This window comes from Triticum aestivum, chromosome 6A, assembly GCF_018294505.1.
Source record: "Triticum aestivum cultivar Chinese Spring chromosome 6A, IWGSC CS RefSeq v2.1, whole genome shotgun sequence".
Lineage (NCBI taxonomy): Eukaryota > Viridiplantae > Streptophyta > Magnoliopsida > Poales > Poaceae > Triticum > Triticum aestivum.
Genome location: NC_057809.1, coordinates 451754891 through 451899069, shown reverse-complemented (window position 1 = coordinate 451899069; position 144179 = coordinate 451754891).

The following is a 144179-nucleotide window of genomic DNA, read 5'->3' as shown; positions in this document are numbered from 1 at the left end:
AGTAAATTGACAATAGCGATGCCCACAACTGCTTTGTGTTCTACTCGTGCATAGAAACTACGCATAGACCTAGCTCATGATGCCACTGTTGGGGATCGTAGCAGAAATTTAAAAATTTCTACGCATCACCAAGATCAATCTATGGAGTAATCTAGCAATGAGGGGAAGGAGAGTGCATCTACATACCCTTGTAGATCACTAAGCGGAAGCGTTGCAAGAACGCGGATGAAGGAGTCATACTCGTAGCGATTCAGATCGCTGTTGATTCCGATCTAAGCGCCGAACCACAGCGCCTCCGCGTTCAACACACGTGCAACCCGGTGACGTCTCCTACGCCTTGATCCAGCAAGGGGAGAAGGAGAGGTTGGGGAAGACTCCTTCCAGCAGCAGCACGACGGTGTGGTGGTGGTGGAGGAGCGCGGAACTCCAGCAGGGCTTCGCCAAGCACTACGAGAGACGAGGAGGGAGAGGAGTAGGGCTGCGCCAACAGGGAGATTGAATCGTCTGTTGGGCTGCCCCTTTGCCTCCACTATATATAGGGGGAGAGGGAGGGCTGCGCCCCCACCTAGGGTTCCCACCCCAAGGGGTGCGGCAGCCCTAGATCCCATCTAGGGTGGCGGCCACAAGGGGGAGAGGGGGAGGCGCACCTAGGGTGGGCCTTAGGGCCCATCTGCCCTAGGGTTTGCCCCCTTCCCCTCTTGTAGGTGCCTTGGGCCTTGGTGGGAGGTGCCCCAGCCCACCTAGGGGCTGATCGCTTCCCACTATTGGCACATGTAGGCCTCCGGGGCTGGTGGCCCCACCTGGTGGACCCCCGGACCCCTCCGGTGGTCCCGGTACACTACCGGTGATGCCCGGAACACTTCCAGTGGCCAAAACCATACTTCCTATATATCAATCTTTACCTCCGGACCATTCCGGAACTCCTCGTGATGTCCGAGATCTCATCCGGGACTCCGAACAACATTCGGTAACCGCGTACATACTTTCCCTATAACCCTAGCGTCATCGAACCTTAAGTGTGTAGACCCTACGGGTTCGGGAGTCATGCAGACATGGCCGAGACAACTCTTCGGTCAATAACCAACAGTGGGATCTGGATACCCATGTTGGCTCCCACATGCTCCATGATGATCTCATCGGATGAACCACGATGTCAAGGATTCAATCAATCCCGTATTCAATTCCCTTTGTCTATCGGTCTGATACTTGCCCGAGATTCGATCGTCGATATCCCGATACCTTGTTCAATCTCGTTACCAGCAAGTCTCTTTACTCGTTCCGTAACACATCATCCCATGATCAACTCCTTGGTCACATTGTGCACATTATGATGATGTCCTACCGAGTGGGCCCAGAGATACCTCTCCGTTACACGGAGTGACAAATCCCAGTCTCGATTCGTGCCAACCCAACAGACACTTTCAGAGATACCTATAGTGAACCATGATAGCCACCCAGTTACGTTGTGACGTTTGGTACACCCAAAGCACTCCTACGGTATCCGGTAGTTGCACAATCTCATGGTCTAAGGAAATGATACTTGACATTAGAAAAGCTTTAGCATACGAACTACACGATCTTTGTGCTAGGCTTAGGATTGGGTCTTGTCCATCACATTATTCTCCTAATGATGTGATCCCGTTATCAACGACATCCAATGTCCATGGTCAGGAAACTATAACCATCTATTGATCAACGAGCTAGTCAACTAGAGGCTTACTAGGGACATGGTGTTGTCTATGTATCCACACATGTATCTGAGTTTCCTATCAATACAATTCTAGCATGGATAATAAACGATCATCATGAACAATGAAATATTATATAATAATAACTAATTTATTATGGCCTCTTGGGCATATTTCCAACACTATAGGTATGAAGAACAGACTCGATCTGAACTACGAAAAACTATAAAATCTCACCGAGCAACCTAGAAATCTGATACTACTTGATAGAGGCGAAGGTGTCCCGATGTTTCGATGAGATGGTGGCTATCATTTTCCTTCGGAGTCGACCTTGACGATCCGACTACGAACATGCGAGACGTCGCGCCTTAGCAATTGCTAAACCAACTTCCGAGGGGTTATTGACCACGCCAAAGCACGATCAACCTGACCACGAGGGTCTGTTTCTTGCGAGCAAAGGAAGAACAAGCAAGAAACTGAGATTGCAATCTGGATATTGTGAATATAAGATGAAAGCTTTATTAATCACGGTGGGGATCTGTGACGCCTTGGTCTGGTCATTGAACACAAACGAAGTATGCAAAGTTGCAGCTATGCCGAACTTTTAATCTAAACGAAACCGAAAGTCTAAACGATGCCCAAAGGGCTATATATATGGAGGAGAGAGGGGGGAATTTCGTGGCCCTTGGAGGAGGGGTTCGAAACCAACCCTAACTCTTGTTTCCCCACACATACGGACTCTAAAAACAGCCTATAATCAAGTATTTCGAAATTACATGGTCCTGGCCCAAAAATAAGGTGACACAGCACCTAGAATAGCCTCTGGACGAAATTTATGAAGTGGCATCTTGTATATTTCGTCCAAGGCTTCATGCACTCATTATGGTGGCTTCAAAGTCCTGGAATCATCACTTGTAACTCCGTTCTTGTTCCCCTTGCGCATGCCATCATCTCCATGCTTGAACTTGCTCCAAGGTTCATCTTTCTTGTCCAAGCTAGGCCCTTCATTTGTAAGCAAAACAAATATATCCAATTTAGGCAGCATCATATTCTCATGAACATTTGAATCGTTACCAAGAAACGGAAGTACCTGATAAATCAATTGGCGTGCGTGAGCTTTAGTAATTGGTCCAGTATGTATAGCAGTAGGGGCTGTGGGTGTAAGAATGGTATTGATGTCCTCATCAACTTAGATGATTAGAGGGACGTCTATCTAAGTGGGAGTTCTTAAGTAATATGATTAATTGAACTTTAATTTATCATGAACTTAGTACCCGATAGTATTTTGCATGTCTCTGTTGTTGTAGATAGATGACATGTGCTGTTGTTCCGTTGAGTTTTAATGCGTTCCTAGAGAAAGCTAAGTTGAAAGATGATGGTAGCAATTACACAGACTGGGTCATAACTTGAGGATTATCCTCATTGCTACATGGAAGAATTATGTCCTGGAAGCACCGCTAGGTGACAAACCCGCTGCAGGAGCAACACCAGATGTTATGAACGTCTGACAGAGCAAAGTTGATGACTACTCGATAGTTCAGTGTGCCATGCTTTACGGCTTAGAACCGGGACTTCAACGATGTTTTGAACATAATGGAGCATATTAGATGTTCCAGGAGTTGAAGTTAATATTTCAAGAAAATGCCCGGATTGAGAGAACTGAAGTCTCCAATAAGTTCTATAGCTGCAAAATGGAGGAGAATAGTTTTGTTAGTGAACATATACTCACAATGTCTGGGTACCACAACCACTTGACTCAACTGGGAGTTAATCTTCCTGATGATAGTGTCATTGATAGAGTTCTTCAATCACTGCCACCAAGCTACAAGAGCTTCGTGATGAACTATAATATGCAAGGGATGGATAAGACGATTCCCGAGCTCTTCGCAATGCTAAAGGCTGCGGAGGTAGAAATCAAGAAGGAGCATCAAGTGTTTATGGCCAACAAGACCACTAGTTTCAAGAAGAAGGCCAAAGGGAAGAAGGGGAACTTCAAGAAGAACAGCAAGCAAGTTGCTGCTCAAGTGAAGAAGCCCAAGTCTGGACCTAAGCCTGAGATTGAGTGCTTCTACTGCAAAGGGACTGGTCACTAGAAGCAGAAATTCCCCAAGTATTTGGCAGATAAGAAGGATGGCAAAGTGAAAGGTATATTTGATATACATGTTATTGATGTGTACCTTACTAATGCTCGTAGTAGCGCCTGTGTATTTGATACTGGTTCTGTTGCTAATATTTGCAACTCGAAACAGGGGCTACGGATTAAGCGAAGATTGGCTAAGGACAAGGTGACCATGCGCGTGGGAAATGGTTCCAAAGTCGATGTGATCACCGTCGACACGCTACCTCTACATCTACCTTCGGGATTAGTATTAGACCTGAATAATTGTTATTTGGTGCCAGCACTAAGCATGAACATTATATCTGGATCTTGTTTGATGCGAGACGATTATTCATTTAAATTAGAGAATAATGGTTGTTCTATTTATATGAGTAATATATTTTATGGTCATGCACCCTTGATGAGTGGTCTATTTTTACTAAATCTTGATAGTAGTGATACACATATTCATAGTATTGAATCCAAAAGATATAAGTTTAATAATGATAGTGCAACTTATTTGTGGCACTGTCGTTTAGGTCATATTGGTGTAAAGCGCATGAAGAAACTCCATGCTGATGGACTTTTGGAATCACTTGATGCTTGCGAACCATGCCTCATAGGCAAGATGACTAAGACTCCGTTCTCCGGAACAATGGAACGAGCAACAAACTTATTGGAAATAATACATGCTGATGTATGCGGTCCGATGAGTGTTGATGCTCGTGGCGGGTATCGTTATTTTCTGACCTTCTGTAGCGATCTGACCTCAGACGGTCAAATCACTGTGTATAAGTGTCGTCCCTGGATCAGTAATGCTGACACACACATTACTCGAGGATTTATAACAGAGTGCAATCACACACTTAGTACATCGAATATCTCAAAGAGAGTACTTATTACAATAATATGGCTGAAGGCCATCTAAATAAGATAATTACGGAAGCTTCGAAGGTAAATGAGTCCATCAACTCCAACGGCATAGCTGAGTGCATGACAACAACCTAGCGCACCTTACTCTTCGTCTGAAAACTCTGCGACATAATACGTTGCAGCCTATGTAGGTCAGCACATGGAATATGCTGGCAAGATAACACTATAGAGTAATGAACAAGTAACAGCTATCACTACATGCATATATGGTGGTGGAGGCTCTATGGTTAATGTTTTGCATAAAGCTAGTTCGTCCCTACAATAATGGAATATATTTTATTTAACTACAAGTTTGTTGAAAACATTGAGAAGGGTCCTCCAACTCCCAAAATAATAATTTAACAACCCAAAAAATTAATTAAGTAAAGTGATGAGATCGAATAAATAATTCAAGTACCAGATACTCAAGATGTCCACAACTGGGGACACGGCTAACCATGATTAGTTTATACACTCTATAGAGGTTTGCGCACTTTTCCCCACAAGACTCGATCTCCTCCGTTGTATTTCTCACACTACATGATGTTTGAGAAACGGATGGTCGAGACACAGTCTTTTCGAAGAGGTCCCCTTAACCGATAGATAGGCTGATACACCTACAATCCCCTACATCTGCTAGCCCATCATGAAAAGGATTCCCACAACTTACTCAACTATGCCATAGCCCATAATGGCTTGTGGCTGCACACGGAAGTTTCTAGCATGAATAATCTTATGATCCCTTTGAGCCTGGGTGGTGAACCATAGGATGATCACACGGGTACTCCGGGATATCCTAGGACAACACTGGATTACTCCGGGTGCCCAGACAACCACTGGGTGCTCCAGGGTGCCTCAACCAATCCACCCAGATGTGTATTAAAGTAGCCACCTTAAGTTAACCATTAATTAAAGCTCTCACATCTGTCATGGATCACTCAAACCAAAGCACGTCTACAAGCATAGCATAGCAGTATAGGCATAACATAGTAACACCCAAGGTTTGATATAAAAAGGGCAATAGGTTCCTACCTCATCAGCTACTTCTCAATAACCACATGTTATCAAGTCCTAGCCATGCAGTGTTTGAGGATTGAAACTAATGCATAAAAACTGGGTAATAAGGGATATGATAAAAGTGTTACTTGCCTTGCTGACGATCTGAAAACCCTAGTAACTCATAGTAGCAAGCCTCGCACTCCGGATACTCTATCGTGAACAAACAATAGCATACATAAGCACTCAAGTATAAGATGCAAGGGTAAAACTCAAGAGAAAAGATCCAAACTGAAACGTTCAACTGAAGAGCTTCGATTTGCAAAAAGAATCAATCGAATCGGAGCTATGAAACTCAAACTGCGATCCAAAGAAATTCGAAATCAAATCTGCTTGAAACCAAATTTTAATTTGTCAAAACCATGTTCAAGTTTATTATCTGGAAAGAGGGGGCCGAGACACAGTCTTTCCGAAGAGGTCCCCTTAACTGAATTTGGATAAACGAGCAAAAAGTAGCGAGGTTTGAAGATCAGGGACTAATCTGTGATAAAAGTATTCGCGGATAGGTCCCTGGCCGAAAAAAAAATGAAAAAGAAAAACCTAACGAACGAACGTTCGCTAACAGAACTAAACGAATGAAAATCGTTCGTTAGAAGAAACTAACCGATGAACGTTCGCTAAATAACAAACTAAGATAAAAAACAATCTAACCTAAACCGAAAAAACAAAAGAAAACCGAGTGGGTTTTGCGGTTTTTTACTGGTTCGGGCAAAAGAAACCGGCGGCGGCGGGGAAGGCGGGATGCGGCGCGGGGTGCGCATGGCGGCAGCGGCGGCAGCGTGCGGCGAGCTACGACAGCGCGGCAAGCAGCGGTGGCTGCCGCTGTCGCTGCTGGAGCGAGAGGCAGCGGCGGCGGTGATGAGGAGGAGGGGGCCGGGTGGCTTTTAAAGAGGGGAGGGGGTGGCGGCTTGGGCGAGGGGCAACGTCAGCGTGCGGGAGTCCGGCTCGGACTCTGAGTGGCGGCGGCGCGCGTGACTCTCCTCAGCGGGAGGCGGCGGCGGCCGGCTGGGCCTCTGGCCCAGTTCGGTCCAAAGGTTTTTTAAAAATAAATTTCGCATGAAAGAAAAATCCTAATAAAATATAAAAATTCTGAAAATACCAGATACAATTTTCACCGCCCAAACCTAATATTTAAGACAAGGTGAACATTTTTCTAGCCTAAAAATGTAATTTTCAAAAATGCATATTTTTCTAATTCAAAAAAATAGCAAATAAAATATGAATAAAATAATAATTTGATTTTAAAATTTCTTCTCCAATATTCCTCTCTTTTTAAGAAGTCATGTTATATTATCTCATATATTTTTATTATTAGAAATAATTGGGGAGAAAATATTAAAACCAAATTGATCCTCTTTTCAAATTTGAAGAAAATTCAAATATGAAAATTTGTGAAACCTCCAACTCTCTCCTTGGGTCCTTGAATTGCTTAAGATTTCTAGGAATCACAACCAGAAGCAAATAAAAATATGATATGCATATGATGATCTATGTATAACATCCAAATTGAAAATTGGGATGTTACAAACCTACCCCCTTAAGATGAATCTCGCCCTCTGTATGGTGGCTCCACTGAACTTTGCAAAACTTGATAACCTTGTTGCGGATAACTCGGCTGGCAAGCTCGAGAATCTTGACGGGTTTATCCTCGTAGGTTAGGTCACTTTCCAATTGAATTGCTTACAGGGGCACTGTATCTCTTAGGGTAATATCGGCCATCTCTGCATGGCACTTCTTCAACTGGGAAACGTGAAATACATCATGAACTCCTGACAATCCTTCGGGTAACTCCAACTTGTAGGCCAACTTTCCCATACGTTCCAAAACTCGGTATGGTCCTACAAATCTCGGGGCTAATTTTCCCTTAACTCCAAATCGTTTAACTCCTCGAAGTGGTGACACACGTAAATATGCTCTGCCTCCATTTCATAGACTACTTCCTTGCGTTTAGTGTCGGCATAACTCTTCTGCCTGGACTGAGCTACCTTCAGTCTATCATGAATCAACTTAACCTTCTCTTCAGATTCCTTGATTAAATCTGGTCCAAACAACTGACGGTCTCCAACTTCATCCCACATCAATGGTGTCATGCACCTCCTTCCATACAAAGCTTCGAAAGGGGCCATCTTCAAACTAGCCTGGTAACTATTGTTGTATGAGAACTCTGCGTAGGGTAAATTATCATCCCAACTAGAACCATAATCTAGCGCACAAGCTCTCAACATGTCTTCTAGAATATGATTGACTCTCTCGGTCTGTCAATCTGTCTGCGGATGAAAGGCTGTGCTGAACTCTAGCCTGGTACCCAAAGTCTGGTGCAACTGATTCCAAAACTTCAAAGTAAACTGTGTTCCTCTATCTGATGTGATGGTCCTCGGATCTTCACGCAGACATACGATCTTGGTCATATATATTTTGGCCAACTTCGCGCTCGTATAAGTAGTTTTCACTAGGATAAAGTGAGCCACTTTGGTCAAACGATCAACTACTACCCAGATAGAATCATATCTCGATCGTGTCCTGGGCAATCCTGTCATAAAATCCATGCCAAGTTTATCCCACTTCCATTCGGGTATCGGCATAGGCTGTAATAATCCGGCTGGCTTTGGATGTTCTGCCTTCACTCTCTGACATACATCACATACTGCTACATACTCGGCAATATCCTTTTTCATACCTGTCCACAAGAAACATTCCTTCAAATCCAAATACATCTTGGTGTTTCCGGGGTGAATCGAGTATGGCGAGTCATGAACTTCCTCAAGTATTAACTTCCTGATCTCTGCATTATTGGGCACATATACACGATCCTCAAACCATAAAGTTTCGTGCTCATCCTCATGGAACCCCTTGGCTTTTCCTTTGCTCATTTTTTCTTTATCTCAGCAATTTCCTTGCCATCCTTCTGAGCTTCTCGAATCTTTCCCAATAACATGGACTGAACCTCCATTGATGCAACAAAACCTCTTGGAACTATCTCCAAATGAAGTTCCTTAAGATCGTCGACTAACTTCTGTGGTAATCCTCCGCTTACGAGTGTATTGACATAACTTTTGCGGCTCAAAGCGTCTGCTACAACATTGGCCTTTCCTGGAAGATAATGCAGCTTCATATCATAATCCTTTATTAGCTCAAACCATCTCCTTTGCCTGAGATTCAACTCCTTCTGCGTGAAGATATACTTCAAACTCTTGTGATCCGTGTACACACCACAATGGTTTCCGATAAGGAAGTGCCTCCAGGTCTTGAGCGCATGCACTATGGTTGCTAACTCCAAATAATGCATGGCATAATTCAACTCGTGGGGTCAAAGCTGACGTGAGGCATATGAAACAACTCTCCCATCTTGCATAAGTACACCTCCAGGTCCCAAGCGAGAAGCGTCGCAATAAACTTGGAAATCCTTGCGTATATCCGGAAGAATCAGCACTGGGGCTGTAACCAAACGTTTCTTCAACTCCTGAAAACTGGCCTCACATTCCTTGGTCCATTTGAACTTAGTGTCCTTCTTTAACAACTCTGTCATGGGTTTCGCAATCTTGGAAAAATTCTCAATGAATCTCCTATAATATCCTGCGAGTCCCAGAAAACTGCGGATCTCTCCAACTAAGGTGGGTGCCAACCAATCAGTGATGGATTGTACCTTGGTAGGGTCTACTGCTATACCTTCTCCCGATATAACATTTCCAAGAAATCCAACTTCCTTTAATGAAAATTCACATTTGCTGAACTTGGCATACAGCTGATGTTCCCTGAGCTTCTCGAGAACTAGTCGCAAATGTTCCTTGTGTTCATCTTGATTCTTCGAGTACACTAATATATCATCAATGAACACCACAACAAACTTATCCAAAAACTCCATGAACACCTTGTTCATCATACTCATAAAATAGGCAGGGGCGTTAGTCAATCCAAATGACATGACCATGTACTCATATAGCCCATACCTTGTGGTAAAGGTTGTCTTAGGTATATCCTATTCTTGGATCTTCAACTGGTGGTATCTTGATCGAAGATCGATCTTGGAGAATACTTTAGCTCCATGCAGCTGGTCAAACAGATCATTGATCATCAGTAGTGGGTACTTGTACTTGATCGTCACCTCATTCAATGCACGATAATCAACAACCATTCTCAAAGATCCATCCTTCTTATCAACCAAGAGCACTAGGGCTTCCCACGGTGATGAACTTGGTCAAATGTAACCTTTCTCCAATAACTCCTTAATCTGCTTCTTAATTTCCTCCAGATTGTTTGCGGGCATCCGATACGGTCTCTTCGATATTGGTCCGGTGCCTGGCAACAACTCTATTAAAAACTCTATATCTCGATCTGGTGACATGTCTGGTAATTCCTTTGGAAATACATTCGGGTAATCCCTCACAACAGGCACTTTTTCCTGAACAACTTCTGAGAGGGAATTCACTTGGGTCCTCCTAGGCGCATGCCTAGATACATACTTGATCCGTTTACCCTTCGGGGTGGTGAGTAAAATTGACTTACTAGCACAGTCGATGTTTCCTCCATACATCGATAGCCAATCCATGCCTAGTATCACATCTAATCCTTGTGACTCCAAAATTATTAGGTCTGAGGGGAAAAACATGCCTACCTATGGTCAATGGCATCTGAAAACATCCTCTGCTTGCCATATATTCCGCTCCTGGTGAGCTTACTAACATAGGGGTCTTAAGAACTTTGGTGGGCAACTTATTCTTATCCACAAATCCCCTTGATATGTATGAATGCTATGCACCAGTATCAAAAAGAACAGTAGCAGTAAATGACTTAATCAAAAACTTACCGATAACTGCATCTGGCCCTCTTCAATCTCCTCCAAGTTAACATGGTTCACCTGTCCTTTGGTGAAAGGGTTGGGCTTCTTCCCAGAACTCCCATTGCCATTTCCATTCTTTTCTTCAGTACACTCGGTGGCGTAGTGTCCAGTCTTCCCTCACTTGAAACAAGTAATGTGACTTAGATACTTCTTGGCGGGTGTAGTGGGGTCGAAACGGTTATGACTGTTGTTTCCTCCATTCCCATTACCATTCTTAGGGCCACTATGGTTATATGAGCTTCCTCCATTGTGAGTGTGGCCCCCATGGTTATGATGGGTATGTCCTCCCGAATTCGGGGTAAAACGTGTTGGGTTTCGTAGTAATTTCAAAAAAATTCCTACGCACACGCAAGATCATGGTGATGCATAGCAACGAGAGGGGGAGAGTGTGATCTACGTACCCTTGTAGATCGACAACGGAAGCGTTAACTTGGTTGATGTAGTCGTACGTCTCCACGGCCCGACCGATCAAGCACCGAAACTATGGCACCTTCGAGTTCTAGCACACGTTCAGCTTGATGACGATCCCCGGACTCCAATCCAGCAAAGTGTCGGGGAAGAGTTCCGTCAGCACGACGGCGTGGTGACGATCTTGATGTATTACCGTCACAGGGCTTCGCCTAAGCACTGCTACAATATTATCGAGGACTATGGTGGAAGGGGGCACCGCACACGGCTAAGAATATGATCACGTGGATCAACTTGTGTGTCTAGGGGTGCCCCCTGCCCCCGTATATAAAGGAGCAAGGGGAGGAGGCCGGCCGGCCCTATAGGCGCGCCAAGGAGGAGTCCTCCTCCTAGTAGGAATAGGACTCCTACTAGGAGGGGGAAAGAAGTGGGGAGGGAGAGGGAAAGGGGGGGGCGCCGCCCCCCTCTCCTAGTCCAATTCAGACCAGGGGGGAGGAGGCGCGCGGCCCACCTTTGGCTGCCCCTCTCTCTCTCCACTAAGGCCCATATGGCCCATTACTTCTCCCGGGGGGTTCCGGTAACCCTCCAGCTCTCCGGTTTTCTGCGAAAACACCCAGAACACTTCCGGTGTCCGAATATAGCTGTCCAATATATCAATCTTTATGTCTCAACCATTTCGAGACTCCTCGTCATGTCCGTGATCACATCCGGGACTCCGAACTAACTTCGGTACATCAAAACTCATAAACTCATAATATAACTGTCATCGAAACCTTAAGCATGCGGACCCTACGGGTTCGAGAACAATGTAGACATGACCAAGAGACGTCTCCGGTCAATAACCAATAGCGGAACCTGGATGTTCATATTGGCTCCTACATATTCTACGAAGATCTTTATCGGTCAGACCGCATAACAACATACGTTGTTCCCTTTGTCATCGGTATGTTACTTTCCCAAGATTCGATCGTCGGTATCTCAATACCTAGTTCAATCTCGTTACCGGCAAGTCTCTTTACTCGTTCCATAATACATCATCTCACAACTAACTCATTAGTTGCAATGCTTGCAAGGCTTATGTGATGTGCATTACCGAGAGGGCCCAGAGATACCTCTCCGACAATCGGAGTGACAAATCCTAATCTCGAAATACGCCAACCCAAAATGTACCTTTGGAGACACCTGTAGAGCACCTTTATAATCACCCAGTTACGTTGTGACGTTTGGTAGCACACAAAGTGTTCCTCTGGCAAACGGGAGTTGCATAATCTCATAGTCATAGGAACATGTATAAGTCATGAAGAAAGCAATAGCAACATACTAAACGATCGGGTGCTAAGCTAATGGAATGGGTCATGTCCATCAGATCATTCACCTAATGATGTGATCCTGTTAATCAAATAACAATTCTTTGTCCATGGTTAGGAAACATAACCATCTTTGATTAACGAGCTAGTCAAGTAGAGGCATACTAGTGACACTCTGTTTGTCTATGTATTCACACATGTATTATGTTTCCGGTTAATACAATTCTAGCATGAATAATAAACATTTATCATGATATAAGGAAATAAATAATAACTTTATTATTGCCTCTAGGGCATATTTCCTTCAGTCTCCCACTTGCACTAGAATCAATAATCTAGATCACATCACCATGTGATTAACATCGATAGTTCACATCATCATGTGATTAACACCCATAGTTCACATCGTCATGTGACCAACACCCAAAGGGTTTACTAGATTCAGTAATCTAGTTCACATCGCTATGTGATTAACACCCAAAGAGTACTAAGGTGTGATCATGTTTTTCTTGTGAGAGAATTTTAGTCAACGGGTCTGCCATATTCAGATCCGTATGTATTTTGCAAATATCTATGTCAACAATGCTCTGCACGGAGCTACTCTAGCTAATTGCTCCCACTTTCAATATGTATTCAGATTGAGACTTAAAGTTATCTAGATCAGTGTCAAAACTTGCATCGTTGTAACTCTTTACGACGAACCTTTTGTCACCTCCATAATCAAGAAACATATCCTTATTCCACTATGGATAATTTTGACCGCTGTCTAGTGATCTACTCTTAGATCACTATTGTACTCCCTTGCTTAACACAGTGTAGGGTATATAATAGACATGGTGCACAGCATGGCATACTTTATAGAACCTATGGCTGAGGCATAGGGAATGACTTTAATTCTCTTTCTATCTTCTGCCGTGGTCGGGCTTTGAGTCTTACTCAATTGCACACCTTGTAACACAGCCAAGAACTCTTTCTTTGACCGTTCCAATTTTTGAACTACTTCAAAATATTGTCAAGGTATGTACTCATTGAAAAACTTATCAAGCGTCTTGATCTATTTCTATAGATCTTGATGCTCAATATGTAAGCAGCTTTACCGAGGTCTTTTTTTTGAAAAACTTCTTTCAAAACACTCCTTTATGCTTTGCAGAATAATTCTATATTATTTCCGATCAACAATATGTCATTCACATATATTTATCATAAATGTTGTAGTGCTCCCACTCACTTTCTTGTAAATACAGGCTTCACCGTAAGTATGTATAAATCTATATGCTTTGATCATACTATCAAAGCGTTTATTCCAACTCCGAGATGCTTGCACCAGTCCATAGATGGATCGCTGGAGCTTGCTTATTTTGTTAGCACCTTTAGGATTGACAAAACCTTCTGGTTGCATCATATACAACTCTTTCTTTAAGAAATCCATTAAGGATTGCAGTTTTGTTATCAATTTGCCAGATTTCATAAAATGCGGCAATTGCTAACATGATTTGGACAGACTTTTAAGCATCGATATGAGTGAGAAAATCTCAGCGTAGTCAACACCTTGAACTTTGTCGAAAAACCTTTTGCGACAATTCTAGCTTTGTAGATAGTAACACTACTATCAGCGTCCGTCTTCCTCTTGAAGATCCATTTATTTTCTATGGCTTGCCGATCGTCGGGCAAGTCAACCAAAGTCCATACTTTGTGCTCATACATGGATCCCATCTCAGATTTCATGGCCTCAAGCCATTTTGCGGAATCTGGGCTCACCATCGCTTCTTCATAGTTCGCAAGTTCGTCATGGTCTAGTAACATGACTTCCAGAACAGGATTACCGTACCACTCTGGTGCGGATCTCACTCTGGTTTACCTACGAGATTCGGTAGTAACTTGATCTGAAGTTACATGATCATCATCATTAGCTTCCTCACTAATTGGTGTAGTAGTCACAAGAGCAGATTTCTGTGATGAACTACTTTCCAATAAGGGAGATGATACAATTACCTTATCAAGTTTTCTACTTTCCTCCCACTCACTTCTTTCGAGAGAAACTCCTTCTCTGGAAAGGATCCATTCTTAGCAATGAATGTCTTGCCTTCGGATCTGTGATAGAAGGTGTACCCAATAGTCTCCTTTGGGTATCCTATGAAGACATATTTCTCCGATTTGGGTTTGAGCTTATCAGGATGAAACTTTTTCATATAAGCATCACAATCCCAAATTTAAGAAACGACAACTTTGGTTTCTTGCCAAGCCACAGTTCAGATTGTGTCGTCTCAACGGACTTAGATGGTGCCCTTTTAAACGCGAATGCAGCTGTCTTTAATGCATAACCCCAAAACGATAGTGGTAGATCGGTAAGAGACATCATAGGTCCCACCATATCTAATAAAGTACGGTTATGACGTTCGGACACACCATTATGCTATGGTGTTCTAGGTGGCGTGAGTAGTGAAACTATTTCACATTGTTTTAACTGAAGACCAAACTCATAACTCAAATACTCTTCTCCACGATCAGATCGTAGAAACTTTATTTTCTTGTTACGATGATTTTCCACTTCACTCTGAAATTGTTTGAACTTTTCAAATGTTTCAGACTTATGTTTCATCAAGTAGATATACTCATATCTGCTCAAATCATCTGTGAAGATCAGAAAATAATGTTACCTATCGCGAGTCTCAATATTCATCGGACCATATACATCAGTATGTATGATTTCCAACAAATTTGTTGCTCGCTCCATTGTTCTGAAGAATGGAGTCTTAGTCATCTTGCCCATGAGGCATGGTTCGCAAGCATCAACTGATTCATAATCAAGTGATTCCAAAAGCCCATCAGCATCGAGTTTCTTCATGCGCTTTACATCAATATGACCTAAACAGCAGTGCCACAAATAAGTTGCACTATCATTATTAACTTTGCATCTTTTGGTTTCAATATTATGATTATGTGTATTACTACGATCGAGATCCAACGAACTATTTTCATTGGGTGTGTAACCATATAAGGTTTTATTCATGTAAATAGAACAACAATTTATTCTCTTACTTAAATGAATAACCGTATTACAATAAACATGATCAAATCATATTCATGCTCAACGCAAACACCAAATAACACTTATTTAGGTTCAACACTAATCCCAAAAGTATAGGGAGTGTGCGATGATGATCATATCAATCTTGGAACCACTTCCAACACACATCGTCACTTCACCCTTAACTAGTCTCTGTTTATTATGCAACTCCCGTTTCGAGTTACTAATCTTAGCACCTGAACTAGTATCAAATACTGAGGGGTTGCTATAAACACTAGTAAAGTACACATCAATAACATGTATATCAAATATACTTATGTTCACTTTGCCATCCTTCTTATCTGCCAATCACTTGGGGTAGTTCCGCTTCCAGTGACCAGTCCCTTTGCAGTAGAAACACTTAGTCTCAGGCTTAGGACCAGACTTGGGCCTCTTCACTTGAGCAGCAACTTGCTTGCTGTTCTTCTTGAAGTTCCCCTTCTTCCCTCTGCCCTTTTCTTGAAACTAGTGGTCTTGTCTACCATCAACACTTGATGTTTTTCTCGATTTCTACCTTCGTCAATTTCCGCATTACGAAGAGCTTGGGAATCGTTTCCGTTATCCCTTGCATATCATAGTTCATCACGAAGTTCTACTAACTTGGTGATGGTGACTAGAGAATTCTGTCAATCACTATCTTATCTGGAAGATTAACTCCCACTTGATTCAAGCGATTGTAGTACTCAGACAATCTGAGCACATGCTCACTAGTTGAGCGATTCTCCTCCATCTTTTAGCTATAGAACTTGTTGGAGACTTCATATCTCTCAACTCGGGTATTTGCTTGAAATATTAACTTCAACTCCTGGAACATCTCATATGCTCCATGACGTTCAAAACGTCTTTGAAGTCCCGATTCTAAGCCATTAAGCATGGTGCACTAAACTATCAAGTAGTCATCATATTGAGCTAGCCAAACGTTCATAACGTCTGCATCTGCTCCTGCAATAGGTCTGTCACCTAGCGGTGCATCAAGGACATAATTCTTCTGTGCAGCAATGAGGATAAACCTCAGATCACGGATCCAATCCGCATCATTGCTACTAACATCTTTCAACACAATTTTCTCTAGGAACATATCAAAATGAACACAGGGAAGCAACAATGCGAGCTATTGATCTACAACATAATTTGCAAAATACTACCAGGACTAAGTTCATGATAAATTTAAGTTCAATTAATCATATTACTTAAGAACTCCCACTTAGATAGACATCCCTCTAATCCTCTAAGTGATTACGTGATCCAAATCAACTAAACCATAACCGATCATCACGTGAAATGGAGTAGTTTTCAATGGTGAACATCGTTATGTTGATCATATCTACTATATGATTCACGCTCGATCTTTCGATCTCAGTGTTCCGAGGCCATATCTGCATATGCTAGGCTCGTCAAGTTTAACCTGAGTATTCTGCGTGTGCAAAACTGGCTTGCACCCATTGTAGATGGACGTAGAGCTTATCACACCCGATCATCACGTGGTGTCTGGGCACGACGAACTTTGGCAACGGTGCATACTCAGGGAGAACACTTTTATCTTGAAATTTAGTGAGAGATCATCTTATAATGCTACCGTCAATCAAAGCAAGATAAGATGCATAAAAGATAAACATCACATGCAATCAATATAAGTGATATGATATGGCCATCATCATCTTGTGCTTGTGATCTCCATCCTTGAAGCACCATCGTGATCACCATCGTCACCGATGCGACACCTTGATCTCCATCGTAGCATCGTTGTCGTCTCGCCAATCTTATGCTTCTATGACTATCGCTACCGCTTAGTGATAAAGTAAAGCATTACAGGGCGATTGCATTGCATACAATAAAGCGACAACCATATGGCTCCTGCCAGTTGCCGATAACTCGGTTACAAAACATGATCATCTCATACAATAAAATTTAGCATCATGTCTTGACCATATCACATCACAACATGCCCTGCAAAAACAAGTTAGACGTCCTCTACTTTGTTGTTGCAAGTTTTACGTGGCTGCTATGGGCTTAAGCAAGAACCAATCTTACCTATGCATCAAAACCACAATGATAGTTTGTCAAGTTGGTGTTGTTTTAACCTTCGCAAGGACCGGGCGTAGCCACACTCGGTTCAACTAAAGTTGGAGAAACTGTCACCCGCAAGCCACCTATGTGCAAAGCACGTCAGGAGAACCGGTCTCGCGTAAGCGTACGCGTAATGTCGGTCCGAGCCGCTTCGTCCAACAATACCGCCGAACCAAAGTATGACATGCTGGTAAGCAGTATGACTTATATCGCCCACAACTCACTTGTGTTCTACTCGTGCATATAACATCAACACATAAAACCTAGGCTCGGATGCCACTGTTGGGTTTCATAGTAATTTCAAAAAAATTCCTACGCACACGCAAGATCATGGTGATGCATAGCAACGAAAGGGGGAGAGTGTGATCTATGTACCCTTGTAGATCGACAATGGAAGCATTAACTTGGTTGATGTAGTCGTACGTCTCCACGGCCCGACCGATCAAGCACCGAAACTACGGCACCTCCGAGTTCTAGCACACGTTCAGCTCGATGACGATCCCCGGACTCCGATCCAGCAAAGTGTCGGGGAAGAGTTCCGTCAGCACGACGGCGTGGTGACGATCTTGATGTACTACCGTCGCAGGGCTTCGCCTAAGCACTGCTACAATATTATCGAGGACTATGGTGGAAGGGGGCACCGCACACGGCTAAGAATATGATCACGTGGATCAACTTGTGTGTCTAGGGGTGCCCCCTGCCCCCGTATATAAAGGAGCAAGGGGAGGAGGCCGGCCGGCCCTATAGGCGCGCCAAGGAGGAGTCCTCCTCCTAGTAGGAGTAGGACTCCTACTAGGAGGGGGAAAGAAGTGGGGAGGGAGAGGGAAAGGGGGGGCGCCGCCCCCCTCTCCTAGTCCAATTCGGACCACGAGGGAGGAGGCGCGCGGCCCACCTTTGGCTGCCCCTCTCTCTCTCCACTAAGGCCCATATGGCCCATTACTTCTCCCGGGGGGGTTCCGGTAACCCTCCGGCTCTCCGGTTTTCTCCGAAATCACCCGAAACACTTCCGGTGTCTGAATATAGCCGTCCAATATATCAATCTTTATGTCTCGACCATTTCGAGACTCCTCGTCATGTCCGTGATCACATCCGGGACTCCGAACTAACTTCGGTACATCAAAACTCATAAACTCATAATATAACTGTCATCGAAACCTTAAGCATGCGGACCCTACGGGTTCGAGAACAATGTAGACATGACCAAGACACGTCTCCGGTCAATAACCAATAGCGGAACCTGGATGTTCATATTGGCTCCTACATATTCTACGAAGATCTTTATCGGTCAGACCGCATAACAACATACGTTGTTCCCTTTGTCATCGGTATGTTACTTGCCCGAGATTCGATCGTCGGTATCTCAATACCTAGTTGAATCTCGTTACTGGCAAGTCTCTTTACTCGTTTCGTAATACATCATCTCACAGCTAACTCATTAGTTGCAATGCTTGCAAGGCTTATGTGATGTGCATTACCGAGAGGGCCCAGAGATACCTCTCCGACAATCGGAGTGACAAATCCTAATCTCGAAATACGCCAACCCAACATGTACCTTTGGAGACACCTGTAGAGCACCTTTATAATCACCCAGTTACGTTGTGACGTTTGGTAGCACACAAAGTGTTCCTCTGGCAAACGGGAGTTGCGTAATCTCATAGTCATAGGAACATGTATAAGTCATGAAGAAAGCAATAGCAACATACTAAACGATCGGGTGCTAAGCTAATGGAATGGGTCATGTCAATCAGATCATTCACCTAATGATGTGACCCCGTTAATCAAATAACAATTCTTTGTCCATGGTTAGGAAACATAACCATCTTTGATTAGCGAGCTAGTCAAGTAGAGGCATACTAGTGACACTCTGTTTGTCTATGTATTCACACATGTATTATGTTTCCGGTTAATACAATTCTAGCATGAATAATAAACATTTATCATGATATAAGGAAATAAATAATAACTTTATTATTGCCTCTAGGGCATATTTCCTTCAAAACGAGGCTTCTACTAAGCTCCAGAATTGTACTTCCCCTGTCCATACTTCCTTTTGCGGCTCTCTATCTATTGTTGCTTGCCTTCTATCATAAGAGCCATGTCTACCAACTCCTGGTAGTTAGTGAATGTTGCAACCATCAACTGCATACTCAGCTCATCATTCAGTCCTTCCATAAACTTCTCCTATTTTGCGGCATCCATGGCCACATCATCTAGGGCATAACGAGCTAACTTACTGAACTGATCCACGTACTGACCCATAGTACGATTTCTCTGGCGTAAGTTGTGAAACTCACACTTCTTCATTCTCATAGCTCCGGTTGAGACATGGGATGTGCGGAAAGCTTGTTGAAACTGATCCCAAGTGACATTTGCTATAGGGAAAGTGGCAGTGTAATTCTCCCACCATGAGGTTGCGGGTCCATCCAGTTGGTGTGCGGCAAAACGCACTTTCTTAGCATCTGTGCAACCTGCGACGGTCAGCTCCCTTCCAATCCTCCAGAGCCAGTCATCAGCAACAATCGGCTCGGTGCTACTAGAAAACACCGGCGGATTCAACCTCAGAAAACGGGCTAAGTTGTCAACTGCTGGAGGTGGTGGAGGTGGATTGTTGTTGTTGTTGTTGTTGCCTTGGTTCTGGACTAGCAACTGCATCAAGGCATTCTGCTGTTGGATCAACTAAGTGAGCTCCGGTGGGAAGACATATCCAGGGTCACGTCTCGGAGGCATCTGATAGGTTTAGAGGGGGTGAGAATAGAATAGAGTGAGGTCTAAAGAGAGATCACTACCCATATGCACATGAGACAAACACATTCATTTCACACCTCTCAATTTCAAACAAGGGTATACAATCGATCTAATCTACCGTTACAAAATACCCGAACTACTACTATATACATGGGGGAATACTACTGATAATATGGTGGTCGAGTTGAAATTTTGATCAGAGGGAGACTCCATGATATCTGCTCCAGCTTCATCTTCATAATCATCATCACTATCGGGGTCGGAGTCGGTGTCGTCGATGATGATGTAGTCTTCGGGGTGGTTGTCCTCCTCAGGTGCGGGATCTCCCATGAATATTCCTAGCTTCTTCTTCAGGTCTTCATTCTTCTCCAGTAGTACTGCAATTTCCTCTTCATATCCATCACGTGTAGACTTGAGTTCCTCTTCTAGCTCAATGCTCCTGGTCATCACCTTCTTCATGTCCATCATGCTGGCACGCATCTGGTTCTCCTGACGACGAATATGCTAATTTAAATCCTGGATGTAGGCTGCAATGGACTTGTCCTTCCTGGTGCAAATCATCTCCCATTGTTCATCTCGGCGTCCACATATCGGGTAGATGGTGTCCTTAAGATCCTTGTAGTATACTTCGCCGATGTGTCCCACGGTGATGTGGGCTGCCATGCTCTTACCTAGACTCTGGGTTGGTGCATCAAAGGAAAACTCTATGGGATCGGTAACTGGTGTGAATGTCCTCCCTGGAACATGTACACGAATCGTCCAGCGCTCTTCTTCAGGTAGAGTGGCGGTCTAGGTCCCCGTGAAGCCTGGTATTCTGATGCTCAGGTACTTAGTGGCCTCCTACAAGTGTCGTACGAAAGGGGTGTCATCATCCGGTTGAGAAAACTTGTTCCTTGGGTCCGCCATCTATAGAGTGGAAAGTGGAGAAAAGTCAGAAATGAAAAGAGAAGAGTGTCCTATGGCTCATCTTAGTGGTCGCGTCCTACAGTCAGCGTGGGCTCTGATACCATCTTGTAGCGATCCGACCTCAGACGGTCAAATCTCTGTGTATAAGTGTCATCCCTGGATCGATAATGCTGACACACACAGTACTCGAGGATTTATAACAGAGTGCAATCACACACTTAGTACATATGGCCGAAGGCTATCTAAATAAGATAACTGCGGAAGCTTTGAAGGAAAATGAGTCCATCAACTCCAACAGCATAGCTGAGTGCATGACAATGACCTAGTGCACCTTACTCTTTGTCTGAAAACTCTGCAACATAATACGTTGCAACCTGTGTAGGTCAGCACATGGAATATGCTGGCAAGATAACACTATAGAGCAATGAACAAGTAACAACTATCACTACATGCATATATGGCTGGTGGAGGCTCTATGGTTAATGTTTTGCATAAGGCTAGTTTTTTCCTACAACAAAGGAATATATTTTATTTAACTACAAGTTTGTTGAAAACATTGAGAAGGGTCCTCCAACTCAATCCCAAAATAATAATTTAACAACCCAACAAATTAAGTAAGTAAAGTGATGAGATCAAATCAAGAATTCAAGTAACAGATACTCAAGATGTCCATAACCGGGGACACGGCTAACCATGATTACTTTATACACTCCGTAGAGGTTTGCGCACTTTTCCCCACAAAAAGACGCGATCTCCTTCATTGTATTTCTCGCACTACATGATGTTTGAGAAACGGATGACCGAGACACAGTCTTTCCGAAGAGGTCCCCTTAACCGAGAGATAGGCCGGTACACCTACAATCCCCTACATCTGCTAGCCCATCATGGAAAGGATTCCCACAACTTACTCAGCTATGCCGTTGGAGTTGATGGACTCATTTACCTTTGAAGCTTCTGCAGTTATCTTATTTAGATGGCCTTCAGCCATATTATTGTAATAAGTACTCTCTTTGAGATATTCGATGTACTAAGTGTGCGACTGCACTTTGTTATAAATCCTTGAGTACTGTGTATGTCAGCATTACTGATCCAGGGATGACACTTATACACAAAGATTTGACCATCTGAGGTCGGATCGCTACACCTTCACTAATGATTTGAGCAGATATGGGTATATATACTTGATGAAACATAAGTCTGAAACATTTGAAAAGTTCAAAGAATTTCAGAGTGAAGTGGAAAATCATCGTAACAAGAAAATTAAGTTTCTACGATCTGATCGTGGAGGTGAATATTTGAGTTATGAGTTTGATCTTCATTTGAAACAATGAGGAATAGTTTCGCAACTCACGCCACCTGGAACACCATAGCGTAATGGTGTGTCCGAACATCGTAACCGCACTTTATTAGATATGGTGCGGTCTATGATGTCTCTTACTGATTTATCGCTATCGTTTTGGGGTTATGCTTTAGAGACGGCTGCATTCACATTAAATAGGGCACCATCGAAATCTGTTGAGATGACACCTTATGAATTGTGGTTTGGCAAGAAACCCAAGTTGTCGTTTCTTAAAGTTTGGGGTTGCGATGCTTATGTGAAAAAGCTTCAACCTCATAAGCTCAAACCCAAATCGGAGAAATGTGTCTTCATAGGATACCCAAGGACTGTTGGGTACACCTTCTATCACAGATCCAAAGGGAAGATATTCGTTGCTAAGAATGGATCCTTTCTAGAGAAGGAGTTTCTCTCGAAAGAAGTGAGTGGGAGGAAAGTATAACTTGACGAGGTAATTGTACCTACTCCCTTATTGGAAAGTAGTTCATCACAGAAATCAGTTCCAGTGATTCCTACACCAGTAAGTGAGGAAGCTAATGATGATGATCATGTAACTTCAGATCAAGTTACTACCGAACCTCGTAGGTCAACCAGAGTAAGATCCGCACCAGAGTGGTACGGTAATCCTACTCTGGAAGTCATGTTACTTGACCATGACGAACCTACGAACTATGAGGAAGCGATGATGAGCCCAGATTCCGCAAAATGGCTTGAGGCCATGAATTCTGAGATGGGATCCATGTATGAGAACAAAGTGTGGACTTTCGTTGACTTGCCCGATGATCGGCAAGCCATAGAAAATAAATGGATCTTCAAGAAGAAGACTGACGCTGACGGTAATGTTACTGTCTACAAAGCTCGACTTGTTGCAAAAGGTTTTCGACAAGTTCAAGGAGTTGACTACGATGAGACCTTGTCACCTGTAGCGATGCTCAAGTCCGTCACAATGATGTTAGCAATTGCCGCATTTTATGATTATGAAATTTGGCAAATGGATGTCAAAACTGCATTCCTTAATGGACATCTTAAAGAGGAGTTGTATATGATGCAACCAGAAGGTTTTGTCAATCCAAAAGGTACTAACAAAGTGTGCAAGCTCCAGCGATCCATTTATGGACTGGTGCAAGCCTCTCGGAGTTGGAATATATGCTTTGATAGTGTAATCAAAGAATATGGTTTTGTACAGACTTTTGGAGAAGCCTATATTTACAAGAAAGTGAGTGGGAGCTCTGTAGCATTTCTGATATTATATGTGGATGACATATTGTTGATCGGAAATGATATTGAATTTCTGAATAGCATAAAAGGATACTTGAATAAGAAGAGAAAATGAAAGTCATTCCCTATGCTTCAACCATAGGTTCTATCATGTATGCCATGCTGTGTACCAGACCTGGTGTGTGCCTTGCTACTAGTTTAGTAGGGAGGTACCAAAGTAACCCAGGGGTAGATCAATGGACAGTGGTCAAGAACATCCTGAAATACCTGAAAAGGACTAAGGATATGTTTCTTGTTTATGGAGGTGACAAAGAGCTCGTCATAAATGGTTACGTCGATGCAAGCTTTGACACTGATCCGGATGACTCTAAGTCACAAACCGGATACGTATTTTTATTGAATGGTGGAGCTGTCAGTTTGTGCAGTTCCAAGCAGAGCGTTGTGGCGGGATCTACGTGTGAAGCGGAGTACATAGCTGCTTCGGAAGCAGCAAATGAAGGAGTCTGGATGAAGGAGTTCATATCCGATCTAGGTGTCATACCTAGTGCATCGGGTCCAATGAAAATCTTTTGTGACAATACTGGTGCAATTACCTTGGCAAAGGAATTCAGATTTCACAAGAGAACCAAGCACATCAAGAGACACTTCAATTCCATCCGCGACCAAGTCAAGGAGGGAGACATAGAGATTTGCAAGATACATACGGATCTGAATGTTGCAGACCCATTGACTAAGCCTCTCTCACAAGCAAAACATGATTAGCACCAAGACTCCATGGGTGTTAGAATCATTACAATGTAATCTAGATTATTGACTCTAGTGCAAGTGGGATACTGAAGGAAATATGCCCTAGAGGAAATGATAAAGTTGTTATTTATATTTCCTTATATCATGATAAATGTTTATTATTCATGCTAGAATTGTATTATCCGGAAACTTAGTACATGTGTGAATACATAGACAAAATGAGTGTCACTAGTATGTCTATACTTGACTAGCTCATTAATCAAAGATGGTTACGTTTCCTAGCCATGGACATGAGTTGTCATTTTATTAATGGGATCACATCATTAGAGAATGATGTGATTGACTTGACCCATCCGTTAGCTTAGCACGATGATTGTTTAGTTTGTTGCTATTGCTTTCTTAATAACTTGACGAATACTTAGTGTTCTATCAAACATCACAACGTAACTGGGTGATTATAAAGATGCTCTACAGGTATCTTTGATGATGTTTGTTGAGTTGGCGTAGATCAAGATTAGGATTTGTCACTCCGATTGTCGGAGAGGTATCTCTGGACCCTCTCGCTAATGCACATCACTATAAGCCTTGCAAGAAATGTGACTAATGAGTTAGTTATGGGATAACGCATTACGGAATGAGAAAAGAGACTTGCCCGTAACGAGATTGAACTAGGTATTGAGATACCGACGATCGAATCTCGGGCAAGTAACATACCGATGACAAAAGGAACAACGTATGTTGCTATGCGGTTTGACTGATAAAGATCTTCGTAAAATATGTAGGAGCCAATATGAGCATCCAGGTTCTGTTATTGGTTATTGGCCGGAGATGAGTCTCGGTCATGTCTACATAGTTCTCGAACCCTTAGGGTCCGCACGCTTAACGTTTGATGACGATCGGTATTATGAGTTTATGTGTTTTGATATACCGAAGGTTGTTCGGAGTCTCGGATGTGATCACGGACATGACGAGGAGTCTCGAAATGGTTGAGACATAAAGATCGATATATTGGAAGGCTATGTTTGGACATCGGAATGGTTCCGGGTGAGTTCGGGCATTTACCGGAGTACCGGGGGGTTACCGGAACCCCTCGGGGAGTGTATGGGCCTTATTGGGCCTTAGTGGGAGAGAGGAGGAGGCGGCTAAGGTGGAGGGCGCGCCCCACCAAGCTCAATCCTAATTGGGTGGGGGGGGGGCCCCCCTTTCCTTCCCTCTCTCTCCCCTTCCTTCCTCTCCTACTCCAACTAGGGAAGGGGAAATCCTACTCCCACCGAGAGTAGGACTCCCCCCTTGGGCGCGCCATGAGAGGGTCGGCCCTTACCCTCCTCCACTCCTTTATATAGGGGGAAGGGGGCACCCCATAGACACACAAGTTGATTGTTTAGCCGTGTGCGGTGCCCCTCCATAGATTTCCACCTCGATCATATCGTTGTAGTGCTTAGGCGAAGCCCTGCATCGGTAACTTCATGCTACCTCTTGAGCACTGCGTTGGTTTTCCCCGAAGAGGAAGGGATGATGCAGCAAAGTAGCGTAAGTATTTCCCTCAGTTTTTGAGAACCAAGGTATCAATCCAGTAGGAGGCTACGCGCGAGTCCCTCACACCTGCACAAAACAAATAAATCCTCGCAACCAACGCAAATAGGGGTTGTCAATCCCTATAGGGCCACTTACGAGAGTGAGATCTGATAGATATGATAAAATAATATTTTTGGTATTTTTATGATAAAAGATGCAAAGTAAAATAAAAGTAAAGTAAATAGCAAAGGAAATAACTAAGTAGTAGGAGATCAATATGATAAAGATAGACCCGGGGGCCATAGGTTTCACTAGTGGCTTCTCTCGAGGGCATAAGTATTCTACGGTGGGTGAACAAATTACTGTTGAGCAATTGACAGAATTGAGCATAGTTATGAGAATATCTAGGTATGATCATGTATATAGGCATCACGTCCAAGACAAGTAGACCGACTCCTGCCTGCATCTACTACTATTACTCCACTCATCGACCGCTATCCAACATGCATCTAGAGTATTAAGTTAAAAACAGAGTAACGCCTTAAGCAATATGACATGATGTAGAGGGATAAACTCATGCAATGTGAAGAAAACCCCATCTTGTTATCCTCGATGGCAATAATACAATACGTGCCTTGCTGCCCTTACTGTCACCGGGAAAGGACACCGCAAGATTGAACCCAAAGCTAAGCACTTCTCCCATTGCAAGAAAGATCAATCTAGTAGGCCAAACCAAACTGATAATTCAAAGAGACTTGAAAATATAACCAATCATACATAAAAGAATTCAGAGAAGATTCAAATATTATTCATAGATAGACTTGATCATAAACCCACAATTCATCAGTCTCAACAAACACACCGCAAAAAGAAGATTACATCGAATAGATCTCCACAAGAGAGGGGGAGAACATTGTATTGAGATCCAAAAAGAGAGAATAAGCCATCTAGCTACTAACTATGGCCCCGTAGGTCTGAGGTGAACAACTCACACTTCATCGGAGGGGCTATGGTGTTGATGTAGAAGCCCTCCGTGATCGATGCCCCCTCCGGCGGAGCTCCGGAACAGGCCCCAAGATGAGATCTCGTGGATACAGAAAGTTACAGCGGTGGAATTAGGGTTTTGGCTCCGTATCTGATCATTTGGGGGTACGTAGGTATATATAGGAGGAAGGAGTACGTCGGTGGAGCAACAGGGGGCCCATGAGGGTGGAGGGCACGCCTGGTGGGGGTGGGCGCGCCCCCCTACCTCGTGGCCTCCTGTTTCCTTTCTTGACGTAGGGTCCAAGTCCCCCTGGTCTTATTCGTTGAGAAAATCACATTCCCGAAGGTTTCATTCCGTTTGGACTCCGTTTGATATTCCTTCCCTTCGAAACCCTAAAACAGGCAAAAAACAGCAATTCTGGGTTGGGCCTCCGGTTACTAAGTTAGTCCCAAAAATAATATAAAAGTGGATAATAAAGCCCAATAATGTCCAAAACAGTATATAATATAGCATGGAGCAATCAAAAATTATAGATACATTGGAGACGTATCAAGCATCCCCAAGCTTAATTCCTGCTCGTCCTCGAGTAGGTAAATGATAAAAACAGAATTTTTGATGCGGAGTGCTACTTGGCATAATTTTAATGTAATTCTTCTTAATTGTGGTATGAATATTCAGATCTGAATGATTCAAGACAAAAGTTCATATTGACATAAAAATAATAATACTTCAAGCATACTAACTAAGCAATTATGTCTTCTCAAAATAACATGGCCAAAGAAAGTTCATCCCTACAAAATCATATAGTTTAGTCATGTTTCATCTTCGTCACACAAGAATGCTCTCATCATGCGCAACCCCGATGACAAGCCAAGCAATTGTTTCATACTTTAGTAATCTCAAACATATAAACTTTCACGCAATATATGAGCGTAAGCCATGGGCATAACACTATGGGTAGAATAGAATATAATAAGGGGGGTTATGTGGAGAAGACAAAAAAGGATAAAGTCTCACATCAACGAGGCTAATCAATGGGCTATGGAGATGCCCACCGATTGATGTTAATGCAAGGAGTAGGGATTGCCATGCAACGGATGCACTAGAGCTATAAATGTATGAAAGCTCAACAAAAGAAACTAGTGGGTGTGCATCCAACTTTCTTGCTCACGAAGACATAGGGCACTTGAGGAGGCCCATTGTTGGGATATACAAGCCAAGTTCTATAATGAAAAATTCCCACTAGTATATGAAAGTGACAAAACGAGAGACTCTCTAACATGAAGATTAAGGTGCTACTTTGAAGTAGAAGTGTGGAAAAGGATAGTAACATTGTCCCTTCTCTCTTTTTCTCTCATTTTTATGGACTTTTTCTTCTTCTTTTTTATGGTCTTTCTCTTTTTTGGGACTTTTTTATGGCCTTTCTCTTTCTTTTTTTATTTATTCCTCACTTGGGACAATGCTCTAGAAAATGATGATCATCACACTTCTATTTATTTACAACTCAATGATTACAACTCGATACTAGAACGAAAGATGACTCTATATGAATGCCTCCGGCGGTGTACCGGGATATGCAATGGACCAAGAGTGACATGTATGAAAGAATTATGAACGGTGGCTTTGCCACAAATACTATGTGAACTACATGATCATGCTAAGGAATATGACAATGATGAATGTGTCATGATGAATGGAATGATGGAAAGTTGCATGGCAATATATCTCGGAATGGCTATGGAAATGCCATAATAGGTAGGTATGGTGGCTGTTTTGAGGAAGATATAATGAGGTTTATGTGTGAAAGAGCGTATCATATCACGGGGTTTGGATGCACCGGCGAAGTTTGCGCCAACTCTCAATGTGAGAAAGGGCAATGCACGGTACCAAAGAGGCTAGCAAGGATGGAAGGGTGAGAGTGTGTATAATCCATGGACTCAACATTAGTCATAAAGAACTCACATACTTATTGCAAAAATCTACAAGTCATCCAAAACCTCAGTACTACGCGCATGCTCCTAGGAGGATAGATTGGTAGGAAAAGACCATCGCTCGTCCCCGACCGCCGCTCATAAGGAAGACAATCAAATAACACCTCATGTTTCAAATTTGTTGCATAACGTTTACCATACGTGCATGCTACGGGATTTGCAAACTTCAACACAAGTATTTCTCAATTTCACAACTACTCAACTAGCACGACTTTGATATTATTACCTCCATATCTCAAAACAATCATCAAGCATCAAACTTCTCTTAGTATTCAAAACACTCTTAAGAAAATTTTACTAACTTTGAATACCTAGCATATTAGGATTTTAAGCAAATTACCATGCTATTAAGACTCTCAAAATAATCTGAGTGAAGCATGAGAGATCAATAGTTTCTATAAAACAAATTCACCATCGTGCTCTAAAAGATATAAGTAAAGTACTAGAGAAAAATTATATAACTCAAAAGATATAAGTGAAGCACATAGAGTATTCTAACAAATTCCAAATCATGTATGGCTCTCTCAAAAGGTGTGTACAGCAAGGATGATTATGGTAGACTAAAAAGCAAAGACTCAAATAATACAAGGCGCTCCAAGTAAAACACATATCATGTGGCAAATAAAAATATAGCTCCAAGTAAAGTTACCGATAGAAGTAGACGAAAGAGGGGATGCCTTTCGGGGCATCCCCAAGCTTTGGCTTTTAGGTGTCCTTAGATTATCTTGGGGGTGCCATGGGCATCCCCAAGCATAGGCTCTTGCCACTCCTTGTTCCATAATCCATCAAATCTTCACCCAAAACTTGAAAATTTCACAACATAAAACTTAAAGTAGAAAATCTCATGAGCTCCGTTAGCGAAAGAAAACAAAAGATCACTTCAAGGTACTGTAATGAACTCATTCTTTATTTATATTGGTGTTATACCTACTGTATTCCAACTTCTCTATGGTTTATAAACTATTTTACTAGCCATAGACTCATCAAAATAAGCAAACAACACACGAAAAATAGAATCTGTCAAAAACAGAACAGTCTATAGTAATCTGTAGCTAGCGCAAGATCTGGAACCCCAAATATTCTAAAATAAATTGCTGGACGTGAGGAATTTATCTATTAATCATCTTCAAAAAGAATTAACTAAATAGCGCTAAAAAAGCAAGAATAAATTGCTGGAACCCCAAAAATTCTAAAATAAATTGTTGGACGTGAGGAATTTATCTATTAATCATCTCCAAATAAAAATGACATCAGTTCTCGTGAGCGCTAAAGTTTCTGTTTTTTACAGCAAGTTCAACAAGACTTTCCCCAAGTCTTCCCAACGGTTCTACTTGGAACAAACACTAATTAAACACAAAAAACACAACAAAAACATAGGCTAGATAAATTATTTATTACTAAACAGGAAAAAAAAGCAAGGAATAAAAATAAAATTGGGTTGCCTCCCAACAAGCGCTATCGTTTAATGCCCCTAGCTAGGCTTAACAAGCAAGAATAGATCTAGGTATTGCCATCTTTGGTAGGCAATCCATAGTGGCTCTCATAATAGATTCATAAGGTAATTTAATTTTCTTTCTAGGAAAGTGTTCCATGCCTTTCCTTAATGGAAATTGGAATCTAATATTTCCTTCCTTCATATCAATAATTGGACCAATCGTTCTAAGGAAGGGTCTACCAAGAATAATAGGACATGAAGGATTGCAATCTATGTCAAGAACAATAAAATCTACGGGCACATAATTCCTATTTGCAACAATAAGAACATCATTAATTCTTCCCATAGGTTTCTTAATAGTGGAATCCGCAAGGTGCAAGTTTAGAGAGCAATCATCAAAATCACGGAAACCTAACAAATCACACAAAGTCTTTGGAATCGTGGAAACACTAGCACCCAAATCACATAAAGCATAGCATTCATGATCTTTAATTTTAATTTTAATAGTTGGTTCCCACTCATCATAAAGTTTTCTAGGGATAGAAACTTCCAATTCAAGTTTTTCTTCATAAGATTGCATCAAGGCATCAACGATATGTTTAGTAAACGCTTTATTTTGACTATAAGCGTGAGGAGAATTTAGCACGGATTGCAACAAGGAAATACAATCAATCAAAGAGCAATTTTCATAGTTAAATTCCTTGAAATCCATAATAGTGGGTTTAGCAACATCTAGGGTTTTAATTTCTTCAATCCCACTTTTATCAATTTAGCATCAAGATCAAAAATTCCGAATTCTTGGAACGCCTTCTAGGTAAAGGTGGATCATATTCAGTCCCATCATTATCAAGATTCATATTGCAAAAAAGATTTAATAGGGGACACATCAATAACTTTTAGATCTTCATCTTTATTTTCATAGGAACTAGAAGAACACGCTCTTATAAAGGCATCTTTCTTAGCACGCATCCTAGCGGTTCTTTCTTTGCACTCATCAATGGAAATTCTCATGGCTTTGAGAGACTCATTGATATCATGCTTAGGTGGAATAGATCTAAGTTTCAAAGAATCAACATCAAGAGCAATTCTATCAACGTTCCTAGCCAAATCATCAATCTTAAGCAATTTTTCTTCAATCATAGCATTAAAATTCTTTTGCGAAGTAATAAATTCTTTAATATTAGATTCAAAATCAGAGGGCATCTTATTATAATTTCCATAAGAATTGTTGTAGGAATTACCATAATTATTAGAGGGATTACTAGGATAAGGCCTAGGATTGAAATTTCCTCTATACGCGTTGTTACCAAAATTGTTCCTACCAACAAAATTCACATCCATAGATTCATTATTATTCTCAATCAAAGTAGACAAGGGCATATCATTAGGATCAGAAGAAACACTCTTATTAGCAAATAATTTCATAAGTTCATCCATCTTTCCACTCAAAACATTAATTTCTTCTATCGCATGCACCTTTTTATTAGTAGATCTTTCAGTATGCCATTGAGAATAATTAACCATAATATTATCTAGGAGTTTAGTAGCTTCTCCTAAAGTGATTTCCATAAAAGTGCCTCCCGCGGCCGAATCTAAAAGATTTCTAGAAGCAAAATTCAATCCGGCATAAAATTTTGTATAATCATCCACAAATTTAAACCATGAGTAGGGCAATTACGTATCATTAATTTCATTCTCTCCCAAGCTTGTGCAACATGTTCATGATCAAGTTGCTTAAAATTCATAATATCGTTTCTAAGAGAGATGATCTTAGCGGGAGGAAAATACTTAGAGATAAAAGCATCTTTGCACTTGTTCCATGAATCAATACTATTTTTAGGCAAAGACGAAAACCAAGCTTTAGCACGATCTCTAAGCGAAAAAGGAAATAGCTTCAATTTAACAATATCATTATCCACATCTTTCTTCTTTTGCATATCACACAAATCAACGAAGCTATTTAGATGGGTAGCGGCATCTTCACTAGGAAGGCCGGAAAACGGATCTTTCATGACAAGATTCAGCAAGCAGTATTAATTTCACAAGATTCAGCATCGGTAAGAGGAGCAATCGGAGTGCTAATAAAATCATTGTTGTTGGTATTGGTGAAGTCACACAATTTAGTATTATCTTGAGCCATCGTGACAAGCAAGCAAACTAACACACAAGCAAACAAAAAGCAAGCAGTCAAAAAGAGGCAAATAGAGAGGGAGGATAGAGAGAGAGGGCGAATAAAACGGCAAGGGTGAAGTGGGGGAGAGGAAAACAAGAGACAAATGGCAAATAATGTAATGCGGGAGATAAGGGAATGTGATGGGTACTTGGTATGTTGACTTTTGCGTAGACCTCCCCGGCAACGGCGCCAGAAATCCTTCTTGCTACCTCTTGAGCACTGCGTTGGTTTTCCCCGAAGAGGAAGGGATGATGCAGCAAAGTAGCATAGGTATTTCCCTCAGTTTTTGAGAACCAAGGTATCAATCCAGTAGGAGGCTACGCGTGAGTCCCTCGCACCTGCACAAAACAGATAAATCCTCGCAACCAACGCAAATAGGGGTTGTCAATCCCTATAGGGCCACTTACGAGAGTGAGATCTGATAGATATGATAAGATAATATTTTTGGTATTTTTATGATAAAAGATGCAAAGTAAAATAAAAGTAAAGTAAATAGCAAAGGAAATAACTAAGTAGTAGGAGATCAATATGATAAAGACATACCCGGGGGCCATAGGTTTCACTAGTGGCTTCTCTCGAGAGCATAAGTATTCTACGGTGGGTGAACAAATTACTGTTGAGCAATTGACAGAATTGAGCATAGTTATGAGAATATCTAGGTATGATCATGTATATAGGCATCACGTCCGAGACAAGTAGACAAACTCCTGACTGCATCTACTACTATTACTCCACTCATCGACTGCTATCCAGCATGCACCTAGAGTATTAAGTTAAAAACAGAGTGACACCTTAAGAAAGATGACATGATGTAGGGGGATAGACTCATGCAATATGAAGAAAACCCCATCTTATTATCCTCGATGGCAACAATACAATATGTGCCTTGCTGCCCTTACTGTCACCGGGAAAGGACACCGCAAGATTGAACCCAAAGCTAAGCACTTCTCCCATTGCAAGAAAGATCAATCTAGTAGGCCAAACCAAACTGATAATTCGAAGAGACTTGCAAAGATAACCAATCATATATAAAAGAATTCAGAGAAGATTCAAATATTATTCATAGATAGACTTGATCATAAACCCACAATTCATCAGTCTCAACAAACACACTGCAAAAAGAAGATTACATCGAATAGATCTCCACAAGAGAGGGGGAGAACATTGTATTGAGATCCAAAAAGAGAGAAGAAGCCATCTAGATACTAACTATGGACCCGTAGGTCTGAGGTGAACTACTCACACTTCATCGGAGGGGCTATGGTGTTGATGTAGAAGCCCTCCGTGATCGATGCCCCCTCCGGCGGAGCTCCGGAATAGGCCCCAAGATGGGATCTCGTGGATACAGAAAGTTACGGCGGTGGAATTAGGGTTTTGGCTCTGTATCTGATCATTTGGGGGTACGTAGGTATATATAGGAGGAAGGAGTACGTCGATGGAGCAACAGGGGGCCCACGAGGGTGGAGGGCGTGCTTGGTGGGGGTGGGCGCGCCCCCCTACCTTGTGGCCTCCTGTTTCCTTTCTTGACGTAGGGTCCAAGTCTCTCGGGTCTTATTCGTTGAGAAAATCACATTCCCGAAGGCTTCATTCCTTTTGGACTCCGTTTGATATTCCTTTCCTTCGAAACCCTAAAACAGGCAAAAAACAGCAATTCTGGGCTGGGCCTCCGGTTAATAGGTTAGTCCCAAAAATAATATAAAAGTGGATAATAAAGCCCAATAATGTCCAAAACAATATGATATAGCATGGAGCAATCAAAAATTATAGATACGTTGGAGACGTATCACTTCATCATCACCGTCATCACGTCGTCGTGTTGACGAAACTCTCCCTCGACCTCAGCTGGATCTAGAGTTCGTGGGACGTCATCGAGTTGAACGTGTGCAGATCATGGAGGTGTCGTACCTTCAGTGCTAGGATCGGTCGGATCGTGAAGACATACGACTACATCAACCGCGTTGTCATAACACTTCCGCTTACGGTCTACGAGGGTACATGGACAACACTCTCCCCTCTCGTTGCTATGCATCACCTAGCTGGATCTTGCGTGTGCGTAGGATTTTTTTTGAAATTACCGTGTTCCCCAATAGGCCCACCTATTGCCCCCAAGGCACTAGGGCGCGACCACCCCCGGGCGCGCCCTAGTACCTTGTGTGGCCCACGTGGCTCCGCTTACCCTAATCTCAAGCCTATACATTCCTATTTCCTGAGAAAAAATAGGAGAAGAAGTTTTATCGCATTTTATGATACGGAGCCTCCTCCTATTCTTCATCAGGAGGCTAGAGCTGGAGTCCACTCAGGGTTACGGAGTGGGGGGGGGGGGTTCATCGCCATCATCATCACCAACCCTTCTTCATCACCAATTTCATGATTCCCACCACCGGGAGTGAGTAATTCCTTCGTAGGCTTGCTGGGTTGTGATGGGGTTGGATGATATTTGTCATGTAATCAAGTCAATTTCTTAGGGCTTGATCCCTAGTATCCACTATGTTCTAAGATTGATGTTGTTATTGCTATGCTTAATGATTGTCAGTAGGGCCCGAGTGCCATTATTTCAGATCTGGACCCTTTATATTTTCATGAATATATTTGAGTTCTTGATCCTATCTTGCAAGTTATACACACCTATTACGTGTTATGATCCTCATACTCAAGGCGACAATAATTGGGATTCTTTCTGGTGATCACCGTAGTTTGAGGAGTTCATGTATTCACTATGTGTTAATGCTTTGTTCCGGTTCTCTATTAAAAGGAGGTCTTAATATCCCTTAGTTTCCTTATGGTCCCCGCTGCCAGGGGAGGGTAGGACAAAATATGTCATGCAACTTCTTATTTTTCTGACTATGTCATGCAAGTTCTTATTATAAGCATGTATGACCATATACAGAATATATGCCTACATTACGTTGATGAATTGGAGCTCGTTCTGTGTCGCTCTAGGTTGTGACTGTTACATGATGAATGTCATCCAACACAAAATATCCATCACTGATCCAATGCCTACGCTTTTCATATATTGATTTTTGTTGAGTTACTGCCGCTGCTAATACAGTCACTACAAAACTGCTACTGTTACTATTACCACTGCTATCAAACTATCATACTATTGTGCTACTGATCACTCTGTTGCAGATAGTTAGTTCTCCAGGTTGGTTGAATTGATAACTCAACTAATAATACTTGCAAATATGCTTTGGCTCCCCTCGCGTCGAATCAATAAATTTGGTTTGAATACTCTACACTCGAAAACTATTGTGATCCCATATACTTGTGGGTTATCAAGGCCTGTGGCGTGCAGGCCTCGAGGTTTGCACAGAGAGTACGAAGGACCAGTACCCTCTATCATGCTGATGATGCTGCCCCCATCATCTACCCTCACATAGCAGCTCCGCGGCCTCATCGTCCTCCCCAATGATTGGTGCATCGACGGTGACAGCCCAACATCCGTGGAGATGGGGATTTTCTTTTTTCTGCCTCCTCCTATTCATCATCATCCTTCCCGTGTTGCCGCCATTGCGAAGACATGGAGATGGAGGCAAGATCGAGAGAGGTTCTACTCTTGGAGGCCTAGGGCGCCAGACTGGGATCGATTTCACGGTGGCGTATTGGAGCTAGATTTACTCTAGTCTGTTAGGATTGGAAACGGAAGTGGGGTCGACCAATGATATGCCTAGGATTTCATCCTCCCGGGATGGTGAGAGCAGAGAGGATTTGTGCTGCCGGGGGAGAGGGTGGACATAGGGGAGGGGTGCTACCGGACGGAATGTGGAGATGGAAGGGTCGCCTCATGGAGAAGAGAGCAGGGGGACGAGGATTGTGCCGGGGGGACCCAACTTCCCGAAGATACCTGGACGCAGCTTCGCAAAGGGGCATGGATAGATGAACACGTAGCAAAATGATGAACCAGACAAATCGGGACAAAAGAGAGAAACATATGCAAAACCAGCATTGGACCAACAGCAAAAATCAAATCCGCATATTAACAAATGAAAGAGTTATCGCTAGAGCTGGGAATTCACCCTAACAGCCATAGCTTAGCCACTGTAATTCTTTTATATATTGCTCATTTTGTTCTACAGTGAATCATTGCATTCCAAGGGTACAGTGTCCTTCTATCAATGGCGAGAGGAGAGGATCCTTCTATTTGGCGATGGATAGTGGATACAGATGGCGGTGTGCCCATGTTTGGCTATTTTGGAATGGACATGGGCCCATCCTCGGCGCAACGGAGCTCCCCCCCACCCACCCACCAAAGAACGTCGTTTCTTTGATGAGGCTGGCCTCGATGGTGAAAGATGGGCTTGATGTTCCAATCCGCACTTCATTTTTTTATTTGTTCTCTTTGCCTTTGCTTGTAAATTGTATTGTAAGTATGGTGTATCTACTGTTTGGGGCTTTATATGAATTTAAAGTTGGCCATAATGCCTTAGGTCTGAAATAATCATAACGATGTCCGCTTTAGCCAGAGTTCAGATGTGGTCATTTTTTTACTTCTGTGTACACTATTGTGGGATATTTCTATGCAAGTGAGGAATTTTCCAATAAGCATGTCCACTTTAGTAGGAAATCATCGTCACCATGTTCATAGTAGCTAGTATGCTAGCAGTAGCATTGTCTTCCTTTTACAAGAAACTCCCAATCTATTCATCAACTGTCAAGGTAGTACAAAGAACATGAGTAAAAAAATTACATTCAGATATGAAAACCACCTAGCGACGACTATAAGCACTGGGGCGAGTCGGAGGTCTGCTGCCGTCATCATCCCTCCCTCATCGAAGCAGGGCAAAGATTGTTGTAGTAGATAGTCGGAAAGTCGTAGGGCTAAGCCCCCATATAACCAATGCACCACAGCAACAACCACCACTGTCGATGAAGAGAAGTGTATATCGGAAGGATCTAACCCGTGGACACACATACATAGACAAATGAAAACCAGATCCAAGCGAATCCGCTGAAGACAAACGTCGGCCGGATCCCATGAGATCTGCCGGAGAAACACCTCCACACGCCCTCCGATGAAGCTAGAAGCATCGCCCGGACAGGTTCTAGGTGGAGAAAACCTTATTCCATCTTCAAGAAGTCGCCGTATCCTTGTCTTCTTAAGCATGACACAAATAGATAAAATGAAATATAAAATGAAACTAGCAAACTGCATATGGAGATACATGTCATGTATCTCCAACTGCGGTTGCATCTGGAGATACATGTCATGTATCTCCAACTGCAGTTTGCTAGTTTCAACTTATGTTTTTTATCTGATTTTTGTGGAGAAACATCGGTAGTTTTTATATATACGAGGAATTTGTGAAAGAACGTCCTTTGGCCAACTGAAAAACTAATACTATCAAAGACAACTCATCCTCTTGTCTAAAGAAAAAGACATGTCATCCTCACATGATGCCCAATTATGTGGAAAACTCTGTTGGGGAACGTAGCAGAAATTCAAAATTTTCCTACGCGTCACCAAGATCTATCTATGGAGAAACCAGCTACGAGTAGAAAGGGGAGTGCATCTACATACCCTTGTAGATCGCTAAGCGGAAGCGTTCAAGTGAACGGGGTTGATGGAGTCGTACTCGTCGTGATTCAAATCACCGATGATCAAGTGCCGAACGGACGGCACCTCCGCGTTCAACACACGTACAGCCCGGTGACGTCTCCCACGCCTTGATCCAGCAAGGAGAGAGGGAGAGGTTGAGGAAGACTCCATCCAACAGCAGCACAACGGCGTGGTGGTGGTGGAGGAGCGTGGCAATCCCATAGGGCTTCGCCAGGCACCATGGGAGAAGAGGAGGAGGGAGAGGGGCAGGGCTGCACCAACGAGAGATCAAATCGCGTGTTATGGGCAGCCCCATGCCTCAATATATATAGGGGGGAAGGGGGCTGCGCCCCCTTTAGGGTTTTCCCACCCCCTAGGGGCGGCGGCCAGCCCTAGATGGGTTTTGGGGTGCGGCCAAGGAGGGGGGAGGAGTCCATCCTCCCCAAGGCACCTCGGAGGTGCCTTCCCCCTTGAGGACTCTTCCCTCTAGGGTTCCCTAGGCGCATGGGCCTCTTGGGGCTGGTGCCCTTGGCCCATGTAGGCCAAGGCGCACCCCCTACAGCCCATGTGGCCCCCGGGGCAGGTGGCCCCACCCGGTGGGCCCCCGGGACCCTTCCGGTGGTCCCGGTACAATACCGATGACCCCGAAACTTGTCCCGATGGCCGAAACAGGACTTCCTATATATAAATCTTTACCTCCGGACCATTCCGGAACTCCTCGTGACGTCCGGGATCTCATTCGGGACTCCGAACAACATTCGGTAACCACATACAAGCTTCCTTTATAACCCTAGCGTCATCGAACCTTAAGTGTGTAGACCCTATGGGTTCGGGAGACATGCAGACATGACCGAGACGTTCTCCGGTCAATAACCAACAGCGGGATCTGGATACCCATGTTGGCTCCCACATGTTCCACGATGATCTCATCGGATGAACCACGATGTCAAGGACTCAATCGATCCCGTATACAATTCCCTTTGTCTAGCGGTATTTTACTTGCCCGAGATTCGATCGTCGGTATACCGATACCTTGTTCAATCTTGTTACCGGCAAGTCACTTTACTCGTTCCGTAACACATCATCCCGTGATCAACTCCTTGGTCACATTGCGCATATGATGATGTCCTACCGAGTGGGCCCAGAGATACCTCTCCGTTTACACGGAGTGACAAATCCCAGTCTCGATCCGCATAAAACAATAGATACTTTCGGAGATACCTGTAGTGCAGCTTTATAGTCACCCAGTTACGTTGTGACGTTTGATACACCCAAAGCACTCCTACGGTATCCAGGAGTTACACGATCTCATGGTCAAAGGAAGAGATACTTGACATTGGCAAAGCTCTAGCAAACGAACTACACGATCTTTGTGCTATGCTTAGGATTGGGTCTTGTCCATCACATCATTCTCCTAATGATGTGATCCCGTTATCAACGACATCCAATGTCCATAGCCAGGAAACCATGACTATCTGTTGATCACAACGAGCTAGTCAACTAGAGGCTCACTAGGGACATATTGTGGTCTATGTATTCACACGTGTATTACGATTTTCGGATAATACAGTTATAGCATGAATAAAAGACAATTATCATGAACAAGGAAATATAATAATAATACTTTTATTATTGCCTCTAGGGCATATTTCCAACAGTCTCCCACTTGCACTAGAGTCAATAATCTAGTTCACATCACCATGTGATTAACACTCACAGGTCACATCGCCATGTGACTAATACCCAAGAGTTTACTAGAGTCAGTAGTCTAGTTCACATCACTATGTGATTGACACTCAATGAGTTTTATGTTTGATCATGTTGCTTGTGAGAGAGGTTTTTGGTCAACGGGTCTGAACCTTTCAGATCCGTGTGTGCTTTACAAATCTCTATGTCATCTCCTAGATGCAGCTACCACGCTCTATTTGGAGCTATTCCAAACAACTGTTCTACTTGGAGCTATTCTAAATCATTGCTCCATTATATGTATCCGGTCTCTCTACTCAGAGCTATCCGGATAGGTGTCAAGCTTGCATCGTCATAACCTTTACGACGAACTTTTTTACCACCTCCATAATCGAGAAAATTTCTTAGTCCACTAGTTACTAAGGATAACTTTGACCGCTGTCCTGTGAGCCATTCTTGGATCACTCTTGTACCCCTTGACTGACTCATGGCAAGGCACACTTCAGGTGCGGTACACAACATAGCATACTGAAGAGCCTACGTCTTAAGCATAGGGGACGACCTTCGTCCTTTCTCTCTATTCTGCCGTGGTCGAGCTTTAAGTCTTAACTTCGTACCTTACAACTCAGACAAGAACTTCTTCTTTGACTGATCCATCTTGAACACCTTCAAGATCATGTTAAGTTATGTGCTCATTTGAAAGTATTATTAAGCATTTTGATCTATCCTTATAGATCTTGATGCTCAATGTTCAAGTAGCTTAATCCAGGCTTTCCAATGAAAAACACTTTCAAAATAACCCTATATGCTTTCCAGAAATTCTACGTCATTTCTGATCAACAATATGTCAACAACATATACTCATCAGAAATTCTATAGTGCTCCCACTCACTTCTTTGGAAATACAAGTTTCTCATAACCTTTGTATAAATCCAAAATCTTTGATCATCTCATCAAAGCGTACATTCCAACTCCGAGATGCTTACTCCAGTCCTTAGAAGGATCGCTGGAGCTAGCATACCTTTTAGCATCCTTAGGATCGACAAAACTTTTCTGATTGTATTGCATACAACCTTTCCTTACGAAAACTGGTAAGGAAACTTGTCTTGACATCCATCTGCCAGATTTCATAAATGCAGCTAATGCTAACATGATTCCGACGGACTTTAAGCATCGCTACGAGTGAGAAAATCTCATCGTAGTCAACTCCTTGAACTTGTCAGAAAACACTTCGCCACAAGTCGAGCTTCATAGATGGTGACATTACCATCCACATCCGTCTTCTTCTTAAAAGATCCATTTATCTCAATGGATTGCCGATCATCGGGCAAGTCCATCAAAGTCCATGCTTTGTTCTGATATATGGATACTATCTCGGATTTCATGGCTTCTAACCATTTGTCGGAATTCGGGCCCACCATCGCTTCTCCATAGCTCGTAGGTTCATTGTTGTCTAGCAACATGACCTTCAAGACAGGATCACCTTACCACTCCGAAGTAGTACGTGTCCTTGTCGTCCTACGAGGTTTGGTAGTGACTTGATCCGAAGTTTCATGATCAATATCATAAGCTTCCACTTCAATTGGTGTAGGTGCCACAGGAACAACTTCCTGTGCCCTGCCACACACTAGTTGAAGAGACGGTTCAATAACCTCATCAAGTCTCCACCATCCTCCCACTCAACTCTTTCGAGAGAAACCTTTCCTCGAGAAAGGACCCGATTCAAGAAACAATCCATATTGCTTTCGGATCTGAATTAGGAGGTATACCCAACTGTTTTGGGTGTCCTATGAAGATGCATTTTATCTGCTTTGGGTTCGAGCTTAATCCTGAAACTTTTTCACATAAGCGTCGCAGCCCCAAACCTTTAAGAAACGACAACTTAGGTTTCTCTAAACCATAATTCATACGGTGTCATCTCAACGGAATTACGTGGTGCCCTATTTAAAGTGAATGTGGTTGTCTCTAATGCCTAACCCATGAACAATAGTGGTAATTCGATAAGAGACATCATGGTACGCACCATATCCAATAGGGTGCAACTATGATGTTCGGACACACCATCACACTATGGTGTTCCAGGCGGTATTAATTGCGAAACAATTTCCACAATGTCTTAATTGTGTGCCAAAACTCGTAACTCAGATATTCATCTCTATGATCATATCATAGACATTTTATCCTCTTGTCACAATGATCTTCTACTTCACTCTGAAATTACTTGAACCATTCAATAATTCAGACTTGTGTTTCATCAAGTAAATATTCTCAACATCTACTCGAATCATCTGTGAAGTAAGATCATAACGATATTCACTGCATGCCTCAGCACTCATTGGACTGCACACATCAAAATGTGTTACTTCCAACGAGTTGCTATCTTGTTCCATCTTACTGAAACCGAGGATTTTCAGTCATCTTGCCTATGTGGTATGATTTGCATATCTCAAATGATTCAAAATCAAGTGAGTCTAAACGATCCATCTGCATGGAGTTTCTTCATGCATATACACCAATAGACATGGTTCGCATGTCTCAAACATTTCAAAAATGAGTGAGTCCAAAGATCCATCAACATGGAGCTTCTTCATGCGTTTTATACCATTATGACTTACATGGCAGTGCCACAAGTAAGCGGTACTATCATTACTATCTTATATCTTTTGGCACGAAAATGTGTATCCCTACGATCAAGATTCAATAAACCATTCCTATAGGTGCAAGAGCACTTATTCAGGTTTAATACTAATCTTGATGGTAGAGGGAGCGTGCGATGTTAGATCACATCAAACTTGGAAACACTTCCAACACATATCGTCAGCTCACCTTTAGCCAGTCTCCGTTTTATTCCGTAGCTTTTATTTCGAGTTACTAACACTTAGCAACCGAACCGGTATCTAATACCCTGGTGCTACTAGGAGTACTAGTAAAGTACACATTAACATAATGTATATCCAATATACTTCTATCGACCTTGCCAGCCTTCTCATCTACCAAGTATCTAGGGTAATCCTGCTCCAGTGGTTGTTCCCCTTATTACAGAAGCACTTAGTCTCGGGTTTGGGTTCAACCTCGGGTTTCTTCACTAGAGCAGCAGCTCAATTGCCGTTTCATGAAGTATCCCTTCTTGCCCTTGCCCTTCTTGAAACTAGTGGCTTCACCAACCATCAACAATTGATGCTCCTTCTTGATTTCTACTTTCGCGGTGTCAAACATCACGAATGTTTCAAGGATCATCATATCTATCCCTGATATGTTATAGTTCATCACGAAGCTCTAGCAGCTTGGTGGCAATGACTTTGGGGAAACATCACTATCTCATCTGGAAGATCAACTCCCACTCGATTCAAGTGATTGTTGCACTCAGACAATCTGAGCACAAGCTCAACGATTGAGCTTTTATCCCTTAGTTTGCAGGCTAAGAAAATCGTCGGAGGTCTCATACCTCTTGACGTGGGCACGAGCCTGAAATCCCAATTTCAGCCCTCGAAACATCTCATATGTTCTGTGACGTTTCGAAAACGTCTTTAGTGCCTCAACTCTAAACCGTTTAACTGAACTATCACGTAGTTATCAAAACGTGTATGTCGGATGTTCGCAACATCCACAAACGACGTTTGGGGTTCAGCTCACTAAGCGGTGCATTAAGGACATAAGCTTTCTACTGTCCGCATAATTGCTACTTTCAACTTTCAACTATATTTTCTCTAGGAACATATCTAAAACAGTAGAACTATAGCGTGAGCTACGACATAATTTGCAAAAGGTCTTTTGACTATGTTCAGGATAATTAAGTTCATCTCATGAACTCCCACTCAGATAGACATCCCTCTGGTCATCTAAGTGATCACATGATCCGAGTCAACTAGGCCGTGTCCGATCATCACGTGAGACGGACTAGTTAACGTCGGTGAACATCTTCATGTTGATCGTATCTACTATACGACTCATGCTCGACCTTTCGGTCTCCGTGTTCCGAGGCCATGTCTGTACATGCTAGGCTCGTCAAGTTAACCCTAAGTGTTTTCGCTGTGTAAAACTGTCTTACACCCGTTGTATGTGAACGTAAGAATCCATCACACCCGATCATCACGTGGTGCTTAGAAGCGACGAACTGTAGCAACGATGCACAGTTAGGGGAGAACACTTCTTGAAATTTTGTAAGGGATCATCTTATTTACTACCGCCGTTCTAAGCAAACAAGATGCATAAACATGATAAACATCACATGCAATCAAATAGAGTAGTGACATGATATGGCCAATATCATATAGCTCCTTTGATCTTCATCTTCGGGGCTCCATGATCATCATCGTCACCGGCATGACACCATGATCTCCATCATCATGATCTCCATCATCGTGTCTTCATGAAGTTGTCACGCCAACGACTACTTCTACTTCTATGGCTAACGCGTTTAGCAATAAAGTAAAGTAAGTTACATGGCGTTCTTCAATGACACGCAGGTCATACAAAAAATAAAGACAACTCCTATGGCTCCTGCCGGTTGTCATACTCATCGACATGCAAGTCGTGAATCCTATTACAAGAACATGATCAATCTCATACATCACATATCATTCATCACATTCTTCTTGGCCATATCACATCACATAGCATACCCTGCAAAAACAAGTTAGACGTCCTCTAATTGTTGTTGCATGTTTTACGTGGCTGCTATGGGTTTCTAGCAAGAACGTTTCTTACCTACGGAAGACCACAACGTGATATGCCAATTGCTATTTACCCTTCATAAGGACCCTTTTCATCGAATCCGTTCCGACTAAAGTGGGAGAGACTGGCACCCGCTAGCCACCTTATGCACCAAGTGCATGTCAATCGGTGGAACCTGTCTCACGTAAGAGTACGTGTAAGGTCGGTCCGGGCCGCTTCATCCCACAATACCGTCGAAACAAGATTGGACTAGTAACGGTAAGCATATTGAACAACATCAACGCCCACAACTACTTTGTGTTCTACTCGTGCAAAGAATCTACGCAATAGACCTAGCTCATGATGCCACTGTTGGGGAACGTAGCAGAAATTCAAAATTTTCCTACGCGTCACCAAGATCTATCTATGGAGAAACCAGCTACGAGTAGAAAGGGGAGTGCATCTACATACCCTTGTAGATCGCTAAGCGGAAGCGTTCAAGTGAACGGGGTTGATGGAGTCGTACTCGTCGTGATTCAAATCACCGATGATCAAGTGCCGAACGGACGGCACCTCCGCGTTCAACACACGTACAGCCCGGTGACGTCTCCCACGCCTTGATCCAGCAAGGAGAGAGGGAGAGGTTGAGGAAGACTCCATCCAACAGCAGCACAACGGCGTGGTGGTGGTGGAGGAGCGTGGCAATCCCATAGGGCTTCGCCAGGCACCATGGGAGAAGAGGAGGAGGGAGAGGGGCAGGGCTGCACCAACGAGAGATCAAATCGCGTGTTATGGGCAGCCCCATGCCTCAATATATATAGGGGGGAAGGGGGCTGCGCCCCCTTTAGGGTTTTCCCACCCCCTAGGGGCGGCGGCCAGCCCTAGATGGGTTTTGGGGTGCGGCCAAGGAGGGGGGAGGAGTCCATCCTCCCCAAGGCACCTCGGAGGTGCCTTCCCCCTTGAGGACTCTTCCCTCTAGGGTTCCCTAGGCGCATGGGCCTCTTGGGGCTGGTGCCCTTGGCCCATGTAGGCCAAGGCGCACCCCCTACAGCCCATGTGGCCCCCGGGGCAGGTGGCCCCACCCGGTGGGCCCCCGGGACCCTTCCGGTGGTCCCGGTACAATACCGATGACCCCGAAACTTGTCCCGATGGCTGAAACAGGACTTCCTATATATAAATCTTTACCTCCGGACCATTCCGGAACTCCTCGTGACGTCCGGGATCTCATCCGGGACTCCGAACAACATTCGGTAACCACATACAAGCTTCCTTTATAACCCTAGCGTCATCGAACCTTAAGTGTGTAGACCCTACGGGTTCGGGAGACATGCAGACATGATCGAGACGTTCTCCGGTCAATAACCAACAGCGGGATCTGGATACCCATGTTGGCTCCCACATGTTCCACGATGATCTCATCGGATGAACCACGATGTCAAGGACTCAATCGATCCCGTATACAATTCCCTTTGTCTAGCGGTATTTTACTTGCCCGAGATTCGATCGTCGGTATACCGATACCTTGTTCAATCTCGTTACCGGCAAGTCACTTTACTCGTTCCGTAACACATCATCCCGTGATCAACTCCTTGGTCACATTGCGCATATGATGATGTCCTACCGAGTGGGCCCAGAGATACCTCTCCGTTTACACGGAGTGACAAATCCCAGTCTCGATCCGCATAAAACAATAGATACTTTCGGAGATACCTGTAGTGCAGCTTTATAGTCACCCAGTTACGTTGTGACGTTTGATACACCCAAAGCACTCCTACGGTATCCAGGAGTTACACAATCTCATGGTCAAAGGAAGAGATACTTGACATTGGCAAAGCTCTAGCAAACGAACTACACGATCTTTGTGCTATGCTTAGGATTGGGTCTTGTCCATCACATCATTCTCCTAATGATGTGATCCCGTTATCAACGACATCCAATGTCCATAGCCAGGAAACCATGACTATCTGTTGATCACAACGAGCTAGTCAACTAGAGGCTCACTAGGGACATATTGTGGTCTATGTATTCACACGTGTATTACGATTTTCGGATAATACAGTTATAGCATGAATAAAAGACAATTATCATGAACAAGGAAATATAATAATAATACTTTTATTATTGCCTCTAGGGCATATTTCCAACAAACTCATTTATGTATCCATGTGAATCCTTTGAGAGCTCATGCATTCCTAAATATTATTCTTATTTTATTTGTGTGGCCATGGTTTATATGCATCCACTTTTGTGTATATCCAAAACATAGCTTTCAAGGCTTACAAGATGTCAAAGTTTGCAAGCCAAGAACCTCACATAAAAGAAGCTTAAGAAGGGCAAGAATGCAACCATGGAGGCTCAAGTTACTGATGTGTAGGCGTCCTAGTAGTTCTAGTGGCCCTTGCGTCCGACGCTCGGCCAGGGAGGTCTCCCGTCCCAAGATGTATCGCCTTCTGCTTTCCGTTTTCCATTTTAGTCTCCAGATGCTGTGCATCACCGCGGCTCGAGGTCGCCTATCGTCTCACCCCTGGGGTGCTTCATGTTCGTCTACTATCTTCTACAACATGTGTGTTTGCGTCAACCATCCATCTACTGGCTTCTCGGCTGTGAGAAGTCGCTCCTGCCGTGTTCACTCAAAGTTTTCTTAATGGCACAACCTAGTGTCAACATCATCTGTTGGAACGTTCGAGGCCTAAACTCGCGTGCACGCCGGGATGCCGTTCGGGACATCATCCGGGACTCTCATGCCTCCATTGTCTGCCTCCAAGAGACGAAACTCCAGGCTGTTGATGACTCCATCATCCGCGAGATGCTCGGCCCAAATTTCGTCGCGAACTACTATATCCTCCCGGCCAACGGCACCCGCGGGGGATTGATTCTGGCCGCGTTGGATCACTTCTTCACCCTATACGGCTTCCATGCGACTCCGGGCTCCATCTCCTCCACCGTCACCATGCTCAATGAGCGCACCTCATGGACAATCACGGGCGTCTATGGCCCGCAGGGCGAGCAAGACAAGTTGGCCTTCATTGAGGAGCTTAGGACTCTCAAGACCGTGGCCAGAAGCGAGTGGCTCCTCCTGGGGGATTTCAACCTCATCACTAAAGCGGTGGATAAGAGCAACGCCAACATCAATGTACGCCTTGTGGGAAAGTTCCATGGGGCTCTTGATTTCTTGCAGCTAAAGGAGCTTCACCTAGGCGGGCGCCGTTTCACCTGGTCAAATGCGCAGGCCAACCCGGTCCTTACCAAGATTGACCACGTGTTCCACTCCGACGATTGGGACATGCTCTTCCCCAATGCGCACCTTCAGGCCATCACCACAGCTTGCTCGGATCATGCTCCGTTATATCTTCAGGGGTGCGTCGACAACTCAAGAAAGCCTTCCTTTAAATTCGAGGAATTCTGGCTTCGTCTCCCGGGCTTCAATGACACCGTTTCCTTGGCTTGGAGCAAACCTGTCCAGGCCCGGGATGCCATCCGCAAGATTCATATCAAGCTCTGTCGGACTGTGAAGGCCCTGCGCAAGTGGCAAAAGGAAAAAAGTCGGGATGCTCGACTCCCAGATCGCGGTGGCCAAGGAGATCATCTGACGCCTGGATGTTGCTGAGGAGGGAAGACCGCTCTCAGACTTAGAGAGGGAATTGCGTAAACAACTTAAGGCCTCGTACCTGGGCCTCCTCGCCATTCAGAAAATCAAGCTGAGACAGCATTCTCGGCTCAACTGGATCCGCCTGGGGGATGCCACCACAAAGCTTTTCCGCGCTTGAGCGAACGGAAGAAGGTGTAAGAACTTCATTCAGACATTCACCACCACCTCGGGGTTGGCAATTACCAGACAAGACAAGGAACGGGTCCTTCTGGACCACTTTCAGGCTAACATCAGCACGCCTGCCATGCGCACCAAGTCCATTGTCTAGGAGAACATCGGGATGCAGCGCCACGACCTTTCGGCTTTGGACGCTCCATTCGACGATGCGGAGATTAAGGAGGCGGTATTCTCCTTACCTTCGGTCAAGGCCCCGGGCCCGGATGGTTTCATCGGCGCCTTCTTCAAATCTTGTTGGGAGATCATCAAAGGGGATGTCATGGCTGCGATGATGCAGCTCGCGAACCTAAGAGGCGACTGCGCTGGCCTGATCAATTCTGCCAACATTATTCTGCTCCCAAAAAAAGCCGGCGCATCTTTCATTGGCGACTACCGCCCAATCAGTTTGATACACAGCATCTCCAAGATCTTCTCCAAGCTATTGGCTAACCGTCTAGCCCCTTTGCTTCCGTCACTGGTTTCCAAGTGCCAGAGTGCCTTCGTGCAGAAACGGTGCATCCACGATAATTTCCTTCACGTGCAAAACTTGATCAAAGAATTGCATCGCTCTTCAACGCCGGGCCTTTTCCTCAAGCTCGACATCTCCAAGGCTTTCGACTCTGTGGGTTGGGCCTACCTCCTAGAGGTGCTGCAACAATTGGGATTTGGACAGTGCTGGCGGGACTGTATCTGCATGACCCTCGCTTCATCTTCCTCTAGGGTGTTGTTAAATGGGGAGACGGGAACCCCATTCGTGCACGGAAAAGGCCTTCATCAGGGTGACCCTGTGTCGCCTATGCTCTTCATTCTGGCCTTTGATCCTCTGCAGCTTATGTTCCGGGCGGCTTCCCAAGCCGGGATCCTCAAGCCCATTAGGGCGCGGACGGCCTCCTGCAGGGTTTCTCTCTATGCAGACGATGCTGGCATTTTCGCCAACCCAGTCAAAGAAGAGATCGACGCAATCGCTAGGATCCTTGCCTGTTTTGGGGATGCATCGGGCCTCATCACAAATGTCAGCAAAACTGAGGTGTTCCCCATTCGCTGCCAGGACATCGATCTCCCGGCAATCCTCTCGGCCTTCCCGGCCAAGCTGGCCTCGTTCCCCGGCCGATACCTTGGTCTCCCACTGCATACCAGGTGGCTCAGAAGAGTTGACCTCCAACCTCTTCTGGACAAGGCCATGGGCAGGTTGCCGGGCTGGAAGGGGAAGAACCTGGCGCGACCGGGCAGGGTCTCCCTTGCAAAGTCCGTGCTATGCGCCATCGCAAATCATCACCTCACGGCTTTCGCGCTTCCCGCTTGGGCAATCCAGAAGCTCAGTAAGATCACTCGCAACTTCATCTGGTGTGGGGAAGACTCAGAAAACGCATCTGGCGGACACTCTTTGGTCAACTGGAAGACTATCTGCCGGCCTAAGCCCATAGGGGGCCTGGGAATCATGGACCTCGAGAGATTTGGTAGGGTGCTCTCACTTCGCTGGCCTTGGCTTATGTGGACTGATCCTGGCTGCCAATGGGCGGGCTCTGCGGTGCCCTGCGATGACACAGATATGGCGCTCTTCAGGGCTTCTACCACCATCTCCTTGGGCAATGGGAGAAAATCCTTATTCTGGCATGACGACTGGACAGGACGGGGCCCCTTGTCCCGGGCCTTCCCAGAGCTGTATAAAATTGCCATCAGGAAAAGGAGAACTGTGATGAAGGAGCTCTAGGAGGAGAACTGGATCAGACCGGTGGCCCGTCTTTCGTCGCCTACCCACCTACAGGAGTTCATTGCCCTCGCATCAACTATCTCCCAAGTTGTGTCGAACCCGGACCAGGAGGACTCCATCACTTGGCGGTGGACCCCCAATGGCATATACTCTGCTGCTTCGGCCTACGCAGCCCAGTTCTCTGCATCCTACCCCAGGTTCTCCCCAGCCAAGATTTGGGAGGCACACGCTGAGCCAAAATGCAAGTTCTTCGCCTGGCTTGTGCTCTACGGAAAAATCCTCACGGCCGACATGCTTGCCGTTCGTGGATGGCCGCATGACCCTCGCTGCCCCCTTTGCCTGGGGGCACCGGAGACGACCACTCATCTCTGCAAGGACTGCCCGTTTGCCGCCGCAGTTTGGTCTCACGTCCAGGTGTGGACAGGAGAGGACTCTGGGGCAACGCCCACGTTGCCCCCTTCGATGGGGATTTCGGACTGGTGGGATTCGTTCACTACCAATTTGCCCAAGGATGTCAGAAGAAGGCGGAGCGGGCGTTTCCTTTACACCATCTGGAACATCTGGAAGGAGCGAAACCGACGCATCTTCAATGGAACTCGCCTCACGCACCTTGAGGTAGCAGCTATTTCCTTCGATGACATCAAGCAAAGGACTTTGGCCTTTGGCCGCGCACAGGTGGCAACCGGTATCGGTTGATTAGTGCCATCGTGTTGTTTTTTCTAGGAGGTTTTGTCCGGTTCCTCTAAAAAAAACGAGTCTCTGTTGTACATAAACTATCTTCTTCTTCTTATATGAAAAGGCAGTGCTCCTGCCGATTCCTTAAAAAATTCCTTAAAGTGTACCTGAAAACGACATAAATTGAAACTTTAGAGAAAAGAGGATGAAGGAACATTTGTGGATTTCCTATTTTGAAACTTCTCAAATTTCCTTTTTGAGAAGAATCGTCTAGGGAGTGGTTTATTCCATGGTGTATGTCATTTATTGCGTAAGATGTACATTCCAAAAGTGTTTCAACGGCATAGAACAATTATCCTCCTTAGATTTTTCTTAAAACAATCTGGCATTATTCATCACTCAAAAACATTGAACAAACTGAAATACGAATAACAAAGACTTTGCTAAAAAGACTAAGAGTTACGCCAAAATATGCATGTGAAGTTCTTGTTTTCTTGTAGATGTACCGTGACAGGGGCTGCATATGCTCTTTTCTTGTGATGCCAAACTTGTCTAGAGTTGTTCACATTTTTCTGAAAACATTCATGAAATTGAGTATGGAAAAAGTACCAGAAGAACAAACTCAGCCACAAATGAGTAATATGGAGAGTAGCACTATGAGTACGGAGAGTAGTAGCATTGAAAGGGAAAAGCGGAAGCGGAGTTTCTGCACCCGAGCTCAAATGAGCTCGGATGAACAATAAAATCAAAACTAAATCAAAAAAAATTTAAAAAGTCTATTTTTTTGGGAGAAACATTGACAAAAGTTCTAAGTTCTTGCAAAAATTCGCCATGAAATCACATTTCTAGAAGGCGTTGCAAAAAAAAACAAAATCAGTACTCTGAAAAAGCTACTTTCAAAAGCATTTTGGAGCACTGAATTTGTTTTTTTGCCACGCTTTACAGAAATATGATTTTATGATGAATTTTTGCAAGCACATAGAACTTTTGTCGATGTTTCTCTAAAAAAATTGGAATTTTTTGAATTTTTTTTATTTTTTTTCGATTTTGAAGCAGAAAGGCACTTTCGGGGAAAAGCCCCCTGCTCAAGTTAGTCAAAGGCCGACATACGCTTTAAAAGCATCGCTTTACCATGCACTTTTCGGCCAAGCATGGGCATGCATTGCAGTATTGGATAAGGCAGAGCAACATGTCACACACACAATATCCATGTTAGCTCTCCGTAGATTATTTGCAGGCTCCTGTCTTTCCGCTGAGAGTGGGAGAGCAGTTGTGATGAAGTGTTACTCTTATTTATGTATGTAAATCTCCCAAGTGTAAACTAGTGCTAAGCATGCCAAGGAATCGACACGTATGGTACTAAACAAGATAAACAATGGTTACATCCACTCACACGCATTGGGATTTGCCAACACTATTAGCCCTGAAATTAAAATTTATGTGTTTTTGTCACATCGTGCAGAGCTAGGAGTTGGACTTGACCCGTGAGAGAAAAATAACTCAGATCAGAACGGCCAAGTACAAGCACGTATTTCCCATAAAAAAAACTTGGATGTCCTGTTCAGCAGGATCAAATGCTAGACGTGAATCTATGTGTTTTCTTGGCAAGATCAATATTCTTCGGAAACACTAACGCTCACGCGTGTGGGTGTTTGCATCTCGTTCATACACGTGGATTCACGTTCGTTTGTGATTGCAAGAATTTTGGCATGTTTGTGGTGCCACGTAGGACTGGGCTGATGTGTGAGCATTTATTCGGTCGCTCACACGTTCGTTTTCACCACACGGAGGGATCGATGTGTGGGTGTTTAGCAATTCACTCACACATGGGTTGATGTGTGGGCATTTATCAGTTCGCCCACACACCCGTCTTCTCTTTCACACTCAAAGCTGTCGGTTGTCATGTGTTTTGCAGGGTACATGGCAACTGTCCTAATGTGCTTGTAAGCAGATGTCAACTCTCCCTTTTACCCGAACATGTCAGTTGCCATGTGTTTTGTAGGCTACATGGCAAGTGCCCTAGTGTGCTTGTAAGCAGATGGCAACTCTCTCTTTTTACTCGAACATGTTATTTTGCCATGTCTCTTTGTAGCACTACACCGCAACTGTCTAGAATTAGTAGGTGGCAACTCCTAAAGTTTTTAAATCATGGCAACTGTAGTAAACTAGACCATACATGTCAACTGCCTAGTATTAGTAGGTGGCAACCCCTAAAGTTTTCAAATCATGGCAACTATAGTAAACCAAACCATACATGGCAACAACTGCAGTTGTCCAAAAATGACATCTGACACTTGATCTGAGATGGAAACTGCATTTGAACAACCATGGCAACTGTAGTTCAGCGACATGGCAACTGCAGTTGAACGAACATGGAAGAGGATCCGGACCATGGCCCCTCAAATGCCCGCGGACGCGTCCGGAATGAACTGGGTAAATCCGGCCCCTCAAATGCCCGCGGACGCGTTCGGGCGTGTTTGCGGGCACTGACCGGGCACCCCTCAAATAATGTAATCCACACCTGGACACCTCAATTACCATATCTTAAATTCATACAAACTCGTGCAACTACGTCGATGCACACACATCGTCCGGCTACTCTATAACTACTATGTAAACATGCCACCGGACTATCAAAATTTGGTATGTTTGGCTATGGTGGAGTTCATCCACGGCTGCCCTTGCCTTTCCTGGCGCCCTTGCCGTCCTTCTCGCGAAAGTACCGGTCGAAGATGTGTACAGATCAAGCCGGATCTATTCGTCATTGGAGTTGTCCTCACTGTCGATGTCCTCCTTCGGTGGCAGTCCGCCCATGGCACGGACCGTTCGGTTCTGCTCTCGGGCGAGGGCGTGCGTGTTCGTCCGCTGTCGTTTCTTCACAATGCGGACGCGGATGGCTTCCTCCTCTACGGTCGCCGCGTCGCCGCCATTTCAGCCTTGATACTGGCCTCGGCAGCCCTTATCCTCTCCTTCCCACGGCGGGCCGCCCGTTTCCAGTGAGACTCATACTCTGTCCGACCGGTGATGGGGAAGGAGAGGTGTTCCGGCTGCCGGGACCGCGAGGATCCAACTCCAGAGAACCCGATCGCCCGGTGAGCCGACGCAATGGCGTCGCGGCGGACGGATCCGTCCGTCCATCGGGCGTTGTCCTCCCGGGAGCGGCGAAGTGCAATGCGGACCACCATTGCCTCCTCCAACCCGCACGGGATGACACCCCAGTCGACGGATCCAGAGTGGTCGGAGTCCAATCTGCTGCATGCCATGCCGAAGAAGGCCGAAACTCGTCGGAGGTGAGCTCGGGTGGCGGACGGGAGTGGAATGAAGTGGCTAGGGTTTGCTCTTGCGAGCAGATGGGGACGAATATATGTGGGTCGGATGGGCCAGCATGGGTCGGGTCCGACGTGACGGGCGCACCCGGGCGCCCCATATCCACCTCATATTTGTGCTAGATATGAGGGGTGCTGGTCTACCTGGACGTTTGAGACGTTTGTCTCGGTCGAAAAAACGTGACCGGACAGTGACCAGGCGACTCGCACGGATGTATGAGGCTGATTTGAGACGCCCGGTTATAGATGCTCTTACAACAACTATCTAACAAAGACAAGAGCATCTCCAACAACTCCTGTAAAAGCTTCATGTAAGAGTGGTTTTACATGGTCTACACAAAATTTAGGAGACCGAGATGTTTTCTTAATTTTTGTAAAAACTTCCTCTAAAAATGGATTTTTGCGGCGGCACGACGAAGGTTAATGGTAGTGCGCAAGTGAGCGGGCGGCGCTATGACGATGGTAATTGGTGGTGGCGCCGGTGGCGACCATGTGACGGTTAGCTGACGTGACACTTTTACAGGAATATTTCGTTATTCTGTATAAAATAATACGTGTTTATGAGTTCTAAAATTTATTATTTTGGCCTGACGCTTCCTCATATACTTCCAGGATATTTTTCAGCTCCATCATATTGTTCTCCTCTGCCTCTAGAAAGACACTACTGTCATCTGAAAATAACAAGCGAAGAGAAAGTTTTTTAGAGGATTTGCGGGGTTTTGTAAAACAGCCGAAGAACTTTTCTTTTTTGGCTTAACTTTTTCTAACAATGGTAATTTTACGGATATGTGTTTTTTAAGTCGACATTTTATTGATTAAGCAATAAAGTCATACATGGTCTTTTGGATACAATCCGAAACAGAATGGAAAACACACAACAAACTAGAGTTTTTACAAGAATTGGCCAAAACATGGGCCACTACATTACAATGCCGACGAACATGCTTGAAGGGCGAACAAGTAAAAGTCATGGCTGCTTGTTTGATATCCATCACCACAGATCCCACATTAGAACGATCCCGGATATTGTGCCAAAGAGAGGCAATCCAAGGCGAATATCACATGCGTGAATTGTTTGTCTCGAGCCATTGTTACCGCTCGATGGAGCGCAAGCGCTTCTGTCATCTTCGAATCGAAGGATCTAGTAATGGGCTCAGAACATGCCATGAGTCAATTTCCATCATGATCAAGAGTCACCACTCCCAAACCAGCTTTGTTGAGATTAGCAAAAATAGCAGCATCAGAATAAAATTGAGCCATACATGCCGGCGGCGGAGACCAACTGGAGCTAGAAGCATGAGTCTCACATCTTTTAACAAGTATTGGCTTGTATAAATGCGTTAGTATCATCTCAACATAAGCATGGACATTTACAATAGAAACATGTGGATGTTGATAAATAGCTTCTTTTCTTGCCGCATTTCGGGCTTCCCATATGTGCCATACCGTCACAGCAAGAATAGTGGCTTCCCGGTTGGAAGAACGATGGATAAAGTCAAATAACCACTGCATGGGTAAGCGAAAATTTGAAAGGCACAAATTAACATTAAAGCAAGATTTTATCCCATCCCAGATGGCACGAGCTTGGGGACAAAATAGAATTGCATGTTCAAAACTTTTCGGTCTGCAACAAAAGCAACAGCTTGTTGGAGCAGGAACTTGACGCCGAGGAAGTTGTTAGCCAGAAGGCAAGCAATTATGTGCGAAACACCAGAGGACTATCTTCATTTTATCAGGAGCTTTGATCGACCAGATGGATTTCTAAAATTTCTCTTCGGTCACACTATCAGAAGAATGGCCACATCCACTCCGGCTGCGAGTTAGCGAGAAACGATTTGAGCGCACCAAATTATAAGCAAATTTCACAGTGTACTCCCCATATCTTGTAAACGGCCAACGAGCAAAATCCTCATAGGAATGATGATTAATAGGTACATGAAGAATAGTTGTAGCAACCTGTACATCAAAGAAAGCTTGCACAGTTTCAACATTCCATGTTCCTGTAGCCTCATCAATTAAACATTGGACTATTGCATTGGCTGGAATTGGAGAAATTGGGTTAAGCAAACTCGGAGGTATTGATGGAATCCAATGATCAACAAGGATCCGGGTTTGCTTGCCGTTGACAGTACCCCAACAAATTCCTTTTTTCAAGAGCTCACATCCATGTAAAATACTCCGCCAAGTGAAGGAAGCTGGTCGCGGTGCTGTCGCAGTCCAGAATTCACCATGAGGGTAGTATCTCCCTTTAATTACCCTAGCACATAAAGAATCCGGATCCGTGATAAGACGCCACCCTTGCTTGCCGAGCATAGCTTAGTTAAACAGTGCCATGTCGCAAAAACCCATTCCGCCAAGAGCTTTTGGTGTCGTTAACCATTCCTAACAACGCGAGTGAATCTTCTTCCTTCCATCTTCCCTACCCCAGCAGATTGATCATAAATGATTTGACGAAATTTTTCACACGTACCAATGGGAAGTTGGAAGCAACTCATAACATGTGTTGGTATAGCTTGGATAATTGACTTACGCAGTGTTTCCTTTGTTGCGCGAGATATAGGTCTATTAGACAAGCCATTAATGCATTGCCACGCTCTATCAGGAAGGAATTTGAAAATGCTGATTGGAGACCGCCCCACTTTGGTAGGCATTCCAAGATATGATTCATGAAAAGTTTCAATATTGATACTCAGCATGGCCATAACACGGTGTTTCACAGCATCAGGACAATGCTTCCCAAAAAATATTGAGGACTTGTCTTTATTAATAAGTTGCCCCGATTCTTCACAATATAAACACAGAGTAGATTCGAAAGCAGCCACACTACGATTGTCACTTTTGGCAAAGATGTCAACGGCAAACAGGAGATGTGAGATAGGTGGACCAGAGCGGCCATTTCGAATACCATGTAGCTCGCCACAAGTCTCCTTTTGTAGTAACAGACTCGACAAGCCTTCAGTGCACAAAAGAAACAAGTAGGGACTGATGGGGTCCCCCTGACGGATGCCCCTTGAAGGAACAACGGGATCAGTAAGTTCACCATTAACTATAACAGCATACCAGACCTTGTTTACGCATCTCATGACAAATTCAATCCAAATAGGAGCAAAGCCAAGCTTGCTTAAATAGTCATCAAGATAACTCCATTACACAAGATCATAGGCTTTCATCATGTCAATCTTCAAGGCAAAGAAAGGTTGCTTCGAATGTTGTTTTCTAATAGTGTGCATACACTCATAAGCAATCAAAATATTGTCAGTAATCAGTCTACTTGGCACAAAAGCACTCTGGAATTCAGATACCACAACACCAAGAATCACCTTTAAGCGGTTGGCTAAAACTTTGGAAGCAGTCTTGTGCAAGATGTTGCACAAACTGATAGGTCGAAAATTCTTCAAATGTTTTGGTCTGGCAATCTTTGGAATCACAAAAGGGAAAGTAGTGGTTGGACCCACCCTCGGTGCACCCACGCAAGAAAACATAGAAAAACACTTCAAAAAATTCTGAAACTTTGTGGGAATGTTCATCAACAAATGTTGCGGGTCTTTGCAAAGTTTGGTGGTCAAACAACATTCGAGGAGCTCTGTACATAAAAGATAAAATCTGCTCAAATAGTGCACTCATATTTTGACTAATTTTTAGTTATTGTCTTTTTTGCACAGACATCGAATGTTATTTGACCGACAAACTTTGCAAACGCCCATAATATTTGTTGATGAACATTCGCACAAAGTTTCAGAATTTTTAAAGTGTTTTTCTATGTCTTCTTGCGTGGGTGCACCGAGCTGGGGTGTAGAAAAACCACACTCATCACAAAATCCCTCTGGGATAGGCCCTCCCTCCAAAAAACTTCGCACGAAATGGCAAATATCATCTTCCAAAAAGCTCCAATGGATTTGATAAGACAGGGCAGGGAAACCATCCCGTCCTGGAGCTTTAGTTGGTACCATTTGAAATAAATCCATCTTCATTTCCTCATTAGTGTAAGGTTTGCAAAGATCTTCATTCATTTCATCCGAAACTTACGAGGTATGGCTCCGAGAATAGCATCAGCAAACGAACCAGATTCAGAGGTGAATAAATTTTCATAAAAACCGTGAACCATACCTTTAATTTCATACTGAAACCCATATAATTTTATCCTTTAATTTTCAACGGATATGTGTTAATGATGCAGCAGAGCAAGTTGGAGCCCTTTGCGCTTGGACTCACGGGGCGATCAGGTTTTCCTCCCGAGCGCCGCCTCCACCTCACCTTCCCTTACTGCCATCGACGGTGGCCTCTGGCCAGTCCGCAGCGGCGGCAGGAGTTCCTCCACCGCCTGCTCCTTCCCTCCCCGCGCTTCCTCCCTCTACTCATCCGCTTTGTTCCCGGTGGCTCGAGTCGTGTAGGTTGCCGCCGCTGGATCTTGTCCTGGTGACGTCCCCGCGGATTGGGGCCTTGCCTCCTGCCGCCGACCGGCACGGGGTGCATGCGTAGCCGCTGCTTGTTGTACCCCGTACGGTGAGTCTTTCCTCGCGGGGAACGACCAGATCCGGGGATTGGGGAGATGGGGTCTGCAAGGAGGAGTTTGTTCATGGGTGGGGTTCCGGAGTGGTGCTCCGTGTGGTGGCTGGAGCGGCCGGCCTCGTGTGGAGCTGCTCGCTTTCTTCGGAGGCCGGTGAGCGTGGTTCTCTAGATCTGGGGCGGCGGCCCTAGCAATCTTCGTCTGCCATGGCGTCTTTCTGCCAGACGTTGACCTCTTCGATCTGGCTGCAGACGCGTTCCGATCTTCCCCGTCAAAGATCTATATGGATTGGCGTATGTCACCACCGAATTTCTAGATCGGAAAGGCTCCGGTCATGTGCACTCATATTATCAGCTAGCACGACTTCAAAAGGCTGCGACACGAAGCTTCGCTTTCTTATTAGAGTCATGGGATATGTCTAAGTCAAGATTCTCAAGGCATTGATAGAGGTGAAGAAAGTCATGGCGGGTGCAATTGGAGGTCTTGAAGCTTGGCGGAAAGGTGTACTGGATGCGGTGAAGATTGTGCGCTAGGTGTTTGGTGACTTGCAACAACGGTCTTGGCAAACGAAGGTGGCAGCACTGGAGGACTACAATTTTGGTGGTGCTCCTCAAGTACCGAGTCTCGATTCACAGGGTGAAAACCTAAGGTCCGCCTTCATTGGTTATACCTGGCAATGGCTTTGTCAAAACATTGGTTTTGGGTGAACTCGGACTTTCTCCAGAGTGAAAACTCAAGATCTTTGATTAGGTAACGATAATGCTGGTGCATTGTTTTCTTCTTGGAGGCGTTGTTTTTGGATAACCTCTTTTGTAAGCCAGGTGTTGTCTTTGGTGGTGGTTAGAGTGTTGTTGTTGCTAGTGACTGATCATTATGACGGGGCTTTCTTCTTCTTCTTCTTCTTCTTCTTTATTTTCTTTTTTGGTTGTGTGTATTCTTGATGTTTTTGGGCATCTTGTTGATACAAAGACCGGGTGTAATTGATATCTTCATGATATTAATCTATTCATTTTCTCGAAAAAGCACAGCAAGTTGAAATTGGAACCCATTTTCCAAAATGTAAAAAATTGCAAACCAACCCAGAGAGTACGTACCAGTACAACAATCATACTCGAACGCTCGCCGAACTATATAAGGCCAATAATTGTTGGTGCAGCAGAATCATACGTCCTGATCGTGGGCATGTGCCCCATTTCCTAGAATCGGGCGCATAAAGTTAACCTTTGTACTGTTGCTCTGATTAGCAGGGTTTTCTTAAGATATCTCGTGATCTCCATCTTGTGCCATGCCATGGCGATATTATTCTACTCCCTCCGTTTGTTTTTATAAGACGTTCAGACAACTTGCTTTGTGCTGTTTTTAAACAGTGTTTGAAAGTCTAAAACGTCTTATAAAAATAAATAGAGGTAGTACTCCATATGCTGCCTTCTGAGATTGTGATTAAGCTGGTGAAACCAAACGAAGAGCGTGCCTACTATCGATACGAATGTATATCTTGGAATAATGTCATATGTGACCCGTATATTTATTAATATCGGTAAAATGCCAAAAGACTCTCCATAGACATCTGATGCTTAAAAAAAAGTATTCCGCTTCAAATCGAACCAGATTTTTTAGCATGGCAAATCAAACATTTTTTGCGACAAATAAAGTTGTCGCAAGGATGGAAATTTATTTTGCCATGCTCAGTTTTTGCCAGGATTTGCTACAGAAAATTGCTATCCACACGGCAACTTCATTTGCCATAAAAAGTTTGATTTGCCATGCTAAAAAATATAATGTCAGATTTTAAACGTTTGATCCCTAGCCACACGTTTACTGTTTCTGGTCGGGGGTACTGTAGCGCGAGTATGTGGTTACTACAACCAATTTGGTACTGTACCATCTTTTATTCCCTTGATTTTTTCCAAAGAACATTGAAAAATATATTTAACAAGTGAATATTGTTTTGAAAACTTTCTTGGAACCACGAACATTTTTAGAAAATTTAAATATTTTTTAAATGAGAATAATTTGTAAAGTTTCTAACATCTTTTAGACAAAAGGATACTTTTTTTAGAAAAATCCTTTTTTGAAAAAAAAACAAATTCTCAAAATTATTCAAGAAATGCTAAGATTTTATGAAATATTGAGAAAAAAAGGCCAATATTTTTTGAAATTCCGGACATATTTTGTAAAAAAGAATATTTTTTAAAGAAATGGTTTTTTAAAACGATAATTCTTTGAAATTTGGCCAAAAAATTAAATATTTTGATTTTTTTTCTGAAATCATTTTTGAAAATTTGAAAGAAAAAAAACTTAAAAACTGAAAACTAAAAAACAAGTAAAGAAGACAAAAAGAAAAAAGAACATCAATTCAGGGAGCCTTCTAGCAAAACCGGTTGGCTCGCATTGTATAAATTCTCAAAGTGGACTAGCCCATCTCTTTGTCACTCGGGGCCATCACCTGTGTGAGCAGCCGATAATCTGCCAAAATGAGCAGCGAGTAGGATTCATCATTGTTCCAAGCGAAAGGGTAAAAGAAAGACCCCATCACTATTGACCAGATATTTAGTTATTTTTGTTTCTGTTTTTGGGCAATGGAACACACTGCAGCCATCAGTTTCTTGCCTATTTTCTCTTTCTCTTGTTTCCTGTAGTTCTTATCGAGTTCCCATTTTGTAGGTTCCTATCGATTTTCTTCCAATTATGCACATTTTCATAATGCACTGACCGCGGATTTGCCTACTACTTGCATAAGGATAAAACAGAAGCAAGGGTACATCTATATATCCCCTCGTAAGTGGGCGTTTGTCACAACGGCTTACATGGATGCAAATAGGCGTGGCAAAGAAAAACAAAGGGTCTTTTTTACTTTTTATTTTTTGGAATTAAAAAATAAAAAATTATCTTATAAAATATTCTCACATATTAGAAAAAAATATAATGTAGTGGAAGAAACTGTTCATGTATTTTTCAAATTCTTCATGTGCTTTTTTCAATTGTTCATTTCATTTTTGAATCATATTTCCCAAAATGATCATGTAATTTTAAATTTTATTCATTTATTTTCTAGAATGTTTAGGTAAATAAAACTGTCAATATATGTTTATTAAAATATTCAAGTCATTTAAGAAAGTGTTCACACCTATTATCTATTTTTTAGTAATTTAAAATGTGTTGATGCATTTGTATAAATTATTCATGTACCTGAAAATATGTTCATGTAATTGAACAAATATGGACCCATTTCATATAAATTCATGTACTTAATTGTTTTCACTTATTGTAATTATATTTATAAAATGCATCTGTAAAAATCATCCAATTTAAAATAGTGTTCCCTCGTGTTAAAAATACTTGTGTGTTTTATTAAGAATATTTTTATAGTTTCCATTAAAAGGAGACGGTCAATAGAAAATAAAAATTAACATAAAATTAATATGGAATAGGAAATATGGGGAAAACAAAGAAAGTTGAACCAAAAAAAGAGCTTAGAAACCTGACAAAAATCGGCTATGAAGAAAAAGAAAAAATGTGCAATAAAAATCAAATCCAAAAAAACAAAAACAAAAAATGGACTGCTACCGGCTTTTCGGCCACCACATGTTGGAGTGCCTTGTAGAAGAGCATGGGCTTATGCTAACAATGAGAAGAATTAGCATTTGTGCAAGCGTCAACCCTATTTGTTCCGTCTCGCCCTCTGGTGTTGTGCTACTGGCTGGCCCAATACGAGCCAATGTTGATAGGAATTTGAAAATGCTCTATCAGGAAGGAATTTGACAATGTTGATAGGAGACCGCTCCACTCAGTAAGCATTCCAAGATATGAGTCATGAAAAGTTTCATTATTGATACCCAGCATGGCCATAACACGATGTTTCACAACATCAAGACAATGCTTCTCAAAAAAGATTGAGGACTTGTTATTAATAAGTTGCCCCGATCCTTCACAATATAAATGCAGAGTAGATTCCAAAGTAGCCACACTACGATTGCCACTTTTGGCAAAGAAAATGTTGTCATCGGCAAACAGAAGATGTGAGATAAGTGGACCAGAGCGGCCATTTTGAATACCATGTAGCTCGCCACAAGTCTCCTTCTGTAGTAACAAACTCGACAAGCCTTCGGTGCACAAAAGAAACAAGTAGGGACTGATGGGGTCCCCCTGACGGATGCCCCTTGAAGGAACAACGGGATCGGTAAGTTCAGCATTAACTCTAACAGCATACCGGACCTTGGTTACGCATCTCATGATAGATTCAATCCAAATAGGAGCAAAGCCAAGCGTGCTTAAACAACCATGAAGATAAGTCCATTCCACACGATCATAGGCTTTCATCATGTCAATCTTCAAGGCAAAGAAAGGTTGCTTCGAATGTCGTTTTCTAAAAGTGCGCACACACTCATAAACAATCCAAGTATTGTCAGTAATCAGTCTACCTGGCACAAAAGCACTTTGGAATTCAGATACCACAATACCAAGAATCACCTTCAGGCGGTTGGCTAAAATTTTGGAAGCAATCTTTTACAAGACTATGCACAAACTGATAGGACGAAAATTCTTCAAATGTTTCGGTCTGGCAATCTTTGGAATCACGACAATCACCGAATCACAAAATCCCTCTGGGATAGGCCCTCCCTCCAAAAAACTTCGCACGGCATGGAAAATATCATCATCCAAAAAGCTCCAATGGGTTTGATAAAACAGGGCAGGCAAACTATCCGGTCCTGGAGCTTTGGTTGGTCCCATTTGAAATAAAGCCATCTTGATTTCCTCATTAGTGTAAGTTTGCAAAGATCTTCATTCATTTCATCCAAAACTTACGAGGTATGGCTCCGAGAATAGCATTAGCAAACAAACCAGATTCAGAGGTGAATAAATTTTCACATAAACCGTGAACCATACCTTTAATTTCAGACTGGAACCGTATAACTTTATCCTTTAATTTTCAACGGATATGTGTTAATGATGCAGCAAAGCAAGTTGGAGCCCTTTGCACTTGGACTCGCGGGGCGATCAGGTTTTCCTCCCGAGCGCCGCCTCCATCCTCACCTTCCCTCGCCGTCGTCGCCGGTGGCCTCTGGCCGGCCCACGGCGGCGGCGGGAGTTCCTCCACCTCCTGCTCCTTCCCTCCCCGCCCTTCCTCCCTCTGCTTGTCCGCTTTGTTCCCGGTGGCTCGAGTCGTGAAGGTCGCCGCCGCTAGATCTCATCCTGGCGACGTCCCGCGGATTGGGGCCTTGCCTCCTGCCGCCAGCCGGCACGGAGTGCATGCGTAGCCACTGCTTGTTACTACCCCGTCCGGTGAGTCGTTCCTCGTGGGGAATGGCCAGATCCAGGGATTGGGGCCATGGGGTCTGTAAGGGTGGGGTTTCGGAGTGGTGCTCGGTGTGGTGGCTGTAGCGACCGGCCTCATGTGGAGCTGCTCGTTTTCTTCGAAGGCGGGTGAGCATGGTTTTCTGGATCTGGGGAGGCGGCCCTAGCAATCTTCGTCAGCCATGGCGTCTTTCTGCCGGACGTTGACCTCTTCGATCTGGCTGCGGACGCGTTCCAGTGTCAGAGAACTATATGGATTGGCCTATGCCGCCCCTGAATTTCTAGATCGGAAAGGCTCCGGTCGTGCGCGCTCATATTATCAGCAAGCACGGCTTCAAAAAGGCGTGACGCGAAGCTTCACTTTCTTATCAGATTCATGGGACATGTCTAAGTCAAAATTCTCAAGGCACTGATAGAGGTGGAGAAAGTCACGGCGGCTGCGATTGGAGGTCTTGAAGCGTTTGGCGGAAAGGTGTACTGGATGCGCTGAAGTCTGTGTGCTAGGTGTTTGGTGACTTGCAACAGCGGTCTCGGCAAACGATGATGGCAGCGCTGGAGGACTGCAATTTTGATGGTGCTCCTCAAGTACCGAGTCTCAATTCACAGGGGAAAACCAAAGGTCCGGTCTTCATTGGTTGTACCTAACAATGGCCTTGTCGAACACATTGTTTTTGGCTGAACTCGGACTTTCTCCAGGGTGAAAACTCAAGATCTTCGATCAGGTAACGATAATGCTGGCTCATTGTTTCCTTCTTGAAGGCGTTGCTTTTGGATAACCTTTTTTGTAAGCCGGGTGTTATCGTTGGTGGTGGTTAGAGTGATGTTGTTGCTAGTGACTGATCATCGTGGCGAGGTTTTTTTTTCTTTTTTTTAGCTGCGTGTATCCTTCCCGTTTCTGAACATTTTGATGGTATAGAGGCCAGGTGTAATTGATATCTTAGCGATATTAATATACTCCCTTTCTCGAAAAAACAGAGCAAGTTGGAACCCGTTTTCCAACATGTAAAAAATTGCAACCCAGAAAGTACGTACCAGTACAACAATCATACTCGAACGCACACCGAACTATACAAGGCCAATAATTGTTGGTGCAGCAGAATCATACGTCCTGATCGTGGCATGTGGCCCATTTCCTGGAATCGGGCGCATAAAGTTAACCTTTGTCCTGTTGCTCTGATTAGTAGGGTTTTCTTAAGATATCTCGTGATCTCTATCTTGTGCCATACCATGGTGATATTATTCTGCTCCTTATGCTGCCTTCTAAGATTGTGATTAAGCTGGTGAAACCAAACGAAGAGCGTGCCTACTATCGATACGAATGTGTCAGGCTGCAAGTGGGATTCAGTGAGACTAATCATCCTATCCCACTTAAACTACTTAAATGGGCACCCATTGGACGCAAGCAAAATTAATCGGGTTGTCCCATTTATCCCACTGGAATACGTCATGTAACCAGTATATTTATTAATATCGCTAAAATGCCAAAAGACTCTCCATAAACACCTGATGCTTAAAAAAAGTATTTCTTCAATTCGAATCAGATTTTTTAGCATGGCAAATCAAACATTTTTTGAGATAAATAAAGTTGTTGCAAGGATGGAAATTTATTTTGTCATGCTCAGTTTTTGCCAGGATTTGCTACAGAAAATTGCTATCCACACGGCAACTTCATTTGCCATAAAAAAGTTTGATTTGCCATGCTAAAAAATATAATGTCAGATTTTAAATGTTCGACCCCTAGCCACACGTTTACTGTTTCCGGTCAGGGTACTGTAGCATGAGTATGTGGTTACTATGGCCAATTGGTACTGTAGCATATTTTTATTCCTTTTTTTTGAAAAATTGTTGCAAAATATATTTAACAAGTGAATATTATTTTGAAAACTTTCTCGGAACCACAAATACTTTTAGAAAAATTAACTTTTTTAAATGAGAATAATTTTTAAAATTTCTAACATATTTTAGAAAAAGGAAATTTTCCTAAAAAATTCTTTTTTAAAAAATAAACAAATTCTGATATTCTAAAAATTATTCAAGAAATGCTAAGATTTTATGAAATAATGAGAAAAAAATCTCCAATATGTTTTGAAATTCCGGAACATATTTTGGAAAAAACAATATTTTTTAAAGAAAGGGAACTTTTCTTAAAACGACAATTTTTTGAAATTTGGCAAAATTAAATATTTTGATTTTTTTCTGAAATCACTTTCAAATTTCGAAAGGAAAAAAAAACAAAAACTAAAAAACAAGTAAAGAAGACAAAAAGGAAAAAGAAAACGATTCAGGGAGCCTTCTAGCAAAACCGGCTGGCTCGCATTTGTGTAAATTCTCAAAGTGGACTGGCCCATCTCTTGTCACTCGGGTCGATCACCTGTGTGAGCAGCCGATACTCTGCCAAAATGAGCAGCGAGTAGGAATCATCGTTGTTCCAAGCATTGTTGAGAAAATCGTTAACTGGTAGCTGCTCGGTTGGCTGGGGAGTAGGGAATTAATAGGCTAATCGGCAAGTTAATCGGCCATTTAATCAATTACTCGGGTGATTAATCAGTTAATCGGCTACTCGGTGACCCTATGAGTAGGGATTAATCGGCAAGTTAACTGGTTAATCGGATGAATTCTTGAACAGGGGTTCCAAGCGAAAGGGTAAAAGAAAGACCCCAGCACTATTGACCAAATCATTTAGTTATTTTTGTTTCTGTTTTTGGGCAGTGGAACACACTGCAGCCATCAGTTTCTTGCCAATTTTTCTCTTTCTCTTGTTTCCTATAGTTCTTATCAGGTTCCCATTTTGTAGGTTCCAATCGATTTTCTTCCAATCATGCACATTTTCATAATGCACTGACCGCGGATTTGCCTACTACTTGCATAAGGATAAAATAGAAGTAAGGGTACATCTATATATCCCCTCGTAAGCGGGCGTTTGTCACAACTACTTACATGGATGTAAATAGGCCTGGCAAAGAAAAACAAAGGGCCTTTTTTTGGAATTAAAAATAAAAAAATGAGTATCTTATAAAATATTCTCACATATCAAAAAACAATATCATGTAGTCCAAGCAACTGTTCATGTATTTTCAAAATTCTTCATGTGCTTTTCTAAATTGTTCATTTAATTTTAGAATAATTTTTCCCAAAATGATCATGTAATTTTAAAATTTATTCATTTATTTTTTAGAATGTTTAGGTAAATAAAACTGTCAATATATGTTTATTAAAATATTCATGCCATTTTAGGAAGTGTTCACACCTATTATCTATTTTTTTACTAATTTAAATTGTGTTGACACATTTGTATAAATTATTCATGTACTTGAAAATGTGTTCATGTAATTAAACAATTATTCCCCATTTAATATAAATTCATGTACTTATTTTTTTTACTTATTGAAATTATATTTATAAAATGCATTTGTGAAAATCATCCAATTTGAAATAGTGTCCACTCGTGTTAAAAATACTTGTATGTTTTATTATGAATATGTTTATAGTTTCATTTAAAAGGAGACAGTGAATAAAAAATAAAAAATAACATAAAAATAAAGTAGAGTAGGAAATATGGGGAAAAGAAAGAAAGTTGAACCAAAGAAAAAGCTTAGAAACCTGACAAAAATCGGTTCTGAAGAAAAATAAAAAATGTGCAATAAAAATCGAATCCAGAAAAACAAAAACAGAAAATGGACTGCTTCCTGCTTTTCGGCCACCACATCTTGGAGTGCCTTGTAGAAGAGCATCGGCTTATGCTAAGAATAAGAAGAATTAGCATTTGTGCAAACGTCAGCACTATTTCTCACCTCTTGCGAGACGTAGTTCCGTCTCGCCTCTGGAGTTGTGCTACTGGCTGGCCCAATACTGTAGCTCTGCACGAGGTTTCTCTCTTTGTTTTCTCTTGACTCCTTTTTACTGTTTGCATCAATTTTCTTCGTCATTTTCTTTTTCTTCTTCGGTGTTTCATTTTTTTCCTTTTCTTTTTTTGTTTTCTAGTATTTCTCAGTTTTTTTGTTTCTTTCTCCGTTTTTTTCTAGTATGTCTACATTTTCCATACAAATTGCACATTTTTGTATGCACTAGAAACATCTGTTTTGTAATTTTCATCGTTTATAAAAGAAAATAACATTTTTTTCAAACATATGTCTCGATATCTAATTTTTTCATACTCATTGTACACTTTTGCTATACATCTAAAATATATCTATGCATGTTTAATAATTTTCAAATACATGATTAAGAATTTTCTAAATACATGTTTTTGAACAGTTTTTTGCTTAAATAAACATTTTTTTAAATACAAGTTGAACCAGTTTTTGAGTGATACAACACTTTTCTTTAAGACTATGTGAATCTTTTTGTACATTGTTTAAAATATCACGACCATATTTTTGAAACACAGATCATTTTTAAAATATAATGTTCCTTCGTTTTTTAATGTTATGATATTTTTTTAATTAGCCAAACTTTTTTTGTACATTGTATTAACATTTATATAAATTTCACACGCATATTTCAAAATGCATGAACATTTGCTAAAAAAAGTCAAAATTTGCTTAAAAGGTTAAAAAAATATATAACCTTAAAGAACTATGTTAGGCGTGTGTTAACATGAGTTTTTCTTTGAACGCATACGTTCATACACTTACCTCTATGAACACACACACGCATTTCTTATCTCTATGAGTACCTTTGAGATATAGAACTGACACATCATCTTGAAATTAAGGAGAGAGAGCAGCTTGCGTCGCAAAAAATAAGTTGTCACCCATTGCGGAGTCCTTAGCGTAGGTGCTTCAACGTTCATCCTGACGTCTAGCCTAGCCTGGCATCTGCTATATTCAACACTGCACTTGATTTGAAGGGAGCGGTCATTCTGGCAAGCATCATCCGGCACCGGAAGCAAAACTTTGCTCCCTTTCTAAGCATATGTGAAGTCTAATCTCAGAAGAAAAACCGGGGATTTTTCCTAGCACCTGTCTAAGCACGTACCGTTGTACAAGGTCTAAAGAAACCATCGCAGACGTTTTCATAATCAATAAAAATGTCTTCTCACATTGAACAAAATATCGCCGAAAAGGTTGAAATAAATTTTAAAAAATAAACACCAGTACCAAGTCTAGGACTTGACTAACTATGTGAGCCAGGTGTGAGCAGTGACTGGGTGTGAGCCAGGCTCAGTTCGCGTTAACATGAGTATTCTTTACAACTTGTTGCGTGTATTCGAATCTCTACAGTGTCAGCGATGAGGAAAAACTTTGAGCGTAGCAGCGTGGGTGTGTGAACCGTCAAACAAAGCTACTGCGTGGGCATCGATGGTGTCAGCTGTGGACCACCGAACTTTAACCAAAGCGGAGAGACACGCAGCGAAATGAAAAAGGAGGAAACAGGAGCGCCGCACACCTCCAGTGCTAGCCCGGGCAATCTTCAACGTTGGAAAAGAAATGGACTTGCAGCTACCCCGGGTAATCTTCAACGATTGGAAACCAAATGGACTTGCGGATTTTCAGCGTAAACGATCGACCAAGTTACCGTATTATATAGTACCGCCTTCTTCATTTCAGAAAATAGTACCCCTTTCGGCCTACTTCCTCCGTTCCAAATTACTTGTCGCGAAAATGGATGTATCTACTAAAATACATCTAGATACATCCATACCTGCGACAAATAATTCAAAATGGAGGGAGTACAATATAAAAGCATTTTTTCACACTAATGTGATGTTAAAAACGCTTTTATATTAGTAGATGATAAATTATGGTTCGGCTGGAGCGATGCAAGTTAAAACTTTCTGTATCACCACAGCGACAATTCTGTTCACAGGGGACGGTGACCTCAGTGCTGTGGTGTTGATGAGCCACGATCGATCGACCTCAGCTGCAAATAGTTAAATGAGAAAAATTAAATGTAGATGTCTCAAACTATTTTTTTGTCATTAACCCCGGCTGTGGTTACCGCTGCTGGGCGGGGTGGTGCCCCTGGTCCGAGGCCGCCTACGCCCGGGAACCAGGTCGTGACGCCAGGTTTTCAGCCTCGGGCGGCTCCCCCGCCTCACTACGTCGCGAGGCCATCGCAGAAATGGCCAGGGCCGGTGCAGACGCATGCACCGCCGCCTCAAAACGCGGGTGCTGGAGGTGCTAATGGACCGCCTCGGAGACATTGGGGTGACGATGGGTACAATGCGTATGGTGATGGTCAACGGCGTGGTTCTTCGTCGATGGGTGGTGGCCGCGGATATGCTTGGCAGAGTGATGGTACTGCGGAGAGACCTTTTCTCGGTCCTTCGGGTGGTTTTGTTGAGGGGGCGTCTGGCCCTAACTATCGGCGGCGGGGTGGCTACCTGGTCATCGTGGTGGTCGTTTTCGTCACCGGCAGCCTCCTCCGCCTGTAGCCGTCGAGCAGACGGTCGCAGCCAGGGCTGTCGAGACGTCGGAGCTGTCTGGTCAGCCTATGGATGTGGTGACGGCGCTCGCCAATGCTGAGGTACCTGCGACTGAGATCACGGCGTCAGCCTCGATTGAGGCGACAGATAGGGCTGACTCAGATAGAGCTTCCAAGTGGGCGCGCAAGAAGGAGAAAATATTGTGCTATCGATGTGGAGAGAAGGGCCATTTTATTGCTGAATGTGTGGCTGAACTTTGTGATACTTGTGGCAAGCCGGGACATGATACGAGGCAATGCCCGATTTTGTGTGATTAGATGCCGTCTCTTATGATTTATGGAGTGTACTGTGCTCAGCTGATGTTCTTTGAGTCTCCTAGTGCAAGGGAGATACCAGAGAAGGCCCAGAGTATATGACCACTGGGATGGTGAAAGTTACCAAAGGAGATGTCTCTGAAACCCAGATTGTGCAGAGGCTTAAGGAGTTGGCTCCAGGTGACTTCCGGTGGGAGCTCGTTAGTCTCGAAGCCAACATGTTTAGGGTTGAGTTCCCTTCGGTTGAGGATTTGCAGAGACTTCTGAGTTTTGGGTTGTACAGAGTACCTGGCACACAATGTATCCTGGAGTTCCATGAGTGGAAGAAGGTCGAGTGAGGGAGTCCTGGATTAGGGGGTCTCCGGAAAACCGGACTATATCCTTTGGCCGGACTGTTAGACTATGAAGATACAAGATTGAAGACTTTGTCTCGTGTTCGGATGAGACTCTACTTGGCGTGGAAGGCAAGCTAGGCAATACGGATATGGATATCTCCTCCTTTGTAACCGACCTTGTGTAACCCTAACCCTCTTTGGTGTCTATATAAACCAAAGGGTTTTAGTCTGTAGGACAACAACCATAACATACAATCATACCATAGGCTAGCTTCTAGGGTTTGGCCTCTCTGATCTCGTGGTAGATCTACTCTTGTACAACCCATATCATCAATATCAATCAAGCAGGACGTAGGGTTTTACCTCCATCAAGAGGGCCCGAACCTGGGTAAAACATTGTGTCCCCTGCCTCCTGTTACCATCCGGCCTAGACGCACAGTTCGGGACCCCCTACCCGAGATCCGCCGGTTTTGACACCGACATTGGTGCTTTCGTTGAGAGTTCCTCTGTGTCGTCGCCGTTAGGCTTGATGGCTCCTACTATCATGGATAGCGATGCGGTCCGGGGTAAGATTTTTCTCCTCGGACAGATCTTCGTATTCGGCGGCTTTGCACTGCAGGCTAATTTGCTTGGCCATCTGGAGCAGATTGAAAGCTACGCCCCTGGCCATCAGGTCAGGTTTGGAAGTTTGAACTACACGGCCGACATCCGTGGAGACTTGATCTTCGATGGATTCAAGCCACAGTCGGGCGCGCCGCACTGTCACGACGGGTATGACCTAGCTCTGCCGCCGAATAGTACCCCAGAGGCCGCGCCCGCATCAGCCCCGACCCTTAGCTCGGAGCCAACTGCGCCAATCGAGGACGGGTGGTTAGACACCGCCTCAGGGGCTGCAGTCTCAACGGCGATCGAGCCGAACACCAGCCTAATCCTCTGCACAGTCCGTGACTCCAAGGTGCCGGACTCTTTTTCGGACTCCGAACCGCCCACGCCCCTGCCAATCGAATCCGATTGGGCGCTGATCATGGAATTCACCGCCGCAGATATCTTTCAGCACTCGCCCTTCGGCGACATTCTGAATTCACTAAGGTCTCTCTCTCTGTGAGGAGAGCCCCGGCCAGATTATGGCCAACAGGATTGGGATGCGGACGATGAAGAAATTCGATGCCCACCCACCACCCACTTCGTAGCCACTGTCGATGATTTAACCGACATGCTCGACTTCGACTCCGAAGACATCGACGGTATGAACGACGATGTAGGAGACGAACATGAACCAGCGCCTATAGGGCACTGGAAAGCCACCTCGTCATATGACATATACATGGTGGATACACCCAAAGAAGGCAATGGCGACGAGATAGCGGAGGATGACCCCTCCAAGAACTCTAAGTCCCGCCAAAGCAAAAGTGGTGATACCGGCACAGGAGATAATAACACTCCGGATAATGCCGAAGACAACAACAATCCCCTCCAGCATGATTTAGAGCAGGAGGATGGAGGAGCCAGCTCTCCTGAGAGAGCGGCAGACGGAGAGGAGGAGGATGACAATTACATGCCCCCCCTCCGAAGACAAGGCAAGCCTCGGCGACGATGAATTCGCCATACCAGAGGATCCTGTCGAATAAGAGGGCTTCAAGCGCCGGCTTATGGCCACGGCAAATAGCCTAAAGAAAAAGCAGCAGCAGCTTCAAGCTGATCAAGATCTGCTAGCTGACAGATGGACTGAAGTCCTCGCGGCCGAGGAATATAAACTCGAGCGCCCCTCCAAGAATTACCCAAAGTGCAGGTTACTACCCCGACTGGAGGAAGAAGCGTATGATACGGCTGATCGGCCACCTCGTGGCCGCGATAGAGAGGCATTCCAGCCAAAAGCTCAGCCTCCACCCCAACGCCATTCAAATAAAAAGGCATGGGGAGATACGCCAGACCCGCGAGACATATTGGAGGACAAAGCAAAGCATGCAAGATCGATCTACGGATCATGACGGCGCACCACTCTGTGAGACGATAAACGTCACGTCCGACACGGTAAAAGCAAATCCAGCCGGGCCGAACACAGCGGGCAAGACCCATTCGAGCTGCATCGCGATATAGCCCAATACAGAGGCGCCGCACACCCCTTATGCTTCACAGACGAAGTAATGGAATATCAATTCCCAGAAGGTTTCAAACCTGTAAATATTGAATCATACGACGGCACAACAGATCCCGCAGTATGGATTGAGGATTTCCTCCTCCACATCCACATGGCCCGCGGTGATGACTTACACACCATCAAATACCTCCCACTAAAGCTCAAAGGACCAGCGCGACATTGGCTTAACAGCTTGCCAGCGGACTCCATTAGCTGTTGGGAAGATCTGGAAGCCGCATTCCTCGACAACTTTCAGGGCACTTATGTGCGACCACCAGACGCCGATGACTTAAGCCACATAATTCAGCAGCCAGAAGAGTCGGCCAGGCAATTCTAGACTCGGTTCCTTACAAAGAAAAATCAAATCGTCGACTGTCCGGATGCGGAGGCCTTAGCGGCTTTCAAACACAACATCCGAGACGAGTGGCTAGCCCGGTACCTTGGTCAGGAAAAGCCGAAATCTATGGCAGCTCTCACGACGCTCATGACCCGCTTTTGTGCAGGAGAAGACAGCTGGCTGGCTCACAGTAATAACATATGAAAGAACCATGGTACCTCAAATACCAAGGACGGCAATAGCAGGTCACGTCGCAACAAACATAAGCGCCGCATTAACAGCGAAAATACTGAGGATACAGCAGTCAATCCCGGATTCAAAGGCTCTAAACCCGGTCAGCGGAAAAAGCCATTCAAACAAAGTACGCCGGGTCCGTCCAGCTTGGACCGTATACTCGATCACTTGTGTCAAATACACGGCACCCCAGACAAGCCAGCCAATCACACCAACAGGGATTGTTGGGTGTTCAAGCAGGCCGGCAAGTTAATTGCCAAAAACAAGGACAAGGGGCCGCATAGCGATGACGAGGAGGAGCCCCGACAGCCGCACACTGGAGGACAGAAGAGGTTTCCCCCGCAAGTGCGAACGGTGAACATGATATACGCAATCCACATCCCCAAGAGGGAGCGGAAGCGTGCGCTTAGGGACGTATATGCGTTGGAGCCAGTCGCCCCAAAATTCAACCCTTGGTCCTCCTGTCCGATCACCTTCGATCGCAGGGACCATCCCACTAGTATCTGTCATGGCGGATTTGCCGCACTGGTTTTAGACCCAATCATTGACGGATTCCACCTCACTCGAGTCCTTATGGATGGCGACAGCAGTCTGAACCTGCTTTATCAGGACACAGTGCGCAAAATGGATATAGACCCCTCAAGGATCAAACCCACAAAAACGACATTTAAAGGCGTCATTCCAGGTGTGGAGGCTCACTGCACAGGCTCAATTACACTGGAAGTGGTCTTCAGATCCCCGGATAATTTCTGAAGCGAAGAGTTAATCTTTGATATAGTCCCGTTCCGCAGTGGTTATCACGCGCTGCTCGGGCGAACCACATTTGCTAGATTCAATGTGGTACCGCATTATGCATACCTCAAGCTCAAGATGCCAGGACCTCGCGGAGTTATTACAGTCAATGGAAACACAGATCGCTCTCTCCAAACAGAGGAGCACACCGCGGCCCTCATAGTAGAAGCGCAAAGCAGCCTCTCAAGGCAATCAACCAGTTCGGCGCTTCGAAGCCCGGACACCTTCAAGCGCGCTCGGGGCAATCGGCAAATAGACCGCCTGGCGTGATCTGAGCTTGCGTAGCAATACGGCGGCCACCCCAATCCCAGCCCAACGACGAAACTCGTGCCGTGCGTACATAATTACGCATTAAAAATACAATGGGCACAGGTGGGGAGGGGGGCACAACTGCGGCACGCCCCAAGACGCGGCTTAAACCGCACTAGGGGCTTCCCGTTTGGTAATTTTTCTTTTTTTCCAGGACCTTAATCTCTGGAAACACTGTCCGGCAGCACTATTGCTGAACACATGATGCAGCAACCAAGGAGGCAGACAACTACATCATACCACGGAATTCCCAGGTTGATTACAGTAACGAGCGAAATATTCGATTTAATATCATTCCTTAGCTTGCCCTTGGAAGGGACATAGTCCTACTCTTTGCTTATCGCACTATCTGTATCACTCTGCTTGAACGCAATTTTTTTAATAAACAATGCATGACATTACAACTATTGTTGCATTCCTGTTATATATATATATATGTGTGTGTGTGTGTGTGTGTGTGTGTGTGTGTGTGTGTGTGTGTTCATTAATGACGCCTTGCAACCGTACACCTTGGTACGGCCAATACACCAGGGGCTTACATACCCCACAATGCGGTGTGAAAAGTCCGAATACTTTCACAAGTGCGGCACCCCGAACTTATAGCATTATATGCATCAGCTCCGAATCATGTCTTTGGTCAAATGTTGGGTTTGCCCGGTTCCTATGTTTTGGTACCTTACGTTCCGCTCTATCGGCTAAGGTAGCGCTAGGAGAACTACTGCAATTGTGCCCCGGTTCTGCTGGGTTCAGCACCTCAGTAGAGAAAGCTAAAACTAATTGTCATGATAAGGCGAGAGACTGGTCGCTATTCGGCGAGGTTTTCGAGTCCCTAAATACTTATGCCGCTTAGAGCGAGGGGTCGGCCCTGTCCGGCTTAAAGGCGTGTATCGCGCCCTAAATTCGGCCTTCCGAATACCAGGGGCTTTGCCGAAATTTAAAATTATAGAATTCTATGGCTAAGTGAGAGTGATAAAGCATTATTAGTCCGGTTGCCTTGTTCGCCGTGCTGAGCACCTCCCTCAAAGGACCCAAATATGGGAATAAGAGTGCTCAGGTTTATCCTGAACACCCCAGAACTCGTGGCATGGGGGCAGAAGCCGAGGACTAGCCATCTCTCAGATTGGATAAACAGCCAAACAGAAGGTAATATTTTAAATTCAAACAAGCATTGCAAAGCGCATATGAAACAAGTTTTCATAAATACAGGATAAAACGAGCAAGTCTCACTCAAATATTACATCTTTGGAACACTCGTCCGCTATGAGACGGGCACCCGGCAGAACACCCTCATAGTACATCTCGGGGTGGCGGTGCTCCTTGCCCTCCGGTGGCCCCTCCTTGATCAGCTTCATGGCGTCCAGCTTGACGCACTGCAATTTCACACGGGCGAAAGCCCGGCGTGCACCTTCAATGCAGACAGATCGCTTGACGACCTCCAGCCGTGGGCAGGCATCCACAAGCCGCCTCACCAGGCTGAAGAAGCTGTTCGGAAGGGTGTCGCCAGGCCACAACCGGACTATAAAGCTCCGCATGGCCAGATCGGCCGCCTTATGTAGCTCGACCACCTGCTTCAGCTGGTCGCTCATTGGCACCGGGTGTTCGGCCTCAGCATACTGAGACCAGAACAGCTTCTCCGTTGAGCTTCCGTCCTCGGCCTGGTAAAATTGTGCGGCATCGGACACGCTGCGGGGCAAATCTGCGAACGCTCCTGGAGAGCTCCGGATTCGGGTAAGTAATCGGTAATTTACTTTTACATGCTTGCTTTGCATATAGAAAGCCTTACCCGCCGCTATCTTCTTCATTGCATCGATCTCCTGGAGGGCCTTTTGGGCTTCGGCCTTGGCACTTTTTGCGCTCTCGAGGGCCGCGGCAAGCTCAGACTCACACGTCTTTGAGTCAAGCTCCAATGCCCCGTGCTTCGCCATGAAAGCCTGGAGCTTTTGCTGCACCTCGCCCACCCGAGCCTCGTGCTTCTCTCGCTCGGTGCTCTCCTTGGCCGCTATATCCTCGGCCTTGGTTAGCGCTTGCTTCAGGGTCGCCACCTCGGCCGTGGCCCCTGGCAAATATACGAATCCTGTCATTTTGCAATCGTGTCTTCTTTTATATATACATATCTATAGACAGGGTATTACTTACCCTTGTTCTCCTCGAGCTGCCTCTTGGCAAGGCCGAGCTCTTTCCTGGACCCCTCGAGGTCCTGCTTCAGTACGGCGACCTCCGCAGTCAATGCGGCGGACACCAACAGCGAAGCCTGCATATGCATATTGACATACTTATATTAGACTCATGCGATATTATTTGATCCTCTGTTCGGCTTCTCTTTGTGAACACCGAACAAAGCATCAGGGGCTACTGTCTATGCGGTAATATTTCTACTACATTTTAAAACACTTACCTCAAAGCTTGTTAGAAAGCTGGCACAGGCTTCAGTCAATCCGCTCTTGGCGGACTGAACCTTCTGGATCACCGCACTCATGATAGTGCGGTGCTCCTCGTCGATGGAAGCGATGCGAAGCGCTTCCAGTAGATTGTCCGATGCCTCTGGATGGATAGAGAGGTCACCGGCACAGGCGTCTTGCCCCTCTTAGAAGGAGGCCGCCTGCCCGAGCCCGGAACCGCTGGAGGGTCCGGCGCGGTGTTCGGCTAAGGGCCGAACTCGGAGCTCTCAGGGGCCCCGTCCCCTCGGCTCCCGGAGTCCGGAAGGTCGCCTTGAGGCGCCTCCAGGACTGTCTCCCCTCGACCCGGTGCCTCTTGAGACAGCACCTCGGCGTCGTCAGCAGGATGACGGGAGGTGGCAGTCGGGACTGGATCGCTATCCATGTCCGACGAGCCCAGGGAGCTGTCCGATGATACATCGATGCTGGTTCGCGGCGGCGTGCATAATCATGTTCGGCGTTAGGGAAAGCAGTGCGACAAAGGAATTCTATGAGTTACTATGGTATCCGAATACTTACGATCTCCCCGGGGGCTTGGCACGGGGCAACCAGTCGTCTTCGCCCTCGTCGGTGGCGGTGGAACTGTCCGGAAGGAGAGTCCTCCCCTTCTTGGACCCTTCGGCCTCCCCAGTTGGGGCGGCCTTCCTTTTCTTGTCTCCCCCGCCTGGAGGGGGAGCATCTTCTTCTCCCTCCTCGTCTTTGGGGGAGGAGTGTGCCGCAGAGTTATCGGATGATGAGTCCGATAACACCTGGCGCCGGGAACTCTTTCGGGTTCCTTTAGCCTTCTTGGTCTTCTCCGGCACCTTGTAAGGAGCCAGAGTCAGCATCTCCGTCAGGAGAGCGCCCGCAGTATCTTCGGGCAAAGGGGTCGGGCAGTTAATCTGCCCCGACATCTCCACCTAGTCCTGTCAAAGGCATGGAGATTAGACCCCGCACATAATTAAGCTAGGGAAAATAAATGTCCTGCGGGACATACTGAACTCACCGAACGCGCTAGGCGCCTTGCGCTTAGTCCGCGGTCCTCGGCGAGAGAAGGAGGGACCTCGGCGCCCTTGAACAACACCTTCCAGACGTCCTTGTGCGTCGTATCAAAGAGCTCGCTCAGAGTCTGGTGCCGGGCCGGGTCGAACTCCCACAAGGTAAAATCCCGTTGTTGACACGGGAGGATCCGACGGATGAGCATAACTTGGACTATGTTGACAAGCTTGAACTTCTTGCTCGCCATACTCCGGATACATTTCTGGAGTCCATCCAGCTCCACCGACGAACCCCACGACAAGCCCTTCTCTTTCCAGGAAGTGAGCCATGTAGGGAATCCGGATCGAAACTCAGGGGCTGCCACCCATTTGGCGTCGCGCGGCTCGGTGATGTAGAACCACGCCGATTGCCATCCCTTTATTGTCTCCATGAAGGAGCCTTCGAGCCATATAACATTGGGCATCTTGCCCATCATGGCTCCACCGCATTCTGCTTGTTGGCCTCGTACCACCTTCGGCTTGATATTGAAGGTCTTTAACCACAGGCCGAACTGGGGCCGGATGCGGAGGAAAGCCTCACACACGACGATGAACGCCGAAATGTTGAGGATGAAGTTCGGGGCTAGATCATGAAAGTCCAGCCCATAGTAGAACATGAGACCATGGACGAATGGATGGAGCGGAAACCCTAGTCCGTGGAGGAAGTGGTGAAGGAAAACTACCCTCTCGTGAGGTTCCGGGGTAGGGACAATCTGCCCCGCAGCGGGCAGACGATGTGCGATGTTCGCGGCTAAGTATCCGGCTCCGCGCAGCTTCTTGATGTCTCCCTCCGTGACGTAGGAGACCATCCACCTGCCTCCCGCTCTGGACATGGTTGGAGAAGGTTGAGGTGGGAAGTGCGGACTTGGGCGCTAGAGCTCGAGTGTGCGAAAACGGATGAGCAAATGAGGAAGAAGGCGTGGATAGAAAGGTGAATCCTTATCCCTTTATATGGGCGGATGAAGCTAAGCGTCCCCACTTGCCTGGTAAAACTCGCTTATCCCCCAAGCGCCGTAATTGGTGGCACGGTTGGGTTACCCACGCCCGTATTGATGAGAATCCCATAATAAGGGGACACGATCTCTGCTTTGACGACACATGTTGAAAAACTGCCTCGCGTTATGTGCGGGGCTGGTTAAAGAAAACGGTTCGAATAATCACCGGGCCATGACATAACGTCATGCTGCCAAAACAAGCCTGCAAATTGGATCTGCGAAAATATTATTCTCTCTACGGTGGTATGTGGAACTTATTTTGCAGGGTCGGACACTATCCTCGTATTCAAATTCTGCTGTGGTGTATTCGGAGAAGGAACCCACCTTGCAATGCCGAAGACAATACTGCATGCCAGACTCATCGTCATTGAAGCCTGGTTCAGGGGCTACTGAGGGAGTCCTAGATTAGGGGGTCTCCGGACAACCGGACTCTATCCTTTGGCCGGACTGTTAGTGTCGGGGATATACCCCGCGGCGTAAACCGGCCGGAAGTATAACCCGACCGAACTAGGCGTTTCATTGGTAAACCGCCAGAGGATTGGCGATTTACGTGTCTGGCGGTTCACTGGTATGACGATTCATGAGCCTGAAGATTCATTGGTGTCCCGGCTGGACTTGGCGGTTTACTTGAGACCCGGTTTACACTTGGCGATTCACTGGCGACCTGCCCTGACCTGGCGGTTTACAAGCAACCCGCCGGAACATTATGACACACTTGTGACCCGGCGGACGGGTCAGATGAATGACAAGGCACAAGGCCCAGAAGGCCGGTTTATGTCGATGGTGGGCCAGTTTAAGAGGAAAGGCATGAGGAACATTTATCTTACAAGGAGTTAAGACCTGGACTTGTATCCAGTTTGTATTAGAGATAGACTAGTCCTAATCCTAATAGGACTCTATATGTAACCCGCCCCTCCAACATATATAAGGAGGGGCAGGGCACCCCAAGAGGGACAAGATTCACAAGTTCCACGAGTTGGACAAGTTAGGTTTAGACAATAGCTCTCAAGTTAGAGCACTCTTGTAACCGTGATCATCATCATCAATATCAATGAAGCAGGATGTAGGCTTTTACCTCCACCATGAGGGGCCGAACCTGGGTAAAACATCGCGTCTCTCGTCCCCCTCAACCCCTCTCAAGCTACCACATAGATGCGTTGGCCTCGCGACTAAGTCCTGACACTAAGGACATCTACCGTGACAATTCCATGACAGTTGGCGCCCACCGTGGGGCTTGCGCATGATGGTGTTGAGTTCTTGGAGGGATCGCTTCTAGGGTTTCGAGAAATTCGCAAAAATTCCGGATGAAGAAGAACCGGTTTGGAAGGAGCTGGATTAGCTTCAAGTCATTAATCCAGTCATAGGAAAGCTATGTGTGAAGCTACGTGTGAAGAAAATTGCAGCTACAAGCAATGGATCCGCTTTTGACTTCTGATGGGTTTGGTGATCCGAAACTTCACACAAGATTATCCGTCCACAGTTTCTATAGGTTTGACCGAGTCTAGGAAGAGGATTGGTCCAAGAAACTACGACCTGGATAAGGACGGGGACTTGAATTAATCGCAACCGTGGTCTCTGCCTCCGTGGGCAGCCATGATTGCGCCCCGAGCCGCCCGGTTTGCCTCAGCTGTCGACCAGCCGACTGATCTAAGCTGTAGCCTCGCTGGCGGAGCTTTTGATTCCTAGGCGTACAGATGTAATGTCACGCGTATACCTGACCGGCTGGCTGATGCTGCTCCTCCACTTATGACCCACTTCCATCAAACAAAAATCTGTTGGTGTGAAGACAACAACGACTTATTATCATAAGGTGACCGTGGAGAGCCGCCTCATCCCTGCAGTGAGTCGCCACGCCTGGGGTTATGACTACAACCTCGCCACTGCCCCGAGCCACCCTGTGGAGCCGCGTGGTGTCTCGCGCCTCCGCCGCCGTTTCACCCTTGCAGAGAGCCACCCTGCGCCGACCGACCTTGAGCCGCTACTGAAAACCGCGCGGCCGTAACAATCAGGTGCTATTTTTCTAAAACTCTTTTTTGGTATAATTACATAATGTCAAAAGATTTTCTCGAGGTATGCTATTGTATACACAGGTCAATACCTCATGATTAAAGTATGATCCGGTTCCTGCGCCCTGTCATGGGAGGTCGCATCTATATCCACACTATATCAAATGGCTTATCAGATGTGCGCAAATAGCCGCCTCAACGGTCCGGTCTACATCAACTCATCAGGCCGCGCCTGTAGCCGGTTCATTCGACCATACCTGCGCCGGCTCAACCGTTCACGCCCACGGCCGACCCGTCTGTCCGTGCGGCTTACAATGCCACGGCCGACTCACGCGTCCACTCTGTCATTTAAATATCACGGTTGACTCTGATATGTATATCAACAAATCAGAGCCGCCCCTGCGGTCTTGAGCCTCCGGGGGCATGTTCAGCCGCCTCTGTCGCGATAAACGGATCATCCGACGTCAGAACAAATCAGGTGATATCCATCTAAGTTTATTTTTCTTAACACATTGTTTTTATCAAAGAACAATTATTTGGTCTATGCTATTTTTTTGCAGGACCATTATTCCTCACAAAAAGGTCTTGCAAAAGGGGTGTGAGCAGATATTATTTTTTGCACTAGCGCTCATCCTGCGCAGGTTGCTACCCCCGCTACATCAGCACACGCAATTGACTTATTGTTTGCCCCTGTGGCCGATTCTCCCGCCCGCACCGGTTTATAAACGCCGTGGTCGACTCGCTGTCCGCGCCGGCTTACAAACGTCGCGGCCGACTCACCTGTCCGCACTGGTTCATCCGTGAGCGACTTCAATTTCACCAAGCGATCATCAATCTCATGGCGGATCATTTCTGGCCTGGCACATTAGGTGATATCCATCTAAGATATATTCTATTGGCATATATTATTGTTGTCAAAGAGCAGTTTATCTTTGCCTTGGTCTGCACTATTGTTGATGCAGGACAATGTGGTTGACTCACTCGCGCCGGTTTACAACACCGCGGCCGACTCATCTGTTTGTGCCTCTTCTGATGTTGCGGTCATCTTTGATGTCCGTCTCTCGCGCGAATTGAAGGCAAGTTATCATCAGCCGCCGTCTGCACTGATGGTTCAATGGACATGCACACAAATCGCTGCCACTACAGTTTGGTCAACTTCAAATAGCCAGTTGGAAGGAACCATTGGCCGAGTTGCTGACACAGCTCATACGGGATCATTTATAACCCGCCGCAGTCACCTCAGCCTTCTGTGGATTTACATCGCGTTATCAACACCAATGATATATACCTTCTGCTATGGTCAAAGTACGGAGAATCTCAAGACAACTCCTTGAGTCATCTTAAGACTCGGGGGCTACAATGATATGACGCAGCAAGTCTTGCCAGTTTCAGCAAATTCAAATGCCCTAGGATGTTGAAGGGAAACCCGGTCCCAGAGGCTACTGTTATATTGATGAAAATTTAAAGGCCGTCAGAAATATTCCGGCTCACAATGATGCTTCCGGTTTATAGTTCGGTTTAAGGGGAATCCCGTCTCCCACATAAAGCTGAAGCTCTTAGTATCTGGCTCAAATTCAGTTTAACAATGTCCGGTTCAAAAAGGAATTAACTTCTCGCAAGTTCGAGTTTAAAGGCCGTCAGAAAATTTCTGGCTGAAAATAAAGATTCCGGTTTAAAATCCGGTTCAAGGGAAAGATGTCTCCCACAAAGCTTTGAAGCTCTCAATATCCGGTTTAACATCCGGTTCAAGAAGTATTTATCTCTTGCAAAAAGTTAAAGGGTGCCAAAGAGGACCTGCTGCCATGATGCGCGGTTCAAACATGGGTATCATGCCTTATTGGCTTATCATATTCTTGATCACTTGGGGGCTTTGGTCATATCCGAACCATAGTCACGCCTCTTGATCGGCACAATGCCACAATATCACTTGGGGGCTTGGTCGCGTCCGAACCATAGCAACGCCATTTGGTAGGCGGAAAGCCACAACATCACTTGTGGACTTGTGGTCACGTCTGAACCATAGTCACGCCTCTTGATCGGCCTAGTGCCACAGCATCACTTGGGGGCCTTGGTCGAACCCGAACCATCGCTACACCTCTTGATCGGCGTAATGCCAATGCATCACTTGGGGACTTGTGGTCACGTCTGAACCATAGTAACGCCTCTTGATCGGCCTAAGGCCACAGAATCACTTGGGGGCTTGGTCAAACCCGAACCATTGCCATGCCTTTTGATCGGCATAATGCCATTGTTTCATTTGGGGACCTGGCTGACTTGAACCATAGCTACGCCTATCGGGGGCTTGGTCGTGTCCGACCATGGTAACGCCATTTGATCGGCTCAATAGCCTCTTTTTGCAAATGGTTTTATCATTCCCTTTTCTTGAAATTTGCTTTGATAAATATTTCCTTTTACTTCTGTTGCATTTTTAAACCGACATTGTTAATCCGGTTCGACTGTCAATTACAAATTGGCGGAACACGGTCAAACCTTAATCCGGAGACTATCTGCCCGGTTTGATTTTATGTTACCATCTTATTATGGAGTAAACCGGTGTTTGTTAACCCGGCTTGACCTTCAACTACAAGTTGTCAGTACATGACCAATTATAATCTGGCGATTATTAACCCGGTCCGGTTCGACTACAAGTCGGCAATATTATATATGGATAATCCGGTGTCTATCATAACCCGGTACGGTTTTATCATAAACCGGCGGCACGGTATGGGAGGAGTTATCATTACTCAAAGTTTGGGTTATCACCCTTACTACAAAAAGTTGGTAAACCAACGATGTGATTCAATGCCACGGGTACGATATATTTCATATTTGATTATTCTTAAGTGCAGCATTGGTTATAAATCTGGGTTATATGTTGGGCATTATGACCCGTCCGGCGGTAAACCGCCAGGACACTTTAAACTTGTTGTATGCAGAAACAGGTTGAATAAAGCATGATTATAAATCACCGGTGTTTATTAAACCGACCTGGCTTTCGACTATATGTCGCCAGTATGATGATAAATTATCCGGTGTTTATTAAACCGGCCTGGCTTTCGACTATATGTCGCCAGTATGATGATAAATTATCCGGTGTATATTAAACCGGCCTGGCTTTAAGACGATAATCACCAGTCTATGATGAGAAATTGTCCAATGTTTATTAAACCGGCCTGGCTTTGGACTATAAGTCGCCAGTATATATTTGGATTGCGCCATTGGAATCATGCGCTTATAAATCATTGGATTATATTATTCAAATAGCCAACATGGCTGGATTTTTATTATGGTTATTAATATTATTGAGGTTTTCAAAGTCGCTTTAGCGCAATGGCTATTATGTTATCAAAGGATATGATTTATTCTACAATGGAAGGAATAATCCCGAGTCGCCGCAGGCTTACAACCCGGCACTTGGGGGCTACATTATTCAAATCGAAATTACATCAAATACACAAGTCTCATGTCGCTGCAAGCATGCACCATGACACTTGGGGGCTAATGCAAAGTCATTTTTTGTTCACCTTATTGAAGACCCGACTCATCACATTGTAATGAGCCGGCCCTTGGGGGCTACCAATTGCCTCTGTCAACAATTTAAGGTACAAAGCTTTTTATCCATTACATTGAAGGGTCCACTGCTCAGTTGGTAAAGCACAAGGCTCTTAACCTTGTGGACGTGAATTCAAGCCCCATGATGGGGGTTATATCATATGATGTTATTTTCATTGAAGAATATATCAAAGTCTCAACTCAATATTATCTTACTGAGCCGGCCCTTGGGGGCTACATGTTGCTGTTCAAAGTTTACAAGATTATATTTACAAAGTCCCTGCTCATTATTGCATAATGACCCGGCCCTTGGGGGCTACACTGGTTGAAGTTTCTATGAGCATCAAGCAATTACAAGTTCCAGGTTGCTGTAAGCAGGACAACCCGGCACTTGGGGGCTACATATGTGGAATACTCAATTCTGACTAGTGATTGAGATGAACAACCTGGATTTCTTCAAGATTGTGATATTCATATTGAAGCAAGTCTTAAGTTGTTGCTATGCTACCTTCTTAAGACTTGGGGGTTACAAGTGATAGGCATATAAGAGGTGTATTTTCAAGCTTCATGCTAACTACAATTATGACCTGGTGCCATCAATATTTGTAAACCGACAATGATAAACCGGCGAGTTTAAGTCTTAAACCGGCACAGTTCTACATTCTCAAACCGGCAAGTTCTACATTCTTAAACCGGCTGAAGATCAAATGAGTATTTCAAAGGCCAATATTTTTGTTAAGCATTGGGAGCTGAATTCAAAGGAGTTATTCTTCACAATATTTATCTATGACAAACCAATGTCAGCAAATTGAGTATGAAGTTGGTTTGTTAACCCGGATTTTCTACAAGGAGGAAATGACAAGGACTTAAGGATCATCAGGTACCGGTTTACAAGAATTCTTAACCCGGAGCATAACCTGTCAAATTTGTTCTTGTGTTTATTTTGCAACATAAGTTTACCATGGATAAATCCAAGCTAAACTTGGGGGCTAATGTCGGGGATATACCCCGCGGCGTAAACCGGTCGGAAGTATAACCCGGCCGGACTAGGCGTTTCATTGGTAAACCGCCAGAGGATTGGCGATTTACGTGTCTGGCGGTTCACTGGTATGACGATTCACGAGCCTGAAGACTCATTGGTGTCCCGGCTGGACTTGGCGGTTTACTTGAGACCCGGTTTACACTTGGCGATTCACTGGCGACCTGCCCTGACCTGGCGGTTTACAAGCAACCCGCCGGAACATTATGACACACTTGTGACCCGGCGGACGGGTCAGATGAATGACAAGGCCCAAGGCCCAGAAGGCCGGTTTATGTCGATGGTGGGCCGGTTTAAGAGGAAAGGCATGAGGAACATTTATCTTACAAGGAGTTAAGACCTGGACTTGTATCCGGTTTGTATTAAAGAAAGACTAGTCCTAATCCTAATAGGACTCTACATGTAACCCGCCCCTCCAACATATATAAGGAGGGGCAGGGCACCCCAAGAGGGACAAGATTCACAAGTTCCACGAGTTGGACAAGTTAGGTTTAGACAATAGCTCTCAAGTTAGAGCACTCTTGTAACCGTGATCATCATCATCAATATCAATGAAGCAGGATGTAGGCTTTTACCTCCACCATGAGGGGCCGAACCTGGGTAAAACATCGCGTCTCTCGTCCCGCTCAACCCCAAGCTACGACATAGATGCGTTGGCCTCGCGACTAAGTCCTGACACTAAGGACATCTGCCGTGACAATTCCACGACAGTTAGACTATGAAGATACAAGATTGAAGACTTCGTCTCGTGTCCGGATGGGACTCTACTTGGCGTGGAAGGCAAGCTAGGCAATACGGATATGGATATCTCCTCCTTCGTAACCGACCTTGTGTAACCCTAACCCTCTCCGGTGTCTATATAAACCGAAGGGTTTTAGTCCGTAGGATAACAACCATAACATACAATCATACCATAGGCTAGCTTCTAGGGTTTGGCCTCTCTGATCTCGTGGTAGATCTACTGTTGTACTACCCATATCATCAATATCAATCAAGCAGGACGTAGGGTTTTACCTCCATCAAGAGGGCCTGAACCTGGGTAAAACATTGTGTCCCCTGCCTCTTGTTACCATTCGGCCTAGACGCACAGTTTGGGACCCCCTACCCGAGATCCGCCGGTTTTGACACAGACATCGAGCCTCAGGGCAAGCCTCTTATTCAGGTATGGTTACATTTTTCAGGGGCTCCTTCGAAACCGATGCAGAATGCTAGGGTCGTGGCTTGCTTGGGCATTATGGTTGGGAAAACTAAGAGAGTGGATATGGCTTTTACCCGAGCTCACGGAGTGGCCCGACTGTTGGCTAGTGTTCTTGATATTGAGTTTGTGCCCGATGTGGTCAAGTGGACATATAGGGGCAAAATTTTTGACCTCGAGATTGAGTTTGAGGATGCTGATCTGTTCACTGAGGCTATCAATGGGACTGATGTAGACATGCACGAGGGAGATGACAGCTTGGGTGCTAAGGAGGCACCAGTCGATGATGTTGGACGAGAGTTGTCCAACGGATCGGAGCCCAGGGATGGGACGGCACCACCCTCTTCGGTGCCAATGACTTCTTTGGGATTTGGGTCTTTTGAGCCCGCTTCTGCTCCTACCAGACTCTGAAGTGACCGGATGGAGTCCGATGATGTGTTTGAGCGCACGCTACCTACCCTGGATTTTGAGGATGCTGATAGTCCCATTCTCAGGGGCTCGACGACCTCGATTGAGGGAGGGGGGAGGAGTTTGAGCAGGTGGCCACTCTTTCTTCCGCTCCGCCCGTTGTCTCACCTCAGGTCTTCGTACCGGTGATGGAGGTTGTACCTAGGGGAGGGGGTCCGGGGCAGGTGGCCTCGACGCCTTCTTCTCCTATTGCGGTGATGGAGCCGAAGTCGGCGGCTCAGCTTAGAGGAGGGGGCTCGGGGTAGGTGGCCTCGACTCCCTCTTTACCTGTGGCGCCTAGGGTGTCCGCATCCCTTGTGGCGCCGGCGAGTCCCTCTAGCCAGAGGGCCGGGGTGGGTGGGGAGTACGGGCTGGAGGCCGACGCACTTCCCTCCCCCGGCACGCCTGCGCTGTAGTGCCACGGTTCACGGCTGACGTCGGTGGCGCCGTGGAGTTCCCAGCCGCCGCTTGCGGCCGCTCCTGCTTCTTCAACGGGTGTAGCCCTGCTGGGTGTTGGGGGTGAGGACAGAAGCCCCACTCCGAACAGGGTCACTCGGTAGGAGGTTATTGCTTTTGGCGGGATTCCGGATCCAGTCTCAGCAGGGCGATGGATGAGCTGCCGTCTACAGGATCATCCGGAGGTTGATGACATGCAATAGCGGTGCACCATGAGGGCGGCCAAGCTTCATGACATCAAGGTCACTACTGGTATGTCGGTCAATAGCTCTAATCCCATTCTGCATTTTTCTAATAATGAGATTATTAATAATGCAAACCAATTAGGAGTTTCACTAGGTAGCAATGATAGTGACATTTCAAATTCCGTTAATGATATCCTAGATTTGGTAGCGGATCGCACTTTAGAAATGATTCAAAACTTAGCAGGGGTTAGACCCACGAATGATTCCCATATTGATGCATTGGGGGTCAGGATGCTCAATAATTTTTGTGTGGATCTTGCACCATCCCTTCCTGAGTCTGAGGGAGAGGATGACACTTTTGAGGTTGCAGTTGTTAGGTCCACAGAGCCTGGTTGTGAGGACCGGCTAGAGGATGAAAACAAACCTAAACACAAGTGGAAGCGGAAGATTTACCCGGATTCGGCGGTGCGTAGGAGTGCTAGGATCCGTACTACTAAAAAGTTTCATGACGAAATATGAAAGGAATCTTTTGGAATAGCAGAGGTCTAAAAGACTTGGCTAAAAGAAGGTTTCTTGCAGATGCGTCTATCGAGCATAGGCTGGATATTATTGCATTATCAGAAACTGGTAGAGATAATTTTTCGCCCCAGTTTCTCAGTACTTTATCGGGAGGTATCGATTTTGATTGGCATTGTCCTCCTCCGAGAGGAAGATAGGGTGGGATCTTACTCGAAGTTAGATGCGATTCGCTCGAAGTCCGAAGCGTGCTGATGGGAGATTTCGCAGTTAATTTTTGGGTGCGGTCAAAGGTCGATGGGTTTAATTGGGCTCTAGTGGCGGTTTATGGTGCAGCGCAGCCCGAACTTGAACCAGAGTTCTTGGCAAATCTTGTTCGGATCTGCGGCTCTGAGCAGCTCCCAATCTTGGTTGGGGGTGATTTCAACATTATTAGAAGGCGAGAGGAAAAGAACAATGATAATTTCGATGGGAGGTGGTCGTTCATGTTTAATACCATTATTGAAAGCTTGGATCTGAGAGAGATAGAGCTTTTGGGTTGGAAATTCACCTGGGCCAACGCGTTGCCAAATCCGACGTTTGAAAAGCTGGATCGAGTCCTAGCGAGCGTCGAATGGGAACAGAAGTTTCCCTTTGTAACGGTTCGGGCACTTTCGCATGGTATTTCAAACCACACGCCTTTTTTGTGGACTCTGGTGAGGCAACCCACATGGGGAACAAAACTCTTTTTCGTTCGAACTAGCTTGGTTTGAATGAGAAGGCTTCTTGGATCTCGTAGCCAGGGAATGGGCTAAGGATGCAGGAGGCAGAACTGCGGTTGAGCGATGACAGAATAAGATAAGGCACTTGAGAAGTTTCTTGCCTGGGTGGGCTAAGCATCTTAGTGGGATTTATAAGGTCGAAAAGGAAAGGATTCTTTCACTTATTCAGTTCCTAGATTTAAAAGCCGAATCCACAATTCTGCCAGCCTCGGAGCTTCATGCTAAACTTGAGGCAGAGATGAGATTGAAAGAGCTTCTCCGTGAAGAGGAATTAAAGTGGGTGCTGCGGGCTAAGGTTCGCAAAGTTGTCCAGGAGGACGCGAACACTCAATTCTTTCACATGATCGCCAATGGCATGCACAGAAAGAAGAGGATCTTTCATCTTGAATAAGATGAAGGAACGATTTTAGGACAGGAAAACCTAAAATTATACATAACCGAATACTACAAGCAGTTGTTCGGGCCTCCAGAGGATAATTATGTATCTCTGGATGAGTCTAGGATTGACGATATTCCTCAACTTCCCGCTGATGAGAATGATATTTTGATTGCCCCTTTTTTTGAAAATAGGTGTTTGAGGCCATTTCACAGATGATAAACAATAAGGCTCCAGGACCGGATGGATTTCCGGCGTAGTTCTATAAAAAATGCTGGCATATTTTTAAGGGGGGTTTGTTACCGATGTTCCATGATTTATTCTCGGGACAGCTTCAGTTATTTCACCTGAATTTTGGAACGATAACCCCGCTTCCTAAGAAAACAGAGGCTGTGAGAATTGAGCAGTTCAGGCCCATCTGTCTTCTTAATGTTATTTTCAAAAAAATTACCAAGGTTGGGACCAATAGGCTCACGTAGATTGCACATTCTATGGTGCAGCATTCTCAAACTGCTTTCATGCCGGACAGAAACATCCTAAAAGGGGTGGTGGTCCTTCATGAAACGCTCCACGAGATTCACACGAAAAAACTAGATGGAGTGGTTTTCAAGGTGGATTTCGAGAAAGCGTACGATAAAGTCAAATGGCCTTTTCTTCAACAGGCCTTACGTATGAAAGGTTTTGATGAAGCCTGGCGACGCCAGGTAGAATCTTTCACGCAAAAAGGGAGTGTTGAAATTAAAGTGAATGTCGACATAGGTCATTACTTGCAGACACATAAGGGCCTGAGACAAGGTGATCCGATGTCTCCTATTTTGTTTAACATTGTGGTTGATATGTTGGCAATTCTAATAGGAAGGGCTAAGGAGGCTGGTCAGGTGGGTGGCTTGGTGCCTCATCTAGTTGATGGAGGTGTGTCTATCCTACAGTATGCTGATGATACGATCATTTTTATGGAGCACGACTTGGCAAAAGCGAGAAATATGAAGCCAGTGTTATACTTATTTGAACAATTGACCGGGTTAAAGATTAACTTTCATAAAAACGAATTGTTCTGTTTTGGTAGAGCCAGTGAGGAACAAGAGGCTTATAGGCAATTGTTCGGGTGCGAATGGGACTTTACCTTTTACTTACTTAGGTATACCCATTCACCATCGTAAGCTGACAAACGAGAATGGAAGTGTATCGAGGATCGCTTTGAGAAGAAACTGAGTTGCCGGAAGGGCAAGCTCATGTCATACGGAGGCCGATTAATTCTTATTAATTTGGTGCTCATGAGTATGTCCATGTTTCTCTTGTCTTTCTTTGAAGTCCTAGTTGAAGTTAGGAAAAGGCTGGACTTCTATCGATCCCGATTCTTCTAGCAGAATGATGAACTAAAAAGGAAATATAGACTCGCCAAATGGGATATTATTTGTCGTCCAAAAGACCAAGGGGGTCTTGGCATTGAAAATCTTGAAGTCAAGAACATATGTCTTCTTAGCAAGTGACTGTGTAAGTTATCTATTGAGACTGAGGCCACATGGACGCAGATTCTCCATAGTAAGTATCTGCAGTCCAAAACTTTGTCCCAGGTGACAGTGAGACCGACAAACTCGCCTTTTTGGAAGGGGCTCATGAGAGTCAAATCAGTCTTTTTCAATAGGACGAAGTTTATAATTGGTAATGGCACTACCACTCGTTTCTCAGAGGATACTTGGCTAAGAGAGACGCCACTCATGCTCCAGTACCCGTCCCTTTATAGTATTGTTCAACGACGTGAGGCTTATGTTGCAACGATACTTCCGTCCATCCCCCTTAATATTCATTTTAGGAGGACGCTTGCCGGCAATCGTTGGGAAGCGTGGCTTCATTTAGTGAGTAGACTGATGGAGGTTCGGCTATCTCAACAGATCAATCAGTTGCGCTGGAACCTCACTAGGTCTGGAGAATTCATAGTTAAATCGATGTATCTCGATGTCATCAACTCTAGCGCCATTCCTACTTCCAAATATGTTTGGAAAGTTAAAGTTCCTCTGAAAAATAGAGTGTTTATGTGGTTTGTACATAAACAAGTCATATTAACTAAGGATAACTTGGTAAAGCGCAACTGGACAAGATCTACTAGGTATAGTTTTTGTGATCGGGATGAAATTATCAAACACCTTTTTCTTGAGTGCCTGTTGGCCAAGGTTTTGTGGCAAACGGTGCACATATCCTTTAACATTACTCCTCCGAATTTTGTCAGCATGTTATTTGGAACGTGGCTTAATGGGATAGAGTCCGAAATAGCTAGACACATTCGCATAGGAGTATGTGCTTTATTATGGGCAATTTGAAACTGCAGAAATGATTTGGTTTTAACAGAACAACAAATATTCATTTTTGCAGCTTATCTTCCGCGCCACTCTACTGATCCGTATGTGGTCGCTACTCACTCCGACGGAGGCCAGAGAGCGTTTGGTTACTGGGTCTATCCGGTGGGAGATGGTAGCACGGGATATCTTCAACCAGTTTAAATGACGGTCATGTAATAGGATAGGCAATTGGTTTTCTTATCTTTTTTATGCCAACCGGTTGTGGCCTTTTAGTTTTTCTGTTTTTGGCCCTTTGGCTCTTGGTGAGCTTGCCTCTACTTTTGTTTTAGACTTTAAGATCTTGTTAAAATTATTTGCTAATTTATAAAGTTGGCCGTATGCATCGTTTTGATGCGGAGGCTGGAAAGCTCTTTTTCGGAAAAAATATCGGTATCAATATGTTATCATTGTACATGATCTGACAACTTGACCTCCCATTCTCGCTGACAACCTGACATGGTGGAGCTTAGTTGCCTTTGCCATCGGCTGGCGTCGGCGTCGGCATCGACCAGCCAACGACTGAGAGATGTGTTTTGGTTCATTTAGCCGTGGCGTTGGTGCAATCAATCAGCTACTATTCCTGGTTTCCCCGCGGTCCCGTGCCTTCTAAGCTGCAGGCTGATCATATCTTAAGTCTCAAAGAAAGGGCCAGTTGCTTAATTAGTTTGCTCCCTACTACTAGTTGCTTCATGATTCATGCAACTTATATAAGCAGGACTCCTTTAACCTTCAGAGACCAACTACTAGTTAGAGCATCTCCAGCCGCGTCTTAAGAAAGCCTTTTCACGCGATTTTTTTATACCAGCGCCGAAAAAACGGTCCAGTCGTGTCTCAGGAGCCTGATTTTCGGCGGCCTAAGCCGAAATCAGCCTCGGCGGACCCATGCCGAACCCGGCGCGCTGGGCGCGCTGGGGCGCCCGGGGGCGCCGGGGCGAGCGGTTTTGGCGCGAAAAAGCCGCGGGCCAGCCGCGTCAGCGACACCGCGCCTCGTCTTCCCCCAACGCCTCGATTTTGAGGAATCAATGGCAAGGCTGCCGCCGGTCAGCCTTGCCATTGATTCCTCACGGGCGGCGCGTCACGGGACGGCGCGCCGACGCCTCCCCTCCCTCGCACGCGTACACACGGGCGCGGCGCGGCTATATAAGCCGGTGGCCTCGCTCGCCTGTGGCCACATCAGCCCCGCCCTCGCCGCCGAGCTTTACCTCTCCCGAGCGCCACTGTCGAGCCCTCCCTCTCCCTCTCCCTCTCCCGTGAGCCGCCGCCCAACCCTTCCCTCTCCCCCTCTCCAGATGGCCGAGTGTTTCCCCGGAGACAAGGCGGCGGCCAACGGCTTCGGCCGCCGCACTCTTCGCAAACAGGAGTCGTGGCTCCTGTTTCAGGCGAACATTTCGGCACCGCCGGGCGCGCCGAGCCGACGGGCTGGAAGCTCAGCAACAGGGGAGTGCCCATTCCCCCATTGCCCGACGTCGTGGCTAAACCCTCCTACTTCGCCGACGAGGTCGAGGTCGTGCGCGCCTCCCTCACCGACGCCCAGCTCTCCCTCCCCCAGTACGCCGCCGACAACCACGCGGCTTGGGCGGCGTACTTCCAACGCCGTCAGCAGCAGCAGCTGGAGTCCACCAACGGCGCGACGGTGGTCGGCGGCCTGAAGAACAGCGAGGGGCGCCACCTGTGGTGGGGCGTCCCCGGCCGCACACTCGAGGGCAGCAACAACCCGTCGTTGGCATACCCCCCGGCGAGGGCGGCCGCCACGGCGCACCGCCGACGCGACGGGCCATGGGCGCCAAGGAGGTTCGGCTCCTCCTCCTCCTCTTCCTTCTCGCGCTCTTCCTCGCACTCCTCCGGCACTCCGGCGCTGCTCGGCGTCAAGGCCGAGCCCGCGGCGGAGACGCCTCTCAGCCGGCGCACTCGCAGCGCCGGCATCGTCATCAACGAGGGCGGCCGGCGCGCCTCCTCGTCGGCTCCTCCTCCGTACTTCGTCAAGCCAAAGACGGAGCCGGGGCTCGCGCCGGTGAAGGCGGAGCCGGGTCTCCCCTGCGTGAAGACGGAGCACGGCGAGGTCGAGCTCGACGACGACGCGACCCTTGAATGGGCACGCCAGGACTCCCTGAAGATGGCGAGGGAGCGCCGGTGCGCCGCCTTGCGGCGCTTCGCGGAGCGCTGCCAGGGCCACGACGAAGGAGGAGTCGTCGTCATCAACGACAACGACGACGACAACGCGCCACCGCCGCCACCAGTCCGCCATGGCGACGCCGGGTCCAGCAGGGGCGCTCGCGTCAAGTAGGAGAAGGACGACGGCGGTGACGATGGCGGCGACGACGGCGACTACTCAGCGTTCAACCAGTGTCTTTTTTAGATTAGTTTATATATTTGCTATGTAATGAAAATTCGCAAACTTTGTCGAAATATATACCTAAGTTGGACGAAATCTGTCGTGTTTAGCCGAACTTCGCTGAACTTTGCTGAAATTTGCTATATACTTTTATTTTTTGAACGCGCCTGGGGGCGGCCCTGAGGCCGGGGGCTGGGCACCAACTCGCCCCCAAGCCGATTTTTTGCGCCGGCTCACCCCCAGGCAACGATTTTAGGCGCCCCTGGGGGGCCAACGGCTGGAGATGCTCTTACTCCCTCTATCCATCTATACATGACCTAACGTGTTTTTCGCGATTAACTTTGACCACATACTAGAGCAATAACATATGACATGCAATTTACACAAAGCATACGATTAAATTTATACGTAAAAGGAGCTTTCAGTGATACAATTTTCACATTATACATCTCATCTCATGTATTATTAATTTTATCAGTAATCAAAAGGCATTGATGAAACCACCTAGCGCAGCGCGGTGTAACCAACCACGCCACATTTTGGACGTTTCACCAGGTCTATGCCATGTGGAGCAAGATTAGACCTGCCATGCCCGCATACTTATCCAGCAACAATGGTTTCGGAAAGTATACACTGTCCACGTTGATTCGCCTGGCCCACGTCAAACGTGTAGGCGATCAACTCGACCGGTCGCATGAGGCTGCCTGGCTATACATACATATGTCCTGACAAATGAATTAGAGCCACAAGTTAAAACGTTAAACGCTTAGGAGTCTCAGTTTCTATCCCTAGGGGAAAATGGTCAAGAGAAGAAGCCTTCCACAAGCTACGAGTGGATGCCACGTTGGAATGTGGCAGATATTTTAGACTGGCCGGATAACTCGGAATCGCACGGATGATGACACGTTCAGTACGCAGAATCTGTACTGGTGTCGTTCGGCATACGTCCAACTCGCCGTATACCAAAAGGTCCAAAGACGTACCGGTAGAAAAGCGGTCAAATTCAAAGGCACATTCGACAGAGGAAAGGTAACAGGGATATGTGTGCGTCTGACAAAGAAACGGCAGGCGAGGCAGGGCGCCGGAGTCGTGGTAATATCCACAGAGTAGAGCGCAGAGCGACCCCGTGGTCCATACTCCATAGTCCATACCGTCTTTCCTTTCCGCCATGATGTCTGATCTTTCGGTCGCAGTTGTTCAAGGGCCAGGGAAAAGGCCCTTGAATATAGGGATGTTTTTCTTGAAATTAGCTCGTTTTAAGTAATGATTATTTTGGAGGCAACCAAGAGGCAGCAAGAGCAATGCATAGGCGAGCCCCATGTCTGCAGGATCATCAAACTGCGGATCACTCGTCTAGCAGTTTGGCGGGTCGGGCCCAAGGAAAGGCGATCGTTCTTCTCTCGTGTGTAACCCAAAGCAGGGCGGGCTTAATTGTGAAGGTTGCCTCCTGGATTCAAAACGCACGTCACGCAACAAACATAATGCGAACGTTGCTGTATTTATGAAGATCCCATTTTGAAAACACTTTAAACCTTTGAGTTTCTTCTTAGAAATTGATCAAGCTTAATCCAGATTAGCGAAACACTAAATGGACAGCGAGCTGCATTTTCAACAAAGGAGGGATTTTATTAGCACAAAATGGGTGTCAAAAGGACGCACAACACAATGAGCACAAACGAGAGAATGGATGCCTTAAATTGAAAACTGTAAAAATTCACTCCAGTTTTAAAAAATTCTGAAAAAATACTCATATGCCTAGAGACATAATGTACATGTGTATAAATTTTCAGGTCGAAACTACACAAAGAAGACAAATCTGAGGCATTTTAGCATGTGTACTCTTCAACCTCAAGGTCCATGATTTTTTTTGTGCAACTCTAAATTCAAGGTATTTCAACCTAAAATTTTACACACATACACGTTACATCCTTGTATACATGTGTATTTTTTATAACTATTTTGAAACTAAAAGGTTCAAATTTTGGAATTTTCAAAATTAAGGTCTCCATGGAGCTTGGTCTCCAAAAGTCCCTACTCCCAGATTAGTAACATCACAAGATTATTAATATGAAAAATCACACACATAGATTAGAAACATCTAGTACATACACATATGGACCAAAAGCCCATGTCAACAGAGAGAGGTCAGAACATACGAGTTCACTACAAACTACGGTGGAACGGCTTTACTGGCCATGATGGTGAATGGTCATCTGCAATAGAGAAACTAGTGAAAGCTCGGGGATTGACATCGAGGAGGTAATGGATTATAAGTGGCCAGTCGCGCGGAGATGCTACCCATAAACATTGATTTTGGGCCTCACGCATATGTGGTTTGATTCAGCCTAGCTGACAAAATACAGGCAGCGAACCATATTCTGCATTGTGTTTGGTTTGCCAGAAAGCTCCAGGTTGCATGATAGCAAAAATAGACCCACGACATTTGGTTGCAAGTCTTTGCTCACATGCAACGAGCCGTTGTTTGGTGAAGAACATAGATTAAACTACTTTAACACACATAGATTTAATTACAATCAAAGGCACAATTGTGGCACCCCGTTCAAATACCACTGAATTTAGATGAAGGCCGCACACGTCAGCCCCGAAAATCACTCTAGCGTGCGCATTTACAATATGAATCATAGATGCATGCCATTCCACAAAAGAGCTTTATTGATCGACATGACTTTACAAGAGTCATCATACATAGCTCTATGACTAAATACAAATATTTGTGCAACGAAACTAATGTTTAAGGGTCGTATGGTCTTGGCTCCAATCCACATGGATTTGACTGGGTCACTCTTCTAGCGCATGAAAACTTCGGCTCCTTGCTAGTGGACCACAGATCCTATGCTGAACCTGGCCGTGTAAAAAGCTGACGAGTACGTTTGAATATACTCGCAAGTCAATCAATCACAATCCCAAGAAAACATTCCAAGGCACTCAAGCATGTAAAACATACAAACTAGCATACCATGGCATGTTCACCGAGCAAGATAAATAAGTGAAGTAACTGTAGTATAATAACAATAAAGCATAACAAGCAAAACAACCATGGTATCCAATCCATCACCATGATCACTGCACGACCATGTATTACTTCCCTGCGGTCCTCCGACCGTCTTTGTCATAGCCATCCAGTGGCTTAACCTCAAGTCTTTGACATATGCATATGTCTAGGTCCTTTCACTGTAAGTCTGATAAATCTCATCTTTCCTTGTTTCATAATCTCAATATCATCATGTTACATTTACAACTCCGGACTCGACAATGACCAAATAGTGTGACCTAGTACGAACTGTGTCCTTGACCGAGGACGTGAATATTCGAATACATGTTTCGCCCTTCATAGGATGTGCACTGTACCCATACTATGGACAACAGCCCAACAAATCTCTTCTATAGCATTGCAATTCTACCGTATCACTGAAATACCTGCAGTATATCCTAGGAGAGTAAACTGGGTCCTTGCTACCCCGTGGCACAACTCGTCCACTACGGAGTGCATTAACTTTCTCTCTGTGCAATCTTACCAACCTAGGCTCTCGTAGTTGAATGACAGTTTTTGGGCCAAGGAAATAGTGACTGTCCAACTATCCATCTTTGGTGATACGCCTCAAAGTCATTAACTATAGACGAGCTAGGGCCTTCACATAAAGGAAAATATGGTCGCAAGGGTGAGTTCGTTTTAGTGGCACTATGACTTTATCTAGCCGATGGAGGAGGTTGTTATTATTATTTTTGGTTCTTTATCGTTACCTCGAGTGACATACCACAAGTCACGTTAGTAATACACGCGGTAAAACAAGATGAAATAGTATGAAAGCATACAACCTAACTCCATATTAGCTCTTCATATGAGGCATTAGTGCGATAATATCAATAGCATAAAGTGCAACCAAAGTAAACAAAGTAAGTAGTAAATCCGAGTAAATGTATGCAAAGCTATATCAAGCCTAGCTTTAACATTAGTTGCAAAGTCTTTGAGTGAGCAATCTTTCACCACTTCCTGAAAAGATCTCATTTGACTCTCTGGTCTAGCATTGACACCAAACTGCTCGTCAGCATGAAGAATTTCATTAAAATCGCCCATACACATCCAGGTCTCATGCTCAATAGCAAAAATACTCCTCATGAAGCGCCAAGTGTGATGCATGTTCCACTCGTGGCTCCCCATACGTACCAACCAGTTAAATACCAATTATATTTCTTGATTTTTACATCAATGTGCGAGACACTGTAATTTTCCAATGTAGTATCAATTTCCGAGGACCAAAACAGTCCAACACCTCCACTAAGGCCATCTTTCATGATAGGAAAAGAATAAAAAATAAACCTAAAGAAAACTTCAAAACTTTTACTCTATTGCCCTTTATCTTATTTTCCATGACAAACGGGCAGTCAGGGCCTTCCTGCTTCTCCACCTTGCGAAGCTCTCGAACTGACCAAGGGTTCCCAATCCCTTTGTGGTTCCAACTCAAAGCATTCATTGATCTGGGTAGTGCTGACTAGTAGTCGTTTCGGAAGATTTAGAGGTGTAGGATCGAAAGTATGTATAGAGGGGGTGATTAGACTACTTGACCAAATAAAAATCTACCATTTTCCCAATTTTAGTTGTGGGTAGATTTTAGCAACTCTCACAAGTCAAGCAACCAACCTACACATGCAATTCTAAGAGTATAGCAGCGGAATATAAAACATTGCATATGAAGGTAAAGGGAAGGGTTTGGAGAAGGCAAAAGCAATGGAGACACGAAGATTTTTGGCGTGGTTCCGATAGGTGGTGCTATCGTGCGTCCACGTTAATGGAGACTTGAACCCACGAAGGGTAACAGCTGCGCGAGTGCACGGAGGGCTCCACCCATGAAGGGTCCACGAAGAAGCAACCTTGTCTATCCCACCATGGTCATTGTCCACGAAGGACTTGCCTCACTCGGGTAGATCTTCACGAAGTAGGCGATCTCCTTGCCCTTACAAACTTGGTTCAACTCCACATCATGATAGAGGCGCCCAAGTGACACCTAACCAATCTAGGAGACATCACTCTCGAAAAGGTAATAGATAGTGTATAGATGGTGAACTCCTTGCTCTTGTGCTTCAAATGATAGTCTCCCCAACACTCAACTCTCTATCATGGATTTGGCTATGGTGGAAGAAGGATTTGAGTGGAAAGCAACTTGGGGAAGGCTAGAGATCATGGTTCAAATGGTTGGAATGGAATCTCTTGATCTCAACACATGAGTAGGTGGTTTTCTCTCAGAAAATGAATGGTGGAAGTGTAGGCACGTTATGATGGATCTCCTCTATGAGGAAGAAGGGGTGGAGGGCTATATATAGCCTCCACACAAAATCCAATTGTTACACACTTTTGACTCATTTCGGTGGCACCGATTAGGAAACTCGGTGGCACCAATCTGTTCAAAAATATGGACGTTAGGAATCTTAGTGGGACCGACTGGAACAACTCGGGTGGACCGATGTGCTAGGTCTTAGGGAAAATATCACATCAGTGGCGCCGATTGCGTCAACTCGGTGGGAACGAATTGAAGCAATAAGCAACAGAGAGTTTGTCAAGTCAACTCGGTGGGACCGATTGCATATACTCGGTGGGACCGAAGTAATTGCAATAGATCACAGAGCGCTGGCAAGGCCATCTCGGTGGGACTGAGATCCTATCGATGTGATCGAATCGTTAGGGTTTCTGGAAGTGGCTATGTCAAATGAACTCGGTGGCTCCGGGTAGAAAGAATTGGTGGGGCCAAGTTTGGAATTAGGGTTTGGACATATTTGGATGTAGAAAGTGGTTGAGGGTTTTGGAGCAATACCACTAAGCACTTTGAGCAAGTAGGCCATTACACAACACCTCACCCCCTTTTAATAGTATTGGCCTTCCTATGGACTCAATGTAATCTTGGATTACTTAAATAGAAATGAAGAGTCTTGAGATTTTGCCAATCTTTGTCCTTAGCATTTTGAGGGGTCCACATCTCTAGTCCATGCCATGCCAATCATTGAACATCCTGAAATATTTATCTTGAATGGATATTAGTTCAATGAGCTATATGTTGTTATGAATTACCAAAACCACCCGGGGATCAGTTGCACTTTAAATCTCCCCCTTTTTTGGTAATTGATGACAAAATATAGATCAAAGCTTCGATAAATGATTAAATAAATGAAATAAATCGTCACTTTGGGAAGTATGTGATAAGCAAGAGCTCCCCCTAAATTTGTGCATTATAAAAAATTTGCGTTTGAATGCAAGTGCACAATCGATTAGGATCATGGGTCACTCTTCCATGTCACATACATCTTGGTGGAGTGCACAAATGATATGAGTGAAATAACATGCACGCATCACCAAAGACATAAGTGAATGATCATACACAAATAATTGTAGGGATAAGCATTAAGCACACATTAAGAAAAGTATGATCAACCACACAACCAAACATAGTATCTCACGAGCATCAAACGATCAAGTAGCACGGGTCAAATGGACATAGTAGGAAAAACTCAATAAAACCAAAGAGCATAAGCGAGACACACACACACACACACACACACACACTCTCTCTCTCTCAGCCTATGATCTATACAATTTCCCCCCCTTTGGCAACAAGTACCAAAAAGCTCAAAAAGGCATAGAGCTATGCATCTCTCTAGGCACGATCCTCTAGAGCTCCTGAAGGGGTCTTTTGGCTTGTGGCTCCAGTGGGCGTAGATGGCATGGAGAGAAGTGCATCTGCAAATGTCTCTGAAGATGTCTGTTGGACCGATGGAGTAGACACTAGAGGTGGCGCTGGAGCAGTAGCGGCAGGTGCAGAGTGAGTAGGCCTCGTGTCTGCAACTGGAACAGCTGAAGATCCGGGTGCCCTGGGTACAGTCTAGAACCTCTGAGTGGTAGGTCTCTCATCTCCATTGTCCTTGGCAGCAATCATGCTTGTCTCAACATCTGCCTACAGCTTTTCCACAATTGTCTGAACCTCTGTGATCTTCACATCAAGATTATGAATCTTTGTCTCGACAAACCGCTCTAGACTCTCCTGGTTCTCGGAGATGTTGTCCATACTGCTCTCAATCCTCAGGGTGGCCTCTAGCAGATGTGTCATTTGATCTTTGACTTGAGGTTTGTAATGGGTGCGTTGGGAGCTATGGCTTCCTGAGCTGCTTTAGCTGCTGCAGCCCAAGCCTTATCTTGAGCCTCAACTGATGTGGGGTGTGAGGGATCCATCACCACCATATTATCCTCGAACTCTGGTAGAAGAGGAAGGTGCTCACGATCTAGTAGATATGTGTCTGTACCAACTTTGGAGTTGATAAGCATCTGAATGTGTGGGGCATATCCACAAGACCTCTTCTGGTTAGTAGATATTCTCTTGACCGTCTCTACAATCAAACTCGTAAATTTGAACTTCTGAGGTGGGGAGTCAAACAAGTGAAGCAAATTGATGGAGTGGCCACGTATCATCACTACAAAAAAAGACACATCCATGACATTTTGGGCTGAACGATTTTTTTTCTATCATGCTTATGACACTTCTATGACGATAATTGTGACAAAAGCACGTATCATCATAGATGTGGTGGGCTCCTACTTCTATGACAAAAAATCATGACAGAAAATGGGATTTTCATCCTGGGCGGGCCGGGGACGCACCTGCATGACATTCTTTGGGCCGTCCATGACAGAAAAAATCATGGTAGAAGCGAGGGCGAGGAAAATATCGGGGAGTTCCCGGTTACGGTGGGTGGTCGGGGCCGAGCGATGGATGGAGGTTTGCACATTTCTCTCGCACACGTACGCGTGTGTGCGCGAGGCTTTGGGCTCTAAATGAACCCGAGCGAGGCGTTCGCTTACTGAACCCGAGCAATTGCACTAACTGCGTTACTGAACCCAAGCGATCAATCCCTTGGCTGTTAACTAAACCCGAGCGATTCCTTTGCTACTGCTGCTAACTGAAGCCGATCGAACCCACCTCTTGATGAACAGTGACCATTATCGGGGGTTGGATGAACACAGTTCCCGGTGGGAGTTGGATGAAAAGGACCCCGTGGTATAGTAGTGGCCATTGCCGCTGGATGAACAGCACACCGATCGAGGAGGCCGCCACACACCCAAGCCGGTTGGGGGTGGATGAACAGGACTTCGTGGAGGGTTGGTTGAATAGTAGCCGGTGGAGGCTGGATGAACAGTAGTTGGTGGAGGTAGGAGGAAGTCGACGGTGGATGAACAGTAGCAGGTGGAGGCTGGAAGAAGTCGACAGTGGATGAACAATAGCCCGTGGAGGCTGGAGCGAGGCAGTAGACAGTGGATGAATAGTAGCCCGTGGAGTCCCGTTTTGTGGTACGCCACACCCCTCCCGATGAACAGGACCCCGTTTCGATCGTAGGCGCTCCAACACATGTCCGTTTCCTCCATTTTGCGGTACGCCACACCTATCCCTATCAGCAGGATCCCGGTTCGACCGTAGGAGGTCGAAGAGAAGTCTGTTTCCTCCGTTTTGCGGTACGCCACACCCCTCCCGATGAACAGGACCCCGTTTCGACCATACGCGATCGAACAGAAGGCCGTTTTCTCTGTTATGCGGTACGTCAGACCTCATTTCGGCTATTCCGTCCAAGCCGGCTGGCTTCCGATGAATAGGACGCATTTTGTTGCCTCCCGATGAACATGACACAGTTTCTCCGTTCCGACTCAATCGGTTGGCTTTCGATGAACAAGACGCTCTTGTTGTCGTCCGTTGCCTCTCCATGTACACGATCCCTAGCCATACGTATGCGCGAGTTTGCATTCGAGATCCTGCCCGTATGTACGTACGTGGCCGTATTTTTTGGCATTTGGTTGTACATATGTGTACACAGTTTAGAAGGGACTGCCTGAACTGCTATGTCGGGGCTCTACTACTACACGTCCCACTTCTTGCTCGGCCACGGTTCATTCATCATTGCAGAGAGACCATTTGACTAGTATGTACGTACACGTTCGTGATCAGACAGACAACGCTACATATGCTTCGACCAGGTGGGTCCCAGCTGTCAGGAAGGATAAGGACGCACTTCCTTGCATGCGAAGATACGGCTGGTGGGTCCCAGCTGTTAGCGTCACCGTGCACAGTCGTCTTCCGATGGCTGTCATTTGTTGACCACATTGACCACACCGCACCGAGAGCAGGAAGGCGGTGGACAACGGCGAGGCCTAGGAAGGGAACACCGCGGAGTTGGGGAAGACGCGACAGTGGATGCCCACGCAGGGGGAGTACGAGGGTTGACTGCTTCGGCCGCGGTATGAGTCTGCCGTCACCGGAGAATAACAGGAGGTGTGGGTGAGTAGAGGGATGGTATGGCCAGCGGTGCCAGCACAGCCGGCCACGGGAGGCAGGAGCAGGCGGTCCCGTCGGTGCTGGTTTCGGCAGCTGGAGCAAGAAGATCAAAGATTGAAGAAGCAGCGCGGCTTTTGGATGTCAATCCAATGGTCGCTACTGCTCGAATTGTTTGTTGACTAGGTTAACAAAATAACAAAGCCCTGCGTACGTGTCAACTTAGTAGGCCCACAAGTCAGCCTCTGAATCATGTGGGTCCGAGCTAGCAAGGGGGAATCATTTTTCTTCCGCATAATAAGGAGGCACTTCCTTCCGTGCGAAGATGTAGCTCATGGGTCCCAGTTGTCATGGGGGGTGATACGTCCATTTTGCATCATGCTTTTATATTGATATTTATTGCATTATGGGCTGTTATTACACATTATGTCACAATACTTATGCCTATTCTCTCTTATTTTACAAGGTTTACATAAAGAGGGAGAATGCCGGCAGCTGGGATTCTGGGATGGAAAAGGAGCAAGTATTAGAGACCTATTCTACACAGCTCCAAAAGTCCAGAAACTTCATGGAAGACGTTTTCAGAATATATAAAAAATACTCAGCGGAAGAAGTTCATCAGGGGGGCCACACCCTGCCCACGAGGATGGGGGGCGCGCCCTACCCCCATGGGCGCGCCCCCTACCTCGTGGGCCCCCTGGTGGCTCTCCGGTGGCCATCTTCTGCTATATGAAGTCTTTCGATGAGAAAAAAATTATAAGCCATCTTCTCGGACGAAACTCCGCCGCCACGAGGCGGAACCAATCTAGGGCTTCGGCAGAGCTGTTCTGTCGGGGAAACTTCCCCCCGGAAGGGGGAAATCATCGCCATCGTCATCACCAACGCTCCTCTCAGTGGGAGAGGGCAATCTCCATCAACATCTTCATCAGCACCATCTCCTCTCAAAACCCTAGTTCATCTCTTGTATCCCGTTCTTGTCTCCAAGTCCGGGATTGGTACTAGTAGGTTGCTAGTAGTGTTAATTACTCCTTGTAGTTGATGCTAGTTGGTTTATTTGATGGAAGATCATATGTTCAGATCCTATATGCATATCAATACCCCTCTGATTATGAAAATGTTTATGCTTTGTGAGTAGTTACGTTTGTTCCTGAGGACATGGGAGAAGTCTTGCTATTAGTAGCCATGTGAATTTGGTATTCGTTCGATATTTTGATGAGATGTATGTTGTCTCTCCTCTAGTGGTGTTATGTGAATGTCGACTACATAACACTTCACCATTATTTGGGCCTAGAGGAAGGCATTGGGAAGTAATAAGTAGATGATGGGTTGCTAGAGTGACAGAAGCTTAAACCCTAGTTTATGCGTTGCTTCGTAAGGGGCTGATTTGGATCCATATGTTTCATGCTATGGTTAGCTTTACCTTAATACTTTTGTTTTAGTTGCAATAGAGGTTAATCATAAGTGGGATGCTTGTCCAAGTAAGGACAACACCCAAGCACCGGTCCACCCACATACCAAATTATCAAAGTACCGAACGCGAATCGTATGAACGTGATGAAAACTAGCTTGACGATATTCCCATGTGTCCTCGGGAGCGCTTTTCTCTATATAAGAGTTTTTCTAGGCTTGTCCTTTGCTACAAAAAGGATTGGGCCACCTTGCTGCACTTTATTTACTTTTGTTACTTGTTGCTCGTTACAAATTATCCTATCACAAAAACTATCTGTTACCACTTATTTCAGTACTTGTAGAGAATACCTTGCTGGAAACTACTTATCATTTCCTTCTGCTCCTTGTTGGGTTCGCCACTCTTACTTATAGAAAGGACTACCATAGATCCCCTATACTTGTGGGTCATCAAGAATCTTTTCTGGCGCCGTTGCCGGGGAGTGAAGCGCCTTTGGTAGGTGGAATTTGGTAAGGAAAAATTTATATAGTGTGCTAAAATTTACTGTCACTTGTTACTATGGAAAGTAATCCGCTGAGGGGCTTGTTTGGGGTATCTTCACCCCGACCAGTAGAGCAAAGAGTTGCTCCTCAACCTACTGAACCTACTGAAAATGAAAATGTCTGCTTTGAAATTCCTTCGGGTATGATAGAAAAACTGCTAGCTAATCCTTTTATAGGAGATGGAACAAAGCATCCTTATGAGCATCTAATATATGTGGATGAAGTTTGTGGATTATTTAAGCTTGTAGGTGTACCCGGGTATGTTGTTAAGAAGAAGGTCTTCCCTTTATCTTTGAAGGGAGATGCATCGACATGGTATAGGCTATGTGATGATATGGGGTCATGGAACTACAAACGATTGAAATGGAATTTCATCAGAAGTTTTATCCTATGCATCTTGTTCATCGTGATCGCAATTATATATATATGTATATATGTATATATATATATATAATTTTTGGCCTCGCGAAGGAGAAAGCATCGCTCAAGCTTGGGGGAGGCTTAAATCAATGTTATATTCATGCCCCAATCATGAGCTCTCAAGAGAGATGATTATTCAAAATTTATATGCTCGGCTTTCTGACAACAATTGTACCATGCTCGATACTTCTTGTGCTAGCTCTTTTATGATGAAGACTATTGAATTCAAATGGGATTTATTGAAAAGAATTAAACGCAACTCTGAAGATTGGGACATTGATGAAGGTTGGGAGTCAGGTATGACACATAAGTTTGATTGTGTTAAATCTTTTGTGGATATTGATGTTTTCCATAAATTTAGCACTAAATATGGACTTGACTCTGAGATAGTAGCTTCTTTCTGTGAATCTTTTGCTACTTATGTTGATCTTCCCAAGGAGAAGTGGTTTAAATATCATCCTCCCATAGAAGTAAAAGTAGCTGCACCTATTAAAGTTGAAGAAAAGACTATCACTTATAAGGATCCTATTGTTCCCACTTCTTATGTTGAGAAACTACCTTTCCCTGTTAGGATAAAGGATCATGCTAAAGCTTCAACTGTGGTTCGTAAAAGCAATACTAAAACCTATACCCCTTCTGAGCAAATTAAAGTTGGACCTAATATTGCTATTGTTAAAGATCTCTTGGCTGATAATATTGATGGGCATGTTATTTATTTCTATGATGAAACTGCTAGAATTGCTAAACCTTGTGCTTAAGATAAACCTAGACCTGTGGTAGGCATGCCTATTATTTCTGTTAAAATAGGAGATCATTGTTATCATGGTTTATGTGATATGGGTGCCAGTGCTAGTGCAATACCTATTAGCCTATATAGAGAAATTATGCATGATATTGCACCTGTTGAGTTAGAAGATATTGATGTCACAATTAAACTTGCCAATAGAGATACTATTTCACCAATGGGAATTGTTAGAGATGTTGAAGTCTTGTGTGGGAAAACTAAATATCCTGCTGATTTTCTTGTTCTTGGTTCCCCACAAGATAGCTTTTGTCCCATTATATTTGGTAGACCCTTCTTAAACACTATTAATGCTACCATAGATTGCAAAAGGGATGTTGTTACTATTGGTTTAGATGATATGTCTCATGAATTTAATTTCTCTAAATTTAGTAGACAACACCGTGAAGAAGAATTACCTAGTAAGGATGAAATTATTGGTCTTGCTTCTATTACCGTACCACCTAGTGATCCTTTAAAACAATATTTGCTAGACCATGAAAATGATATGTTTATGAATGAAAGAAGGGAAATAGATGAAGTATTCTTTAAACAGGAACCTATTTTGAAACATAATTTGCCTGTTGAAATCCTAGGGGATCCTCCTCCACCCAAGGGTGATCCCGTGTTTGAGCTTAAACTGTTGCCTGATACTCTTAAATATGCTTATCTTGATGAGAAAAAAGATATATCCTGTTATTATTAGTGCCAACCTTTCAGAGCATGAGGAAGAGAGATTATTGAAAACTCTGAAGAAGCACCGTGCTGCTATTGGGTATACTCTTGATGATCTTAAGGGCATTAGTCCCACTCTATGTCAACATAAAATAAATTTGGAAGAAGATGCTAAACCAGTTCGTGATCATCAACGACGGCTGAATCCTAAAATGAAAGAAGTGGTAAGAAAGGAAATACTAAATCTCCTTGAGGCAGGTATAATCTATTCCGTTGCAGATAGTCAGTGGGTAAGTCCTGTCCACTGTGTCCCTAAGAAGGGAGGTATTACTGTCGTTCCTAATGATAAAGATGAATTGATTCCTCAAAGAATTATTACAGGTTATAGGATGCTAATTGATTTCTGCAAATTAAATAAGGCCACTAAAAAGGATCATTACCCTTTACCTTTTATCGATCAAATGCTAGAAATATTATCCAAACATACACATTTTTGCTTTCTAGATGGTTATTCTGGTTTCTCTCAAATACCTGTGTCAGCCAAAGATCAATCAAAGACTACTTTTACTTGCCCTTTTGGTACTTTTGCATATAGATGTATGCCTTTTGGTTTATGTAATGCACCTACTACCTTTCAAAGATGCATGATGGCTATATTCTCTGACTTTTCTGAAAAGATTTGTGAGGTTTTCATGGACGATTTCTCCGTCTATGGATCTTCTTTTGATGATTGCTTGAGCAACCTTGATCGAGTTTTGCAGAGATGTGAAGAAACTAATCTTGTCTTGAATTGGTAAAAGTGCCACTTTATGGTTAATGAAGGTATTGTCTTGGGGCATAAAGTTTCCGAAAGAGGTATTGAGGTTGATAAAGCCAACGTTGATGCTATTGAGAAGATGCCATGTCCCAAGGACATCAAAGGTATAAGAAGTTTCCTTGGTCACGCCGGATTTTATAGGAGGTTCATTAAGGACTTCTCAAAAATTTCTCGGCCTTTGACTAATTTATTACAAAAAGATATACCATTTGTATTTGATGATGATTGTGTAGAAGCATTTGAAATACTTAAGAAAGCATTGATCTCTGCACCTATTGTTTAGCCACCCGATTGGAATTTACCCTTTGAAATTATGTGTGATGCTAGTGATTATGTTATAGGTGCTGTTCTAGGGCAAAGAGTTGATAAGAAATTAAACGTTATTCAATATGCTAGTAAAACCCTAGACAATGCTCAAAGAAATTATGCTACCACTGAAAAGGAATTCTTAGCAGTTGTATTTGCTTGTGATAAGTTCAGACCTTATATTGTTGATTCTAAAGTAACTATTCACACTAATCATGCTGCTATTAAATATCTTATGGAAAAGAAAGATGCTAAACCTAGACTTATTAGATGGGTTCTCTTGCTACAAGAATTTGACTTACATATTGTTGATAGAAAGGGAGCTGAGAACCCCGTTGCAAACAACTTGTCTAGGTTAGAAAATGTGCTTGATGACCCACTACCTATTGATGATAGCTTTCTCGATGAGCAATTAAATGTCATAAATGCTTCTCATACTGCTCCGTGGTATGATGATTATGCTAATTACATTGTTGCTAAGTTTATACCACCTAGTTTCACATACCAGCAAAAGAAAAAGTTCTTCTATGATTTGAGGCATTACTTTTGGGATGACACACATCTTTATAAATAAGGAGTGGATGGTGTTATTAGACATTGTGTACCTGAGCATGAACAGGAACAGATCCTACGCAAGTGTCACTCCGAAGCTTATGGAGGACACCATGTTGGAGATAGAACTGCACATAAGGTATTGCAATCTGGTTTTTATTGACCTACTCTCTTAAGGGATGCCCGTAAGTTTGTCTTATCTTGTGATGAATGTCAAAGAATTGGTAATATTAGTAGACGTCAAGAAATGCCTATGAACTATTCACTCGTTATTGAACCATTTGATGTTTGGTACTTTGACTATATGGGACCTTTTCCTTCCTCTAATGGTTATACACATATTTTAGTTGATGTTGATTACATTACTAAGTGGGTAGAAGCTATTCCAACTAGTAGTGATGATCATAACACTTCTATTAAAATGCTTAAAGAAGTTATTTTTCCAAGGTTTGGAGTCCCTAGATATTTAATGACTGATGGTGGTTCACATTTTATTCATGGTGCTTTCCGTAAAATGCTTGCTAAATATGATGTTAATCATAGAATTGCATCTCCTTATCACCCTCAGTCTAGTGGTCAAGAAGAATTGAGTAATAGAGAACTCAAATTAATTTTGCAAAAGACTGTCAATAGGTCTAGAAAGAATTGGCCCAAAAAACTTGATGATGCATTATGGGCCTATAGAACTGCATATAAAAATCCTATGGGTATGTCTCCGTATAAAATGGTCTATGGAAAAGCATGTCACTTACCTCTCGAACTAGAACACAAGGCATATTGGGCTATTAAAGAGCTCAATTATGATTTTAAACTTGCCGGTGAGAAGAGGTTGTTTGATATTAGCTCACTCGATGAATGGAGAACCCAAGCCTAAGAAAAAGTTAAAAGATGGCATGATAAAAGGATAGAAAAGCTTGAGTTCAATGTAGGTGACTATGTATTGCTATACAACTCTCGTTTAAGATTTTTTGCAAGAAAACTTCTCTCTAAATGGGAAGGTCCTTACGTTATCGAGGAGGTCTATCGTTCCGGTGCCATAAAAATCAACAACTTCGAAGGCACAAATCCGAAGGTGGTGAACGGTCAAAGAATCAAACATTATATCTCAGGTAACCCCATAAATGTTGAAACCAATATTATTGAAACCGTAACCCCAGAGGAATACATATGGGACACTTTCCAGAATGTTTCAGACTCCAAAAAGGAATAGGTATGTGGTACGGTAAGTAAACCGACTGCAAAACCGTTTTTAAGGCAATATTTCTCTGTTTTGGAATATTTAGAAAAATAGAAAAATAAGAAGCAGTCCGGGAAGGACACGAGGCCTCCACGAGGGTGGAGGGCACGCCCTACCCTACTAGGCGCGCCCCCTACCTCGTGGGCACCTCGTGCGCTTTCGGGACTCCGTTTTCTTACACGACACGTATTTTGGTCGGTAAAAAATCATTATTTAATCTCCTGAAGGTTTTGACCTCCGTATCACGCAAAAATCTCTTGTCTTTGTTTCGAGCTGTTTTTCTGACAGATCCAGGTCGTCATGTCGCCTTCAAGTGCCCCCAAGGACCAGTTCTTCGAGAAGGTCATCAACCCCTACCTCACAGAAGTGTTGCAACACCCTCAAACCATTGAGATGCATGAGGGGTTGTTGCACATCCGCGATGCTGAGGGACCAAGGAAGACCGGAAGCACGGAGGCAAGGCTCGAGGCATTGGAGCAAGAAGTTTTCAAGTGTCAGGAGATGGTGGAGCGTGGACTTGATTCCAATCACATTATGATCACGGAGTTCACCAACAACCACAAGATGGACGTCAAGGACATTGGGGAGGCCATCTTCAAGCTTCATGAGAAAATCAAGCACCTCCGAACCCAGATTTATGACCTGCAAAATCAAAACTGTGAGTATGAATATAGATTCAATAGGATGAGTTTGGCTGCAAATTTGAGGTTTCAGGAGACTCGATCATCCTTCTATGATGGTGAGCCTATGCCCTGGAAGAAGGACGACAAGCCTACGCCATCAACAAAACCACCACCTTCTTCACCAACAAAGGAGACATAATCACATGGGTATGGGCACTCCCCTTGGCAACTGCCAAGCTTGGGGGAGTGCCCCGGTATCGTATCACCTTCACTTTTATCTTTACTGTTTTTCTTAGTTCGATCCTTTTGATAATATCTTGATCTAGTAGAATAAAGTTTTAGTATGATCTAGTTGTGAGTTTTGCTTTATGATCCTTCTATGTAATCGATTCCGTGAGCTATATATAATAGGGATTAGTGTTGAGTCAAGGGCTTGATTATTTTGCCATGATCTTAAGTGAATAAAAGAAAAGAGAAATAAATAAGAAAGGAAACAAAGAGATCATATGGATCTTATGGAGAGTAATGAGCTCACATAGAAAAAGTATGATGAATAAAAGTTGTTGAGAGTTGACAAACATAGTTTTGGTCGTCGTTGCAATTAATAGGAAGTAATAAAGAAAGAGAGGTCTTCACATATAAATATACTATCTTGGACATCTTTTATGATTGTAATCACTCATTAAAATATGACATGCTAAAGAGTTGACGTTGGACAAGGAAGACAATGTAATGGTTTATGTTTTCTTACATCTGAGATAAATTATATTGTCATGGATCATCCAACATGATTGAGCTTGCCTTTCCCCCTCATGCTAGCCAAATTCATCGCACCAAGTAGAGATACTACTTGTGCTTCCAAATACCCTTAAAACCAGTTTTGCCATGAGAGTCCACCATACCTACCTATGGATTGAGTAAGATCCTCCAAGTAAGTTGTCATCGGTGCAATCAATAAAAATTGCTCTCTAAATATGTATGACTTATTAGTGTGGGAGAAAGTAAGCTTTATGCGATCGTGTGATATGGAAGAAATAAAAGCGACAGACTGCATAATAAAGGTCCATATCACAAGTGGCAATATAAAGTGACGTTCTTTCGCATTAAGATTTTGTGCATTCAACCATAAAAGCGCATGACAACCTCTGCTTCCCTCTGCGAAGGACCTATCTTTTACTTTTAGCTCCTAACATGCATAAGAGTCATGGTGATCTTCACCCTTCCTTTTTACATTTTATCCTTTGGCAAGCACAGTATGTTGGAAAGATCCTGGTATATATGGCTAATTGGATGTGAGTTTTCATGAACTATTATTGTTGACATTACCCTTGAGGTAAAATGTTGGGAGGCAAAACTATAAGCCCCTATCTTTCTCTGTGTCCGATTAAACTCCATACCCATAAGTATTGCGTGAGTGTCAGCAATTGTGAAGGACTATATGATAGTTGAGTATGTGGACTGGCTGAAAAGCTCTTATATATTGACTCTTTCCTATGTTATGATAAATTGCAATTGCTCCAATGACTGAGATTATAGTTTGTTAGTTTTCAATGAAGTTTACGATTCATACTTGAAATTGTGATTGAATTATTACTCTAGCATAAGAGATCATATGACAAGAATTATATAAGTTGTTGTTCTAAGAATGATCATGATGCCCTCATGTCCGTATTTTATTTTTATCGACACCTCTATCTCCAAACATGTGGACATATTTTTCGATTTCAGCTTTCGCTTGAGGACAAGCAAGGTCTAAGCTTGGGGGAGTTGATACGTCCATTTTGCATCATGCTTTTATATCGATATTTATTGCATTATGGGCTGTTATTACACATTATGTCACAAATACTTATGTCTATTCTCTCTTATTTTACAAGGTTTACATAAAGAGGGAGAATGTTGGCAGCTGGGATTCTAGGCTGGAAAAGGAGCAAATATTAGAGACCTATTCTGCACAGCTCCAAAAGTCCTGAAACTTCACGGAAGACGTTTTCAGAATATATAAAAATACTCAGCGGAAGAAGTTCACTAGGGGGGCCACACCCTGCCCACGAGGGTGGGGGGCGCCTTACCCCCTGGGCGCGCCCCTACCTCGTGGGCCCCCTGGTGGCCCTCTGGTGGCCATCTTCTGCTATATGAAGTCTTTCGATGAGAAAAAAATCATAAGCCATCTTCTCGCACGAAACTCCACCGCCACGAGGCGGAACCTTGGCGGAACCAATCTAGGGCTCCGGCAGAGCTGTTCTGCCGGGGAAACTTCCCTCCGAAAGGGGCAAATCATCGCCATCATCATCACCAACGCTCCTCTCAGCGGGAGAGGGCAATCTCCATCAACATCTTCATCAGCACCATCTCCTCTCAAAACCCTAGTTCATATCTTGTATCCAATTCTTGTCTCCAAGTCCGGGATTGGTACTAGTAGGTGATGTCTACTACACAACCTTCTTCTTGTAGACGTTGTTGGGCCTCCAAGTGCAGAGGTTTGTAGGACAGTAGCAAATTTCCCTCAAGTGGATGACCTAAGGTTTATCAATCCGTAGGAGGCGTAGGATGAAGATGGTCTCTACAAGCAACCCTGCAACCAAATAACAAAGAGTCTCTTGTGTCCCCAACACACCCAATACAATGGTAAATTGTATAGGTGCACTAGTTCGGCGAAGAGATGGTGATACAAGTGGTATATGGATAGTAGATAATAGTTTTTGTAATCTGAAAATATAAAAACAGCAAGGTAGCAAGTGATAAAAGTGAGCGTAAACGGTATTGCAATGATAGGAAATAGGGCCTAGGGTTCATACTTTCGCTAGTTTCCCTCAACAATAATATCATAATTGGATCACATAACTATCCCTCAACATGCAACAAAGACGATGGAGAGCGCCGGGATGATGAAGATGGCCACTGGTGAGGGATCCCCGCCCATCCGGCAGGGTGCCGGAACAGGGTCCCGATAGACTTTTGGTGGCTACAGAAGCTTGCGGCGGCGGAACTCCCGATCTAATCTCTATTCTGGAAGTTTTAGGGTACGACGATATATATGGGTGCAGGAAGTACGTCGGAGGAGCCACGGGGGCCCCACGAGGCAGGGGGGCACGCCCTAGGGGGGTGGGCGCCCCCACCCTCGTGGGCAGCCCGTGTCTCCCCTGGCGTGCACTCCAAGTTCCCTGGGTTGCTTTCCTTCCGAAAATAACTTCTCTAGTTGATTTCATTCCGTTTCGACTCCGTTTGATATTCCTTTTCTTCGAAACACTGAAATAGGTATAAAACAACAAATCTGGGCTGGGCCTCCGGTTAATAGGTTAGTCCCAAAAATAATATAAAAGTGGATATTACAGCCCAATATTGCCCAAAACAGTAGATAATATAGCATGGAGCAATCAAAAATTATATATACGTTGGAGACGTATCAGTAGGTTGCTAGTAGTGTTAATTACTCCTTGTAGTTGATGCTAGTTGATTTATTTGGTGGAAGATCATATGTTTAGATCCTATATGCATATTAATACCCCTCTGATTATGAACATGTTTATGCTTTGTGAGTAGTTACGTTTGTTCCTGAGGACATGGGAGAAGTCTTGCTATTAGTAGTCATGTGAATTTGGTATTCCTTCGATATTTTGATGAGATGTATGTTGTCTCTCCTCTAGTGGTGCTATGTGAACGTCGACTACATAACACTTCACCATTATTTGGGCCTAGGGGAAGGCATTGGGAAGTAATAAGTAGATGATGGGTTGCTAGAGTGACAGAAGCTTAAACCCTAGTTTATGCGTTGCTTCGTAAGGGGCTGATTTGGATCCATATGTTTCATGCTATGGTTAGGTTTACCTTAATACTTTTGTTGTAGTTGCGGATGCTTGCAATAGAGGTTAATCATAAGTGGGATGCTTGTCCAAGTAAGGATAGCACCCAAGCACCGGTCCACCCACGTGCCAAATTATCAAAGTACCGAAAGCGAATCATATGAACGTGATGAAAACTAGCTTGACGATATTCCCATGTGTCCTCGGGAGCGCTTTTCTCTATATAAGAGTTTGTCCAGTCTTGTTCTTTGCTACAAAAAGGATCGGGCCACCTTGATGCACTTTATTTACTTTTGTTACTTGTTGCTCATTACAAATTATCCTATCACAAAAACTATCTGTTACCACTTATTTCAGTACTTGCAGAGGATACCTTGCTGGAAACCGCTTATCATTTCCTTCTGCTCCTCGTTGGGTTCGACACTCTTACTTATCGAAAGGACTACGATAGATCCCCTATACTTGTGGGTCATCAGGGGGACTTTTTTGCTTAATAAGAAGGAACATCCTTGCGTGCGAAGATTGCAGTTGGTGGTTCCAACCTGTTAGGGGGAGGAATTGTTTATTCCCGCATAATAAGGAGGCACTGCACTACTGCAGGATGCTGCTAACGCAACACTACGATCAGAGACCCTTCGACGAAACTGTGTGCGATGCAATAATCGCAAATGGTGGTGTAAAAAACCCGTCAAAAAAGGTGCAAAACGTTTGCGATGAGGGATGCATCAAACACGGTTCGGATTTTAGTTGCGTGTGTGATGCAGGGCATACAATTTAGTTCAATTAACTGTTTGCGATGAGGAGGAACAAAAGAAATGGGCAGCCAGATGAAGGTGTGTGCGATATACAACATACGGTTCACTCGGATGAACTATTTGTGATTAGGCAACACAAAAGAAACGGGTAGTCAGATGAAGGTGTGTGCGATGTATAGCATATGGTTCACTCATATGAACTATTTGTGATTAGGCAACACAAAAGAAATGGTTAGCCAGATCAAGGTGTGTGCGATATACGACATGTGGTTCACTCGGCCTTGTCGTCAGTGTGTGACCTCTGTGGCAACCGTTCTCTCCCCACTAGCCTCTTCTTGTACCATGGCAACCGTCCATCGCCTCTTCACCTTTCCCTCTTGATTTGGAACTGCTTTCGCACGCTCTTCCTCCCTCCATTTGCCTTCACCCTTCCTTCTGCCATTGTTCGATCATCTTCTCCATGGAGGGAACAGGCCGGAAAAGACCCCATTATTCTTGCCCCGATTTGAAAGATGACATGGTGGAGGAACTCATTGATCGGTGCGACGTCATCACCTCGGCTAGCATGGCAGGTTCGTTCAAGACCATTCTCGACTCAACTAATATCATCATTACAAGCAACCCAAGGGTCTAGTGAGTTGAGCTATCTACTTTTACCATGCAATCTTCTGCTCTAGAGTATATGTTCTATATGTCATGCAATGTGGTGTTTAGTTAACTGTTTGGTTCAATTCTACAAATGTGATGTTCAATTCTTCAGGGTGCAAATTTCCAAGTTGTCTAGCATGCTTGGTTTGGTTAACTGTCTGATCTTCTGTTAGGAGTATGTTATATTGTACAATGTGGTGCTCAGTTAATGTTTGGTTCATTTGTTGTGGTGTTTAATTAACTGTTTGGTTCAATTCTGCAATGCGATGTTCAATTGTTGTGGGTGCATTCTGTTATTGTATACCATGTGAGAAATAAATCGAATTTGGCTGTACTAAATACATGAGAAACTAATACAATTGCTATATTTCCAAGTTGTTAAGCATGCTTGGTTTGGTTAACTGCCTGATCTTCTATTAGGACTATGTTATATTGTGCAATGTGGTGCTCAGTTTGGTTCATTTGTTGTGGTGTTTAGTTAACTGTTTGGTTCAATTCTGTAATGCATTGTTCAATTGTTGTGGCTGCATTCTATTATTATATACCATGTGAGAAATAAATCAAATTTGGTTGTACTAAATACATGAGAAACAAATACAATTGCTATATTTCCAAGTTGTTAAGCATGCTTGGTTTGGTTAACTATCTAATCTTCTATTAGGAGTATGTTATATTGTGCAATGTGGTGCTCGGTTAACGTTTGGTTCATTTGTTGTGGTGTTTAGTTAACTGCAGGTGCATGGTCTGTTGTCTAATAGCACATTATTGTGCAATTGCAGGAACCATTATAATATTTAGGTTTTTAACAATTTGGTCTTGCACATGTAGGTCTTGCTGTTAGAGGTTTTGACCCACTGTTTGACCCTTATTGCATATGGGGAAATAAGTTGTCCATGAATATCAATCAAGTCAAGAAACTCAAAAAGATTGTTAGGATAATGAAATTAGCGACAAAAAACAACAAGATCTTTGTCTGCACAATGAAGAAGACATCAGTTCACTACAAAATGGTACTAACTATTATACCTTGCCTTCTTTTATTCCTTTGCCCCATTTCCAATATTGAGAAGATATTTATGCACATCCTTGTTTTCAGGCCTTTCCAAGCAGTTCACTAATGATTACATCTCAAACCACCTCTATGGTCAGGAGGCGAGGAAGGTTTTCATACAACACCCATGGTTCAATATTGAAGTGTTTCTGAAGAGGACGAAGGACGGACGGTCAATCATCCACATGCACTGGCCTAAAGTTGCAAAGACCTTCAACATGAATGAAGGATCAATATTCGCCTTCCGCTTCAGTAGTTTTCCAGATGAGATGCATCTGTCTATATACCATCTATGATGCTAATTTCGAAAGGTTCTACATATTGCATGTGAAACTTGGTGCTGGTGCAGTTGTGTAATGGGGTAGCTGAGTGCTGAAGCTATGTCATGTTGTACTCTGATGTATTTCAATTATGAAATTCTGCTTCCTTAATATAGAAAGGAAATATATTATGTGCTTAATATGAATGTCAATTAGATTAATAAATGGATTATTAATAATAGGGCAATTAGCCTACTAATTGGGTTTTGCTATTGCAAACAGTTTTAAAAAATACCGTGGGCGATGACCTCAGACAACGCACACAGTTTCTAGGAATAAACCGTGTTGGATCAATGAGCAATCACACACGACTTTCTCTTGAAAACTGTTTTCATTAGGCCACCTTGCGCGAACGTTTAGCACATAGAAACTTTGTGTGATGAACAAACTTTGCCACACAGTTTCTTCTATGGACCGTGTGTGATGCATTCAATAACACTACTACAGGATGGTCCAAACGCGACACTACGATCAGAGACCCTTCGAGAAACTGTGTGCGATGCAATGATCTCAAACGGTGGTGTAGGAAAACCGTCAAAAAGGTGCAAAACGTTTGCGATGACAGATGCATCAAACATGGTTCAGAATTTAGTTGCTTGTGCGATGCAGGGCATATGGTTCAGCTCAATGAACTGTTTGTGATGAGGAGGCACAAAAGAAACGGGTAGCCAGATGAAGGTGTGTGCGATATATAGCAAACGGTTCACTGGGATGAACTATGTGTGATTAGGCAACACAATGGAAACGGTTCAACTGAACAAGATGTGTGTGATACGCGGCAAGTAGGTCCATAATCTGAAATGTGTGTGAAGACCAATAATAACACAGACGATTCCTGCTAATAAGCCGTGTGAATTGCTCTGTCTAAAGTAGAATAACATGTGTATATATATATATAACTGAAATAAACATCCAATTACATAAGTGACTATACAGATCATTTGCACACACCTCAATAAAACAATTGCATGCATTCTAAAGTAGGAGAAACGATCGTCTAGTCATATATATATATAACTGAAATAAACATCCAATTACATAAGTGACTATACAGATCATTCGCACACACCTCAATAAAACAATTGCATGCATTCTAAAGTAGGAGAACGATCGTCTAGTCATCTATTCTTGTGACGCTCCCGCCACTCCTATGTGGCTCGATCCCTCGTCTGGGTCAGGAAGAAGACAGTTCCTCATGTCAACGATCCACCTGTACATCTCGTAGCTTGTGTACGTCCATGGCCGCGTACTTGACATGTTGTTCATCCAGTCTCTTATGCCACACACTGTGCCAGGCGTTCTTGCCCTTATTGCTCTCTTGCTTCATCTTCATGTAGTAGGGGTCGATGATGGCCGAGGCAAGGTCAACCAGGGTGTTTAGTTTGCTTTTGTCGGTGCCCGAGACCTTGTAGTGGTGCTGGATGTTGACAAGATTTGGGCATTTCAAGTCCGAAACCTTGAGTGCTTTTAGATCATTGGTGGTGTACACCGTAGAGAAACTGTAGTCGGAGCTCTTGATAAACTTGGAGAAATGCTCGCAAGGCCTGGTGGCAAGGTGGAAGTGGTAGACGAGGACGTCATGTCGCATGCACAACTGGGTGACGGCAACCCTCTGATCGTGCCCGGCACGACCGATGGTGTACTCGAGGTCGAAGCCGACCACTCGGTACTTGTCCTCGGCAAGGAAATGCTCCCTAGGTTGGATGGAGCTCTCCACCGAGACCGGATCGTTCGTGTACACCACCGAGAGGGCCTTCCCCCTCACGTGGGTGTCCACTATGTGATGCGTGGTGAACTGCCCGCTGTTGTCGTCGTCGGCCGCTGGGAGCGCCATTGGGGCCACGGGGAGCACCATTGGAACCGCTGGATGTCCTCTCTGTATGTGTCCTCGTGGGTGTGCTTATTGTGACGTGTGAGACGAGAGATGAAGGTAAATGGCAGCAGGAATAAAAGGGGGTTGGGCGGCGTGGATTCTCGCTACATCCGCATGGTAGTTTTTGCAGCGGGTAACTGCATCATCGCGCCGCGCCCGGCGCAATCGCTTGGACACGAACGTGCGTGATCGTGCGCCGGCCCAAAACACTGGCAGCGCGCGTGGAGGGACAAGGGCAGAGCACCTGAAGGGACGCGAGAGCAGAGAGCGCGCGGCGGGACGTGAGCAGAGCGCGCCGCGGTCGCCTGAACCACAAGCAACCACACGCATACAACAGTTGAACACGTAGCAAATGGTCGCCTACAAGCCGACCGACAGTAACGTCGCTGCGTAGCGAGCGGCCGTGTGGTACCACCTCCGTCTAGTCTATAGTCTCCTTTATATTCTGTGCCATACTTTGCCCTCAAATTTAACCAACAAAATGTTAATGCATGTTTTAAAAATTATATAATTGGAAACTATGTTCAAATACAAATCCAAATATATAATATTTGACGACATGCATTCTTATTTTGTTAGTTAAATCATACTTATAAACCAGGGAGGTGGTATAGTAGGTAATTAAATCGCAAACTTTTTTATTAACCGTATGTGTACGTGGCCTTTCGTCCGCCTCTCGCACGTCTTGTCACCCCGCTGCCGCAGACGGCTTACAGCGCAAGCTTGCGTAGCTCGCGGGGGCATTCTTTTTGCCAAACGGTGGCGCCAATGAATCGTCGGTGAGCCCGTTCCCGTGCAACCTCACGGGTTCCCGCGCAAGCTTCCCGCCCGACTCGGTGAAATCCCAAAAAATCCCAATGCTTACCGGCTAGCTATAAAAACCCTCACGGCCGGCGAGTCCTGCGTCGCATTTTCCCCTCCATCCCTATAGCTTATCTCGTCTTCTTCTCCCACATTCGCCAATGGCACCGGTCCGTCGTCGTCGCTCGGTCACTCCGCCGTCATCAGAGGACAGCTCTAGCTGGGAGGCTACACCGCGGCGGCGGCGCAGTCCCCGGCATAATGTAGTGTGTGTGGCGTCCCTATTGGGTGTGCGCGGAACACCCACCACACGCTCCGCCGCTGGTGCCCATCGGCAGCTGTTGCCGGCCGCCATTGCCGTCACACCATCGTCGAAAGCCAGGGCCATCGCCCGCTCCACCGCCACGGCTCGAAGGCGGGAGATGGCCGTTGTGGCCGCCACCCCACTTCCGGCCACTGTGGCCATCACCTGCTCCGCCACAGCGGCCCGAAGGCGGGAGGTGGTGGTTGTGGCCACCACCCCGTCATCGGCCGCTGTGGCCGCCAGCCCACTGTCGACCGCCAGGGTCATCACCCGCTCCGCTACCGTCGCCCGAAGGCGGGAGGCGGAGGTGGATGCCCGCACGTGCGACAACGACCTTGCGCACTACACCAAGTTCCTGCAGGAGGAGGAGCGCCTCATCGAGCACGCAAAGAGCCTTACCGCCGCAGTGGCAGCAGCACACGCCACCTCAGAGGCGAGGAATCAGGAGATCTACGAGGAGAACCACCGCTTCGAGAGGGGTCGTCTGGAGCGGGAGAGGGTGTTCGAGGCGAGCGTCGCTGAAGCTGCATTAGCGGCAGGCATCGCATTGCGGTTGCCTAGCTCGTCGGTAGGCTCATCCTCCTCCACCTCTTACTAAGCACGCTCGGCAGAGGAGAGGCAATCGGAAGTAGTACAAGCCCCCTCCGCAGTAGTAGTACTATTTAGGGGCTATTTTGTTCGGTTCATCTGACTATAGATGTGGTGAAACTGTACAACGTACTTAAAATTAGCTAGTATATATAGTTGAACTAGCTATTTTAGTACGTGGTTGGCAACAATTGGGGAAAAGTTTGGTCAGTTCAGTTGTCGAGTTGAACTGTTTGTATAAATTAAGAACGACCGCTTAATCTATGAATGAAATCTATGCTTAATTACCGAATTTTAGTTGCAAAAATTAGATACTGCTAGTGATTTTTAGCTTCATATTTTGACAAATCGCACTGTTACAAGGATTGACAAATCTTACCAAATTGTTTGTACGTGGTTCCACACGGGTCATCCAAAACAACCGTTTGCATTGAAGGGATGCACAAATCCTGCGTTGCTCTCACTTTGCATACGGGTGTTCTATCTAAAACGTTTGCGATCAAGAGCTGCAGAAATCCTGCTCGGCACATTTTCTCTTGGCTTCCTGGGGAAGCTGTCGGTTTGCATACGGGTGTTCTAACTAAAACGTTTGCGATGAGTGTTTTACATTTAAAAAACGAATTAAACCATGGCTTGGGCACCATTAATGGAGAGGATGTGAGAAAGGCGGGCGGCCATGGAAGTCAAAGGGCTCGCTTCCCAGTGAGCCTGCGCAGTGTACAGCTTGCACGCTTCTCGGTGAGCCTGCTCACTCAAGGACAGCTTGCACGCCTCTCGGTCCGCCTGCGCACCGAACGGCGCTCGCACGCCTCCCATTCAGTCAAGGTCAAGCGGTTGTCCGCACGGCACCTCCTACAGCCATTAAAAACCAAGAGACGTGGCGTCACGTGAATGGTTAATAGAATTTTGGATTTACTAGAATTTAAAAACCAGGCATCTCAATGTTTTGTCGGCAATCAACGATGCCCTGGTGTTTGAAATTCATTCCTATTTCTTGCATGGGACCTAAACATGCACCCAAGGACACATATTTGATTTTTCAACCAATTTATATGCACTGGAGCCTGTGCATGTAGTTCAAATTTGAATTATGCACAAAAATGCATTGAAAACTCAATTAATGCATAAAAATGTCCAAACGAACCCCGAAAAATCACAAAAAATCACACAACACTCATGTTTTTCTATGTTGACACGAGAAAAAAAAATTGAAAGCAATAAGAGGCAATGGATATCGTTTCGTCCATAAAGGTGGGACGTTCGCTACCAAAAACCATCATGCTTGTTGTGAGAAGCTCCGGTTTGTGAGAAGCATATACCTAAACCTGCCCCAAATGGGACAAAATTTGTACCACCGCATGTTGATGCTGCTCCATGATAGCATGCCAAGTTTCATGAGTTTCAAACGAGTTTTGGATTTACTAGAATTTAAAAACCATACATCTCAATGTTTTGCCGGCAATCAACGGTGCCCCGGTGTTTGAAATTCATTCCGATTTCTTGCATGGGACCTAAGCATGCACCCAAGGACACATATTTGATTTTTCAGCAAATTTATATGAACTGGAGCATGTGCATGTAGTTCAAATTTGAATTATGCACATAAATGCATTGAAAACTCAGTTAATGCATAAAAATGTCCAAACGAACCGCGAAAAATCACAAAAATTCACACAACACTCCTGTTGTTCTATGTTGACATGAGAAAAAAATTTGAAAGCAATAAGAGGCAATGGATATTGTTTCGTCCACAAAGGTGGGACATTCCCTACCGAAAACCATCATGCTTGTTGTGAGAAGCTCCGGTTTGTGAGAAGAATATACCCAAACCTGCCCCAAATGGGACAAAATTTGTACCATGACATGTTGATGCCGCTCCATGATAGCATGCCAAGTTTCATGAATTTCAGACGAGTTTTGGATTTACTAGAATTTAAAAACCAGACATCTCAATGTTTTGCCGGAAATCAACGGTGCCCTGGTGTTTGAAATTCATTCCCGTTTCTTGCATGTGACCTAAGCATGCACCCAAGGACACATATTTGATTTTCAACCAATTTATATGCACTGGAGCATATGCATGTAGTTTAAATTTGAATTGTTCATCTGAAATGGCTAGAAAACCAATTTAATGTATAAAATGTTCAAATGAACCCTGAATAATTCCAATTCTTTTACGACACACATATAGTTGCATGCTCACTCCAGATAAAAGATCTAGCAATTCAAACACCATCCATTGCCGCTGTGATCCGATTATGTAATTCAAATCAAGATGAAAAATCAAGTAGATCACACACAGTTTATTATCAGCAACCGTGTGAGATGTAGTACAAAATATCTTGGAGCATCGTCGGTGTATAGTACGCCTATGGCTTACGCGATAAGGTGCGTCGGCTACAGTCCACAGCCGGCGTCTCAAGCACACTAGCTCGCTCCCCAAATATCATTTCACTGTTCAATCATCGCCGGTGACAGATGGGCACGTGGACGCGCATCGTGAGGGCAACTTTGGTGGCCCACTTCGGCGAGAGCGCGGTCGTAGCCGCCATGCGCGTGCTAACAAGGTGCATGAGCACGGCCGCAATTTGCGACCGGGCGGCAAAGGCAGCCCAAACGACCGCTGTTGCTTCTCAAGTGGTGGCAGCAACATCTGCCTCGGGGATAGCAACTGGCGAGAGCGGCACATCAGCTGTCTGTTCTACAGCGGCGGCCTTAGCCCTGATGGAGGCCGCCCACGACCATGTCGAGGTCGCCTGTCGGTGTCAAAACCGGCGGATCTCGGGTAGGGGGTCCCGAACTGTGCGTCTAGGCCGGATGGTAACAGGAGGCAAGGGACACGAAGTTTTACCCAGGTTCGGGCCCTCTCGATGGAGGTAAAACCCTACGTCCTGCTTGATTAATATTGAAGATATGGGTAGTACAAGAGTAGATCTACCACGAGATCAGAGAGGCTAAACCCTAGAAGCTAGCCTATGGTATGATTGTTGATGTGTATGTTGTCCTACGGACTAAAACCCTCCAGTTTATATAGACACCAAAGAGGGTTAGGGTTACATAGAGTCGGTTACAATGGTAGGAGATCCGACCATCCGTATTGCTAAGCTTGCCTTCCACGCCAAGGAAAGTCCCTTCCGGACACGGGACGAAGTCTTCAATCTTGTATCTTCATAGCCCAGGAGTCCGGCTGAAGGTATAGTCTGGCTATCCGGACACCCCCTAATCCAGGACTCCCTCAGTAGCCCCTGAACCAGGCTTCAATGACGACGAGTCTGTTGTCTTCGGCATTGCAAGGCGGGTTCCTCCTCCAAGTACTTCATAGAAGATTTTGAACACAAAGATAGTGTCCGGCTCTGCAAAGTAAGTTTCCACATATTGCCATAAAGAGAATAATATTTACACAAATCTAATCTGCTGACGTACTTCGTAGTGTGACATCACACCACGGCCAAGCTTTTATTCGAACCATTTTACTGTCCCATCTTAGCGCGTTAGGCGAGGCGGTTTCCTTGGCACGTCTTGTTAAAGCACAGATCGTGTCCCCTTATTCCGGGATTCTCATCAATATGGGCGTGGGTAACCCAACCGCGCCATTGATTACGGCGCTTGGAGATAAGCGAGTTTTACCAGGCTGGTGGGGACACGTAGTCGCGTCCACCCATATAAGGGGATAAGGATCCACCTTTTTACCCACGCCTTCTTCCTCCTTTGCCTATCCATTCTTGCGCACCCAAGCTCCAGCGCCCAAGTCCGCATTACCACCTCAACCTTCTCCAGTCATGTCCAGAGCGGGAGGCAAGTGGATGGTCTCCTCCGTCACGGAGGGACACATCAAAAAGCTGAGGAAGGCCGGATATCTGGCTAGCGACATCGCGCACCGGCTTCCCGAAAAGGGGCAGCTCATCCCCACTCCTAGGCCCCATGAGAGGGTGGTATTCCTCCCCCATTTCCTCCGTGGACTGGGCTTCCCTCTACATCCATTTTTCCGGGGGCTCATGTTCTACTACGGCCTGGATTTCCATGATCTGGCCCCGAACTTCGTCCTCAACATCTCGGCGTTCATCGTCGTGTGCGAGGCGTTCCTCCGCATCCTCCCCCATTTCGGCCTATGCTTAAGACTTTCAACGTCAAGCCAAAGGTGGTGTGCGGCAGCCAGGCGGAGTGCGGCGGTGCCATGGTTGGCAAGATGGCCAACGTCCTGTGGCTCGAGGGATTCTTTGTGGAGACCCTGAAGGGGTGGCAAACATGGTGGTTTTACCTCACCGAGCCGCGCGACGCCGAATGGGTCGCACCCCCTGAGTTTCAATCCGCCCCCCTACGCAGCTCACATCCTGGAAAGAGACGGGCCTGTCGTGGGGTAAGAAAGGAGAGTTGACCGGACTCCAAACATGCGTCAAAACCCTGGTGGACAAGAAGCTCAGACTTGTCAACGTAGTCCAGGTTATGCTCATCCGCTTGATCCTCCCATGCCAACAACGGGCTTTCAACCTGTGGGAGTTCGACCCGGTGCGGCACCAGACTCTGAACAGGCTCTTCGACACGACGTACGAAGATGCCTAGAAGGTGCTTTTCAAGGGCACCGAGGCTCCCGCATCCGCTACTGAGGATCGCGGATTCAGTGCGCAGCGTCACGCTCTCGCGGTAAGCTGTTTTTTCCTTTTACAGGGTGTCAGTTTTTCATAGTTTGACTCTATGCGAGATCTAAACTCCCTTACCTTTGACAGGATTGGCAGGTGACGTCCGGACAGATCAACTGTCCGTCTCCTTTGCCCGAAGGCCCAGCGGATGCTCACTTGGCGAAGCTGCTGGTTCCGGCACCCTATGTGGTGCCAGAGAAGAAGGTCAAGAAGAAGGCCACGGGGACTCAAAAGAGTGCCCGATGCCCGGAGGTGTCGGATTCATCATCCGACGAATCCAAGACGCACTCCTCCCATGAAGACGAGGAGGAGGAAGAAGAGACCCCTCCCCCTCCAGTGGGGGAAGGGAAGAAAAGGAAGGCCGCCCTCTCTGAGGAGGCTGGAGGGTCCAAGAAGGGGAAAACCCTTCCTCCGGACTACTCCGCCGACGCCGATGACAGTGGAGATGAGTGGCAGCCCAGGGCCAAGCCCCTGGCAAAATCGTAAGTATCCGGATACCAGAGTAATTCATAGTATTCGTTTATTGCTCAGCTTTCCCTTATGTCGAATATGCTTATGCAGCCCACCCAAAGACCGGCTCGACGCATCGTCGAGCGGCTCACTGGACTCGTCGGAGGTGAACTCGCTTCCGACGGCTTCCTCCCCCCGCCCCACGGACGACACCGAGGTGTTGTCCCAACAGGTTCCAAGCAGGGAGGAGGTGGTCCCGGAGGCGCCGCAAGGCGACCTCCCGGACTCCAGGAGTAAAGGGGATGAAACCCCCCAGGGCTCCAAGTCCGGCTCTAGGCCGGACACCACTCCGGAACCTTCAAAGGTTCCAGAGTCTGGCGGGGGACCTCCTTCCAAGAGGAGCAAGTCCACCGTGCCGGCGGCCTCCGTCCAACCGGAGACGCCGGACAATATGCTGGAGGCGCTCCAAGGCGCCTCCATCGACGAGGAGCACCGCGCTATTATGAGTGCGGTGGTCCAGAAGGTTCAGTCCGCAAAAAACAGACTGACTGAAGCTTGTACTAGCCTTTTGACAGGCTTCGAGGTAAGTAAAGAAAGTGTAAATAATAGTATTGCATAGACAGTAGCCCCTGATGCTCCGTTTGGCATTCGGGAAGAAAAGCCGAATAGAGGATCCAATAGAATTCGCAGGAGTCTAACAAAAATGAGTCAATATGCATGTGCAGGCTACCCTGCTTGCGTCCGCCGCACTGACTGCAGAAGTGGACACGCTAAAGCAGGACCTCGAAAGGTCCGAGCAAGAGCTCGAGCGTGCCAAGAAGCAGCTCGAGGACAATGAAGGTAAGAAATACCTTGCTAAAAATATATATATATATAAAAGGTGCAATTGCAAAAAATGACAGGATTATCGTGGCTATTGTAGGGGCCACGTCTGAGGTGGCGACCCTTAAGCAAGCGCTGGACGAGGCCCAGAAGAATTCGGCCTCGGAGCGCACCGAGCGGGAGAAGTATGAGGCCGAGGTTGGCAAGGTGCGGCAAGAGCTCCAGGCTCTCATGGAAAAACATGAGAGTTTGGAGCGCGACTCAAGGACGCGAGCGCCCGAGCTCGCGACGGCTATTGAAAGTGCCAAGTCTGCCAAGGCCGAATCCCAGAAGACCCTCCAGGAGTTGGATGAGGTGAAGAAGATAGCGGCGCGTAAGGCATTCTTTATGCAAAGCAAACACATAAGCGTGAGTTACTTATTACTTACCCGAATCCGGAGTTCTCAGGCGCGTTCGCAGATCTTCCCCGGAGTGTGTCTGATGCTGCCGCATTCTATCGAGCCGAGGAGGGGAGCTTGACAGAGAAGGTGTTCTGGTCTCAGTACGTCGAGGCCGGACACCCCGTGCCCCTGAGCGACCAGCTGAAGCAACTGATCGAGCTCCACAAGGCGGCCGAACAGGCCATGAAGGGCCTCATAGTTCGGCTGTGGCCTGGAGAGGCTCAGCCTGGGAGCTATTTCGGGCTGGTGCGGTGGCTGGTGGAGGCCTGTCCAAGGCTCGAAGTCATCAAGCGCTCAGTCTGCATTGAAGGTGCCCGTAGGGCCCTTGCCCGTGCTAAGGTGCACTGGGGCAAGCTGGATGCTGAGAAGCTTGTGAAGGACGAGCCACCGCCGGGGAAAGAGCATCGCAAGCCCGAGAATTATTATAAGGATGTTCTGAAGGGTGCCCGCCTTGTGGCGGATGAATGTACTATGGATGTAATTTTTGAGTAAAACTCGCTCGTTTTGTCCTGGGCGCTGAAAACTTGTTCATATGCGCTGAGCAATGCTGCTTGAATTTAAAATATTACCTTCTGTGCGGCTGTTTATCAATACTGAGAGATGGCGATCGTCGGCTTCTACCCCCTTACCGCTAGTGCTGGGGTGTTCGGGGATAAACCTGGGCGCTCTTTTTCCTATATTTGGGTCCTTCGAGGGAGGCGCTCAGCACAACGAACGAGGCAATCGGACTATAATGCGTGAACACTCTCACTTAGCCATAGAATTCTATAATTTTAAATTTCGGCGAAGTCCCTATTATTCGGAAGACCGAGTTCGGGGCGCTATCCATGCCTTGGCTGGACAGAGCCGGCTCCTCGTCCTAAGCGGCATAAGTCTTTAGGGACTCGAAAAAACCTCTCGAACAGCGACCAGCTCTCGCTTCATCATGACAGTCGGTTTTAGCTTTCTCCACTGAGGTGCTCGACCCAGCTCAACCGGGGCACAATCGCAGTGGTTCTCCTAGTGCTACCTTAGCCGATATAGCGGAATGTAAGGCACCAAAACATAGGAGCCGGGCAAACCCAACTATTGACCCAAGACATGATTCGGAGTCGATGCATATAATGCTATAATTTCGGGGTGCCGCACTTGTTAAAGTGTTCGGACTTCTCACACCATATTGAGGGGTACTAAAGCCCCTGGCGTATTTTGGCCGTACCAACATGTACGGGTGCAACATGTCGTTAAGGAACATATAAAAAAAGGTAATGCAAAAAATAGACAAAAGCTATGCATTGTTTATTAAAATAGCTGCGATCAAAGCAGAACGATACAAGTAATGCAATAAACAAAAAGGTGGACTATTTAACATGTCTACTCCAGGGGCAAGCTGCGGAATAGTATGCGAAACAGGTATACTGCTCGTGATAGAGACCACCTGGGATTTCCGTAATGCGGCATGGCTTGTCTGCTTCCCTGGTCCTTGCATCGTTTGTGCGGCAATTGAACTGCCGAACAGGCCTTCCGAAGAGTAGAGTCCTCGAAGTAAGAGAAAAGTAAAAAATTGGCAGCCCCTGGTGCGGTTTAAGCCGTGTTTTGGGCGTGCCGTGATGGTGCCCCTCCCCCTATGCCCATGGTATTTCCAGAGCATAGTTATGGACACGAAGTACTAGCGTCGCCTTTTTGCGAGGGTTGGGGTTGGGGCCGCATTGCTACGCCTGCTCGGTACGTGCCAGGCGGTCTTGTTGTAGGTTACTCCGGGTGCTCTTGACGGTGTCCGGACGTTTAATGGCCGGACTGGAGAACTGCCTGGAGAGGCTGCTTTGTACTTCCGCTGCAAGGGCCGCCGTGTGCTCCTCCGTTCGGAGGGAGCGTTCGGTGTTTCCATTGACCGTAATTACTCCACGAGGGCCTGGCATCTTGAGCTTAAGGTATGCGTAGTGCGGTACCACATTGAATTTGGCAAATGCGGTTCGCCCGAGCAGTGCATGATAGCCACTGCGAAACGGGACTATGTCGAAGATTAACTCCTCGCTTCAGAAATTATCCAGAGATCCGAAGACCACTTCAAGTGTGACTGAGCCTGTGCAGTTGGCCTCTACACCTGGTATTACGCCTTTAAAGGTCGTTTTGGTGGGCTTAATCCTCGAGGGATCTATGCCCATTTTTTGCATTGTATCCTGGTAAAGCAGGTTCAGGCTGTTGCCGCCGTCCATAAGGACTCTAGTGAGATGAAATCCGTCAATAATTGGGTCTAGAACCAATGCGACGAATCCGCCATGACGGATGCTAGTGGGATGGTTCCTTCGATCAAAGGTGATCGGGCAGGTGGACCATGGGTTGAACTTTGGGGCGACTGACTCTACCGCGTATACGTCCCTTAACGCACGCTTCCGCTCCCTTTTGGGGACATGGGTTGCGTATATCATGTTCACCGTCCGCACTTGTGGGGGAAAACCCTTCTGTCCACTGTTGTTCGGCGGCCGGGGCTCCTTGTCGTCATCGCTATGCAGCCCCTTGTCTTCATTGTCGGCGCTTAACTTGCCTGCCTGCTTGAACACCCAACAATCCCTGTTGGTGTGATTGGCCGGCTTTTCGGGGGTGCCATGTATTTGGCGCAAGCGGTCGAGTATTCGGTCCAAGCTAGACGGGCCCCTAGGATTCCTTTTGAATGGCTTCTTCCGCTGACCGGATTTAGAGCCTCTGAATCCGGCATTAACTATCGTATCCTCAGCATAGTCGCCGTTAATGCGGCGCTTCTGCTTGTTGCGACGCGACCTACCACTAATGTCCCTGGTGTCCGAACTTCCAGGGTTCTTGGTCATATTGTTGCTACGAGCGAGCCAGTTGTCTTCTCCCGTGCAAAAGCGGGTCATGAGTGTCGTGAGTGCTGCCATAGATTTCGGCTTTCCCTATCCGAGGTGCCGGGCCAGCCACTCGTCACGGATATTGTGCTTGAAGGCTGCTAGGGCCTCAGCGTCCGGACAGTTGACTATTTGATTTTTCTTTGTTAGGAACCGTGTCCAGAATTGTCTGGCCGATTCCTCTGGCTGCTGGATTACGTGACTTAGGTCATCGGCGTCTAGGGGTCGCACATAAGTGCCCTGGAAATTATCGAGGAATGCGGCTTCCAGGTCCTCCCAACAACTGATTGACCCTGTTGGCAAGCTGTTGAGCCAATGCCGAGCTGGTCCTTTAAGCTTGAGTGGGAGGTATTTGATGGCGTGAAAATCGTCGCCGCGGGCCATGTGGATATGAAGGAGATAATCCTCGATCCATACCGCAGGGTCTATTGTGCCATCATATGATTCGATGTTTATGGGTTTGAAACCCTCGGGGATTTGATGATCCATTATTTTGTCTGTAAAGCACAGTGGGTGTGCGGCGCCTCTGTACTAGGCGATATCATGACGTAGCTCCAATGAGCTTTGTCTACTGTGTTCGGCCCTGCCGAATGTGTGGCCGGCGTGACGGTTACCGTCTCGAGCCATGGGGTGCCCACGCGATCCGTAGATCGATCGTGTTTGCCTTGCCTTGTCCTCCAACATGTCTCGTGTGCGGCAAATATTCCCGTGCCTTGGTACGGGGTGCGGCTTGAGTGGAGGGCCGGGAGGCCTCTCTGTCGCGACCACGAGGTGGCCATTCGGCCGCATCAAGTGCTTCCTCCTCTAATTGGGGTAGCAACCTGCGCTATGGGTAACTCTTGGAGGGGCGTTCGAGTTTATGCTCTTCGGCCGCAAGGACTTCGGTCCATCTGTCAACCAGCAAATCTTGATCAGCTCTGAGTTGTTGTTGTTTTTTCTTGAGGCTTCTTGCCGTGGCGATAAGCCTGCGTTGGAAACGCTTTTGCTCAACGGGATCCTCTGGCACGACGAATTCATCGTCGTCGAGGCTTGCCTCGTCTTCGGAGGGAGGCATATAATTATCGTCCTCGACCTCTCTGTCTGTCGCTCTCTCACGAGGGCTGGTTTCTCCATCCTCCTGTGCTAAGTCTTGCTGGAGGGGGTTTTCTTCGGCACTTTCCGGAGTATTATTATCTCCCGTGCTGGAATCGCCGTATTTGTTTTGGCGGGATTTTGAGCGGCGCCGCTGACGCGGGCGCTTAGGCTGTTTCTTGGAGGGGTCATCCTCCGCTGTTCCATCGCCGTCTCCCTCTTTTGGGGTGTCCACCATGTATATGTCATATGACGAGGTGGCTTTCCAGGGCCTAGTAGGCGCTGGTTCTTCATCATCTCTTTCATCGGCGTCCATACCGTCGATGTCTTCGGAGTCGAAGTCGAGCATGTCGGTTAAGTCGTCGATAGTGGCTACAAAGTGGGCGGTGGGTGGGCTTTGAATTTCTTCATCGTCCGTACCCCAACCTTGCTGACCGTAGTCCGGCCAGGGCTCTCCTGATAAAGAGAGAGACTTCAGTGACTTCAGGATATCGCCAAAAGGCGAGTGCTGAAAGATGTCCGCGGTAGTGAACTCCATGATCGGCGCCCAATCGGATTCGATCGGCATGGGCGCGGAGGGTCCGGAGTCCGGAGAGGAGTCCGACTCCTTGGAGTCATGAGTCTCGCGAAGTGCGGGGCTGGTGTTCGGCTCAACCGCCATTGGGATCACAGCCCCCGAGGTGGCGTCCAACCACCCATCCTCGATCGGTGCGGTTGGCTTCGAACTAAGGGTTGGAGCCGATGCGGGTGCGGCCTCCAGGGCACTGTCCGGCGGCAGAGCTAGATCATGCTTGTCATGATAGTGTGGCGCGCTCGGCAGTGGTTCGAATCCGTCGAAGATCAAGTCCCCGCGGATGTCAGCCGTGTAGTTTTGAACTTCCGAATCTGACCTGACGGCCAGGGGCGTAGCTTTCGATCTGCTCTAGATGGCCAAGTGAATTGGCCCGCAGTGCGAAGCCGCCAAAGACGAAGATCTGTCCGGGGAGGAAGGTCTCACCCTGGACTGCATCGCCATTGATGATCGTAGGAGCCATCGGGCCTGACGGCGATGGCACAGAGGAACTCTCAATGAAAGCACCAATGTCGGTGTCAAAACCGGCGGATCTCGGGTAGGGGGTCCCGAACTGTGCGTCTAGGCCAGATGGTAACAGGAGGCAAGGGACACGAAGTTTTACCCAGGTTCGGGCCCTCTCAATGGAGGTAAAACCCTACGTCCTGCTTGATTAATATTGATGATATGGGTAGTACAAGCGTAGATCTACCACGAGATCAGAGAGGCTAAACCCTAGAAGCTAGCCTATGGTATGATTGTTGATGTGTATGTTGTCCTACGGACTCAAACCCTCCGGTTTATATAGACACCGGAGAGGGTTAGGGTTACATAGAGTCGGTTACAATGGTAGGAGATCTGAACATCCGTATTGCCAATCTTGCCTTCCACGCCAAGGAAAGTCCCTTCCAGACACAGGACGGAGTCTTCAATCTTGTATCTTCATAGCCCAGGAGTCCGGCTGAAGGTATAGTCCGGCTATCCGGACACCCCCTAATCCAGGACTCCCTCACCGCCCATGCCCAGCTCCTGGCGGTCACCGCACAAATTGAATGAAGCTTCTCCGACAACGGTCGGCAACCCACGACCGAAGAGCTAGCAATCGCCGAGAGCGTTCGAGCAGCCGTCCGTTCCTCCGCCGCATACCTTGCGATGACGGAGCTCGTCCAAGCCCAGATCACGTCCGCCCATGCCCAGCTCGTGGAGGCCTTTTCCAAAGAGATGGTGGACACGGATGGCGAGATGCTTGCCGAGTATGGTGCGATGGATGCCATGGAGCCTCTTCCCCAGGAGACTGTCGAGCATGAGCTAGACATGGAGAGGCGGCGGCGGAGATCGACGAGCACTAGCCGTAGTAGTACTCTATGTTTTGTTTAATTAAGAGCATCGGTCTTTAATTTGTTAGAGGAATGTTTAGGTCAGCTAGCTCTCTTTAATTGTTGAACTTGCTCGATTAAGAAGTGTGGGTGTGCTGTAGTCTCCTTTGTGTACCAAAATTATGCAATGACGTGGATGACCACTGTAACCATGGAAATCCGAACCAAAACTTTTGACGTTCAAACTCATCACACACGGGTTAAGCTATCTGAATCGTTTGTGATTCCACATATCGTACACAGTTCCGAATAAGGGACCGTGTCTGATGACACTTTGCGCGTTAGTTTTTTGGCTGAAGCGATTCCAAATTTTTGGCTTCCGTGAAAATATCTACCTCCCCGCCCCTCCCCCTTACCAAAAGCCACATTTCCCCTCTTTCCGCCTTCAATTCCAAGTTGAAACCTTCACTCCTTGCTTGCAGCGCCGCCTCCTCCTCGCCGATGACCCTCCTTCACACTGCTCGGCCTCCTCTATCCAGGCAGGTAATCCACACCCGACCCCCATCCTCCCCCTCCTTCCACATCCCACATGCCCCGACCGCCGGCGCGAGCGCGACACCTTCCATCCAAATCACCGACCCCTCAACCAAATAAGTGCCACCCTAAGCCATGGTGCACGTAGTAGAGCCAGGACTTCAAGGAGCATTTGGCAGCGGAGAAGCAAATCACGGCCGCACCCGCAGATGAGGTCGTGATGGCTGCCATTCGTGCCGACCCCCAGATCTTGGAGGAGCACCTTGCCAATTGCTAGCTACGCCGGTTAAGCATGCTCGGTTTACTCGTTGCGTGTGCTGCTCCTGCCTTTCCTTCACAAAATCTAGTGAATTGTGCTATCTAATTTCACCATGCAATTTGTTGCTCTAGTGTATATGTTCTATATGTCGTACAGTGTGATGGTCATTTATTAACTATTTTGTTAATTAGTTGTCATCTTCAGTTAACTGTTTGGTTCAATTCTGCAAATGTGATGTTCAATTCTTCAGGGTGCAATTTTGTATTGTCTTCCATGTGAGAAATAAATCGAATTTATCTTTACAAAATTGTGGGTGCATTCTGTTATTGTATACCATGTGAGGAATAAATTGAATTTGGCTGTAGTAAATACATGAGAAACAAATACAATTGCTACAATTAGCTGTAGTTAACTATTTGGTTAACTCTCTAATCTTCCATTAGGAGTATGTTATATTGTGCAATGTGGTGCTCAGTTAATGTTTGGTTCATTTGTTGTGGTATTTAGTTAACTGCTTGGTTCAATGTTATATTTTGCAATGTGGTGCTCAGTTAATGTTTGGTTCATTTGTTGTGGTGTTTAGTTAACTGCTTGGTTCAATTCTGCAATGCGATGTCCAATTGTCGTGGGTAGAATTTTGTATTGTTGTGTATGTGAGGAATAAATCGAATTTGGCTGCACTTAATACATGAGAAACATATACAAGTGCTATATTTCCTAGTTCTTAATCATGCTTGGTTTGGGTAAATGGGTTTTCCGTGTGGCTTCAATTAATCTGATGAATCCGCAATGTGCTTATTTTTCATCAACATATTTTACTGATAGCATGTGAACCCTTGCTTAACCTGATGACTAACTACCTTATATGTGTTGCAGGGAAACAATAAGAAGCACTAAGGTTTACAATCGAGGTTAGCACGTGCATGGTCCGTTGTCAAATAGTACATTATTGTGCAATTGCAGGAACCATTCTAATATATTGGTTTTTAACAATTTGGTCTTGCACATGTAGGTCCTGAGGTCAGAGGTTTTGACCCACTGTTCGACCCCTTTTGCTTACGGGGAAATGAGCTGTCCATGAATATCAATCAAATCAACAAACTCAGAAAAATTGTTAGGATACGAAATTAGCGACAAAAAACAACAAGATCTTTGTATGCATAATGAAGAAGACATCAGTTCACTATAAGATGGTACTAATTATTATACCTTGCCGTTTTTTAATTCCTTTGCCCCATTTCCAATATAGAGAAGATATTTATGCACATCCTTGTTTTCAGGCCTTCCCAAAGTAGTTCACTAATGGTTACCTCTCAAACCACCTCTATGGTCAGGAGGCGAGGAAGGTTTTCATACAACACCCACGGTTCAATATTTAAGTGTTCCTGAAGAGGTGGAAGGATGGATGGTCAATCATCCACGGGCACTGGCCTAAAGTTGCAAAGACCTTAAACATGTATGAAGGCTCAAAATTCGCCTTCCGCTTCAGCAGTTTTCCAGATGAGAAGCATCTGTCTATATACCGTCTATGATGCTAATTTTGAAAGGTTCTACATGTTGCATGTGGAACTTGCTGCTGGTGAAGTTGTGTAATGGGGTAGCTGAGTGCTGAAGCTATATCATGTTGTACTCTGATGTATTTCAATTATGAAATTATGCTTCCTTAATATAGAAATGAAATATATTATGTGCTTAATATGAATGTCAATTAGATTAATAAATGAATTATTAATAATAGGGCAATTAGCCTGCTAATGGCGAATTAGCCTGCTAATTGGGTTTTGATATTGCAAACGGTTGTTGAAAAAATACCGTGGGCGATGACCTCAGGCAACACACATAGTTTCTAGGAATAAACCGTGTTGGATCAATGAGCAATTACACACGGCTTTCTCTTAAAAACTGTTTGCGTTAGGCCACCTTGCGCAAACGTTTACCACATAAAAACTGTGTGTCATGGACAGCCTTTGCCACACAGTTTCTTCTACGGACCGTGTGTGCTACATTCAATAATACAAACGATTTAACGGGAAAAATTGTGTGTGATGTACCTGTGAACGGAAACATTTTCCTTGGAGCGACTGTGTGGGATGTGCATATGAACGGAAACGTTTAGCGGGGACTGGCTGTGTGGGATGTACTTGCGACCGGAAACAATTTTGCTGTATAATTGTACTTTTTAGCTCTACTGTACGTATTTCCATATTTGAATGCTCGCTGGTCGAACACGACCTCATTTTGCCGAACGTGTGTGCCAGGAGGTGTTGGGGAACGTAGCAGAAATTCAAAAAATTTCCTACGAATCACCAAGATCTATCTATGGAGAGACCAGCAACGAGTAGAAGGGGAGTGCATCTACATACCCTTGTAGATCGCTAAGCGGAAGCGTTCAAGTGAACGGGGTTGATGGAGTCGTACTCGTCGTGATTCAGATCACCGATGATCCTAGTGCCGAACGGACGGCACCTCCGCGTTCAACACACGTACAGCTCGACGATGTCTCCCACGCCTTGATCCAGCAAGGAGAGAGGGAGAGGTTGAGGAAGACTCCATCCAGCAGCAGCACAACGGCGTGGTGGTGATGGAGGAGCGTGGCAATCCTGCAGGGCTTCGCCGAGCACCTACGGGAGAGGAGATGTGTCACGGGAGGGAGAGGGAGGCAACCAAAGGCCTTAGGTATGATTGCTCCTCCTTTTCCCCACTATATATAGGGGCAGGGGAGAGGGGGGAGGCGCAGCCTTGCCCCCTCCTCCAAGGAAGGGGTGCGGCTAAGGATGGGGAGGAGTCCATCCTCCCCAAGGCACCTCGGAGGTGCCTTCCCCCTTTAGGACTCTTCCTTTTTTCCTTTATCTTGGCGCATGGGCCTCTAGGGGCTGGTGCCCTTGGCCCATGTAGGCCAAGGCGCACCCCCTACAGCCCATGTGGCCCCCCGGGGCAGGTGGCCCCACCCGGTGGGCCCCCGGGACCCTTCCGGTGGTCCCGGTACAATACCGATGACCCCGAAACTTGTCCCGATGGCCGAAACAGGACTTCCTATATATAAATCTTTACCTCCGGACCATTCCGGAACTCCTCGTGACGTCCGGGATCTCATCCGGGACTCCGAACAACATTCGGTAACCACATACAAGCTTCCTTTATAACCCTAGCGTCATCGAACCTTAAGTGTGTAGACCCTACGGGTTCGGGAGACATGCAGACATGACCGAGACGTTCTCCGGTCAATAACCAACAGCGGGATCTGGATACCCATGATGGCTCCCACATGTTCCACGATGATCTCATCAGATGAACCACGATGTCAAGGACTCAATCGATCCCGTATACAATTCCCTTTGTCTAGCGGTATTTTACTTGCCCGAGATTCGATCGTCGGTATATCGATACCTTGTTCAATCTCGTTACCGGCAAGTCTCTTTACTCGTTCCGTAACACATCATCCCGTGATCAACTCCTTGGTCACATTTGCGCAAATGATGATGTCCTACCGAGTGGGCCCAGAGATACCTCTCCGTTTTCACGGAGTGACAAATCCCAGTCTCGATCCGCATAAAACAATAGATACTTTCGGAGATACCTGTAGTGCACCTTTATAGTCACCCAGTTACGTTGTGACGTTTGATACACCCAAAGCACTCCTACGGTATCCAGGAGTTACACGATCTCATGGTCAAAGGAAGAGATACTTGACATTGGCAAAGCTCTAGCAAACGAACTACACGATCTTTGTGCTAGTCTTAGGATTGGGTCTTGTCCATCACATCATTCTCCCAATGATGTGATCCCGTTATCAACGACATCCAATGTCCATAGCCAGGAAACCATGACTATCTGTTGATCACAACGAGCTAGTCAACTAGAGGCTCACTAGGGACATATTGTGGTCTATGTATTCACACGTGTATTACGATTTCCGGATAATACAGTTATAGCATGAATAAAAGACAATTATCATGAACAAGGAAATATAATAATAATACTTTTATTATTGCCTCTAGGGCATATTTCCAACAGTCTCCCACTTGCACTAGAGTCAATAATCTAGTTCACATCGCCATGTGATTAACACTCACAGGTCACATCGCCATGTGACTAATAACCAAGAGTTTACTAGAGTCAGTAGTCTAGTTCACATCACTATGTGATTAACACTCAATGAGTTTTATGTTTGATCATGTTGCTTGTGAGAGAGGTTTTAGTCAACGGGTCTGAACCTTTCAGATCCGTGTGTGCTTTACAAATCTCTATGTCATCTCCTAGATGCAGCTACCACGCTCTATTTGGAGCTATTCCAAACAACTGTTCTACTTGGAGCTATTCTAAATTATTGCTCCATTATATGTATCCGGTCTCTCTACTCAGAGCTATCCGGATAGGTGTCAAGCTTGCATCGTCGTAACCTTTACGACGAACTCTTTTACCACCTCCACAATCGAGAAAATTCCTTAGTCCACTAGTTACTAAGGATAACTTTGACCGCTGTCCTGTGAGCCATTCTTGGATCACTCTTGTACCCCTTGACTGACTCATGGCAAGGCACACTTCAGGTGCGGTACACAACATAGCATACTGAAGAGCCTACGTCTTAAGCATAGGGGACGACCTTCATCCTTTCTCTCTATTCTGCCGTGGTCGAGCTTTAAGTCTTAACTTCGTACCTTACAACTCAGGCAAGAACTCCTTCTTTGACTGGTCCATCTTGAACACCTTCAAGATCATGTCAAGGTATGTGCTCATTTGAAAGTATTATTAAGCATTTTGATCTATCCTTATAGATCTTGATGCTCAATGTTCAAGTAGCTTAATCCAGGCTTTCCATTGAAAAACACTTTCAAAATAACCCTATATGCTTTCCAGAAATTCTACGTCATTTCTGATCAACAACATATACTCATCAGAAATTCTATAGTGCTCCCACTCACTTCTTTGGAAATACAAGTTTCTCATAAACTTTGTACAAACCCAAAAAAAAATTTCATCATCAAAGCATACATTCCAACTCCGAGATGCTCACTCCAGTCCTTAGAAGGATTGCTGGAGCTTTGCATACTTATTAGCATCTTTCGGGATTGACAAAACCTTCCGGTTGTATCACATACAACCTTTCCTCATTAAAATCGTCGAGGAAACAATGTTTTGACATCCTATCTGCAAGATTTCATAAATAATGCAGTAATCGCTAATATAATTCCAACAGACTCTTAGCATCGCTACGAGTGAGAAAATCTCATCGTAGTCAACTCCTTGAACTTGTCGGAAAACATCTTAACGACAAGTCGAGCTTTCTTAATGGTGACATTTACCATCATTGTCCGTCTTCCTTTTGAAATCCATCTGTACTCATTAGCCTTACGACCATCGAGCCGTTCTGCCAAAGTCTACACTTTGTTTTCATACATGGATCCTCTCTCGGATTTTATGGCCTCAAGCCATTTATCGGAATCCGGGCCCACCATCGCTTCTCCATAGCTCGTAGGTTCATTGTTGTCTAGCAACATGACCTTCAAGACAGGATTACGTACCACTCTGAAGTAGTACGCATCCTTGTCATCCTACGAGGTTTGGAGTGACTTGATCCAAAGTTTCATGATCAATATCATAAGCTTCCACTTCAATTGGTGTAGGTGCCACAGGAACAACTCCCTGTGCCCTGTCACACACTAGTTGAAGAGACGGTTCAATAACCTCATCAAGTCTCCACCATCCTCCCACTCAATTCTTTCGAGAGAAACTTTTCCTCGAGAAAGGACCCGATTCTAGAAACAATCCATATTGCTTTCGGATCTGAATTAGGAGGTATACCCAACTGTTTTGGGTTTCCTATGAAGATGCATTTTATCCGCTTTGGGTTCGAGCTTATCAACCTGAAACTTTTTCATATAAGCGTCGCAGCCCCAAACTTTTAAGAAACGACAACTTAGGTTTCTCTAAACCATAATTCATACGGTGTCATCTCATCGGAATTACGTGGTGCCCTATTTAAAGTGAATGTGGTTGTCTCTAATGCCTAACCCCTAAACTATCGTGGTAATTCGATAAGAGACATCATGGTACGCACCATATCCAATAGGGTGCAACTATGATGTTCGGACACACCATCACACTATGGTGTTCCAGGCGGTATTAATTGCGAAACAATTTCCACAATATCTTAATTGTGTGCCAAAACTCGTAACTCAGATATTCATCTCTATGATCATATCATAGACATTTTATCCTCTTGTCACAATGATCTTCTACTTCACTCTGAAATTATTTGAACCATTCAATAATTCAGACTTGTGTTTCATCAAGTAAATATTCTCAACATCTACTCGAATCATCTGTGAAGTAAGAATATAACGATATTCACTGCATGCCTCAGCACTCATTGGACTGCACACATCAAAATGTGTTGCTTCCAACAAGTTGCTATCTTGTTCCATCTTACTGAAACCGAGGCTTTTCAGTCATCTTGCCCATGTGGTATGATTTGCATATCTCAAGTGATTCAAAATCAAGTGAGTTCAAACGGTCCATTTGCATGGAGTTTCTTCATGCATATATACCAATAGACATGGTTCGCATGTCTCAAACTTTTCAAAAACGAGTGAGTCCAAAGATCCATCAACATGGAGCTTCTTCATGCGTTTTTATACCAATATGACTTACATGGCAGTGCCACAAGTAGGTGGTATTATCATTACTATCTTATATCTTTTGGCATGAAAATGTGTATCACTACGATTGAGTTTCAATAAACCATTCATTTTAGGTGTAAGACCATTGAAGGTATTATTCAAATAAATAGAGTAACCATTATTCTCCTTAAATGAATAACCGTATTGCGATAGACATAATCCAATCATGTCTATGCTCAACGCAAACACCAAATGCTAATTATTCTGGTTTAATACTAATCTTGATGGTAGAGGGAACGTGCGATGTTTGATCACATCAAACTTGGAAACACTTCCAACACATATCGTCAGCTCACCTTTAGCTAGTCTCCGTTTATTCCGTAGCTTTTATTTCGAGTTACTAACACTTAGCAACCGAACCGGTATCCAATACCCTGGTGCTACTAGGAGTACTAGTAAAGTACACATTAACATAATGTATATCCAATATACTTCTATCGACTTTGCCAGCCTTCTCATCTACCAAGTATCTAGGGTAATCCTGCTCCAGTGGTTGTTCCCCTTATTACAGAAGCACTTAGTCTCGGGTTTGGGTTCAACCTCGGGTTTCTTCATTGGTGCAGCAGCTGATTTGCCGTTTCATGAAGTATCCCTTTGTTCCCTTGCCCTTCTTGAAACTAGTGGTTTCACCAACCATCAACAATTGATGCTCCTTCTTGATTTCTACTTTCGCGATGTCAAACAACGCGAATACCTCAAGGATCATCATCTCTATCCTTGATATGTTATAGTTCATCACGAAGCTCTAGCAGCTTGGTGGCAATGACTTTGGGGAAACATCACTATCTCATCTGGAAGATCAACTCCCACTCGATTCAAGTGATTGTTGTACTTAGACAATCTGAGCACAAGCTCAACGATTGAGCTTTTCTCCCTTAGTTTGCAGGCTAAGAAAATCGTCGGAGGTCTCATACCTCTTGACGTGGGCACGAGCCTGAAATCTTAATTTCAGCCCTCGAAACATCTCATATGTTCCGCGACATTTCGAAAACGTCTTTGGTGCCTATACTCTAAACCATTTAACTGAACTATCACGTAGTTATCAAAACGTGTATGTTCGATGTTCGAAACATCCACAAACGACGTTTGGGGTTCAGCACATTGAGCGGTGCATTAAGGACATGAGCTTTCTACTGATCGCATAATCGCTACTATCAACTTTCAACTATATTTTCTCTAGGAACATATCTAAACAGTAGAACTATAGCGCGAGCTACGACATAATTTGCAAAAGGTCTTTTGACTATGTTCAGGATAATTAAGTTCATCTTATGAACTCCCACTCAGATAGACATCCCTCTAGTCATCTAAGTGATTACATGATCCGAGTCAAACTAGGCCGTGTCCGATCATCACGTGAGACGGACTAGTCATCATCGGTGAACATCTTCATGTTGATCATATCTTCTATACGACTCATGCTCGACCTTTCGGTCTCCGTGTTCCGAGGCCAGGTCTGTACATGCTAGGCTCGTCAAGTTAACCCTAAGTGTTTTCGCTGTGTAAAACTGTCTTACACCCGTTGTATGTGAACGTAAGAATCTATCACACCCGATCATCACGTGGTGCTTCGAAACGACGAACTGTAGCAACGGTGCACAGTTAGGGGAGAACACTTCTTGAAATTTTAATGAGGGATCATCTTATTTACTACCGTCGTTCTAAGCAAATAAGATGTATAAACATGATAAACATCACATGCAATCAAATAAGAGTAGTGACATGATATGGCCAATATCATATAGCTCCTTTGATCTTCATCTTCGGGGCTCCATGATCATCTTGTCACCGGCATGACACCATGATCTCCATCATCATGATCTCCATCATCGTGTCTTCATGAAGTTGTCACGCCAACGACTACTTCTACTTCTATGGCTAACGCGTTTAGCAATAAAGTAAAGTAATTTACATGGCGTTCTTCAATGACACGCAGGTCATACAAAAAATAAAGACAACTCCTATGGCTCCTGCCGGTTGTCATACTCATCGACATGCAAGTCGTGAATCCTATTACAAGAACATGATCATGATCAATATCATACATTACATATATCATTCATCACATCCTTTTGGCCATATCACATCACATAGCATACCCTGCAAAAACAAGTTAGACGTCCTCTAATTGTTGTTTGCATGTTTTACGTGGCTGCTATGGGTTTCTAGCAAGAACGTTTCTTACCTACGCAAAGACCACAACGTGATATGCCAATTGCTATTTACCCTTCATAAGGACCCCTTTCATCGAATCCGATCCGACTAAAGTAGGAGAGACAGACACCCGCTAGCCACCTTATGCATCTAGTGCATGTCAGTCGGTGGAACCAGTCTCACGTAAGAGTACGTGTAAGGTCGGTCCGGGCCGCTTCATCCCACGATGCCGCCGAATCAAGATAAGACTAGTAACGGCAAGCATATTGAACAAAATCAACGCCCACAACTACTTTGTGTTCTACTCGTGCATAGAATCTACGCAATAGACCTAGCTCATGATGCCACTGTTGGGGAACGTAGCAGAAATTCAAAAATTTTCCTACGAATCACCAAGATCTATCTATGGAGAGACCAGCAACGAGTAGAAGGGGAGTGCATCTACATACCCTTGTAGATCGCTAAGCGGAAGCGTTCAAGTGAACGGGGTTGATGGAGTCGTACTCGTCGTGATTCAGATCACCGATGATCCTAGTGCCGAACGGACGGCACCTCCGCGTTCAACACACGTACAGCTCGACGATGTCTCCCACGCCTTGATCCAGCAAGGAGAGAGGGAGAGGTTGAGGAAGACTCCATCCAGCAGCAGCACAACGGCGTGGTGGTGATGGAGGAGCGTGGCAATCCTGCAGGGCTTCGCCGAGCACCTACGGGAGAGGAGATGTGTCACGGGAGGGAGAGGGAGGCAACCAAAGGCCTTAGGTCTGATTGCTCCTCCTTTTCCCCACTATATATAGGGCCAAGGGAGAGGGGGAGGGTGCAGCCTTGCCCCCTCCTCCAAGGAAGGGGTGCGGCTAAGGATGGGGAGGAGTCCATCCTCCCCAAGGCACCTCGGAGGTGCCTTCCCCCTTTAGGACTCTCCCTTTTTTTCCTTCTCTTGGCGCATGGGCCTCTTGGGGCTGGTGCCCTTGGCCCATGTAGGCCAAGGCGCACCCCCTACAGCCCATGTGGCCCCCCGGGGCAGGTGGCCCCACCCGGTGGGCCCCCGGGACCCTTCCGGTGGTCCCGGTACAATACCGATGACCCCGAAACTTGTCCCGATGGCCGAAACAGGACTTCCTATATATAAATCTTTACCTCCGGACCATTCCGGAACTCCTCGTGACGTCCGGGATCTCATCCGGGACTCCGAACAACATTCGGTAACCACATACAAGCTTCCTTTATAACCCTAGCGTCATCGAACCTTAAGTGTGTAGACCCTACGGGTTCGGGAGACATGCAGACATGACCGAGACGTTCTCCGGTCAATAACCAACAGCGGGATCTGGATACCCATGATGGCTCCCACATGTTCCACGATGATCTCATCGGATGAACCACGATGTCAAGGACTCAATCGATCCCGTATACAATTCCCTTTGTCTAGCGGTATT